Raw genomic sequence first — 144,179 nt, 5'->3', positions numbered from 1 at the left:
GACCTCGCTATCCTAGTCAGAGGCAAATTTCTGGGCGCCCTGCGCGATGTTCTTCAGGGCTACATGGATACTGTGGCTAGGTGGGCTGAATCATGTGGATTGGCGGTCAACCCGGGAAAAACGGAATTGGTCCTTTTCACAAGAAGATATAAGATGCCCGATTTCAGAACTCCCTCGATTGGAGGGGTACCGTTGGTACTTTCTGATAGGGTTAAATATTTGGGGATTGTTTTGGACAAGAAACTGTCCTGGAGACCCAATGTGGAAGATCGGGCCAGGAAGGCCGCCATTGCCTTGTACTGCTGCAGAGGAGCTATCGGAAAGAGATGGGGACTCTCGCCAAGAATAGTACACTGGCTTTATGAGATGGTGGTCAAACCGATTCTGCTATATGGGGTACTGGTCTGGTGGAAAGCACTGGACACGGCGAGCACCTCCAAAATGTTAGTGTCAGTGCAACGGACGGCGCTGATCGGTATCAGTGGCGCTCTCAGAACAACACCTACCTTGGCACTGAACGTCATGCTGAACATATACCCAGTAGATATTGCGGGAAAGGCGGCCGCGGCAAGGTCGTTGGTCAGGCTTCGTGATATGGGATATAGACTTTCTGACCGCGGACACTCTAGCCTTCTTACCAGTTTCGACTTCATCCCGGACAGAACGGACTACTGTATGCCGATAACTGCTCCCTATACAACCTTCACCCCAGTTATTCCAGAGAGAGAAGATTGGGGAAGAGGAATTTACAGGGGCATGGGACCGGTTAACTTGTTCACGGATGGGTCAAAGCTGGATGGAAAGGTTGGTGGGGGGGGTCTTTTGTCAAGAGCTAAATTTAAGCCGCAAGTTTAAGTTGGCTAATCACTGCAGTGTATTCCAAGCGGAAATTGCTGCGATTAAGGATGCGGTGGATGGAATGCTATCCAGTGCTACCACGGTTAGGGAATTTAACATCTACTCTGATAGCCAAGCGGCTATCAAGGCCTTGAGCTCAACTACAGTGCGATCGAGGGTGGTCTGGGAGTGCCTGACCTTGCTTGCGATTGCATCGAATTATTTTACAATTAAGATTATCTGGGTCCCGGGCCATAGTGATATCCCGGGTAACTGTCAAGCGGATCTCTTAGCCCGCATCGGTACAACTGAACCGGATGAAGATGGCTGTAGGGATTTCGGGATCCCGCTGGCCACCTGTGGATTGCTCCTCCATAGCTGGGCCTCGAATCAGCTCAGCAAACGTTGGGCGGATACCACGTCTTGCAGGGTAGCAAGATCTTTCTGGCCAAAAGTGGATGGCAGGAGGTCTGCTGAAATAATTGGGCTCACTAAGGCTCATCATTGGGGTTTTGACAGGGCACTGTCCCATGGGTATCCATGCGGTACGTCTCAATATACTGGAAACTCCATCCTGCTGCAGCTGTATGGAGGATGATGAGGTGGAATCACCAAATCACTTTATGCTTGATTGTCCAGCTTTTGCCAGAATTAGGCGAAAGTACTTCGGTCGCGACTCACTTGGATCTCCCGAGGATATATCCAAAGTTGAGATCGGTATCATTCGGAGCTTTATCGTTGCTACCCAACGATTCTCTAAGTAGCTAGATCTAAGTCACCGTTATTTTTGGTGTATGTGGTATCACAACGGACCTTCGTGTTGTCCAAGTGAGCTATCCTTATCAGGGCAGCTACCACCTAACCTATCCTAAGCATGCGGTGGATGAAATGCTATACTGCGGTTAGGGAATTTAACATCTACTCTGATAGCTAAGCAGCTACCAAAACCTTGAGGTCAACTATAGTGTGATCGAGGGTAGTCTGGGAGTGCCTGACGTCGCTTGCGATTGCATCGAAATATTACATGATTAAGATTATCTGGTTCCCGAGCTAAAATTATATCCCGGGAAACTGTCAAGCGGATCCCTTAACTCATCCGTACAACTGGCCCGGGTGAAGTTGTCAGTAGGGATTTCAAGATTCCGCTGGTCACCTGTGGTCTCCTCCTGCATAGATGGGCCTCGGTTCAACTCAGAAAGCTTTGGACGGACACCACCTCTTCCACAGTAGGAAGATCTTTCTGGCTGGAAGTGGGTGGCAGAAGGTCTGCCGAATTAATTGGGTTCACTAAAGCTCATCTATCAATGGTAATTGGGGTTTTGGCAGGGCATAGTACGATGGGAATCTATGCGGCACGTCTTATTATACTGGAAACCCCATCCTACTGCAGCTGTTAGAGAATGTCGAGGTCAAATCATGAATCACTTTATTTGCTTGATTGTCCAGCTTTTGGCAGAACTAGGCGAAAGTACATCGGTCGCGACTCACTTGGTTCTCCTGAGGAATTGAGATCGGTCTCACTCGAAACTAAATTGTTGCTATGCATAAGTACCTATAGCTACGTCACCGTTATTTAATTGTATGTGGTATCACAATGGATCTTCATGTTATCCTAGTGAGCTTCCTCTATCAGGGCAGCTACTACCTTACCTAATCTAACCAAACCTAAACTGGTACAACAATATTCAAATATACATATAATGTTGGTTTCAAGGTTGATACGTACTTGTATCCGGGAATATTGTACGACTCGCAATACAAATTTTCACTTACAGCCCAATTCTAAAAATTCCCTCGGAATTTTGTTCTCTCAGATTTTTTTATTCCTGCTAAAAAATTCCTCCAATTCTTTCCTCCTAGGGAGAACAATAATTGGGGAATAGAATTTCGAATTTTCGAAGTCAGCTGTTTTGTCAATTGAAATTTCGTTGCGCATATCTTATTTTGTTTAAAAAATTTAAAAGTTCAATTATTGTTGCAAATTTCTTTGAAATTAAGAAATAAAATATAAACAATGCACAGTATTTATTGCATTTCATGTGGTATTCACTGAAATGAGTACCGAATTGGTGCCACATCAACATCAACAGAGGAGCATAAGAAGAAGAAGACGGCAGGAGAACACAAATCCGCCGGAGGTGCCTGCTTCCATTCAGCGAACCAATTTTCTGGCGGTCAATTCGAGTTGAATTCGTCTTTCGTCATATGCCAAAATCTATTTAAGCATTCATAAAAAATCCTTTCGCAATTTATGGAGGGCTGCATCAAATATACCAAGAGCTCTTCCGTTGCTTATGATATACTTTTCGACTTCAAATAAAGAATATTGTAATAGAATGTACATATCTTAGCAGACATTTGTACAAATAAGTGTTATTTCTTAAAAGAACCAATTTCCTTTAACTATTTTGATACATTCCCTTTTAATTTAATAAGTGAAAAAACTCCCAAGAAGCAGAGAAATCTCCCTCTCACTCACGTTCATAATACCTACTTTTCTCCCACAACCGGTTTCCGCTTTTTCGAATATTGTTCAGAATAGGAGGAAAGGGAGAAGTGAAAAAACTCACAAGGAAATTTAATTCGAAATACGGGGAATGGGAGAAGGGAAAAATTCGCACGGAATTTTTGTATAGAATTGGGCTGTTAATTTTTGAAGAACATTGATTTAGGGCTGAGCTTCACTTTAAGTTTGCTGCATAAAATTTAAGTTTTTACTTTTGCATACTTCCTATTACACATTCATATCTATGCCGAATGATTAATCCTCAGCATAACCAGCTACTTTAGGTTAGGTTAGGTTATAGTGGCTGCCTCCGCTGTCCGAGCGGAGACTCACGTAGGCCGTTGTGGCCCGTTGTGCTACCACGCGGGGGACCCCTATTTCCTATTACCCTACTTTCGAAGAAGAGGAGAGTTTAGACCCCAGTGAGGCTAAACCAGCGCGTTTGCCTAATGAAACGCAAGATATCGTTTGGGTTTATAGATTCAAGCTCCGCAAGGCACCCAAAAGAGTGTCTGTGGAGGCATTGGTACCTGGTTTTTGACAGTGCGGGACAGTGGCACAGATAGTGCTCAACGCTTTCTATCTCCTCCTCGTCCCTACAGCTGCGGCAGAAGTCATTTGTCTGCAGACCCATATAGGCACCATGAGTGCCCATGAGACAGTGACCTGTAAGAAGGCCCACTAGTGGGCTTATAGAGATACGGTTTAACAATATCACCGATCGCGATCTCTTTTCATCCAGCTTAGGCCAGATTTTCTTGGATATACTACATGTAGGTTCCCTCGCCCATCTGGCGTTTGCCTGATCCGTGAAAAGAGATCGCAGGTGGTATTTGCAAGTGTTTAGAGGAGGGCTGGCCCAATCAGCGGAGGTTGTTGTTTGCAAGTTGGTGCCTTCCCTAGCTAGCTCATCCGCAGCGCAGTTTTCTGAGATGTCACAGTGGCCAGAACCCATATTATGCTTAGGTTGCAATTTTCAGCTAGTTTGTTGAGGGTTCTCCGCACTTCAATGCCACTAGTGACGAGGTGTTACTGCATTGCAGGGATTTGATGGCAGCATGGCTGTCAGAGAAAATTGAAATAGAATTGGTTACCTGCAGGTTAGCAAGATAGCGGGCTGCTTCCCAGATAGCTATGAGTTCAGCCTGAAAAACACTGCAGTGATCAGGTAGGCGAAAGCTCTCGCTTAGATTGAGCTTCTCCGAGAATATCCCGCTGCCGACTCTGTTGTTTAGTTTAGAGCCATCTGTAAAAACGGAGATTTCGTGTGATCCCGGCTCTACGCCGTTTGCCCACTCGTTCCTCTCTGGGATTCTTGTGGAAAATTTGTTGTCCCAGCAAGGGGGCGATGTTGTATGGTCCAATTTCAAGAAGGTTTCAGGGACTTGCTTCAGGATCCGGGTGTGACCAAACCTGCAATCCCTCCATGGTTCGATAGCGTTGAGCCTCGCCGCGTTGCAGGAGGCACAGTATCTACCATATAGATCAGTTGGGAGAAGGAATAATATGGTTTCAAGAGCTTTGGTGGGAGTGGAGGGAAGGGCACCGCTGGTGAGCATTGCCGCCATCCAGCTACTTACTTTACAGAAAAAATGTTTGTAACTTTTCCAAAGTGGGTTTCAAACTCGAGATCTCTGCCATGTCAAACGAACTTCTACTATTTTTCTTGTTGCGTTGCAAGCCGTACTACCTAGTCAACTCGATCCAAATTTGTAGAAAATATCTTTAAAAAAAGACCTCTTCAAGTTGAAAAAACTTTTAATGACGTTAGCTACGTTTTTCCAAACTATGAAGGACCAATTGAAAGCTACCTAAAAATGGGAAAATCTACAAATTATATGTACGAGTAGATGTTTACCAATATTCGATTGGTAAATTGTGCGACAAGTGCGAACAAGAATGATAAAGCAAAGTAAAGAGAAAGCATGACAATTTTTCATATTCAAAAATGTTGTTATTTGCTGTTATTGTTGTTCGGAAAAGTTACGGTGCCGGCTCTACACTGGGTTGGCTAAAAATGGCATTTGGAAGAGTGAAAATGTTGGAAAAATGCACTTCAAATTGCCAAATTCAATTTACCTGATAGGATCAAAAGGAATTTGCAAGAAAAACGCAATCACAACCATTGACGATGACGATACGCAAATAATGCAAAAAGTTTCTGAAGTTTTTTTCTCAACAAAGTATTGAGTTTTTTGTGGAGTGCAGAAAAATGCGACTTATTTAATAACTAATTCGATTATTGCCTTGTGTAGGTATCCACAGACGGCTGGAGTCATCTCTAGGATAAGGCGATATTGACGCGATGTACCCTTGAGAAGATTAATTTCGACCTTATTTTCAAATTTGCGTAGTACTACTTTTAAATTTTCACTTCAAATTGGCGGGTGGGGGGCTTACATGCTTTATGCCGACTCCAAACGGCCTCTGCAAGCAGACTAGTTTTTGTTGAGAAGCTTTTTATAGCAGAAATACACTGGCAGTGTTTGCCAAACCAGTGCCGAGAACCGACTCCGCTTAGAAATTGTTTCTCTCATAGAGAAAAAGAATTTGATGTTATTTTTCCCGGGCCTTGAATCAAAGACGTTCGGTATGATAGGAGAGTGCACTACTAACACACCAAGGCGGTCGCCGGAAGACGAAATAAGTCTGAGAAAAATACGAGAATGATATGAGAGAGCACGGAGTAAAGGAACGTGTTAGTGACGGCAAGGCTCGTCATCACATTATACAGAGGATACGGGCGGATGGTCCGAGCTACGGAGGAACAAAATATTTATTCGTTAAAGAACGAGTTGCAAATAATTCAGAAACTTAAGTTCAGCGTAAACTGAACTGGACTGGACGATTCTTGAACCACAGCTTCGTCAAGCTGTTAAACTACGACACTGTAGTGCAAAGCGGATAGATGAGCGTAGGGGCCCATATCCCTCTCGTATAGCCGAGGACGGGCGAGATCTGATAGTGGATAGGAAACCTGAAGCGGAGAATATTAGTTGAAATCGACAACTCAAACTGTCGCGCTATCCCAACAAAGCCATTGGAACAATCCATAGGGATCTAGGTTTAAGCGACAATGAAGGGGTGGCCCGCAATACCCGCATAAGTTTTCACTCAACTACTCCAGGGGCCAGCTCAACCTCTTTCGATACAGTTCATGTACCGTAGACATACATCCGGGCAGGTACTATCCGAAATTTATAAATAATACCAAAGTGGGACCTAATGGTGGTTTACAAGTTGGCCAATCCCAACACAGTTTCGAATTATTACCTGCCAACAACGATGTGCCATGGATACGCTAAACTTATTGAGCAGCCACACTCTGAGGATCAAACTTTATATGGACTTTAGAGCTGCAACTTTTAGTTAGATAAAGTCTTAACAAAGTATTCTGTAGAATAAATGGGAAGCGAGTTTCGCACTTCAGGTTTATTGGTTACCTATAGTCTGGTACTAAAAAAATCCAGAGCCCTTTATGCCTTCGGTAAGGTCAGGAATGAGGCTTTTGGGAGCATGATGTTAAAAAAATACAACTGTGTTCTACAATAGCCAGAAATATAATTTCATTCTTTAAAAAATACACTTTGCGATATCCTTAGAGAAGCCGAAGCTTATAACTTAAAATAGCCTAGTGAGTTTATTTCTTCAGAATTTGACCTCCGGCAATACCGTCTATCTTAAGAGCTGACTAAAATACTAAATTATTTCAAGGGGTTGCCAGCGCAATTTATAGCTTCTCCAATCCAATTCTCAACCTCACCTATCCGTAGCGAATCCTGTTTCTTTAGCAGCCGCGGCTCTAGCGGGGATCCAAATTTCTCATGGATCTAGGGGGTGGGTGGGCGATATGATATAGGAGGTTGCATGTGGTCATACTAAATCGTTCCCGAGATGGTCGGTCTACTACCTTAATGGTACTTGTTTCGTACCGGACCTGCATCCGGCAAACGACCATCAGCATCGATAACACTCGCCAAAACATTCAGGGAGTGTCCTTGTCGCTACAACAAAAACTAAAACCAAATTATCGTACACTTAGAAAAGTACAAATTCATATCCCACTCACAAGCATACATTCATTCATACATACATACATACATACATATATGTACAATGTTGGTATGTAATACGTTCAGTGCCTCTGTTCGCATGTTGAGACGGTCTTGGGTGCCGATTTCGACTGCTTCCAACATTCCACGCTTCCCTTCCGCTATCAATGCTCGCCCGTATTCGACCATTAGAATGGGATATGTAAAGGCGACTCATCTGTCCGGTCTGCACTCCAGTGCCGTAGGTTAAAGCAGGTTGGTTGCAGATCGCGAGAACTATCCAGTCCTATCCAGTTACTGCTGGGTTTGCAGCTCCTAATTTTACCAAGAGGTCCATTGTCTCTCCGTTACTTGGGTCGTCATCGATCTGTCGTTCGTCTCTCGGTACCATTCGTTGACGAGCCCCGCCGTAATTCGTTTTTCCAGACTTTTCTCCTCTCCCTTTTCTGCCACCCTAATAATTTGTAACTAATTTCATTACCTGTGGCGGCCGTTATAGTGTGGTTGTAGCGTGATCCGCCTGCCCCACCGATGATCCTGAGCTCATGCCTCGGGCAAAGCCACATCAAAATTGTAGAAACATGCTGTATTTTTTGGACAGATTTAGTGTTAGAGTGTTACGACTCATTCGTTCGTAGGAGTAGTGAGATCTAGGTCTCATCTAAAACAATGTATTGATGAACCTGTACTTGTCTATGTTGAACAGAAGACTCTACTGCACAAGTGAAAGCTATGGGGCTTAGGTGCCAAATCTTAAATATGAGACCATCATCAAACATTTTGTGGTACATTTTTATAATTGCTTATGACATAGCGCAATTCACATAAAAAAATGGTTCAAGATAGAGCCATTCAACACATAATGCAATTTAATTTTGATTCCTGTTATATTTATAAGTATTTATGAGAAATAAATCTTTGCTGTTTGACTACGTTCGATAACACAGAATTTTAGGAATTCTTTGTGTCTGCGTTATGAGTGCAATTTCTTGATTCCATTTAGCTTTTCTATTTTTTTTTTGCCGCATTAGCTTCCGCAATTCATATGGACAGTGACTTGAAAGAGTGATCGGATTTTTTGGTGTCTAGAATTCAATAATTGCAAACGAGACCAAAGTGATATCCAAATAATGCTTGCGGCTTCATCCTATAGTGCATCACCAGCAAATTGTACTTGAGACTAAGTATGGCCGAGGACTAGGTACGATACCTCCCATATAGGGATAAGTAAGATTAGATTGCCTGAATTGTGATGGAGTTAAGCAACACACAGACCAGCTAACTTATTTTGACTCTTCATATTGTCAGCTTAAGCTCATTGTAAAAGTAATTTCTCGAGTCCAGAATCTGAACTATAGATCCGCTTAAAAGCAAGTATTTTTCATTGAGTTCAGATTATGCCGGTAAGTACTCCAAACAGTTGAACTAAGAAGATAGTATGAAGCTTCATAAAGAAATTGATTTTGCTCTCAGTATCAGATTTCTCCAGGCACTTCACACGAGGGCTCCTTTCCCATCTGAAGTTCGAACTCTTAGTAAAAGCAGATCCAGGTCATTAATTGCACGAAGCAAGAGAATGTGTCATAGCACAGGTCATGGGTATTACACTTTCACATATATTACTTAAATTTGTACACTCTGGTTTTATGGGTTGTTCCGCGGAAAAGCTACCAACATTGACACGAAACTTCGGTCTGTGCCATCTTCAGTCCTATTTTGCGTGAAATTTTCCAAAAAATAAGCATATGGTCACGTATGGTCATACGAGTTCTTGCAGGATTGATCTCATTATAATTAATCCAAGCTTAATTGACTAAGAAATTTTGGCCGTATTGTAAAAAGTCACGCCAGAAATCTCGATTTCGCTATAACTGGCGCCAATTGAGAGCACCAAGGGAAGTCTAGTCTTCTTCCGCCTGACACTTCCAACTCAGTTGAGGTCTCACCCTTCCACTGCTGCCAAATGACAATGTCGATTGAAATATTTTCTTGGTCGGAGCATCTTCGGATATAATACGAGCATAGCATGGCCTGGCCAGAGAATCCCTACTCATAGAGTTCGTTGTTGTCCTTTGCCGGATATAGATCCAGTACGTTCTGGTAACAAACACCATATCATAGAGGTCGTCATTATACCTGCTTCGATACTCACAATCAGCATCACGGACAGCGCTATGAATCTTCATCAGAACTATTTTTTCATTCCAAGAGGCATCTCATCTTTTCTCGGTACCGTCCATTATTGCAAGCCGAACATCAGCGCAAGTTCGATGAGCGACATGTAGGGCGCTTTTTTCTTCATCGAGAGATAAGTTTACTTTTAAATTGCTTACTCAGTCCAAAGTAGCACTTTTTGGCAAGAGTTAGATAAGGTTAAGTCAATAAAAAGTTATGGAAGCGTGAAATATGTTGTTATTAGAATTTATATAGATGTTGCTACAAACATGTAACCAGGCGTTTTTATGTGTATCCATTCGTTCATCTATGAGATTCCTATGGGAGTCTTATTATCAAGCAAGATGGCTGCTCGTGTGGAGCTCACGTGAAGCACAATTTTAAGGTATATTCTCCTGGTATGTGCAAATGAGCAGGGTTGAATTTATCTCATTTGGTAGCGAGTAGAGATCACATTTCTAGTACAGACTAAATTACGGCTTCCAAAAAACTTTCCAAATTCTCATGTGGAGCAAATCGCTTAAATAGTGAATGTAGTCTGGTGTTGGAGCTGAAGTTAGTTGGAACACTCCTAAGATGCCGGCAGCTACTACGCTTATCTCATTTTATGAGAGATGGTACTGTTTTCAAACCATCGCACAGTGTTTCGTGTAGAACAAGCTAGCTGGACAAAATTTTTTTATGAGATTTTCCGTTTCATATGCAGTCATTTATTACAACTACGTAATTTTTTTCAGCCATATGTTCTTTTTATACTCAGTTGAGCAGAGCTCACAGAGTATATTAAGTTTGATTGGATAACGGTTGGTTGTACATATATAAAGGAATCGAGATAGATATAGACTTCCATATATCAAAATAATCAGGATCGAAAAAAAATTTGATTGAGCCATGTCCGTCCGTCCGTCCGTCCGTTAACACGATAACTTGAGTAAATTTTGAGGTATCTTGATGAAATTTGGTATGAGCACTCATTTCAGATCGCTATTAAAAATGAACGATATCGGACTATAACCACGCCCACTTTTTCGATATCGAAAATTTCGAAAAACCGAAAAAGTGCGATAATTCATTACAAAAGACAGCTAAAGCGACGAAACTTGGAAGATGAGTTGAACTTATGACGCAGAATAGAAAATTAGTAAAATTTTGGACAATGGGCGTGGCACCGCCCACTTTTAAAAGAAGGTAATTTAAAACTTTTGCAAGCTGTAATTTGGCAGTCGTTGAAGATATCATGATGAAATTTGGCAGGAACGTTACTCCTATTACTATATGTACGCTTATTAAAAATTAGCAAAATCGGATAAGGACCACGCCCACTTTTAAAAAAAAATTTTTTTTAAAGTAAAATTTTAACAAAAAATTTAATATCTTTACAGTATATAAGTAAATTATGTCAACATTCACCTCCAGTAACGATATGGTGCAAAAAATACAAAAATAAAAGAAAATTTCAAAATGGGCGTGGCTCCGCCCTTTTTCATTTAATTTGTCTAGGATACTTTTAACGCCATAAGTCGAACAAAAATTATCCAATCCTTTTGGAATTTGGTAGGGGCATAGATTTTATGACGCTAACTGTTTTCTGTGAAAATGGGCGAAATCGGTTGATACCACGCCCAGTTTTTATACACAGTCGTCCGTCTGTCCTTCCGCATGGCCGTTAACACGATAACTTGAGCAAACAATCGACATATCTTTAATGAACTTAGTTCACGTGCTTACTTGAACTCACTTTATCTTGCTATGAAAAATGAACGAAATCCGACTATGACCACGCCCACTTTTTCGATATCGAAAATTACGAAAAATGAAAAAATGCCATAATTCTATACCAAATACGAAAAAAGGGATGAAACATGGTAAGGTAATTGGATTGTTTTATTGACGCGAAATATAACTTTAGAAGCAACTTTATAAAATGGTTGTGACACCTACCATATTAAGTAGAAGAAAATGAAAAAGTTCTGCAGGGCGAAATAAAAAACCCTTAAAATCTTGGCAGGTATTACATATATAAATAAATTAGCGGTATCCAACAGATGATGTTCGGGGTCACATTGGTCCACATTTTGGTCCATATCTGGAAAACACCTTCAAACCACTCCCTTTTAAATCTCTCATTAATACCTTTAATTTGATACCCATATCGTACAAACTCATTCTAGAGTCACCCCTGGTCCACCTTTATGGCGATATCTCGAACAGGCGTCCACCTATAGAACTAAGCCCCACGTCCTTTTAAAATACTCATTAACACCTTTCATTTGATACCCATATCGTACAAACATATTCTAAAGTCACCCCTGGTCCACCTTTATGGCGATATCTCGAAAAGGCGAACACGTATAGAACGAAGGCCCACTCCCTTTTAAAAATTCTCATTAACACCTTTCATTTGATACCCATATCGTACAAACAAAGTTTAGAGTCACCCCTGGTCCACCTTTATTGCGATACCTCGAAAAGGCGTCCACCTATAGAACTAAGGCCCAATCCCTTTTAAAATACTAATTAACTCCTTTCGTTTGATACCCATATTGCACAAACGAATTCTAGAGTCAGCCCTGGCCCACCTTTATGGCGATATCTCGAAACGGCGTCCACCAATGGAACTAAGGATTACTCCCTTTTAAAATACTCATTAACACCTTTCTTTTGATACCCATATTGTACAAATAAATTCTAGGGTCACCCCTGCTCCACCTTTATGGCGATATCTCGAAACGGCGTCCACCTATGGAACTAAGGATTACTCCCTTTTAAAATACTCATTAACACCTTTCTTTTGATACCCATATTGTACAAACAAATTCTAGGGTCACCCCTGGTCCACCTTTGTGGCAATATCTCGAAACGGCGTCCACCTATGGAACTAAGGATTACTCCCTTTTAAAATACCCATTAACACCTTTCTTTTGATACCCATATTGTACAAACAAGTTCTAGGGTCACTCCTGGTCCACCTTTATGGCGATATCTCGAAACGGCGTCCACCTATGGAACTAAGGATTACTCCCTTTTAAAATACTCATTAACACCTTTCTTTTGATACCCATATTGTACAAACAAATTCTAGGGTCACCCCTGGTCCACCTTTGTGGCAATATCTCGAAACGGCGTCCACCTATGGAACTAAGGATTACTCCCTTTTAAAATACCCATTAACACCTTTCTTTTGATACCCATATTGTACAAACAAATTCTAGGGTCACCCCTGGTCCACCTTTGTGGCAATATCTCGAAACGGCGTCCACCTATGGAACTAAGGACTACTCCCTTTTAAAATACTCATTAACACCTTTCTTTTGATACCCATATTGTACAAACAAATTCTAGGGTCACCCCTGGTCCACCTTTATGGCGATATCTCGAAACGGCGTCCACCTATGGAAATAAGGATTACTCCATTTTAAAATACTCATTAACACCTTTCATTTGATACCCATATCGTACAAACGCGTTCTAGAGTCACCCCTGGTCCACCTTTATGGCGATATCTTGAAACGGCGTCCACCTATGGAACTAAGGATTACTCCCTTTTAAAATACTCATTAACACCTTTCTTTTGATACCCATATTGTACAAACAAATTCTAGGGTCACCCCTGGTCCACCTTTATGGCGATATCCCTAAATGGCGTTCACCTATAGAACTATGGCCCACTCCTTCATAAAATACTCTTTAATGCCTTTCATTTGATACACATTTCAGGGTTTCCCTCGGTTCATTTTCATACATGGTTATTTTCCCTTATGTTGTCACCATAGCTCTCAACTGAGTATGTAATGTTTGGTTACACCCGAACTTAACCTTCCTTACTTGTTTTTATTGTTTTCCAAAATTTTACTTCATATGCATACATTTGCTTATTTCATATACAGTAACTCATGTGAATAAGTGACATAGATCCCAAAAAATTTAAAGGACTTAAGAATATTACTTTATTGTACTTAAATGGAATGGACTACAAATCTCAATACTCTAAAAAATTCAAAAAATTCGGAGAAAAAAAATTAAAATTTTTTATGAAAATTCGTTGAATTTTTCAAACATTTTTAAATATAATTTAGTTTTTGTTATAGATCGTGACAAATTTTCTTATGGGAAATTAGTTAAAATATGAAAATTCGTCGAATTTTTCAAACATTTTTTTAAATATAATTTAGTTTTTGTTATAGATCGTGACAAATTTTCTTATGGGAAATTAGTTAAAATAAATTTGCGAAAGCGAAAATTGTAAGAATTGTCCAAAAAGGGGTGTCTACTTATTTATGTGAGTGTATGTACATATGTACATACATATTTTGTATTTATTTGAGTATTTATCCTGGCACTACAATTTTTACAAAATTATTTTGTAGTACCAGTCAGGAGTGTAAAAGCGAATTACAATAATAATAATAACAATGTAAATAATTAAATTAATTATGTGAAAATTACTTATTACAAAAACTTAAAAGTAAAGTATCATACAAAGTAGAAAAGACAATAGATTTAAATTGAATAAAACCTGATCCAACAAAAAGTTATAGGGTAGATTATCTTTTATAATTATGTTATTATTCGCTATCATCACTTTCATTCGATGAGTCACTTGTGGAATAGTCATGAGCATCAGCAACACTACTGTGACAGCTTGAAACAACTGGGGTATTTATTGACTCCTCAACATTATCGGGGGACAGTAAATTTAAGACTTCTGAAGTCAGACTTTTAAATTTTTTCTTAGGTATCTTCCTAAAACTGTTAACTAAAGGATCCGATGTTATAAGCAACATATTCATAAGATCTCTATTCGTGGCTTCACGCGACTGCTTTTGTGTGTTATCATCCCTGAATCGTCTCAAATCTTTGTAACAGGCTTCCTGTGCTTCCCCAGAAAGGCGCTGATTTTATAATATCAGTACTATGCACTAAGATTTTATGAACTGTAACAGGCATATTAAACCATGGATAGAGATCTATGTATAGTTTTTTAATCTCGACCGCAAATTTTTCAAATCTTTGGATATTTATATTGTACCCAGATGCTAATGCGCGAAGATTTGCTTTGTATGTACCTGTTTTTATGCCTTGGTGACTGGTGCGGTAGGTTGTGGCAAGTTGAAGTCAGTGATCTTCGCCTTTTTGCTTTTGGTGTGCTCTTGTTGACCTTGCGCGTTCATTTTTGTGTGTTTTATGGTTATGGTTAGTTTTCTTTCATTTCTCATTACACTTTTCTTGGAATAAGAACTTTGTTTTTGTCCAGCTAGCTGGTTCTACACGAAACACTGTGCATCGGTGAACAACTTTATTGGAAATACAAGTATGTAGAAACCTGGGCTTAACCTTGATACCTCTAACGTCTGGAAGTAACGTAACAATAAAGGTGCAGCCTAGGTTTTATCTGCTGATATATAAAAATGTCGGTTTGCTTGCTGCTATATCAAAGGCACATGTTCATATCCTGCGGAAAGCAACATAAAACATAGAAATTCTTCAGAAACAGGTTTTTAAAACAGGCCAGCCCGCGGTAGTGGTTTGATAAAACTATCAAGATTATATCTATCACAAACAAGTTTCTCATTCACCATTCCCCAACAATGCAATTCAGAGGCGTCAAACCAACCTCCGATCAATTGGAAACAATTTGAAATAATAGATCTAAATTCAAATGTAGGCCTAAATGTTTGCGGAACTATATCCCTTGAAACTATTGTAATTATTATTGTGAGATTTCCGAATACTTTCAATATGCACTGTGTGCCTCACTTACTGGCGACATTAAGACTTGGGCGTCATTGTTCACTGAAGCTCATAATATGAAATTCTCATTCATTTTCAAAAGGATTTCTTTCCTCGCGGTCGGCAGCAAAATTATTGCTGCCTTCGCTTAAAGTATGATTTGGCTGATTGCAAATTCGTACCTTTTTTTCTGTTGCTGAGCTTTTACATTCACTGCATACTTACTTACTTTAGCTCGTATCACTCTGTTGCATTCTTTGGCCTACAACTTTTTGCTGCTCGCTCAACTTCTGGTAGTATGAGCTTAAATCCTTATGATTTGATTCAACTACAAGTAAGATGATAAATGTGATTTTGGAAATTGAATTCTCAATTTAATTGAATAAGTACGACAGCAGTGGTAGCAATTATCTTTATCATATACTGACTACCATTAATAGCAGTATATGTATGTATGTATTTGGGTGTAGGTGTATGTGTGTCCGTATTTTTAAGAACACTAATCATCGGATTATTTTATAAAAGGAGTAAAAACTGTTTTGTAGAAACGAGATAATTTTCTATTACTTTGTCAGCATGGCATGATGGCAATTAGTTACTTAATGGAATAGGGTTAGAAAGTTTAGCATAAAGAATATGGAACATTGCTAAATGTTTGAGTAATGCTATTTTGGTAACTGAAACCTATATTATGATGAACGATTAGTTTTTGTCTAACTAAAGCAATGAAATTGGGCAATTTTTTATTGCAGACTTTTAAACAAGTTTTAGATGTCTACAGAAATGTGTTCTATTTGTATTCAATCGAACCTTGTTGGCGTTATTATGTGGCGCCAAGTGAGCTACTAGGAAAATACGTTCCAAAGGATCCGCAGTTATCGGTTCAATCCTTTAAGGACTTCTTGGTGTGAATTTTCTTTAAGACTACCCCAGTTTCTTACTTACCTTTAACAGGAACTTTGAAGAGGGTTTCTGCTCTTTTAGAAGATGGAGTGTATGAATATGTTTCTCAATGGAAATAGAGTAGCTAGGGATAGGAGTGGCCAAAACTTTTAAGTTGAATTGTAATCTAGAACATGATCTTCAAAAATTAAAAGTGACTGCCCTCTCACATACGCATTGACAGCACAATTTTGCTATGGTATGCTGGCCCCTGGTCTTGTTGTTTTCGTATTAACGATAAAGACGGGGGCTAAGATACTTGGCTTGGATATCATAAGTGGTTTCAGGCTCTGGATCAGGGACTGATATCAGTCTTAGACCGGCCATAGTGACGAATGTCACGCGTGATTAGTTATCACGTCCTGCACGAGGTGCCCCTGCTTCTACTGATAATGGCGGATCTAGAGAGGACAACTCGATAAAACCCGCACCCCTTGAGTCATTGTGCCGAGCTCAGGGGAGGGAGAGTCAAGATCGGTACACAACGGTGACGAACTGGACTGTTTAAGGACTTTGATTTCACTTTACATTTTGACTTGATGACATTGGGCTGGTAGGTGCGGTATTCTGCCACTTTAGTAGGTCGGGGTGAAACCCTACCAAAATGGCTGGTAGGCTAATGCTGCACCTGCCCACGTCCCGTTAAAACCGTGGCGGGCCTCAAGGTACGTTCCGGCTCCGTCGCCGTTAAGTTGGTGGTGTAGGTGCGGTTGAAGATTTTCCCGCTTCGCGTCCGGTCTGGCTCTGAACGCATTACTCATAAGGTAATGCGTCAACCCTCGCGTGGCCTCCCTGCGTAGCATAGATAACCACGAGATCGTTAAAGGGCGACTACACAATCGGCTCCGGATAACGGCCTTGAGGGGGGACTTTTTTAGAATGGACAATACTAATACGAATCCGCCAAGGATGGGGTGCGGAAGAAGAGCGCTTTTGATGGAAATCCGTCAAATCAATCTTCAGCACTCTAAGGCGGCTTCCGCAAATTTGTTGCTCTGCCTTGAAAAAGGCGGAGTGGATATAGTCCTTGTCCAGGAGCCGTGGCTGAGTAGTAACGGCAGTAAGATTTCTGGATTAAGGACTGGAAAATTCAACACCTTGGTGCATGCGGAGGCAAGTAGGCCTAGATCCTGTGTGCTTGTTAAAAAAGAGATTAAAGCTTTTATTCTCTCTAATTTCAGCAATGCTGACGTAACCACGCTCTGCCTCGAGCGAGGAAGTAATGAAATGTGGGTGGTCTCAGCGTACATGCCCCACGGGGACGTAGTGGGACCACCACCTGCGATACTGGGTGAAATCACCGCTGAAGCAAGGCGGAGAGGTGTTGGCGTGATCATCGGTGCCGATGCAAATGCCCATCATAGCATTTGGGGAAGCTCGGATACCAACACTAGAGGTGAGTCTTTATTTACTTTTATTGTAGATGAGGGACTTTGTATATGTAATAGGGGGAATGACCCGACTTTTATTACTGCGTTAAGGGAGGACGTCCTGGACCTCACCCTGGTTAGTAGAGAACTGGAAGGTCGGATATCTGGATGGAGGGTTCTCAACGAGCACTCCTTCTCTGATCACCGATATATTCAGTTCTCAGTGAACGAAGAACGTCCCGGTAAAATATCTTTTAGGAACCCTAAAAGTACTAACTGGGACTTGTATTGTAGGAAGCTGGGAGAGCTACTGCCTGCGGTGCCTATCATTAGTTCGGGCCTGTCCGAATCTGAGATAGACGTTCTGGTGGAAAACTTCACCTCGGCAAGCAATAGCGCCTTTCAGCTGTCCTGCCCATTGAAAACTTACAGGGGGAAGGGCAAGCCGCCCTGGTGGTCGGATTCTCTTGACGACCTAAGAGCGTCCAGTCGGCGGCTCTTCAACAGAGCCAGGAGGAGTAAATTACCCTCGGACTGGGAGCTCTATAAGGTGAGTCTGGGGATTTATAAATATGAAATAAGGATAGCCAAGCGAGATGCATGGCGAAGCTTCTGCGAAAACGTAGAAGGCTGCAATGAATCCGCGAGATTTAGAAAAATACTCTCTAGGAACCCCGCTCCTCTGGGGTATCTGAGAGATGATGGTGGGGACTGGTCGATGAGTAGCGAGGAGTCCCTAAAGCTTTTACTGGACAATCATTTTCCCGATGTCCGAGTTGCGCAGGGATCTTCGCCTGCATGGTCGGCGGTCGTTGGCCATGCAGAAGTGCCTGCCATTCCAATACGGGAAAGTCAGATAACCTGGGCTATAGGGTCGTTCAAGCCCTATAAGTCTCCGGGCCCGGATGGAATCATTCCTGCGCAGCTTCAAAGGTCTTTGGGGATTTCCTGCCGCTGGTTGGCCATCATATATACTAACTGCCTCAGGCTTAACTATATCCCGAAGTCTTGGCACACGGTTAGGGTTATTTTCATTCCGAAGGCCGGCAGAAGCTCTCATGTATCACCTAAGGATTTCAGGCCAATCAGTCTCTCGTCGTTTCTTCTTAAGACGTTTGAGCGGTTGATTGACCTGTACCTACGGGAAAGGATACCTCGGGGGTTACTGTCGGCTTCACAACATGCGTACTGCAAGGGCAGATCGACGGAAACGGCTCTCCATTCGATTGTAAAGCAAATAGAGGGGTCCCTAGAACACAAAGAGTATGCTCTGGGTGCCTTTCTAGACATCGAGGGAGCTTTTAACAATGTCTTACCGGGGTCAATAGAAAGAGCTCTGGTGGGTTTAGGAGTCGAGGCGGCTCTGGTTGAATTTATTAGCAAACTTCTATGCGGCAGAATTGTCGCAGCGGAGTGGGGAGGGGCCATAATTAAGAGGAAGGTGTGCAGGGGCACGCCACAGGGGGGTGTCCTATCTCCTCTCCTCTGGGTTGTGGTAGTCAACGAGCTTCTTGTGGAGCTGGAAGCCAATGGTTGTCGGGTGGTTGCCTATGCAGATGACCTCGCTATCCTAGTCAGAGGCAAATTTCTGGGCGCCCTGCGCGATGTTCTGCAGGGCTACCTGGATACTGTGGCTAGGTGGGCTGAATCATGTGGATTGGCGGTCAACCCGGGAAAAACGGAATTGGTCCTTTTCACAAGAAGATATAAGGTGCCCGATTTCAGAACTCCCTCGATTGCAGGGGTACCGTTGGTACTTTCTGATAGGGTTAAATATTTGGGGATTGTTTTGGACAAGAAACTGTCCTGGAGACCCAATGCGGAAGATCGGGCCAGGAAGGCCGCCATTGCCTTGTACTGCTGCAGAGGAGCTATCGGAAAGAGATGGGGACTCTCGCCAATAATAGTACACTGGCTTTATGAGATGGTGGTCAAACCGATTCTGCTATATGGGGTGCTGGTCTGGTGGAAAGCACTGGACACGGCGAGCACCTCCAAAATGTTAGTGTCAGTGCAACGGACGGCGCTGATCGGTATCAGTGGCGCTCTCAGAACAACGCCTACCTTGGCACTGAACGTCATGCTGAACATATACCCAGTAGATATTGCGGGAAAGGCGGCCGCGGCAAGGTCGTTGGTCAGGCTTCGTGATATGGGATATAGACTTTCTGACCGCGGACACTCTAGCCTTCTTACCAGTTTCGACTTCATCCCGGACAGAACGGACTACTGTATGCCGATAACAGCTCCCTATACAACCTTCACCACAGTTATTCCAGAGAGAGAGGATTGGGGAAGAGGAATTATTTGGGGCATGGGACCGGTTAACTTGTTCACGGATGGGTCAAAGCTGGATGGAAAGGTTGGTGGGGGGGTCTTTTGTCAAGAGCTAAATTTAAGTCGCAAGTTTAAGTTGGCTGATCACTGCAGTGTATTGCAAGCGGAAATTGCTGCGATTAAGGATGCGGTGGATGGAATGCTATCCAGTGCTACCACGGTTAGGGAATTTAACATCTACTCTGATAGCCAATCGGCTATCAAGGCCTTGAGCTCAACTACAGTGCGATCGAGGGTGGTCTGGGAGTGCCTGACCTCGCTTGCGATTGCATCGAATTATTTTACAATTAAGATTATCTGGGTCCCGGGCCATAGTGATATCCCGGGTAACTGTCAAGCGGATCTCTTAGCCCGCATCGGTACAACTGAACCGGATGAAGATGGCTGTAGGGACTTCGGGATCCCGCTGGCCACCTGTGGATTGCTCCTCCATAGCTGGGCCTCGAATCAGCTCAGCAAACGTTGGGCGGATACCACGTCTTGCAGGGTAGCAAGATCTTTCTGGCCGAAAGTGGATGGCAGGAGGTCTGCTGAAATAATTGGGTTCACTAAGGCTCACCTATCAATGGTCATTGGGGTTTTGACAGGGCACTGTCCCATGGGTATCCATGCGGTACGTCTCAATATACTGGAAACTCCATCCTGCTGCAGCTGTATGGAGGATGATGAGGTGGAATCACCAAATCACTTTATGCTTGATTGTCCAGCTTTTGCCAGAATTAGGCGAAAGTACTTCGGTCGCGACTCACTTGGATCTCCCGAGGATATATCCAAAGTTGAGATCGGTATCATTCGGAGCTTTATCGTTGCTACCCAACGATTCTCTAAGTAGCTGGATCTAGGTCACCGTTATTTTTGGTGTATGTGGTATCACAACGGACCTTCGTGTTGTCCAAGTGAGCTATCCTTATCAGGGAAGCTACCACCTAACCTATCCTATCCTAACGATAAAGACGCTTCCCCCAGCGGGTTAGGGTGTCAGAATATACCCGCGGTAGGTATGCCTGTCGTAAGAGGCGACTAAAATACCAGATTCAAGGGGATGTGTAGCGCAACCTATTCAGGTTGCCAGCGCAATATATAGCTTCTCCAAATCCAATTGTCAATCTCACCTATACGCGGCGAATCCTGTTTCACTAACAGACGAGGCTCTGGCGACCCCAAGCTCCTCATGGAACTTGAGGGTGGGGGGGGGGGGGGATGGCCCGAAGGTTTAATGTGGCCATATAAATAGTTCCTCAGATGGTCGGGATAGCACCTTAATGGTGCTGTGTTACCGTAGCGTACCGGATCTGTATCCGGCAAAGGACCATAACATCGATAACACTCCCCAAAGCATTCGGGGAGAAACCTTACCGCTACAACAACAACAACAACGCTCCCGAAGGTTTAGGGGAGTGTTATAGATGTTGATGGTCATTTGCCGAATATAGACCCGATACTTCCATCTCGGAAACGACTAATATGATTACTCTAGCCTATCCCACCCTCAACACCCCTAGTTCCATGAAGCGCTTGGGGTCGCCAGAGCCTCGTTTGATAAATATGTGTATGATCCATTCATATTTGTAACATAATTCCCCTCGCGCAGGAGAAGTAGACAATTGGGTTACGGAAGCTCTGAAGCTATAAAGCTTTGTATTGCGCTTAACAATCCCGTATTCTAGAGAGAAATAAAGCTAAGCAACAAAAACTTTCTTTCTATGCAAAAAGAAGCTATCCATCCAAAACGGCCTACTAGTCATTTAACACATATGATTGTGAAAGCAAAATTGACCACCGCTCCTTAAGCTGGTGATCTAAGACTATGGAAAAAACAGATATTACTAAGATAAGTAAACTGCATCAATGTAACACGTGTGAAGAGTACTTGATCTGCTGATGCGTTGTGATAAAGAAAGAGCCCAAACTTATGGCATTAGAACTTCTCTTTATAGAACACACGTAAGACCACAAGACACATAAAAGTAACGAAAAAAACACAGACAACCCTATATTGCTATCACTGATACAACAGCGCATACGATAAGGATCTCATGAAACTTTGATATATCCATTGAGAACCAAGTGCTCTGGGAAATTTGAGTTCTATATACTGACCCTGATTCAGAAATCCAAAGCACAGATTAAGAAAAACTGCCCCAATATCTTCCAATCGAAACTTAAGCTTACTGCGGACCTCCATTGTGACAGACAGTCAGCTACCGCAACATGCCTTGCAGTCTAGCGCAAATACTCCGAAGTTGGTAATGAATAAAATAATGAACTTTGTAGCTATTTGAGAGCCAAGCACAAATTTTTCTTTGGATACGGTAATAAGGCATGGCATACATGAAGGTAATAAACGAGCGAACCACCCTTTCCAGCCCAGTAGCATACCTGCTCTATTCTATGTGGAGACCCTGAGTTGTTGATGTTGTAACGATAAAGTCACTCCCCGAAGGTTTTGTGGAGTGTTATCGATGCTGATGCTCCTCTGCCGCATATAGATCCGGTACGATCCGGTAAAAAGCGCCGTTATGGTACAAGCCCGAAGATCTGTGGAACGGGATTCGCTACGGGTTGGTGAGGTTGACACTGGATTAGAGAAGCCAAAAATTGCGGTGACAGTCCCTTGAAAGGGTTGCTCTACTCAACCCTTGAATCATTTGGGCATTTTAGTCGTCTCTTACGACAGGAATATCTGTCTCGGGTATATTATTAGTCCCTAATACGTTGGGGCGGGGGGTGGAGGGCAATGACCATGAGTAACACTTTACAGTTAATGTAAATCTGCAGCTTTAGTTCTGAACTGTGCAATTACATTTTTAATTTTGTTCCTTCAAAAATTTGTCGCGGCGAATTGGCGAGTCCTACAACTGCTGTGCAGATTCCAAACAATATCTTGAAGGCAGAATAATTTTTGGTGGAAAGCTTTCCAGAAATACACTCGGAGGGTTTGCTAAGCCACTGCTGAGAAAAGGATCTTATAACAACTTTTATCTAAGTTATGTTGATATTACTTTTTGGGGTGTTTTCTTGTGCTCAGGCAGAGAGGACTAAAGCACTCTCTGCGGCACAGTAGTCGAAGTTGTCACCTTAGAGAGAAAAATATGTCAGATGAACAGATCGTTTGGTTTTTTGAACTGGGCAAAGAAACACGGGCGCACATTTTATACCGTTCTATCCGCAATAGCAAGAGACGGGCTTATTTAGCTGATGCGACTTTTACTAAAAGTAGCGGTGCAAAAAAGCCCAAGAACAAAAAACTCAATATGGAAAGATACCACCGAAACGAGTTTGAATTCTATCAGAAAAGAAACAAGGTGACCTCACTCTTAGCGGAGAAACTCTTAGATTTTACCAAAGCTTAGCTCCGCTAAATACGGGATATGTACTACGGGTTGAGAAATTCAGATACGTCTTGGGCAGAGGCGCTTAAGATTTTCGATAAAATTTGCCAAGTTGGTCTGAACGCCTAAAATTTTGGTTCCAGTGCATATGTCATTCGCTTTTTTTGGTGTAGTCCTAAGTCTGTTCTTGGGCGTAGCAAGAGGTTGCACAGTGTTTCATGACCTGTTTAACTCGGGCTATCTATTGGCCTTCCTAGCAAGATTCATGGCAGCGCAGTTTCCAGGAATGCTGCTGTGACCTAAGATGTAAATCACTTTTATGATGCACGGTGAGATCAGTTCGTTTACAGACCCTTTGCATTCCAATTCCAAATTCTTAAATAAAGGTCTAGTCATAATGGCTTTGAACGCTGATTCATTGTTGAGAAAGCTTCGTTGATGGCTGATAGTTAAGCCTAAGGAACGTTGCAACAGCTCGACAGCTTCATACCTTAATTATTCAAAACTTTGCAAGGATCTCTGGCCTTTTGCAAGAGTTGACACGGGAATGTATTAAATTCGAGTGGTCAAAAGAATCTCTGCAGGCTTTCGAAGAGCTAAAAAACAAACTGTCGGCCGCACCAGTGCTAGCTATATATGACCGAAAGAAACTTGAGCTGGGGTCTGTGTTGAACTACGAATTAGCGGACGGCCTTGTCTTTAGGAGAGAGGGGGAGGGTTACTTGCAGATGTTAGTTCCAAAAGATATGGAAGGCAACGTTATTAGGCTGATTCACGAGAAAATTGGTCACTTAGGCATTGACAAGACATGTGATCAAATAGAAAAACACTATTGGATACCCAAACTTAGGGATAAAGTTGAAAATTTCATTCGAAATTGTATCAAGTGCATTATGTATTTTGCCCCGGCTAAAGTGAACAAACGCAATCTGCATAATATTCAAAAAAAAACCTATACCGTTCGACACCATACATGTCAACCACTTTGGTTCATTGCCTTCCGGAAATATATCCTAGTGGTAATCGACTCATTTACTAAATTTGTCCGTCTATATCCGGTAAATTCCACAAGCACAAAAGAAGTCATAGCCTGTCTCGAGAAATACTTCAGCTACTATAGTAGACCGAAGAGGTTAATATCAGACCGCGGCTCTTGTTTTACTTCTCTCGAATTCAGCGCATACCTGTTAAAAAATAATGTATCTCATGTCAAAGTTACCACCGCCTCGCCGCAAGCGAATGGTCAAGTAGAAAGAGTAAATAGGGTCATCAAAGCCGTTTTGAGCAAAATTACTGAGCCCATAAATCACGCCAACTGGTCAGTCATGTTAGGACAAGCTGAATATAGCTTAAATAATACCGTACACTCTACTACTGGGTACTCTCCAAGCGTGTTGTTGTTCGGCGTAGAACAGAGGGGCGCTGTAGTCGATGAGCTGACAGAACATATTGAGGACAAACAAGAAGTCAGCGGGACACCGAGTCTCGAGATAACTCGGGCATCAGCCCTTGCAGCTATTGAGAGGTCACAAGAATACAACTTAAGGTACTTTTCCAAAAGTAGTAAGCCACCTGAGACATACGCCGAAGGTTATTTCGTAGTAATACGGAATGTCGAAACTAATAAAAAACTTATACCGAAATACAGGGGCCCGTATGTGATCCATAAAATATTACCACATGATCGGTATGCAATTAGAGACATTTAGAATTGCCAATTAACTCAGTTACCCTATGATGGCATTGTTGAAGCTTCGCGCATTAGAAGATGGTCAGCGGACCAAAAAGAGCTTGAATAGCCCTCAGCAACACCCAGGCGACACTTCACGCATGCATTAGGTTTAGCTAGAATAAGTACATAATATGTAAATAGAAAAAACTCATAAATAATCGAGTCGATTATAGTCAGGTTGGCCGAAGCTGTAATCCACTGAAATGTGGAAGTGTCGGTTGCTATACGAAAATGATGACCTTAATAGTGACGTTGCTACTGCCATCTATTGAGGAATAGAATAAGAAGCTCGGTAAACGCAATCATTTAGTGTAAAAGTACGGCAACCTGCATTTAAGGTAACGAATGTGGCGAACAACCAATCAGGTGTTTGTTTCTACTTTGTAATTACTGACGCTGCCCTCTGTAGGCAAAATTATGTTAGGGATTGGGAGATTTTGATGAAAAAATAGAATGGTGTGGCAATGCTCGGGGAAAAAGAAAAAAAGAGATGATTGTAAAGACAGAGCTTTAAGCAAGCGTACGCAAATAAATATAGTTCCTCGTATATTGTTCGGTGGAGCATTGAAATTACAAAAATAAAATAGTTGAAATTACACTTTCTTGAGAGGTGTGAGTTTGCTGCATTTAAGGCGTCAATCGAAAGGTGGCCTTGAAAAATTTCGAAACTTAATGCTTTAAAAAAGTAAGTTTTTCCAGATCTGCAGCGGCTTCAACTACTCTGCATAAACATAAAAATTTACTGCCCACATTTAAATGTCTGCCTTAATTGTGCATATACATTTTTTGCTCCAGCTCACGCATCTTCCATTGTTCGAGTAGCTGGCGGCAAGTTTAATTGTAGGCCATGAATTTAAAACAAGCGTCGTTAAAATGTAATTAATAGTAGTATTCCAGTTACAAACTTACACGTGCCACAACACGTCAACCTGATTCACGCCTTTCTGATCTCTCGTTCAACTCCCTTGCCTATTTATGTTTACTCGATATCCGACTGCATGCACTTCCGCACTTAACTTCAATGTACAAATGTGTGAGTACGATTAAGGGTCAGGCTATAATTCCACTCTTGCTTGTATTGCTTTACATTTTTTATTTTATTTATTTGTTTGTATTGTTGCAAGATGGCGCTCCTCTCACATTCCTATACTTTCGTTCCTTCGTACGTATTTAAATAGTAGTAATTGTAATTACTGTACTTAAACAACCGAATAGTGCTGCCGTCTTTGTATGCATGTATGTGTGTATATATATAGCATTTTCATTTCCCAATTCGCACCATAATTTATTGTTTTAATGGGGGATTTTTAAGTCGATATTTTACAATGCTCAAAAATCTCTTTAAAATTTTATTTGATTACAAGCAGCGATGAATTTGGTGCAGAAGCCTTTAATCGCAGTCTCGTAAATAAATAAACACAAACAGTTGTATTGTAATTAAATTTAATGCTGCATTACTTAAAATTGGTATACGGCGTTTCAATGAAAGGCTCTTATTGTTAATTAAATTAATTAATTTTGAACAAAATATTTTACGCTTCCTGTATTAACCTCATATACCCTATGCATTGTAAACGTGGAAGCCTGCATGGGGAATAGAGAATGTAACCGTTAGGAAAGGATATATGGGAATTCAAGACTCAAACCAAATCAGAATCCTTACAGCATGTTATCTAAAAGTTAACGGGTTCTTATCGATAAGATATCGGTTTGTTATCGACTTAATATGGGGTATTTTCCCTTTTTTAATCGATAACTCGATTTGTTATCGGTGGGTTATCGGCGAAGTATAGACCAGTTGTCGTTTTGTTACTCAAGTGTCATAAACTTTGGCTGAATTCGTAAATGCATATTGCAATGCAGTATGATAAACAGGGTTGCGCGCTTACAACATTTTTTGGATTGTTTACACTTTCATTGTAAACAATAGTAAACATTTACCAGCATATGTCATTTTAACTTATGTTGTAAACTGTCAAGTCAAACAGATCGATTTGAAAGGTCCAAAAAGTTACTTTTTATTTATTATAAAATAAAAATTGACCAAAAAAATGAAAAATCGGACAGTGAAAATGAATAAAAAATATTAAAGTACTAAATATTAAAGCCTATTTTTGTTATTATTTTCTTACAAGCTTGAAAAACTGCTTGAAAAATAGTGAAAATGCTTAATTAGTAGTAGATTGTTTCTGACTCATAAAAAAAAGCAAAAAAATGAATTGTTTACAAAAATGAATTGTTTACGTAAACAATTATTTTATTCATGCATTTGTGATGGGAAGCAGTGATACAAAACATTTTTGTTTTGCATAGGTTGCGCAATAAATCGCAGCTTATGCTTTGCAATATGCATTAACGAAATCAGTTTTTTTATCGAAAACAAAAGATATGGATGATCTATCGACGAGTTATTCATCAACTTATTTATCTAAAAGTCATCGATGTGTTATAAAAATGTTAACGAAAATTTATATTTATATTATCGGAGTGTTATCAATTGGTTTTCGGCGCGTTATAGATTTGTCTTCGAAAATTTATTGACTTTTTATGCCAAAGTATTGGTATTGAAAAGTTATCGATTATTCATCGAAAAATTGTTGACATGTTATCTAAAAGCTATCGATTTGTTATAGAAAATGTACCTATTTGTTATCGGAATGTGACTTCTTTTTTTATTAAAAAAGTATCGTTATGTTATCGAAAATTTTTGGATTTGTATCGTTAAGTTATCGATTTGTTTTTTTGAAAATTTTCGATTTGTTATAGCAGTGTTCTCAATTTATATATCGCCGTGTTATCGACTTGTTATCCAAGTACTTATTTACTTAATTGGCGCTTAACCGTTTAAACGGTTATGGCCGTCCAATAAGGCGCGCCAGTCGCTCTTTCTCTCTGCCAACCGGCGCCAATTGGTCACACCAAGGGAGTTTAAATCGTTTTCCACCTGGTCCTTCTAGCGGAGTGGGGGCGGCCCTCTATCTCTGCTTCCATAGGCGCGTTCCGATAGAAACACTTTCTTGGCCGGAGCGTCATCCTTCATTCGCATAATATGGTCTAGCCAGCGCAGCCGCTGCGTTTTACTTCGCTGGACTATGTTGATGTCTGCGTATAGCTCGTACAATTCATCGTTAAATCTTCTTCGTTAGTCGCCATCGCCATCATGGTCCATGCTTCTACACCATATAGCAGGACGGGAACGATAAGTGACTTGTAGAGTATGATTTTAGTTTGCCGAGAGAGGACTTTACTTTTCAATTGCCTACCTAGTCCAAAGTAACATTTATTGGCAAGAGTGATTCTTCGCTGGATTTCAAAGCTGATGTTGTTGCTAGTGTTGATGCCGGTTCCCAAATAAATGAGGTCTTTTACTATTTCGCAATTATGACTGCTAACAGTAGCGTGGTTGCCAAGGCGCGTATGCGCTGACTCTTTGCTCGATGACAGCAGATACTTCGTTTTGTTACACAAGTGCTCTCTATTTATTTGTTACGAACAGAAACCGATTAAACTTTAATATAAAATCGATGACATATCTGTTACCCGTCGAAAACAAGCCGATATGAAATCAGTAAGAAGCCTCATAGGCTTAGGAAGCCTAACGAGCCACCGGCGTCGCTGTTTCATTTATGTAAACGCTGCAGCGCAACAGTTTTGGGCGAAACCGGTTAAGAAAAGATTAACCGGAGCCCAAACATTGCGTTTAAAAAAAAGATGGAGAATGATTTGGGCTGCCTTGGTGTTTCCACTTGGTTTTATTTTGTCGTTAAAAAGAGTTGATTAGAGCGTATTATTGCTAGTGACGTTTTGTTTTTCGGTTTTCCAAAAGTGACCAGAGTTAGATATAGTTTGCAAGTAATGTCGGAAATGAGCGTGAACTTTGGCAGGAAGCTCTTATAGTTTTGGGGTTGCTTATCGGCAAGTTTCAAAAGCTTGCCACTTGCTTCTAGTCCGCATTGTAGTTTGACTGAATTTTCATATATACCTTGGACGTTGTCACAGCGATACTCTTGTACTCTTATATATTCTTGGCTTTATCACACATGAGAAACCAGTCAAAGATGTCAACTATATCGCATAAGATATAAAAGTAACCCGTGACTGCTCTGTGTTACAGGGGAGGGGAGTCATCTCATTTTGAAATTTTACTCCAAATGCGAAGCACCAAAACTTGCGAATTCGTAGAACAACTGACAGCATATGCATTAATGATATTGGAGTTTTGCTGCGGGCAGGCCCTGTTATCATCCAGAATGTTCAAGATTTTAATAAATTCGATTTTTTAGAAATAGCTCAGCACCTGGTCCACTTACCAAAAAAAAAAAAAAAAAACCGTCCAAATATGAACCATTACCTTGAATATACACCAAAAGTTTTATCAAAATTGGTTCAGTCTAGCGTTAAATGAAAAGTAAGCTAATAATTTTAGTGCAGTTTGCTTGCTACTGAAGATCGATACGTTTTTTCCTAGAGGTACTATCCAATGAGTATTACGCGTAGCTTTTAAATGATTCCTGGGATGAAACAAATTTCCAAAGCATTTCCTTCCACACAGGCGTGGAAATGTTGCTATACTATTATCCCTCCTTAGGAAATATCAGCCTTGTGATTCCCTCACTGCCATTCCCCCTTGCCAAAGCTGAGCATAACATTTTAAGGCTACCAATTCTGCGACACAATATGGCGCCGATATTTTTCGTCCTTTTTAATAGAAAATATTTTTAATACAAAAACTATTGTGTGTGGTACTGCTCCAGATATCTGCTGCTGCTGCTACTTAACTTCTTTGCATAGAAACATTTTTTAAAATTAATCATAACATTTGCATATAACAGTTTACAGGCATGGTGTGGTTTTGTTGTTATTGTGACCACTTGGAAGTATTATGTGTCATGTGCCTTGGCCAAGTTAAATAAAAAATGCTAATCGCAAATGCAATGACTGTTCATGCAGAAGGTCGTACGTACATACAATTCAATGTGTGCACGTTGGCAAGGGCTGCATGCGGGTGGTTGCGGTCGTGGTGGCTGCATATAAGACTTGGTAAAGAAAAATGTGCTGTTTACATGCAAATTATGTGTCAAAGAAATAAGAAAATTGTGAAGTAAAAGAACATTTTAGACTAAGGAGCATACAAATAATAGACCGTGTCAGACATTTTAAATTTTTTCTCCAGAAAAGGTAAAATATTTGATTTACTTTGGAATGGTTTTTCTTCGCCTTTTTATTCAATGGCATGTTTTAAGATATGCAGTGTACAAAAGTTTGTATATATCAATATTAAAGTTAGCAAAATTAACAGATTAAGTTTTAGCAAGCTATTACTCATATATAAACAGTAGAAGATCTCTATGGGTTGGTAAGTACTCGCTTCCAATTCCCTTATTGTCATTCCATTTGCCATGCCTTTTATTTTAGGGAAGCAGTCGGAAAAACTTATATTTTTGAGTATTATTATAAAATGTGCCGAAAGTCGAGTTCTGCTTTCAATCAATAATTAGGGCTGCGCTGGTAGGGAGGTTGGAACGCATGCGTTTCCATGCCACATACCAGAAATATTGTTTTCATCTATTTAAGAACATTGTATAAATGCAATTTTTCTATTAGGAAAATTGAAGCTGATGTACAACTTGGAGTTCAAAGGCTGCTGATGCGACAAACATAGCCTCTTAACAGCAATTCCTAGCCTCAGCCTCTTAGTGGCAGACTCTGGGCAATGCCTGCGATGGTGAATAAGACTTCGTATCTGGGGAAGAGCCGGAAATCAATTTTGCAGGTAGCATATGAGGCAGGGAGCCTTGCAGGGGCTACTCGAAAATATTTCGTCCTCAGGCCCTGTAAGGTCAGCGGCATGGGTAGAATGTCGAGCAGAGGATGGCGGCGGATGATTTCCTAGATTGAAACAACGGCGGCTCCCAAAGACCAGTTAGTGTGGGTTACTACCAAGTAAACTCTTGTAGGGCTTCTCTGACATATTCGGAGTAGAGGTCTACAGAAGTCCTTGTAGTCAACCAGGATCACGAGCAACGAGTTAGTGGCGGAGGAACTCTTTTCTTTCTAGTAAAGGGTCAACGGCACAATTCATAGCCCCACGTGAGTCACTGGCAACATCTGTGCGTATTGAAGTTGACGGTCTGTCTCTATAGTACTCCTCGCTGTTCTGGTACCCTGCAGGAAAGAAAATCATATACCCAAGAAACAAAAATGTTTTCTCATGGAGAACTGTTATTTTGAAATTATGGATTGTAACCCGCTGGTAATTTGGTCTCCAAGCGGTAACCCCTCGAGGGCTAATCCACCTGTTCAGTTTCGTCCCCGAACAGCACGCACATCGGATTTGGAGGTGCGAAGTCCATATGCAAACATAACAAGAAATAATTCAATGAAGTAATTTACTTAACAGAAATGTCAAAGATAGGTATCAAGGAAATATAAAAAAAAATAAAAAAACAACTTGACACAAAGAAGGCATTTGAAAATTTGATCTACAAGGCGACATAGAATATAATCTCGTTAAGAATTGCTTCAAGCGAAAAATATCGATATTTGCCTCTAAAACGAACATAAATTCAATACAGAAATTTGTTTTTGTTGTTTGAAATAGGCCAAAGAACAAAATATTTCAGTTTCATCGAATTCTAAAATCATGTCCTGGACCGACGGATTCTCTTGCAATTGAAATACCCTAAATTCAACGAAAAATAAGTCTTTGATTTTGCCAAAAGAAGCATTTTTTCTAATTTTAAAGGGTTTTTAAACTGAACATTTTTTTTCGATAACTTTTTTTCCCATGAATTGGAGAACGAAAAAAAGCAAGCTTGGCTAAACGAACCATAGTTTGAAAACAGTCATAATAAATTTTTTCATTTTGAAGGTTTCTCAACTTGAATATTTTTTAAAGATAATTTTCCCAAGGTTGTGCTAATGAAAATAAAGTTTGGGCTTTCCTCGGCTAAAATTGAACAACGAATCATACAGTTTTTTCCTTTTGAAATTTAAGTTTCGTGGTGTCAGCTCCACACAGTTTGATAACCTTTCCGATAGTAAGTGTAAAAACAATTATTTTGCATATTTTAGTTTTAGGGGGTTTTCAGCTTGAAATGCGGACTAACGAAAAAATGGTGGGCTATCCTGGACTAAGCTTGGGCAAACGAGCCATACATTTTTTTTCTTGAAATTCGAGTTTGGTGGTGCCCGCCTCACACAGCTTGAACATTTTTTTTTTTTCCAAGGGTGGGTTAGCGAAAAAAGGTGGGTTGACCGTGGATAAACGAATCACAACGTAGAAAGAATTAATTTACTTTTTTTTGTGTTTTACCCTGAAAATTTATTTTTATTATAATTTGTATTTTCATGCGTGGGCTAGCAAAAAAATAGGAAAGGCTACCTTGAGCTTACCTTGAGCAGACGACTTGCAGAAGTTTTTTTGTTAAATTAAAATTTCGGGTGCCAGCTAAAGACGATTTGAAAATTTTTTACGATAATTTTTTCTTCTAGGATGGGCTAGCCTTGAGCAAACGAACCACAGTGTAAAAACAATTATTTTGCGAATTTTTGGTTTTGAAGGGGGTTTCAACTTTAATTTCTTTACGATATTTTTTTCCAAGTGGTTTTTTTTTTTTTTTGTAATGGTCTAATATACAGTTTATGTTGTGGGCAAATACATTTTTGTCTTAAAGTAAGTTTTATACGTAAGGTATGACACCGTTATTGTTTTTGTGCAATTTTCTTTGTAGAATTGTGGTGCTGATAAATCTATTTACCTTGGCTTAAGAAGTTTAAAAGCAATATGATAATCTTACCTACACATGCACATATTTTCCACTCTTCTGTGTAAACCCAAATATAATAGACTTTGTTACCTCAACACTGACGTCAAAGTAAATATTTGCATATTTTAATTATTAGCAGAAAGCGAAAATAAATAAAAGTTCAAAACTCAAACTCGATGGCACCTGCTACATTTTTCTTATTTACAATACACACCCCCCATATAGGGGTATTCGTGTATGTACATATGTTCTTCCTCCTCTTACCTACTAAAATGGTTATTTAAATAAAGTGTGCTAAGTTATTGTAGGCATAGCTTAGAAGGCGTAATGCAGTGTGAAGTTATGTAACATAGCAAGCACTGCTACAACAACAACAACATAGCAAATGTTTGGAACTTTGTTAAAGTTTTGATAACTCCTTACTTCTGTTCAATCAAAATTATGTACATGTGCTGACTTTAAATATTTTCAGTCGCTCAATTGCTAGTAAATATAGGGTGGCTTATTACAAAAGTTCAGGTTGGGTTGGGTGGCAACTGCCCAGTTAAAGGATAGCACATTTGGACATTATTTTTGGTCCGTTGTACTCTGGCTATTAGCTATTTAACAAATTGCTGTAAGGCAACGAGAAAGTTATGAACAAGGCTGATATCTATCTAAGATATTTTCTTCGGAGAGTGGAGGCAAAGATTTTTTTTCTCGCCCTCGCAAAAGTTGAGCAGCTGAGCACCGCGTTCTCGATATAACAAAGCAGGAGCGTTGTACGGAGAGTCAAAGCACAACGCATGGACACCCATGGGTCAGTTTCTTGTTAATACTCTAATAACAGTGGATAAATGTACTTTAGTCAAACCTTTTAGCTCAATCGGTCGCCTGGTGTCACCAGCTGAAATCCCAAAGTCTTAGCTATCAACCAGGAAATCAGGATGAGAGTTGCAGGGATAGGTTTTATAAAAAAATAGTGCGATGACACAGCAAGTTAGATCAAGTAATCCATGAACGAACTTATGGTGGTAGAGTTTAGCGCTTTATCAGCGACTCGACTATCTAACTAAATATGAAACTCTGTAACAGTTGAATCCGCAGCTGGCGTTTCATATGCAGCATCCATAATAGCAGAATATTCGGAGTTCAGGGAGGGTTGGGAATCAGTGACTAGGATCACCAGACTATAGTCCCATATTAATTCCCTTGTAGGAATTTATGTGGTGAATCTCGTAACAGGATTAGAAGGTGGCGCACGGAAGTCCGACTTCCCAGGGAAGATGGTCAGAATGCTGGAGATCAACTAACTCAAAAGCTTAGATTCCGCGTCTCAAACTTTTGGTGCTCGGCTGTTGCGATTTTTCTCACGATACCAACCAACCATGTACAGAGTCGGATCTAAAGGTCGAATTCTTATAATGGGCAAACAGATTTCCTTCGACCATTGAAGTGTCTGTTTTAATATATCTTTCAGTGCTGGAGTCCACTTCAAACCATTATCAACGAAATCAGATAATAGCCTAGGTTTCTTCTTATAACGACCATGTCACACGTTTTTAGGATTACGATTTACCTGGAATGCTAGGACCTTTCATGTGAAATCCAAATATGGAACTCAACGCCAAAGTGGATAAAGGAGTATACTTTGGTCATCCAACAAAGAGTCTAGCCTGCAGTACCTGATTTAATAAGGGTTAGAAAACATGCACAATGAACTGAACTGGAGGCTAAAGGATAAAGTCATATGCCATCTAAAACTGATAGACAAATAGGGGGGTCTGAAAATAAAGCTGAAAGCATAGATGTAACAGGCCGACCGATACTAGCAAAGGTAGTACTGGTCAGTTGGTAGTAGATCGAGGGGAACTACATAAATAACAGGCTAGGCAAAGTTATGTGGACATCACATAGGAGATGAGATTATGGCCTTCACAGGCTTCAAATGTGACACGCAATATCCTTTTGATCAATCTCTCAATCAAGAACAAGGCAACTCAGGGTGCTCTTAGACTTTGGAAGTTTATAATCGGTTAAGACCGCACAAAAAGGCTCAGTCATATGATTTTTAATGTTAATGACTTCTATACCACAACAAAGTGGACTACTTAAGTTCTGTGACTGACTTTGATACACATTATAAGAAGAATTGGAAAAATGGAGAGCTCAGCAATTCGAGAGTTTTAAGGGACAGATCTAAGATCGCTTACGAACTGTGTATGAAAACCTTTGCAAAAATTTCGGTCACGTCCATATCGTTGATCTTTCGAAGCCAGCTATCCAATAGGCATGCTAAGCATTACTTGCTACAAATAATACCAGTATTCGAGCTTTCGGATCAGCCAAAGGAGCTGGTGAGTCGGGATATTGTGCAGGCACCATACAAGTAAACGATATGGTCGATGATTTAGAATGGCTTGATGGACTGCCTCGTGGACTGCCTCTGGCTCAGAAGTTATCCGCTTTGTTTGTAGAAGACGATCGATGCCTACTTGAGCTTAAAAAAACTGATGTGGAATAATGTTGGCGGATCCCGTGATTTTTGAGGAACAGCGTTATATGTGATTGTGACCTCTCAGTCACAGCGGTTTTTACTCGTAACTGTGACTGAAGCAAAACAAAAACAACAAATGAAAATGAATTTATATTTTTCCCTATGGATTGTGTTGCAGATGTCGCAGAAAAGCTCTAAAAACTACTAAGTCACTCACTAGTAGCATATATACATTACATTACTATTACTCCGACCATCGATTTAACAGTGGATATATTCTGTTAGCGAGGGTGTTTATATAGTCGCCTCTGTATCATTTTCTGGGACATGTACTGCTATTCAGTCACAGCTAAAATAATACGCTCATTGTATTGCTTCATAGTACAGAAGCGATTTGTTCCTGTGATCATAGCTTTAGTTTAGTCTATGATTGAGTTTATTGGTAAGCGTGATTTGTAACGGGAAATAAATGCTGTCACAGGCAATCTGTCACGGTTATTCCTTCTAAGCTGTCGCTGAAATGTACTGTGATATTTTAGTAGCTGTGACAAAATCACAGTTACACGGTATTTGCCAACTCTAATGTGGAAATCACTTGGTGTTGCCATTCGGCGTCCGTTATCGCTTTGAATGGACGTAGTTGAAAAATTGACTAAGCGGTTACTTTTTTGTTGCAGACCTCACAATGTCGCGCTTCGATTCAAATGTAAAATATGAGCACACACAAAATATTCGATGAAAAACTTTTTATATACAGAAAAGAAGCACCGTAATAAATCCACCCATCAAACACATGTATTTTTACAAATTCTAAAACTCCTACGCCCAAAGTGAAACAACCCCTTACATAAGTACCAGTTTATATATATATTTAAGTAAGCACATAAGCGTTACGCTACTTGCGTACATACAACCCTCTTTGCATTTTAGGTTCTTGGCATTGATTGCGTTGGCGTTATACGTTAGCGCTCATCTTTGCCTGACTTCTTGCTTGCATACAAAAGGGCGATGCCTTAGTGCAATGTCCCTTTGCCTTTGTAAGGACCTTCTGCTTGCATTCCTGCCAATTTCTTCGTATTTGCTAGCTAACAAACGAAGGACAAAGTCTGTTACGCTTCCTGCCAGTTCAATTGTGCGTGTATGCGTTTTTGTTGTGTTTGTATTTGTGTTTCGTTTATATTTAATTTTCTAACATTTTGATATTCCTATTTTATTTACTTGAGTTTTCTTTACATTCAAGAGAGTATTAGATCTATTCTTGAATGGCTTTAAATACATTCATATGTACGAAGCTTTAGATGTATATTTCGTTTATTTTGATAATCTTGAAGTACTCATAGGAATTTTGCAGGTTTTCAGTGTGTATTTTCGTATTATGGTTTTACATTCCTATGTTGTTTAGAGCTTAGATTTTCGTATTATATTATACGTTTTCCATTCGGTGAATAAGCTGGCTGAAAGCATTCGGGAGAAGACAAAAATATTTATAATTTAACGACGAATCTTATGGAATAGACACTTCTGAAATTATTTTTTCGTTTCTAAATAGTTTTTCAAACAAATTTCATTGACTGAATACGATTGCAACAAAATTTAATTGCAATCACCTCATATAACAGATATTGCAATTAAACTAGAACTAAAGAAGTAAGGGTGTCTAAGCTCGGGTGTAACCGAACATCATATATTCAGCGTGAGTTTCAATTCTATAATTCATTTCAGATAAATTACTTTTATAATCCTACTGAGACATATTTTAAACACAAACTATTCCCAAAAAAGTAAGGCACTCTAAGTTCGGGTGTAACCGAAGTTGGATTTACGCTGCCGTTTATTTTAAATATTTATTTGCAAATCTGTTTTTTTAATGAAACATGCATACCTAAAGCTTGAAGCTTTCGATATGTTTCCATATTAAGAACGATAAATGAGGTTTTCCCAAGAAACGCGTTTGGCTGTCCTTAACCGATCCCGTCCATTTTTATTAGAAATATTTCCTGCTATAAAGGAAGTGTGTGCTCCCAATTTTATTACGATAACCTAATTTTTCTTCGAGTTATGGCTCCCGAAACATAGAAAATTGCTTAGTCAAAAAAGGGCAGTGTCACGCTCATTTTAAAAAATTTTAACATCTTTTAACTTTTTGTTATAATTTAATTTAGAAAATAAAATACCATTGCTATTATGCTCTTTTTCGCGAAGATATAGCTTAATTTATTCCACCACGGCCCTTTTAAAAATCTTTTATATAAATGTGTGTGTGCCTGTGAAGGACAGATTTTGTTAATTTTTTTCGAAGCATTCCTTATAGTATAAAGGCAACCCCTCTGCTGAATTTTGCTATGATATGTTTAACGATTTTTGATTTCAAAATTCTTTTCAAATTTCTATCAAGAGTCTTAATATCAGCCCACACATCAAATGTCAACGTTCTGGGTGCATTATTTACTAAATATTAATTTCATTTTCATTCATTTCATTTCATTTTATTTAACATTTTCTTCATGCTCACTTATTAAAAATTAGATACAGTGTTTATTTAAAAAATTTTGACTATTTAGCATAAAAAAGTACATGACATTTTTTATGTTAAGATTTAACATAGTACTAAAAGTCACTTCTTATAAATATGTATATATTTTATACGTGTGGGGTGTATATAAGTAATAATATAAATTAAAATTTAAACGATATGTTAAAGTTATTAAGTTATTAGCGTAATAAATTTGAAAGTAATAGCAGTAATTTAGAGTAAATATGGTTATAATAACGTTCTCAACAGCGTTTCTAGTTCAAAATGATCATAACTGAGAAGATATAGCCTAATTTTTTTTGAAACAAGTTACAGTTCCTTATGACCTGTATAGTGGAAGGAAGGGAGTTGAAAACTTTGCACGATGTGCATGTATAAAAACTTCTATAGTGTGTCGTCCTAGAATGTGGCATTTGCACAGTCGGTAGTAGATTTCTGCGCAAGTTGTAAGCCTCCGAAGGAAAGTTTTTCAAATAGCCTGATCTTATAAAGATGGTTTTCACGACTTTATATAAATACAGGTGACGACACGGAAGTATATATAGTTATCTGAAAAGTGGCATAGAATGGGATCTTTAGTTTGTACTGCAGATTCTCCTCATGACTCCCTTTTGGATTGTAATAACTGGTGATAGTTTAATAGCCGAGGCGCCACCCAAGCATGTAATTCCGTATTGAAGTTTAGAGTGGAATATGCCAAAATAAACCGTTGTTAGGGTGAACATAGAGCACAATTATTTGAGACGATAGAAGTGACGAGTTGTGTAGAGGAAATATTGTTTCAAAATCTTAAGGTGATCAGACCAGCTCAAACGATTGTCGATTATTATTCCCAGATATTTAAAATTTTCGACAACACCTACCCGAAAGCAACTCTCACTGCAATTAGTGCTGCAGTCAAAAGATATTTTCGCGATATTTAGAGTGCATGCTGTATGATGTAGATTGAGTCGAGGGCATCCAGCAGAATGAAAGATCACATCACAACTTGGCAATTCTTTGATAACATGACTAAAATACATAAGCTTAGTTTTATTACTTACAAGCAATTTGTGCGAGGCAAACCAAGCTCTCAGCAAATCTAAATCATAATTAATATCACAAATCAAGTCAAAGTAACTTATTGTACTGTACGCAATGGCAAGGTCGTCTGCAAAAGCAGTGGTTTTGCCTTTCAGTGGAAGGTCAAAGATTGAGTTAATATAGATCAGGAATAGTATTGGTCCAAGAACAAGAATTTTCCTTCGACTTAAGTCTCCCGGTGGACGATGCCACGCCCATTTTAAAAAATTTGGGTTTATTGTTATAATTCCACCTCGAAAAAGAAATACCAACGATATAAAGCTCTTTTTTTGCTAAGATATAGCTTATTATATTCGTCCACGACCCTTTTAAAAATCTTGTACATATATAAATGTGGGCATAGTCCTTCACCCATTTCGTTAATTTTTCCTCGAAGCTGTCCTTATAGTAAAGGCAACCTCTCTGCCGAAGTTTGTTATGATATGTTTAACGGTTTTTGATTAATGATTAGAAATATTTGCAGAATTGATTTTATCGCAAGAGGGCGGTGCCACGCCTATTTTTAGAAATGTTTAACATTTTTTATCAAGAGTTTCAATATCAATTCACATATCAAATTTCAACATTCGATTTTGAGTCCAGATAAGCCCGTATCCCGATCTGGTGAAGATATATCAATATTTGGTCAAGTTATCGTGCTAACGGACGGGCAGATGGGCGGACGGGCTTAATCAAATTCTTTTTCGATCCTGATTTTGATATACATATGAAAGTCTATATCTATCTCAATTCCTTTATACTTGTACTACCAACCGTTATGTTACCAAAGCACGCTTTCATTAACCCACATATAATTTTCGATTTACTTCCATTGAATTCTTACCACAAAAATTGCAAAGCCAATAAAATACAGCAGTACACCTCGGAGATAATTTAGTCTAGGCATTAAAAGGGAAAGTACGGGATTTTACGGCAAACACATTTCACGGACATATCAGAGTTTTGTTTAAGTGGCTTCAAAAATTTGTTTCACTAGTCGAGCTAAACAATTTTTTTTCAAATGCACATGTGCCGCTAAGAAACTTGGCAGGGAAAACTAAGTAGAAGAAGTAAACTAATTTGTTTTATGTTTGGTGTACTTGCCAAACAAAAGGTAACACCTTCAACATTTTTTACAAAAAAATTCTATGTAAAAATTGCACGTCGATATTTAAATCATTTTCACGCAGCTCCAAGTAGCTTAATGAGTTCAAATAATTCCAGGACTATTGAGAATTAAGTAGCTTGACATAAGAAATATTTTAACTGGAAGTGGGCCAGAAACACTTCTCGAAAGTGATAACTTTATAAATGTAATTGCGATTAAAACCAATTTATTTTTCTATTCATATTTTGAAGAAAATGTAAAATAGATTTGATTTCGGAAGAATTGTTTTGTGACAATTTATTCCCGTAGGTATAATAAACTTCAATAACAACACTGCTAACTAAATTCTAGTATCTAACTAAATGTAACCAGATTACGTTATTGCACAGTTGAAACTTTTAAGACGTTTGATTTAAAATCCGAGGCCTGGGGCTAAATTCAGTAAATGTGAGTTTTTCAAAAATTAAACTTACTGAATCTAGGCTCTGGTATGCAATTTTAACGTTAAGGGGGAAAATTAAGCATCAATAATAATAGCATCGGCGGCCACCGTGGTGTGATGGTAGCGTGCTCCGCCTACCATACGGGGTCGCCCCTCGGCAGTGTTTGGCAAGCGCTCCGGGTGTATTTCTGCCATGAAAAGCTCTCAGTGAAAACTCATCTGCCTAGCAGATGCCGTTCGGAGTCGGCATATAACATGTAGGTCCCGTCCGTCCAATACATTTATTTTTTAATAATAGCATTAGCAAAACTGTTTCGAAGAATTGCCTGGTTTGATTTATGATTTACTGAGTTTGCCACGTAGTTCGGCAAAACCAGAACGCAAATTTTTGAATCGTTTCTTACTAAAACCTAATTGCGCTATACATTTTATTTCATTGCAATGACCAACATAATGCAGGAACTAAGAGCTTTGTCAACAACATTAGATTTAAAATGTTTGGTTGGTAAAGGACATAGACTTATCCTAGAAATGTGAAAATGTAATATATAAAAGTACACTTTATTTTTGTTTGTCCATGGAATCATCCTAAAATTTTATATTTTACAACGAATACGTCACTCTTGTGAATTGCCGAACTGATTGTGTCTCAATAAAATAAAACACAAAATTTGGTCCTTTTTCTTGAGATTTGGTCCTTTTTTTCAATGTATTTTGGTCCTAAATGAAAACGTGGTGTGGCAACCGTGCTCATAAGCTCCATTAGAAGTTTGAGCAATTCAAAACAGTGTCGTATGCATGTAAAATTTTAAGATTTGAGTTGTTTTCATGGTTTTCAATATAAAATTTGATTAAAGCATAGCACATACGACTAATATGAGACTTTGTGAATTGCCTAAGTGACTTTTCTAATTTAGTCCAGAAAATACGTTAAAATTTTTTCTTTTGCATTTTATTGGAATTAGCAAAATGTTGCAATCGTCGTAACAAATAAATAAATAAATAAATAAATAGTTTTTTTTTGTTTTTCTTTCGGTATTGAAATAAATAAATAAATTATGAAATAAATAATTTATTATTTGGTAATAATTAAATAAATAATGTTTTTTGGGCTTACAATAAATAATTGGTTAATTATTCGATATTAAATAAATAAATAAATAAATAAATAAATAAATAGTAAGCAACATATTGTTGTACGCTTTTTTCGTGTATAACTTAATTGAGCATAATTTTATTTCCCATTGAGTTATTGCAGTAAATTTCCATTATTCTTAATTGCTTAAGGCTAATATTGTATACATTTCTAACATTATAAATGTCAAATTGGCTCATTTGTATTCGATTGCATTTAATAAATAAATAATTAATTATAAATTGTTGTTGTCTTAACTGAATTGGTTTGTAGGAATAAATAAATATGTTTTTCATTATAAATGGGATTTTGAAATGGCATTTATTTAGTGAAAAATTTCACATTTGCTACTAAGAGCTTGGCTTTGTTTTGTAATATATGTACTTTAGGGCGGGTCAAATTTTATGAGGAAAAGAGACTTCAGGTGCACATCCAGTTTCTGAATCTATGGGTCATATTGAGTATTATTGTCCATGTTAGAAAATTTTATATCCCAATCTGAACAGCGGCTCTCACAAATAAAATACATGAAAATAAATGTCAAATTCGAATTCGGATTGGGATATAAAATTTTCTAACAAAATTAGGGAGGCTCGAAATTCATTTCAGACCTGTGGTCCCATGGACAATATTACTCAGTATGACCCAGAGATTCAGAAACTGGATGTGCTTTTTCAACAATAAATTTGACCCGACACTAATGTACGTATACATGAATATTAGGGTGTTTTATTATAATTTGATAAGGAAAACACCCTTTTCGACATATATTAAAAAATAAATAAATAATTAATTTAATTGTTATTTGTATAAATAATTCTTATGTCACATGATTTTTTGTTTTCTTCTACATACACTTTCGTATCAAAATTCAATAAATAAATAAATAAATAAATAAATAACTTACAAATAAATAAATTAATAAATACACCCGCTTAGCACACAATAAATAAACATTAAATAATTTAATCAATAAATATTTAGGTATAAAATTGTTTTTTTTTTTTTTTATCTTTCAGATGGCAAACATATTGTTTCGTTTAGTAGTTAAGCGTTAAATAAATAAATAAATTATTAAATAAATAAATAATTAAATAAATAAATAAATAATTAAATAAATAAATATATAAAGAAGTAAGTATATAAACAATTGACGTTTCGTTACCGTAATTAAAGCTAGTAATAAATAACCCGCACCCAAAAAACTTATCTCGAAACTCGAGCATTTTATTTCTTACATCATAGCAAATTATTTTATTTTTTTTTTTGTATGAACATTAATCCTCATATGGCTCACATGAGCTTCACAGAAATTCCAGATGTTCATCGAAAATTTTTTTAGTTCTCTTCGATTTTTGTATTACTCTAAGAGCCCGTGACTGCCAGACCTTTGTCATTTTATAAAGGTTGAAATTTCGTCAGTGCATACTTCCAACTGCAGCAGGATCGTTGGTCTATTATCAAACTTGAGTCATGATGGCTTTAACAGATATCGTGCAAAATTTTTGCAGAAAAATATACCTTCCTTTCGTCATTTTATAAAGACTGATTTTGATATATGGTCTTCGTCACGATATAAGCAGCCACTAGCCTCATTGCCAGACACTTTCCATAGTGGCTTGGTCCAGCCAGACACTTTTTATAATGCAAAACTGTACTTTTTCATAAAGCTAAATACTTTTTCATAAACTGAAAGTTTTTTTACGGCAAAAAAATTTCAAAAGTTTTTTTTTTTTAACATCTTGTATTCGAATTTCAGTATAATATTGCTTCAATGTTCTTTGAAGTTTAGAAAGACTTAAAGTGTCTGGCTAATCAAAGCCACAAGGAAAGTGTCTGGCAATGAGGCTAGTGGGTGCTTATATCGTGACGAAGACCATATATAAAAATCAGTCTTTATAAAATGACGAAAGAAAGATATATTTTTCTGCAACATTTTTAATAATAATTATAATAGACCAACGATCCTGCTTCAGTTGGAGGTATGCACTGACGAAATTTCAACTTTTATGAAATGACAAAGGTCTGTCCGTCACGGGCTCTTACTCTATACGCTTTTGTAATAAAAAATTTTCAAGGCAGCATTTCAAATTCAGGTTTTCTTGTTTTGAAACATATTCGAAATCGCTTTATCTAGTTTTTTTGGAAGGCACATTTTATATTTTAAAGCGTTCATTGAGCATTTCTCAGCGCTTTTACAACTTAAAGCTAAATTTTCTTGTTCATAGAACTTAAACTGATATATCATAGATATATGGCGTTCCAGTGATACCGCAAGTATCTCTGTGACCTCTTAAAAGGTTATACGAATTTTCATTTAATGATCCTCTCATTTGGCGTTTTATTCAAATCGGATGTAGCGTGAAGAAACTAATTTCTTTTGAAATAACTGAAAAGGCTTTTATGTGAATGGTAATCGCGAAAAAGGTTGTAAGCGCTAATCATAATTATTCAGGAAAACGAAAAAGAAACTTTTGTTATGGAATAGATCATAACTGTTTCAGCTTATCACAAACTGTTATTTGTAGCGCAAAATATTATTTTGGCGGATTTGAAGAGGTCATTGCTTGCAGAAATTGCTGCTTACCAATCTTTATGCGATTATCCTACATATATCGCTTATAAGAATTGGATGTGACTATCACAAAATGTTGCAAAGGGAAGAGTTTTTATTAGCCCAGAAATAAAAAGAGATATGTGAGTAGATGAGAAACTCGTAAAAATTTGGGTATCTACAATTAAAAATGTGCATGTGTTAATTTAAATATAAAGTTCCAGAACATTCAAGTACTGTTCAAGACTGTTTCAATATACATCAGCTAACCACCCCGTCAGAAAATCAGCAAAACAAAATTAATCAGTTTTTTGAAACTCCGTCGGTTTTTGGGCTTAGAACAATATAATAAAATGAGTACTTTATTGTATAAGCTCAAAAACTATCGAATGTCAGTCCATGGCGGAACCAGGAATATGTGACGGCCGGAAATCAGTTGATTACTAGTTTTTGAATATGATTTGACACTTCAACTTACGGCGCATTACGATTTTGAGTCTATCGATTTATAAAACCAAAGTACATGGAATTTTTATTTATGTTTGTATGTATGGCACCGTGTTGCCGACTTGTATGGTTCCACAATGGGTCAGCTGTAGTTGTTTACCCATGTTTAAAAAGAAGATAACCACTAATCTGTTAATGTGGAGTAGATGTGTGCAAGCGAGTTCCCTCAATTTAGAGGGACTACAATTTATCTAATGTTTTCAGAATCGAACCTTTAAAAAGAATATATAATAATAAAAAATACCAATAAGGACCAATAATCAGCACAATATCTTTAACCGCTATCAAGATATCGCTACCGAAAGCTGACCCATGAAACTTTTTTTAATAGTTTGCGTGACCTAAGTAGGCTTTGTCATGCCTTTTTTGAAAACAGTTAAACGAGTATTGCAAGAAGAGGTTGTTCTTCTACAATTTTAGTATAGAAATAGGGCATGGTTGTCTACTGTTTTTGTAACTATTGCGAGAGCAGTTCCCACTTGAAATGGAAAAATACGAAACAAACTTCGTCATTGAACCCTTAACCTTTCTGAAAATATCGCGACCGAAAGCTTATAAAAAGCTCTTTTATTAACAAGGCGGCCACCGTTGTGTGATGGTAGCGTGCTCCGCCTACCACACCGGATGCCCTGGGTTCAAACCCCGGGCAAAGCAACATCAAAAAAATTTAAGAAATAAGGGTTTTCAATTAGAAGAAAATTTTCTAAGCGGGGTCGCCCCTCGGCAGTGTTTGGCAAGCGCTCCGGGTGTATTTCTGCCATGAAAAGCTCTCAGTGAAAACTCATCTGCCTTGCAGATGCCGTTCGGAGTCGGCATAAAACATGTAGGTCCCGTCCGGCCAATTAGTAGGGAAAATCAAGAGGAGCACGTAGGAGCAGGTGGTTTCTCTCCCTGATGGGGAGTATTCTCGCCTCATTATGTAGATGGTGTATTATTTTGGCAGGCCCCGTTTAATTTGTTGTGTCCCCGAGAAAGATTTTTTTTGTTGTTATTAATTTTCTTTTCAGTTGAACCTTCCAATTTTATTGAGCAATCCAAAGTAACAGGTGGGACAATTTGACTCGACCTTGATTCAAATTATAAGTAGTTTCTGTTGAACCAGCCGCCCAAGAAGATTTAAATTCTACGACCTAAATGTGAAGATTCTTTTGATATGAAGCCACTCAAATTATGTAATTTAAACCAGAAGCTACCATTTTCCATGTGACGGGTAGGACTTCCTAATCACACGTCTATGTAAGTAGATATTTCCATTTCCACATTACGGAAAAACTATACAAATAATTTCCAAATTGGCTGTAGCATACGCTTTAAAGAAAAGGTAAAATCCAATTTGTACTTAAACCTAACATATATATTTTACAAAGAAAAAATAAAAGCCTATTTTAGCTTGAGACGGGTAGGCCAAATAAGACAGGAAGCACACAATGTGGGAACAGTTTTCAACTGCTGCAAAAACTTATAAAATTTATGTTCTGTTGATCCGTTTGGTCCGTTTCTCCAGTTAATAATAAGTTTCTTTTTGCTACACTTGATATTCCAATTTCTCAAAAGTTGTCGTAATTCTATCGTAGTGATTTGTTAAAATAAAATTCACTCGGTCGGTTACTGGACATTCAGTGAGATTCATGAATAATTTGTAAATCGCTAAAAAACTAAAATTTTAAATAATCACTCTTGGACTTACAATGTTTGTATCTATTTCTTAATTCTAAATCAATAAATAATGAATAGAATAAATAAATAAATAAATTACTTAGCCATTAATCTTCCTTTAATTTAGGAATAAATATTTGTTCCCTATATTTACATATAAATATAATAAATAAATAAATAAATAAGTTACTGAGCTTCTTGCCTTCCTTGGACATTTCTTTTCATTTAAATAAATAAATAAATAAATAGATAATGGCATATAGTGTTATCGATTCTTATAAAAGCCATTGTTGTTATATTATGTTATATGTTTTTTGGATACTTTAAACTTGTCTTTTTTGTTTTGCACTTATACTTCACTTTTACTTTTCTTAAACGTGTTACTTGCCTCCTTCTTGCTACTTTCTCACAAGTGATATGGATGACAAAATTGATAGACCAAACGTTGTGAACGCTCCGTCTTCTTCATTATACCTTTTTTGTAATATTGTCTTATTGAACGCGACAATTTGTCGTAATTCATCGCTGGACGATTCTTACGTCCACCCCATAATTTTGCTACACGTACAGAATCTTCAATTTTAAAAATGCCACGATTACGATCAATCCAACGTATGGCTGTGCTATGTGTATGTGGATCGGTTAATAGTTCCTTAAGGAATTGCCACAAATGTATGTGTGAGCCACCACTGCGTCCAGAGCGTTTGGTTTCAGTTGATTTTGCTACAGCGCTAGCAACAGCTAAGGCACTTGTTGTTGGTAGCATATCTTCATCGTCTAGAAATGTAAAAAAACACAAAACAAAATTTTTATTTTCAAAGGATTTTTATTTAATCTTTTTGCTCTTACATACCATCACTGTCTGGTGCATTGCTATTGAAGTGATAACGCCACACTTCCAATTGAGCATATAAGTCGGAGCCACTCTAGAAATAGAAAAATGAAAAAGATAGTTTTAAGTTATTTAACCGTTGTGGATTTAGGCAATTTTAAGACACAAGCCACTTGTGGGAGTATATACCTAGGGGCTTCGGTTTTATGGGGAATAGGGGATAGTTTTCAAAATTTTTTTAACAGCGCTGCCCCGGAATCTAAGGCCCGGAGATAAAACTATGTGGACTGTTATATAGAAGGTGATATGATAAAAGGCGTAAGCGCAATTTCTCGTTTAGTGCGATGTGTAAATAAAGAGCTGTACGTCTAGAAAACTAATATTTTTAAATTGCTTAGAGATCGCTCAGGCGTCGAAGTTAATCCACAACGGAGATAACTTTAGTGTAAATAAATAATTTCGCACTTTTAGAAAAGAGGCACATCGGCTTTTTATTGGAAGTAACAGATAATGACAATTTTTTCTTTTATTATCGGCATGTTAACGTTAGAGAGTATTTACCGTCGAGTTATCGGCTTATTATCGCCGAGTCATCGGCTTCTTATTGGTTTCTTTTCGACGAGTTACAGTTACAGTGTCATCATGTATTGAACCCCTTCAGAGCAAACCAATGATCCGTTGTTAACAAATCGACAACTAGCCGATAACAAACGACGATAATAAAGCCACGAGACGCCGATAATAACTTGGGTAACATTCCGATAACTTTTCCATAATAAATCGATACTTTTGTGATAAAATATCAACATTTTTTAATAATAGATCCATACCTTTCCATACACAATCGAAACTTTTTAATAATATATCTATGTATAACTTTAAAAATATATGAAAATTTTTTCGATAACAAATCAATAAGTAATCCATAGAAAATCGTTTTCTTTAAGCTTATAACATTTTGAAAAGAAATCGATAACTCTTTTTATCTATGTATTGCTTTGTATTGTATTTGCCTTTCCTTTCGCTTCCTTTCCTTTCCTTTCCTTTCCTTTCCTTTCCTTTCCTTTCCTTTCCTTTCCTTTCCTTTCCTTTCCTTTCCTTTCCTTTTCTTTCCTTTCCCTTCCCTTACTTTCCTTTCTTTTCTTTTCCTTTTCTTTCCTATCCTTTCCTTCTCTTCCCTTTCCCTTCCTTTCCTTTCCTTTCCTTTCCTTTCCTTTCCTTTCCTTTCATTTCCTTTCCTTTCCTTTTCTGTCCTTCTGACTTGAGTTGACTTGGCTAAGCTTGGATTTAAGACTTAAACTGATTTGCTGTCTGATTTTTCTATATTATGCTGTAGTGTAATAACTACACTTACTATTACACTTATCTTACTCTTACATTCTGGATTCCCCATACCGTGATCAAAAATACTTACACATCAAAAATCTGAACTGGTGCTAATCGGATGTAATTACTCAAAGGCAGCGACTATTTCAGAGCCACCTTCTATTGAACAAGTTGAATACGCGTTCTGCAAAGGGGACATTCCCTAGAACATCACAATTATAAAAGTGAAAGCCCTTCGAGTGGCCAGACTTCAGCGCTAACTCAGAACTAGTGCAATTTGCTGCAGGGTAGTTACTGTTTTCACTGCAGATATATCACTATTTAATAAAAAGTTTGCTACTGAAAAGCATACCAAAATTCCATTGTGAAATGAGCCGAGTTCCAACAAAAAGCTTATCGCTTGATAGCTTCATTAACCTCTCACCAACAACGAGCAAACGTAATCACTCAGATATGCAGTTGCTGGCGACACTGTTCTCCCTAATATTTTGTGGTGTATTAACATTCGGCCTTGTCACGTTTCGATTGAGCAGTTCTCATTAACATAAAATTAATTCAAAGCTTTAGTCATTTATGTATTGTCAATTTTTAGGCCATCATTACAATTTCTTTATTTTGTTTTGGTGTTTCTAAGTATTATGCAAGCGAATGTATAAACGTAGCGAATGTATTGAAAAGTGATGGGTTTGTTACACAATCGATACAATAACTGGATTTGAAAAGAAAGGAAAGAAAGACCATAACGATAATGAGCTTATAATGTTAATTAACGGACAGCCAAATCTGTCCTAAGAAATATTAAATAACTTAAAATGATTTAAATTGATTGAGGCAAGCAGTTTTTGGAAGTCAGATGGTTTAATTTGCCTGAAGATTTCTATCTAATCATTAATTAATTTCTCTTATCTACTCAACCGTGAATGGCTTATCCTCAACAGTTGAGGGAGCCAAAAAGACCAAGTTTTAAGAATGGCAAATTTGAAGATTTTTGCTTAGGTATTCGATGAATTTTGCAGTCGTTCCTTACGAAACCCTCATAGCTCTGCACTATGATGCACTATCCAATGATCCCCGACCTAAATGACTAGTCAAATAACATCAAAATATTTGGAAATTTTGAAAATGAAAAAGCTGCACACCACCAATTGGAAGCTAGGCCTTAATCTCCTCGTTGGTATGTATGTTCACCCAAAGTATCATATGAATTCAGATATCCGTACGTGCTCAGTTTTTTTGCGGTAAAGTTCTGGCGCGATCGAAGAACTTCGCACAACAGCAAGATCGCTGCGTAGAGCGACAATGACCAAAGTAGTTTAAGATGTCGTGTAGTACCGGTTTTTTATCGACGAGTTATCGGTTTTCTATCGAATGTATATCGAAAGCTTCTTGATATTTATTGAAAACTTATCAAGTTGTTATCGAAAAGTTGTAGATTTGTTATCAAAAAGTGAGGGTTATCTATCACAAAGTTTTCCATAATTTATGTTATCGATATTTTATGAAAGAGGTATCGACCTACTGTTCAACTTTTTGATCGATTTTTCGAAAACTTATCGATTTGAACACTAAAAAATTTAATGGCTTTATGAATAGACTGCTATTGGAAAATGCTGTGTAAAAACATCAGTCATCAGGATTAAATGACCATAAAAGGATCCAGTGAGTGCGCCTACTCCCCGTCACCCACCAATTGACAGAAGTATCCTGCTATACTGATTAACAAATCGAAACTAATTGGTTCAGATCCTGTCACGTCCGGTTCTCAAGTCCAATTAAGTACAAAAGACTTGCCTGACAGTTTTTCGGGATATTATATGTTGGGACTTAACTTCGAATTGCTCGAGGTGATCGAGAATGAGAATAGATACTCGGTGACCGCTTTCGACCGAACCCATGTCGATACTGAATTGGCGAAGCTTGAGAGAGTTTAAGCAGCACTAAAACTTCTACCGTCTAAGTACCTACTGACCAGGAAACATGAGTGTTTGGCTTCTATTCCTCACTTAAAACGCTATAACCATTTCAACATTTCCCAGTGTATTCGGATGCTTTTGTTAGAAAGGCACCAACCCTTTGTCTAGATCAGGCCATCAATGCATTGGTAAAAGCACACGCCAGTAGTTTCTTGAGGGTTTGAATGTGTTGTAGGTACAGGAGTTAGTTATCTGTACACATAGTTTCCGGCATAAGGGCGAAGGTGGTAAGAATACTTGAGGGCGCATAGGCCACAAAGTTATTTCCCACTTTAGGGAGTATAATAAAAAGTTCGAGTCTTTGTCGCCTTGTTTACACCATTAGAGCTGTCTGTTGTAGAGGCACTTATATCGCAAAAAGAGTTGGTTGTTTGGTTTTTGCGTTGCCCCTATACCAAATACCCGATCCAAAGTAGCTCACAGGGTGTAATTTTGATGTACATTCTTTTGGAACTAATTGCTGCTGATTTATTGTGGCCAGTCAGAGTTCGGTTCAAACCAATTAATGTTGAAAATGAACCTGCTGATATATTTTACAGATAATTTAGATACCTCCTGAAGTTCCGGAAGCATATAACTGCTCATAGTTATAAACCAGTATGAACCAGGGCTACACGGGATTCAAGGGGTTGTGTAGCGCAATATATAGCTTCTCCAACGCAATTGTCGACCTCACCTTCGAGCGGCGAATCCCGTTTCACTAACAGTTGAGGCTCTGGCGACCCCAAGCTCCTCATGGAACTTGGGGGTGGGGAGGGAGGGATGGCCTGAAGGTTTAATGTGGCCATATAAATCGTTCCCGAAATGTTCGGGCCAGCACCTTAATGGTGCTGTGTTACCGGAGCGTATCGGATCTGTATCCGACAAAGGACCATCACATCGATAACACTCCCCAAAGCCTTCGGGGAGTAACCTAATCGCTACAACAACAACAACAACAACAACCAGGGCTACACAGATAGTGGGCGACTGTTTTTTTTTACTGCAAACGTTCCGTGATGGTGGCAGTGGTCATAAAGACTTCTTTAATTGACCTATTCAGTAGATCCCCTGTTCTTCTAAAACCGTAGTTTGGTCAAGTTTGCTTCGTTATCTTGCAGGTGTTCGAGGAGTACCAATTGGAGATCGCCAACTCCCTGAATCTGCCAGGTCAGTTTCTTGTAATTGATGCAAGTGGATGATGCGTCTCGAGCGCCTCCGCAGGATTCAGCAGGGCCCCTGCTTATGCAAGTTCGTCTGCCTTCTCGTTACTCTTAATGTTCATGTGACCAGCTGCTGACGGCCTTAGAGGAAGAGATGGGAGAGTTAAGCGCTATAAGCGGAGCTTGGTTATCTGACGAAAGACGCGTACCCGTCAGGAACCCATTGCACGATATACATTTTTTTCGGGAACAGCTAGGTAATTCTACTTCTGAAATACTTCAATGCACCATACATATATACATTTGTATTGGATTGTGTGTATGTGATCCAGTAGTTGCAATCAATTCCAATACAAAACCAACCAAGTCTCTCATTTTGAGCCACAATTATGGAATATTTTCATTTGCAACTGACATGGTAACCAACAACAGTCAAATACTACAACCGTCATATCAAATAGCAATACAACAACAACAAGTAGTAATCACATGACCGAAAATCCAAAACTATAAACATTGTGATATTTATAGACAAGAGCTCAGGAGCACGCGAGCTTGCGATCAAGCCGACTAACCAATCGCGCCGAATTCAAATCGAATTTAAGTTGCGGTGAGTTTTGGGTGCGGGCAGCCGGGAGTACGGCTAACAGATAGTGGGTCTCGGAAATGACCCAACAACAAAACACCGATGGCTATAAATAGCTAAAACACCGAAAGACACGCAATACAATACAGCACAGCGCATTTTGGGATACGAAAAAAAAAAAAAACAACAAAATGATGACAAAGTCAGCTCACTTTCACCTTGCAATGTCGTTGCTGGTCGTTGGCTCACTTACTTTATTTCCACATCGTCAAGCAAGAAGTGTTTTGTTATTGTATTGCACTGTGGGAAGGGTGAGCAGATTTCGTGGGCGCAAAAATAAATTGTAGACAATATTTTAAATGCTCGAACGAAAGAAAATATTTTAGAACAGTTATCTGAAAACAGTTATCGAGATTTGGGGTCCGCATTGACATATTAACTTGAAAAATGTTCTCCTGTCGAGAATTGCTTTTAGGTACATCTCTTTCTGGGAAAAATATTTTCGTCCTACCCAAGAAAGGATTAATAGGTTGACTTAAAAGTTTTGGTAAAAATAGCCGATTTCAAAACACAGAAAAGGGTTTTCTGAGTACAACATATTTGTTGATGAATTTTTTTTTGAAATTAAACTGCGATTTATTTTGATGGTAAAATTTTTTCCCCGCTCATTGAGAACGTCTAGTGGGATTAATTACAAAAATTTTATTATAAACTGTTATTTTGCGACACAAATTAGTTTTGGAAATGTATATCAGTCGTTTGTGTTTTAAAACTAAGACAAATAAAATGAACTTAACATTATGCTATCAGGGTCTGCAAATAATTATTACTCATCAAAACTTCAACCAGAAAGGACATCAGACATCGGGACGTATATTTTTGCGGTCATACAGGAACTAATTCCCCGGGAAAATTTTTATATCATCAAGATCACATCAGGACAATTCTCAAATCACTTTGGCACCGTTCCAAGCATATTTCGGAATTATTATAAGGTCAATCTTGGTACGATTTCGAGATCATGGGATAATTTTTTCATTAATCATTTCCAGACTTCTTGTACTATTTCGCTGACATTTTGGAACTATTTTGCAAGCATTCCGGGATTATTTTTAGACTATTTCGAGGTTTGCTTTTGGAACTATTGCGAGATAATTTTGTGACTATTTTCTATTTTCGTCTGAAATTTTATATGGACTGTTTCAAAGTAGCTTGAGAAATTTGTTAGTGAACCTTTTGGGACCATTCTTTTCGGGACTACTTTGGAATCATTTAGTATCACTTCTGGAAAATTTCAGTATTATTTTAGCGACGATTTTGAATTTACTTCCGGAATAGTCTTAAGTCAATCTGGGAATATTTCGAGAGCATTTTAGGATGACTTTAGGGAACTTTTTCCTATGTTCATACATACGGGGAAGTTTACCATAAACCATTCTATTGTAGTGATGTCACGCTCGTATTTTTTCAAACTGCTGGCATTCATATATTTTGCCATCAAAAATAGATTTATCTTGCCAAATATTAGGTTTTCATCTAGAAAATTTGCATAAATTATGGCATCATGTGTATTTTTAATATTTTAATCATTGCACTGCAAACTTCTGTAGCATATCTTTTGCAGTACACTAAAAAAATAGACGACTATATATTTCCTAAGTTATTGCAAAAAAACGAAACATCAAAAACCTTAGTTCATTTTTTCAATATTGAATAGCAAATCATCAACTGTCAAAACAAAACAAAAAGTGCAAAGAAAAAATTTTAAATAAAAATTTCGCACACGATCCGTAGCTTATATTTGCTATAGCAACGTTTCCAACGTGAAATGCTCAAAATTCTGAACTCCCTTAATATATAAAAAGTGGCGTGCAATGTTCAATAAACTATGAAAATATTCCGCTGGCATATCAACAGCTGATTGATATATCACCCCAACTTGGTCAGCGTTTCAAAAACGCCCTATCTAAGAATCTGTTTCAAAAGCATCCCACCTGGGCATTTATAAAAAAAGTAGTGATACATTCGTCAACCTAATTCTGAGATAGAGCGTTTTCGAAACAAATCCTAAAATACAGTGTTTTCGAACTAGCAACCGAGATATTCGTCTCTGCAGTTGATTTACTTATTTGGATATGAAGAGAACCTATCAACATTTAATAGCAGAGATCAATGGTGTTTAATCGATTGCTCTTGTAAGCCCAAAAAAACTAACGCACCCCTTTATCCAAAAGTTAGACAGTGGTCCATTGTTGGCCATATAAGTGTAAGATTTAGTCGACATGCGTTTTTAAGATACCTTTACATTTCTAGGTTCTGTGTTTCATCAAGTGAGACATTTATAAAATTTTACGATCTCACGCCCACTAGATATATTTAATATAACTTAGCTGAATTCTTCATCGGTTTCCCATTTTAAAGCTCTTTGATTAGAATAGGATCGCGTTAGGAAAAGTGCCCCCTGATTTAGTCATATATTAACAACTAGTAAATTATTGAGGATTTTTACAAATAATTCGGTTCCCAACCCCGCTTAAAAAAGCTAATACCATGTCCCAGCTTAAATAAAGCGAATACCATGTCATTGCTTCCTCTTCAATAGGAAAAACATTTCCTCTTGGCTCTTGCAGGAATAAATACATCTTTTATTCCTATCAGAACTGGCTTGTCTATTTTTTTTAACCGCTCAGGAAAGTTGAAATTATTTTGAGCCACCTTCCAGCAAAATCCCTATACGGAAAAATTCTTATTTCTACGAATGAAGTCGGTAATGAAAAGAACGTCCTACTTTTGAAAGTATCGTTCTCGCACTCAGCCAATTCTCGAATATTTCGATTTGAGCTGCTAGTTTTTTTCTTGTAGTGTAGTAGAGTTGAGCAAGCTTTAAAAAAAAATGTTTCCCTTTAAAATACAATTTCTGTCACTAAAGTTAATTTTGTGATGAAAGATCAATGTGTTGACTTCAAAAGCAAAAAAATGAGTCTAGTGACCCACAGTGCATTGCCATTAACGTCGTGGTGTTTTATAACCAGCCATATACAAAGCTGCCGCTGCTTTTGTCTATATTACTGCACTAATTTGTTGTTGTTGCTCATTTTTGTTCATGTTATGCACATCGCATAAGCTTTGGCAAATTATCACAATTCGGCGCATAATAATTTTCCAGTTGGCCGACCGAGTCAAAGAAGAGTAAAAAATAACAACAATGGACGAACAGCTTTTGCTGTACCAAAATCACTTCCCGCCAAACCACCATTGTCGTCATTATATTACTTGTCGCAAAGACCCCGAGCCAGACCATGCGCTTGAAGAAGAGGAAAACGTATAGCGAACAGCAACAACAAAAGTTACAATTTCACTAAACAACCTTCACACTCACATTCTTTTTCACCTTCGTCCATGACCACGGTTACTCTAAAATTTTTGTTTCATTTTGTTTCGTTTTTTTTTTTTTTGTATGTCTCATTGCATTTCTTCTTGCCACCGCACGCTCTGCTTCCTAGGATGGGCTTGGTTGATTTGCTGGTTGCGCTTTTGACGTGATCGCAGTCAATCTTTTGTTGTTTTTGCTGTCGAATTGGCTACCGTGCCTTGTGTTGGCTCTACCACTTCTCTATTTCCAAAAAATATTGTCAATATTTGATGTGTTTTGCTGTGTTTGTTTTTGTTTATTTTTTAGTTGCTGGTTACCTACGATTGTTGTGATTGTTGTAAAATTGGTTGCTATTACTGATTTTGCCGGTTTTTTGATTGCTTTTTTTCTTGTCTCCATTCTAAACTTTTTCCGTTGTCTTACACACAGCAATGTTTATTATTGCACCAAAGCTTTTAGAATTTTCGTTTTTATTCTTGATTTAAATATTTTTCCGCAGTGTTGCCGGATTGCTTTTAAATCGAATGTATGCATATTTGTAAGTAAGTGATGGCGTAAGGTTGATTGATTTTTGTGCTTCTTCAGAACAAATTGTTTAAGCTCCGTGATGCGCAAAAAATTCAGATGGGATGGAAGCGAGTAATGGTGTGTTGGGTACATTTGGAATTATAAAGTTATGCTCCCTTCGATGCACGAGGTTCTCCTCTCCTTGGTATAAAAATGATTTGCTCATACCACTTTTTGAATTTTCGATAAGGAAAAAGAAAGTCTCGACTTCGGAGGCGAGCTTCCACATTCTCAGCCCATACATAGAAGACCACAGTTTCAGATCCTTTACTGCCGCTGATTTCATAACTTAGGTATAAGTTCCCAGGCTTCGGCGTTTGTTTTAAGTTTTCTTTAACATTCTCTATAAAGAAAAGCCATTTTCTACAACAGCTGCGGAAATTCACCACAGTACGACTCACTAGTTAATGAACCGAACTTTGTATCTGTACACTCAACACTGGCTGGAGTTTGGAAGGCGACTTTTTCGGTCGACTATTCCTCTATCATTAAGAGGACTGATGCTTTTGTTATTGTTGTTGTTGTTTTTGTATCAGCAAAAACTATGCGCAGATTTAGGAGAGTATTGTGGATGCGAGCAGTCCAGTACTAACCAGTTTGCGTCACTAACAGCCTCGAACATTCGGTTCTACGAATTTCATTCGCACCTTATAACAGGCATGCCTTTTGTGGAAATACTCTAAGCCCTTCTGATGATCTAAAATCAATAATGGCGTTTTGGGGTGACTTCAGAAAAACGTCAACCTTAGTTTTTCTCAAACCGAAAAACTATCCTCAAAAGCTCATCTATTAAAAATTGCTGGATAACACCACAAGCATACGTACATACCTCCGTTCAGTACAATAAAGCCTTCTACTGCTTTAACCATATCAAACTTGTGCACGTCTAGCCTTTAGGAAAACTGCTCAATCAAGAGATTATCACATTCCTCCATAACAAAAGGGTTAAAGTGACGCAGCTGGGATGGTTCGTTTTACTCAATTTACTACAGATCTTTAAGACCTGCACCCAACTGTTGTATCAGCCACAAAACTTCGCTACTTCTTTTAATTTATGCGCGTGATTTCGTATATATACTCCTTCCTAAGCTTCAGAGAGCTTCACCAGGAGGAATAAGGGTATTTGGTCCAGAACCTCCCGAACAAACTAAAAAACAAGCGCGCATGCGAAAAAGATATGTTAGCAGTACAATTGCCACTGTAAAAAGTGTAAAGACAGCTGCCAAAGAGACTACGAAACATTTGTAGGGTAATTGCTCGGCTCTAAATTATCCTACGGAATCCTCTATTTGTAAACTCTTCAAAGTAATAAGTAGCTACTTTGGCGATTTAAACTACAGCCAGTCTCCCTTCTTAGTACCTGTGAGTAAAGAAAAAATTTCTTGCGAGTATCGGATTCTCACTAAATTTCATCAAGCTTACAAGCTTATACAAGCTTACGATTTCTCCTGGAATACAAGTGAAAATTTCCACAAAACCGCAAGTAAAAAACAAAGGAGTGCATAAAATACGGCCAATGCAGCGACTAAATTCAATGTGGAAAAGTTCGCAAGCTTTAAGATTAGTTTGAGATTCGTGAATTACGCGAGTCTTGAAGTTCTCGCTTATGTTCGAGAAGAAATTGTAAGCTCTACTTGCAAGTAGAGGAAGATGTAAAGAAACCTTGAAGAGAAAGAAATTTCCAAAAAACATGAAATGTTATTTGTTCCTTTCGATACCAGTCTACAAGAACATTATTTTAATTGATATGGCAACTCTAATTATTTTATTGAGGCGATTTATTGCCTTTGTTTTACATCCCAGCCAGCATTTTTTGAAAATTTTGATAAAAAAATATTCAAATATCATACCCCAAGATGATTAAAAACGTTCAAATTTAAAAGCATTTTCTGTTCGAAATTTAACGTATCGTCGGGAGGAAAATGAACCGTAAATGTGATTATTCTTCAAAAATCATTTATGATTCATATTTCGAAACACTTTTTATTCATCTTTTTATCATACTTGATATTACTGGAATATTGTACTTTACTTCTTTTGGAATAACATTTGATTACTTTTCACAGTCATTTTTTGATCACATTTAAGAACAATTTTCAATCATATTATATGATGGTTTGGAATCATTTGTGAATAAGATTGTGATTCATTTTTCCATCATATTTAATACATATAAAGATCATATTTCATCAGGGGGTGAAAGCATCTGGAAGCTCGGAAGTAAGCTTTTTGAACCGCAGTTAGTAATTAACTTGACCGTTGTACACACACACGACTACAACATCCAACATCATCTATCATCATCATCTTAGATCATGGTAACGATGTCACTTTAAAAATCACGATTTTACTATGTCACATATCATTCTAGTTTTCGACAATCATAGCTCATGGAGGATGTTGAAGCCGGGTCCAGGCGTGTCGATCAAGCTTAACTTACCAGCGGTTAAACAGCTTACAACTTCCGTACATCGGTTCCATCCAGTATGTCTTTTCTGGGAAGCCGCATCTAGAGAAATGCTAGAAGACATCTTAGGTTAGCAGCAGCCCTTATATTACTTTTAGTCTTGAATATGTGTTGTATATTTGTAATTTTTTTGGATTTTATGATTGAAAAATTGTGAGCTAATGAAGAAAAATCAATGAGAAGTATAGTTTTAACAAGTAAAAAATTCATCATTTATTCAAGAAAGGTAGTCTGCAAATATTAAGAAAGTTGATTGAAAAATTATTTTAAATTTTTGATCACCGAAGTTAGAGAAATTAAATTCAAAAATGATTCCAAATTGTGATTGAAAAATTGTTCTCAGTTATTGATCATCAAAAGCAAACAAGTTTTATTATTCTCTATGTTCATTTTTATAAAATCTTAAAATTTATTCATCAAAGTTATTTGAAAATTATTTCAAAAAGTGATCGAAAAATGATTTTCAGTTTTTGATCATTAAAAGTAATCTTATTTTATTATTTATTTTGTTCAACTGCATGAAAACTCAGTATTTATTCGCAATGAGTAGTCAAATTGTATTGATATGAAGGAAAGTTCAAAAATTTATCATCTAAATGCTGTGTGGGATGATGAAGCTATATCTCTAAAGCTCATTTAGCGCGGTTATGTTTACTCTCTCACTTATATTGTTTGGTTGATTTTCCGACAGGGTGCATAAAGGATGTATATTGGAACGAATTTCCGTCATCCCTTGTCAAATTTGGTTTTGAGACAAACTATAAATACAGGACAAACGACAACAACAGATCAGAACGAAAATCGACACTGATGATGGCACAACGCCGAAACCGGTTTGTCTCAAAACCAAATTTGACAAGGGATGACGGAAATTCGTTCCAATATACATCATTTACTCTCTCACTTAAACTATTGCAAATTTAACTTTGCTACTTTTTGGCTAAGAGGATGACTACTTTTTATATCTTTCATGAAAATGAAATGGTATATTAATTTCGTCACGAAACCCAAAATGGTAAGTCCTTAAAGGAAAATAGATAGACCCACCATTAAGTATACCGAAATATTCAGGATGAAGAGCTGAGTTGATTTAGCCATGTCCGTCTGTCCGTCTGTCCGTCTGTCTGTTTGTATGCAAACTAGTCCCTCAATTATTGAGATATCTTGATAAAATTTGGTGAGCGGGTGTATTTGGGTGTCCGATTAGACATCTGTCGGAACCGGCCGGATCGGACCACTATAGCATGGAGGATATATACAACCGATTTTTCAGAAAAAGGATTTTTGTCACATCTTCCTCAATTTAACAGATTGAAGCTTCAAACTTCACCATATACTTTCGTATATTGCACATATTTTTTTCTGAAAAAACTGATGAGATCGGTCATATATATATTATATATCCCCCACAACCGATTGTTCAGATAGGAAACTTTTCGTAATTACTGCCCTATTTTAAGAGCTAGAGGCTTCAAATTTCAACGAATGCTTACGTATATAGCATATATTGTTGTCTGAAAAATCATAGAGATCGGTGGTATATCTATATATATAAAAAGAAGTGTACATTTTGATTGTCACTCCATAACTCGAGAACGGATAGAAATATTGCCATGCAACTTTTAGGATAACTTAATAGGAACCCGGAGAGTGTTTGTGAAAGTTTTTTTTTGGGAAGTGGACCAGGGACCGATTTATTCTAAACTGTCGTATATATGGCTCGATTTGCCTGAAATTTGGTATGTAGGTAGCGTTATATCTAGAATAAAATGTCGGATAATTTTTCTTCCGGGAAGTGGACCAGGATACATATTGGTGACTAGGGTCTCGAGAAATAGGACAAAAAGTGGACCCGGGCGCCCCTAGAATCGATATCAAATGATAGCTGTTGATGAGTGCTTTAGTACAGTGTAGTTTTCATACCTATTGGTGACTAGGGTCTCAAGATAAAGGCAAAAATGTGAATCAGTGTAATACTAGGATGTGTTTTTACATTATGGGTATCGAATTGAAGCTGTTGATGTGTGCTTTAGTAAAGAGTAATTTTTATATCGCTGAGTGACAAGGGTCTTGAGATATAGGCCAAAACGTCGACCCGGATACCTGTACAATGTGTGTGTATTATGGATATCAAATGAAAGCTATTTCTGAGCGCTTTAAAGTAATTTCCATTGTAATATTCGATTTAGTAGCATCAACCTGGCAAAACTGATAAATAAGCATGCGAAGCCGAAATAAAGACATGAATTAATAATACCCACATACCTATATATGTACCTATGTACGTCCTATTCGATTTGCCTGAAATTTGGTGTATTAATTTGCCTGTATTAGTATTTACGATCCTTTTTTCCCGGAACTAGACCAGAGACGGGCTGGGAGTGGGATTAGGACCATCCTCTGGGACTGGCAATAAAAGATGAAGGATAATGAGAAGAACTTGAGAGAAGAGAAAAGAGGGTAGGAGAAGGAGACTGAGAAAGAGATAGATTAAGACGAAGTACAGATAGATGAATCGAAAAAGACGGAGGGAGGAGTGAATAAAAGATTAAGAAAAACATAAGAGGGGGGAGGCAGAGTTAGATGGAAAGATCTTATTAAGATGTATGCAGATATACCAAATTTAGGGCAGAACAACGTCTGCCTGGTCTGCTAGTATAGTATATATCTCATACAACCGATTGTTCAGATAAGACACTTTGCGCAATTTCTGCCCCGTTTTAATAGCTAGAAGCTTCAAATTTCACCAAATGCTTACGTATATAGCATATATTCTTGTCTGAAAAAATCATAGAGATCGGTGGTATATATATTATATACCCCATATAAACTGTCATTTTTGCCCCTTTTTTACGGCTAGAAGCTTCAAAATTCATCAGATTTCATCAAATAGTTACGTTTACGTAATATATTGTTGAAACACGTGATTCGTAGTCATAGGTTTTACACGCAGACCACAAAAAACCTGAAAATTTGCATCCTCACACAAACTACCTAGCTATTTTTATACTCAGTTGAGCAGAGCTCACAGAGTATATTAACTTTGATTGGATAACAGTTGGTTGTACAGGTATAAAGGAATCGAGATAGATATAGACTTCCATATATCCAAATCATCAGTATCGAAAAAAAATTTTATTGAGCCATGTCCGTCCGTCCGTCCGTCTGTCCGTCTGTCCGTTAACACGATAACTTGAGACAATTTTGAGGTATCTTGATGAAATTTGGTATGTAGGTTCCTGAGCACTCATCTCAGATCGCTGTTTAAAATGAACGATATCGGACTATAACCACGCCCACTTTTTCGATATCGAAAATTTCGAAAAACCGAAAAAATGCGATAATTCATTGCCAAATACGGATAAAGCGATGAAACTTGGTAGGTAAGTTGACCTTATGACGCAGAATAGAAAATTAGTAACATTTTGGACAATGGGCGTGGCACCGCTCACTTTTAAAAGAAGGTAATTTAAAAGTTTTGCAAGCTGTAATTTGGCAGTCGCTGAAGATATCATGATGAAATTTGGCAGTAACGTTACTAATATTACTATATATGTGCTAAATAAAAATTAGAAAAATCGGATGAAGAACACGCCCACTTTAAAAAAAAATTTTTTTAAAAGTCAAATTTTAACAAAAAATTTAATATCTTTACTGTATATAAGTAAATTATGTCAATAATCAACTCCAGTAATGATATGGTGCAACAAAATACAAAAATAAAAGAAAATTTCAAAATGGGCATGGTTCCGCCCATTTTCATTTAGTTTGTCTAGAATACTTTTAATGCCATAAGTCGAACAAAAATTTGCCTATCCTTCTGAAATTTGGTAGAGGCATAGACTCTATGATGGTAAATCGTGTTGAAGCCACGCCCAGTTTTTATACACAGTCGATCGTCTGTCCTTCCGTTCGGCCGTTAAAACGATAGCTTGAGCAAAAACCGATATATCTTTAATAAACTCAGTTCGCGTACTTATCTGAACTCACTTTATCTTGGTACAAAAAATGGCCGAAATCCGACTATAATCGCGCCCACTTTTTCGAAATCGAAAATTACGAAAAATGAAAAAATGCCATAATTCTATACCAAATATGAAAAAAGGATGAAACATGGTAATTTGATTGGTTTATTGCCGCAAAAAATAACTTTACAAAAAACTTTGTAAAATGGGTGTGACACCTACCATATTAAGTAGAAAAAAATGAAAAAGTTCTGCAGGGCGCAATCAAAAGCCCTTGGAATCTTGGCAGGAATACTGTTCGTGGTATTACATATATAAATAAATTAGCGGTTTCCAACAGATGATGTTCTGGGTCACCCTGGTCCACATTTTGTTCGATATCTCGAAAACGCCTTCACATGCCACTTCCTTTTAAAACCCTCATTAATACCTTCCATTTGATACCCATATCGTACAAACACATTATAGAGTCACCCCTGGTCCACCTATATGGCGATATCTGGAAAAAGCGTCCACATATAGAACTAAGGCCCACTCCCTTTTAAAATACTCATTAACACCATTCATTTTATACCCATATCGTACAAACACATTCTAGAGTCACCCCTGGTCCACCTTTAGAACTATGGCCGACTCCCTTTTAAAATACTCTTTAATACCTTCCATTTGATGCCCATGTCATACAAACATATTCCAGGGTGACCCTAGGTTCATTTCCCTACATGGTGATTTTCCCTTATTTTGTCTCCAAAGCTCTCAGCTGAGTATGTAATGTTCGGTTACACCCGAACTTAGCCTTCCTTACTTGTTTATTTTATATTTATCTTAAACATCGTTTAGGTATGTACATCTATGCACTATATTTCTTATTTTTTACATCCGATTATTTGCAGATTACGAACGGGATAAGATTATTGTTCAGCCCCATTCATGAAAGGTATGAAGTCTTCGGCACAGCCGAAGACAGTCCCGTCCTTACTTGTTGTATCTTCCCTTTTTCCTGCTTTAACAAACACAAATGTAAAGGTGCTGCGTTGTAGCATTTCGCTTCTATTTTTGCACCAATATAAGCTACTTGAGATGCGTTAAAAGCTTACTAATTATGGCGAGTTGTCTGCTTTTTTGTTTAAAGCGTCTTGCCTCTGTTTATTGTTGTTGCTCAATGTTAAAGTCTCAGCTAAGCGCCACCATTATTAATCGCATTTGAATTATAAGGGTGTATTTATAGGAGTAAGTCTATGTTCCATTAACAAAAATTACGTCAATGTTGTTACGAAACTTTTTACTTTCTGTTTCTCTTCCCCAGCTTTTCTGCACTTTTATGTATGAATTAATATGCCCATATGTATTTTGTTTTGTTTGTAAATTTTTGGTCTGTCCATTTTTGTGCAAAATACCATTTTAACTTTTTAATTTTGTAATGCATTCATAGTTTTTAATATATTTGGTATGTTTTGGTTTCTTATTCAACACGATAATTTCAATTTTCAATTGGAGAGAGATGCGCCTAGTTAAGTGTGTCCACATTCGTTTGTAGGTCTCAGTTTGACAACCGCGTATCAACTTTTGTCTGCTCACTTGTAATACAAACAAAAGTGAGAAAGATATTTTACCAGCAGCACATTTGCATTCGCACTAAAATATAATCGAATAAACGAAAATGGTTACTCGTTATTCTTCTGGATAAAAACATTCTGGCATAGGCGGGACCACGAAAATTTTAATTTAATTTTACCGAAAATCTGACGCTGCTTGGTTCAAATTGTTGATATTTGAATATATCGACTGCTGCCGTTTCGAAAACGCCCTATCTAATAAAGGATTTGAATGACGTCCTATTTCAGATTTTGTTTCAAAACTCCCTATTGAGCTCTAACTCAACTCATTTTGACATAAGCTGGGTAGTAAAGAGATTCTGTATATAAGGAAAGTGAGGCAGGCGAGATACAGGGATTAGGTTTGGAAGTGGGAATGTGAGGTGGAAGTTGTAGTGTTAGTGGTAGTGCTAAAGGTAGTGATAGTGTTAGTGATAATGGTAGTGGTAATTGAAGTGGGAGTGGGAGTGGTAGTGATCGCGGTAGTGGAAGTCGAGCTGGTAGTGATAGCGATACTGATAATGATAGTGATAATGAGCTAGTGTTAGTGATAGTAGAAACTGTAGTGGGATAGTGAGTGCGAGTGGAACTAGATGAGAGTTTGAGTGGAAGTGAGAGATAGACTTCTTAGAAAAATACTTCCAAGTAACCCGATAAATTTCTAGTACTGTACAGAAAGACGTGGTTTTTTGCATATAAAAACCAATGGCCACAGATTCACGCGAGGTAAGTCTGGGCGTACTCGAAAGGCACATATATCCTGTGTGCGTAAGTGAATTTTCCCAGAGAATAGCGGATTTTAAGCTCATGAGATCATCTACTCTATAGTCTGGCATGCAAGAAAACCGTCCGCATTTCCTCGTCATGGCAAAAACCCCACGAGAGGATTTTATTTAGTGTGAAACTTCATCACGGGAGATCCACAGACTAGGAGCTTCAATGGGAAAATCTGGAGAACCAAGAACGGAACTTCGAATCCGATAACATGAGTTTCTTTCCTTTCACCGGCAATTGATATGGCATCGTTTGCCCTACAAGTCTCGGCAGAGAGCCGTCAGTAAGGTGTAATAAAAAGAACAAACGTTACGTCCCACATCAAGGTAGCTATCGCCTGTATTAAACCTCAGGTGGTATGGAATGCGTATCGGCTGGAATAAAATAATAGTCCACTCTTATGATGAATTAAGTTTGAAATTTTGGCGGTCCTTTTACGACTTTAATGGGAAACGAACTTAGTCTATGGGGAAGCTATAAGTTATATAGCTTCTCGAAGAGGAATTCAAACAGAAAATTGTGAGGCCTCTTAAGGTTGTCCAAATGATGTCTATCACTCACGTAAGGCAATAGGAAACCTTGGCAGACTGCAGGCAATCTTTTGGCATGTCGAAAAACGTTAATGCCGCCCATAATCTAGAGGGCCATGTGCGTAACACCGAAGTAAAGAGGCTACCAAACAAGGGATACCGACCCCTCAACTGAAAACAAAATTACTGAACCAGTTTCAACCTCTGCAGTTTTTTAAGGTGATAACTATACGATTGTCTCATGAATGACTGTCTATTGCTAATAATAGCTTCTCGAATTTTCTGTCCAAATAAACTAATAAAGGCATATATAAACTACATACGTGAAGATCTTTCTACTTACCGCTGGTGCACGTCTTCTGAATTCTTCTTCGCTGAGTAAAATCAATGCTGCACCATTTTCTGGAAACTTACTCTCCAAATCAGCGATTTCAGGCAATTTGAATTGGGCGATCGTTGATCGTAGCCAGGAATGTACTTGAACGACTGACCAATTACAGGGATCTAAAATAATGAGAATTTAAGTTAGTTTCCTTGAAAATAAGAGTTTTGCTGGGAATCAAACAAATTTAAACTTTGATATCCGAAACAGACTAATTAAATAATAACAAGTAAGGAAGGTTAAGTTCGGGTGTAACCGAACATTACATACTCAGTTGAGAGCTATGGTGACAACATAAGGGAAAATAACCATGTAGGAAAATGAACCGAGGGAAACCCTGGAATGTGTTTGTATGACATGTGTATCAAATGAAAGGCATTAAAGAGTATTTTATGAGGGAGTGGGCCATAGTTCTATAGGTGGACGCCATTTAGGGATATAGCCATAAAGGTGGATCAGGGTTGACTCTAGAATGCGTTTGTAGATATGGGTATCAAATGAAAGGTATTAATGAGTATTTTAAAAGGGCGTGGACCTAAGTTCTATAGATGGACGCCTTTTCGAGATATCGCCGTAAAGATGGACCAGGGGTGACTCTAGAATGCGTTTGTACGATATGGGTATCAAATGAAAGGTGTTAATGAGCATTTTAAAAGGGAGTAATCCTTAGTTCCATAGGTGGACGCCGTTTCGAGATATCGCCATAAAGGTGGACCAGGGGTGACCCTAGAATTTGTTTGCACAATATGGGCATCAAACGAAAGGTGTTAATGAGTATTTTAAAAGGGAGTGGGCCTTAGTTCTATAGGTGGACGCCGTTTCGAGATATCGCCATAAAGGTGGCCAGGGGTGACTCTAGATTTCGTTTGTGCAATATGGGTATCAAACGAAAGGAGTTAATGAGTATTTTAAGAGGGAGTGGGCCTTAGTTCTATAGGTGGACGCATTTTCGAGGTATCGCAATAAAGGTGGACCAGGGGTGACTCTAGACTTTGTTTGTACGATATGGGTATCAAATCAAAGGTGTTAATGAGTATTTTAAAAGGGAGTAATCCTTAGTTCCATAGGTGGACGCCGTTTCGAGATATCGCCATAAAGGTGGGCCAGGGGTGACTCTAGAATTCGTTTGTGCAATATGGGTATCAAACGAAAGGAGTTAATGAATATTTTAAGAGGGAGTGGGCCTTTCTGGACCAGGGGTGACTCTAGACTTTGTTTGTACGATATGGGTATCAAATGAAAGGTGTTAATGAGTATTTTTAAAAGGGAGTGGGCCTTCGTTCTATAGGTGTTCGCCTTTTCGAAATATCGCCATAAAGGTGGACCAGAGGTGACTCTAGAATGAGTTTGTACGATATGGGTATCAAATTAAAGGTATTAATGAGAGTTTTAAAAGGGAGTGGTGGTAGTTGTATATGTGAAGGCGTTTTCCAGATATCGACCAAAATGTGGACCAGGGTGACCCAGAACATCATCTGTTGGATACCGCTACTTTATTTATATATGTAATACCTGCCAAGATTTTAAGGGTTTTTTATTTCGTCCTGCAGAACTTTTCATTTTCTTCTACTTAATATGGTAGGTGTCACAACCATTTTATAACGTTTTTTCTAAAGTTATATTTCGCGTCAATAAAACAATCCAATTACCTTACCATATTTCATCCCTTTTTTCGTATTTGGTATAGAATTATGGAATTTTTTTCATTTTTCGTAATTTTCGATATCGAAAAAGTGGGCGTGGTCATAGTCGGATTTCGTTCATTTTTCATACCAAGATAAAGTGAGTTCAGATAAGTACGTGAACTGAGTTTAGTAAAGATATATCGATTTTTGCTCAAGTTATCGTGTTAACGGCCATGTGGAAGGACAGACGGACGACTGTGTATAAAAACGGGGCGTGACATCAACCGATTTCGCCCATTTTCACAGAAAACAGTTAACGCCATAAAATCTATGCCCCTACCAAATTTCAAAAGGATTGGTTAATTTTTGTTCGACTTATGGCGTTAAAAGTATCCTAGACAAATTAAATGAAAAAGGGCGGAGCCACGCCCATTTTTAAATTTTCTTTTATTTTTGTATTTTGTTGCACCATATCATTACTGGAGTTGAATCTTGACATAATTTACTTATATACTGTAAAGATATTAAATTTTTTGTTAAAATTTTACTTTAAAAAAAATTTTTTTTTAAAAGTGGGCGTGGTCCTTCTCCGATTTTGCTAATTTTTATTAAGCGTACATATAGTAATAAGAGTAACGTTCCTGCCAAATTTCATCATGATATCTTCAACGACTGCCAAATTACAGCTTGCAAAAGTTTTAAACTACCTTCTTTTAAAAGTGGGCGGTGCCACGCCCATTGTCCAAAATTTTACTAATTTTCTATTTTGCGTCATAAGTTCAACTCATCTACAAAGTTTCGTCGCTTTATCGGTCTTTTGTAATGAATTATCGCACTTTTTCGGTTTTTCGAAATTTTCGATATCGAAAAAGTGGGCGTGGTTATAGTCCGATATCGTTCATTTTAAATAGCGATCTGAGATGAGTGCTCAGGAACCTACATACCAAATTTCATCAAGATACCTCAAAATTTACTCAAGTTATCGTGTTAACGGACGGACGGACGGACATGGCTCAATCAAATTTTTTTTCGATCCTGATTATTTTGATATATGGAAGTCTATATCTATCTCGATTCCGTTATATATGTACAACCAACCGTTATCCAATCAAACTTAATATACTCTGTGAGCTCTGCTCAACTGAGTATAAAAAAATTCGACTCACCTTGCGATATCTGCAATTTGGCACACGTTTCCACCGCTTGACTCTTGGTATCTTCAAGAGCCATTGAGATCACTTTTTCGATATTTCCGCTAACTTCATCCATGCTGCAGCCCAAGGGAAAATGGTTGTCTTCGAAGAATTCGCGAAGCATTTGATGATCTTGATTGAGTTGTTGTTGTAATTGCAGTTGCTGCATATGCAACTTCGATATTTGCTTTAACTGATAATCATTGTTGACGTCGTTGCTCGGGCGTTGTTCGCTGTAGTTTGTATTGACAAAGTCCTTCTTATCAAGCAACATATTCAAATCAATTAAAGCTTCAACATCAGCATCTAGAGGTTCAGATTTAATATCGACCCACGATGAATGCGGTGAGGGTGCTTCACAATTTGATTCTGGTGGCGATGGTGGCAAGATATGCAATTCTTGTTTAATATTGCAAGCATCGATCGTAGGATATGTTGACGAATGTAATGATGAATGCGACGAGCTTAATGGACTCATGGAATCATAGCAATTGGAAGCGAATTGCTTCTGTGGAAATCCATATTCTGATTGAGCAGGACTCGATTGCGGCGATGGATAAACATGCGGATATGGTGGTGGTGGTATCAGTAAGTTGGGCGATTTAAGCATCGATTGTTGTCGCTCCCGCTTTATCTCCTCCGGCAAGGAGATAGAGGAGCCGTAAGACCAACCTTGTTCGATTTTAATTTCTGGTGGCGTTAATAAGGCGTTGCTATGCGGCACAGGTGATGTGGGCGTCGTTGATGTTGGTGTTGTTGTAGGCGTATTACAACCAAATTGATAAACACTGGTGGGTATATTCTCCGTTGTTTGAACACAAGTTTGAGGTAATAGTGATAAGTCAAAATTGTCGGCGTAAGCAGCGAATGGGTCGTTGTAGGACGCTGATGACGCAGAGGATGGAGATGGCGCTGACGGCGAAGATAATGGCTGGATAAAAGCAGTTTGTTCTACCTTGAATGTTGGTGACTGCATTGGTGTAGCAGATTGCATCGGCGTTGATGAGCTCGTTATAGGCGTTAGCTGCGCGTATAACAAAGTTTCTGGGGGAGGCGCTAAGCAATTGCTTTGAGATAACTAAAATAAGATAAAAATAAATATAAAATACGTTAATTTTAATACAAGAGGTGATAGTAAGATTTACGTAGAGTTGTGTTCCGAATTATTTTTGGGATAACTTTTAGTCCTTCTTTAGATGACTTTATGGTTGCTTTGGATCGTTTTAGGACTGTTTCGATATAAGCCTGAGTAAACTTGATCCTGCACAATTGAATTTGGCGTATGAGCTTTATCGAGACCTAATTAATTTTGAACATGCGACCAGTATAGGATTATCTCCAATACATTACGAGACTCTTTTCAGTTCGTCTCGCGATGATTTCGGGATTATCTGGTGATAAGTTTTGAATCCTTTCGGTAATATTTTCGGGATAGTTTCTGGAGTTTATCTGGATGCTCTCTCGGAAGTGTTACGGAATCTTCTGAGCAATTTGGGATTGCTTTCAGCACCAAATTCGGATTATTTTGAAGCTATCTTTGATTCATTTAAAAATTGGTTTTGTAAAACTTTCCGAACTGTCTTGGGCTAGTTTTAGAAATTTTTTTTTTATTATATATATTTGGATGCTGGATTAACCATTTGTCGTAACTGATCTGAACGGAACACTATAGCGTGTATCTCCCATAGAACTGATTTTTCGGAAAAGATGGTATTCGTCATTGCTTTGTGAACTTTTTTCACATTCATATGTAGCATACATTAATGTCTGAGAAACCATGATCGGATATATACATAATATGGATCCCATACAACTGATTGTCCAGACTTTATGCATTTTTGAAATTTCATCAGATTATTGTTGTATTCCATTCATGAAAGGTATAATCTCTTCGGCACAGCCGAAGACAGCCCTGTTCTTACTTGTTTATTATTGTGATATTTTTCGACAACTGAAGCTTATCCACTAATATAGAAACCAATTAAACACACAAGTCACTATCTCAAAGCAAAAGTTAGAGCTAATCTTAACTGAATAGCTACTAGGCCTTCCCCACAGACTTCTGCTCCAGATCATTGTGAGTCCTTACCATTACTGCTCAAAAGAATTCATATGGCGGTGTATATGCAGATCCACAATTTTAGTAACTACAAGTCTCTATCCAACGTTTTATGACATTATTTACCTAGATGTATGTAAATTCTAATATAAAATTGAAAACTAGAATTATATTTTATTTATTTACTTTGAGTATCAAAATAACTTAAGTACTTCTATATTTAATATTTTAAACTCGCGTCGGTTTCTTATACATAGCCTTGACTTCCGCGTACGTTCTTGTCAAAATCAGATCAATCATCAGCAAAACAGTATAACAAATCGTTCGAGCGTAACGAATGCCGCTAAAACGTACCGCCATTAAAGCGCGTCATTCTAAAACTAGTTGCTACAGCTTCCATGACATGACGCTAAATAAGTATTTGTTACGTGCCTCCAAACAAACAACAACAACAAAACCTCACCTGCCACTTTATGGTATTTTCCCCATTAGCTTAGCAATGCAAATTGAAACAAATGGTGAGCGAATTGATATGACAACACGCCACTATAATGATCGCTATCACAAGCAGCCCATTGAGAGAAAAACTGAAAAATCCCAATTACTTAACTCTCTGTACTAAAATAAAACTGTGAAAGCCCTTATTCTTGTTCAAACAAAAACAAAAATAGTCCTTAGCATTGTATACAAGTAAGGAAGGTTAGGTTCGGGTGTAACCGAAAACTACATACTCAGCTGCCAAATTACAGCGTGCAAAACTTATAAATTACATTCTTTTAAAAGTGGGCGGTGCCACGCCCATTGTCCAAAATTTTACTAATATTCTATTTCTATCTGCTTCACAACCCACCTACCAAGTTTCATCGCTTTATTCGTCTTTGGTAATGAATTATCGCACTTTTTCGTTTTTTCGAAATTTTCGATATCGAAAAAGTGGGCGTGGTTATAGTGCGATAAACGCGATCTGAGATGAGTGCCCAGGAACTCATTAAGATACCTCAAAATTTACGCAAGTTATCGTGTTTACGGACAGACCGACAGATGGACATGGCTAATTTCTTTTTTCGCCCAGTTAATTTTGATATATAGAAGTCTATATCTATCTCGATTAGTTTATGCCATTACGTGGTACCGTTATGCGAACAAAATTAATATACTCTATGAGCTCTGCTCAGCTGAGTATAAAAATAAACAAGAGCTGAAGCGTATACGTGAGACAAACTGAATATGACATGGATCTGCGCGAAAAGAAATGATTTGTAGTCTCAAAGTTTAACTTGCAATTTCAATTGTTTAAGCCAATCAATATTTGTTTAGTCTCTTCCACTACATTCGTTCAATAAAAACTAGGGTGTTTTCTTTTTCAGGTAATACCTTCTTTGTTCTTTCTTTGTTTTCTACTTCATCAAAATGTTTTTCTTATTAATACTTGTTAGGTGTGTAACCATCTTTGTCCGATTCGTTCGGGAATACAAGAGCCATTTCTAATTCTTTAAAACGAAACGAATGGGGAAGGTTACTGTTAATATCAACGTCACGGTTTTGGTCTCGGCTAACTAACTCTACCATCAAAGCCAAAGGCTGACTATAAAACTACATGTACCTTAGTAAGCATCCGTGGTGTCGGGGTACCGCCACGGTCTTTTACACCGAAAGTTAAGGAAAGGCAACATCAAAATCAGTAGGAACAAGTTTTTTTCCAATTTGAAACGTCTTTTCCATCATCGGCGATTAGGGCTTTGCCTTCTCACACGCTGGCCAGCAATGAAGAGAAGTGCTCCCTCCACGACTTAAGTACGCTCTGTATATCATCTACAGCCGGCATCTTAAGGTCCTCGCAATCATGCAATTTTACTTCGCGTTTTTCCTTCTAAATAGACATTTTTTTCTTTCTTCGCGACCAGCTTTTCGTCGGAAATTTTTTATGTGCCACTGTACGCACTTTCTTTGCTGTATAGAGACGTGCACGTACCTTGACTGCCAAAAGTTGTTGGTCCGATTCGATATCTGGATCTCGTAGAGTGGGCACATCCGGGACACTGGAATTAAGGCCGCCAAGGATCAAAGCGTGATCGGTTCAGTTTCATGTTCTTCGATCAGGAGACAGCAAAGTAGCTTGGTGTATATTTTTATGCTGGAACCCTGCTCATATTTTGAATAGCGTCAAAGTCAATCAGCCTCAACCCATTGGGAGATGTTTATTAGTGTAGGCTAAATTTTAAAAATAAAAAACCAAATACCCCTTCCTTTTCCATTCTAGAGTTAAAGTGGTACAACATGATTTTAATATCATAGCGGGGCAGTCATTTTATGTCTTTTATAATTTGATATAGAAGGAGCTCTTAGCCTTGTTGCCCATATTGCCTAGTGATGCGTAAGCGCATACAAACGATATATCTATTGTAAAACTTCGCATTGATGCGTATCGCGGCGAGACGCTCGTTCACAGTCGTGAGCGACAGTACTTGGCGACGAAATTTCTTTCCCCCACAAAACCAACACCGTAGCTCTGAACTGCGCGTTTGTTCATATTGTCACTGTAGTGGACGCCGAAAGGCCGTATCGTCCTGCCTTACCCTGTCTATCGTGCTTCCTGTATGGTGGTGATGTCGGCCTTGCCTTGACGACGAGATAAGCAAACCGAAACAGCCCTTAGCACCTCTTCCTAAAATAGTATATATATCCCGTCATTGGCCTCAAGTCAATACCTTTAAAATCATAGTCCGTTACACGTTTACCGTGGTCGGAATCAAAAAAAAATGTTCTCATCCGAGGCCTGTTACTAGGCTTCATCGGAAAGTGGTTTTATATGGGAGGCCCAAGCCTAGCGCACAACCCACGAGCAGGATTAAGATTTTAGTTGCCTTTTACGATAGGCATACGTACTGCGAGTATATTCTAAGCACGCATATCCCGCAGTGGCAAGGGGAAAAAAGTAGCAACAATCATTTACAAATTTTTCCAGTTATTTTCTTATTACTTCCTTTATATTAGGTCCGTTGAATGTTTGTCCGCTTTTCATACAAATCTTGCAATCGATATTTAAGAAACTTCTCATTGAGCTACAAACTTGAAACATCAGAGGTTAAGAAACCGTGACAAAGGTACAAAAGGAGAAAAAGATTCCGTTAGGTGGCGAACGGATTGAAAAAATTAGATAATAATTTGGAAATTTGAAACCGGGTTTTAAGTAACTTCTCGATGAGCTAGAGGCCAAAAATTTAGAGCTTAATTCCGAGGTCGATGACAGCCGATGACACAATACAAAAAGGTTCGCTAGGGGCGCACGGACTGAGATATTTAGAAAAATCAAGCGGAATGGAGGGAATTTTGGGATTCATTTTTATGTAAGTTCTCATTGAGCTACAAGCGTAAAACTTAACAGATAGGTTAAGACACCGAGAAAATGTAAGATAAGGAGAAAATAAAAATTAAATAAAAAAAATTTTAAGCACTTCCTTTATATAAATGGACAAAAATCAGGGAAAAATATCTCCTTATATAAAGACATATTCTTGCTAACTTTGATTTTTAAATTTTGACATAGAAATGTCATGGAAGTAAAAATATAAGGGTGGAGCGGAATTGATTGACTAATAATATCTCCTTTCCTCCCAACTTTCCAATCCAAGTAATGTGCGCTCCACTTTTATATTTTTACTTCTCATAAATATTTTTGCAATTTCTATGTCAAAATTTAAAAATCAAAGTTAGCAAGAATATGTCTTTATATAAGGAGACATTTTTCGCTGATTTTTGTCCATTTATATAAAGGAAGTGCTTAAAATTATTTTAGTTTATTTTTATTTCTTACTTTCGTTAATTTTAGAAACATTTTAATGACTGTGTAACCAAAACCATGTAAGAAAATTATGAAAATGTTTTAAAAAAAGTTTTAACTACGCGTTAAAGAAACTTTAAAAAACAATCTCTATAAAAAAAAATCTTTATAAAATTATAAAATCAGTTTTGTGTATTTTAGACTAGGCAAAAAAAAGGTTCTAAACTTGCGGTTTATGTTAAAAGAGCCACGGAATATTTCTTTTAAACTTTTTGATCTAGGAAAATTCATGTAAAATTTTTTTTTTGCAACTTGACAATTTGACACCCGATTTCTAAAATTGATAACCATGCTACATATGTAGATAATTTTTTTTTTTAAAAAGTTTTCCTGCACACTCAACATAAGCTTGGCGTTTAGGGTCGGACTTTTTTGCATTTGAATTTCAAAAATTGTGTAAATTTACAGGAAATCTTAGTTTTATTACAGAAGCAAAGAAAAACTATATCACCTAAAACTGACACACCTTAATGCTTACTGTCGAGTATTTTTAGAATTTACAAGCAATTGAAAAACAAAAGCGTCAATACAAACAATAAAAAAGTGCACTTCATGCCAAAACTAGTTTGGTCATTTAGCGTTTTTAAGCTATTGTTTGTTGTTAGTTGGTAGTTGGTATGTTCTCGAGAGATTCACAGCAAAGCGCCAAGCAATTGAGAGATTTAAGCTTCAATATGAGACCAGCGAAGGAATATAAAAGCTAAGTAAAATCTTTTTTTTGTTGAGATAAGTGTTTAATCATATACATACATATGTATGCGAGTTTATGAGTTCGAGGGGTCTACTCAGCCCTTGTTGGGGGAAGATATTGCTACTAATTAATTACTTTCATCTGTTTTTGTTTTTGTTTTTTTTTTGTTTAAAAAATTTGAATAATTAGTAGAAGAGTTTACAATTTCTAAACATATGAGTAATGGGATTCACAGTTTTCCAGTGACGACATAAAATAAGAAAATGTTTTTGAAAATATATACTGAGTCAGTGCATTGCAGTAATGTCTTCACAGAAGGCGTTTCCCGAGTACAACGATGCACCACGCCTTGCATCGAAATCAAAGTTATAAGTTTTTATTGGAGGGAACATATGAAGTTAGCCCAATGGATTTTATGCGTGCCTTGTCCAATCTGCAAAAAATGTCGCAATTATTTGGAATGAGTAGCTAAAATATCGCACATAAAAGTCTACTGTCCCTGCGTTCGCCAATGTTTTAGAGCAACTTTAAAGATCTTTGCTTAGTTCAACATTCTTTGCTACATTACCATGCCAGCATGTGAAAAATGTCGTTTTCAAATAAAATACCGATCTTCTAACCTTGTGGCCATGGAGAGTTAATATATTAGGACGGCAATGTTCAGGAGATCAGGGTGAAAAGGAATATGTCAAAGGGAGTCCATGCAATACCTAAAAATTTATTTTGAGTGCCAAGTAAGTTTCTTTAGGACTCAAAAACTATTATATGGCTAAAGTACCGTCAAGTTAACCGACAAAGCCCCTGAATGATCATAACGACTATCCTGAAAACGCATCGAATACAGTCCTAAAGCAGTATCCAAATTATCTTAAACCCAATCCTAAAGCAGTCCAAAAATAATTTCGAAACCATCGTGGAATTGTCCCCAACTGATACCGAAACAGTCTTGAAACGATCTTAATAAGATGACAAAACAAATGGGGAAATATTACGTAGTAGTCCGAGAATGATTGTATTGATACCGAAAATGATGCCTATACGAAGGAACAACTGATTTAAAAATGATTGCAAAATTGTTTGATATGCCCCACAAAACATCCCTTACATGCTTTCCCAAAACCGTGAGCGATCACAGGTCTGTCAGGATAGTATAACTAAAGGAGTTCCCGGTGGTTTGTAAAAATCTTTGCTCAAGGCAGGGCTAAGGATGGGAAAGGTGAGACACCAAAACCCAGTGGTGTCATGTATTTGTTATTTAAGTGTTAGCTGTTTGTAATCGATAGCAATCGTTATCGATGAGCTATCAGTTATAATCGCATTATGGGCGTGTCCTCTATTTCTTTAATACGAATTATCGGTTTGATATTTATACTGTGTATGGGTTGTTATGGGTTTTTATCGACGATGCATACACGACTTTTTGGATGAGTTATCGGTTTTTAATTAACCATTTTTTACCGAAAAATTACGATTTTTTTATCAAAATTTGTTTGATTTGTTATTGACAAAATTATCGTAAAATTACCACGAGTTATCGGTCCGTTATCGGTTTGTTATCAAACACTACCCGATAACACTTCAATGCCGTACAAATTCGGAAATAGTGCCGAAGCAGAACCGGGTTTATTCTATGGATCATACTATGGCGAACAAATGAATTGCTTCGTCTTAGTTGGATGCAAACTATGATTTTGTGTACTTGTTTTTGGTCTATGTTGATGATTAACTTCCACTACTGAACTTCGAGCTCGCCCTCTAATTTAAAAATATTAGTTTTCTAGACGTACACCTTTACCATTTACATATCGAACTTCATGAGTACTTGATACTCACGTCTATTTAATATAACAGTATGAAAAGGTACGAACATTTGTTTAGTTTATGAAGAAAGCTATTTATATTCCTGTCCCGAAAATGCCATACAGAACTCTGAACCCAGTTTATACATTGCGGGTCCGTTTAGGTCTTCAGTTTTTCTCAGCTATCAACCGATCTTAGTCGTGCAGAGTTGTCTGTTTCGATTATATCTATTTGGGAATGCTCTCTGTCCTTCTTATCAGCGTCAGCGAATCGCGGAACTTCTACTCAGTTTTAAAATTCATCACTTTTACTCATTATATTGTATGATAAAGGAATTGAACTCTGCATTAGTCGACCTGCTCTTTATAGAGTACAGACATCCGCATAAAATATTCTGCTTAAGTCCGGACGTCGCATTGACTGCTCGACATAGTCTAGCTTCTGTGAGTTCTTTCTTAAAGCACTTTTGTAAAACCAAATAAGATCCATCTTCAATACGGTTTTATTTATTTGGCGCTACAATAATACCAAGGAAATTGGATGAGGAGGAGAGATGAGATAATACGTAGCTGAGCTTCTACAAATTTAAAGAGGGTTGTTTTCTCTTCCCAATAAGAGGACGCGCTACGTTTTACTGATTTGAAATCCTAGCCCAGTTTGTCGTGACCTATTTAGCTGTAATTTCTCAAGAATAGTATCTGCAGGGATCTAACATATGTGGCCACCCTCGCTCTTAGAGTTACAAAGATTTCGTTAGCTACCACTGATCAGAGAAAAAGCGATTTAGCATCCCCTTCAAGACAATACCACCACACTGTGCGCTTTAAAAAATTTGTTACTGTTATGAATGTTTGTATGAGTGTGTTCCACTCTGCTGGCCATCAGTTGCTAGCGACCCATTTTTTTCTCAACAGCGCGGGATTTTCCAATGCTCAGCCAGTTTTGTAAAGGCTTCACCAACACAAATATGATACGTACACCTTTTTATATTTACATGCTAAAGCTAAGCCAAGTTTTGTGTTTAAGTTCTAAGCGTCACAGTCAGTTTAAGTCAAATATTGCTAAAAGCTTAAACATATTATGTGCGTTTTTAATTGTGTATCTATATGTTAACATATTCGTATATAGTTATGTATATAAACATATGTAAATGTTAGCTAGTCACGAAGTTATTACATTTTTTATTGAGTTTCATTGAGAGGCAACAAAAAAAAGAACAAAAGGAGGTATAAACAAAAGATTTTGCAGCAAAAACTCACAGCACAAACTCAGAATAACCCAAACGCCACACATTGGGGTAAAATGCTTTCGGATTATTGGTGATTGCAATATCTAACTGATTTTAAAAATATTTTCTATAGCGAGATTTCGAGTTCGCTAATTATGGAACTGTAATCAGATATGGAAATTCAAAGTGGCGGAAAAGCTGATTGTTAATATGACATTAGCCTCACAAGGGGACAATGAAGGGTTTTAAATGAGTTAATCTTAGCCGTGTTTTTTTAATGTATATACATCTACATTTGCGGGTGAAAAACAACGCTTATCATCATTTAGATAATGTTTAGGAGACCCATCTAGCGCCAATTATTGAGGATGCGCCGCAGTGGTAAATAACTAGTTACAAAACTGAATTAGGGAGACACGCACCTCTGTTGGACATAGTGTACAACCTATAGCTGAGTTGGTTGCAATGAATAGTGGACGCAAACTCTTTTCGGTCTTAGAAGTGGAGAATAGTGTAGAGATAAAATGGAGAGAAACATTTCAGTTGAAACTGAGTATAATGCATAGTGAAATTTAGCAGTACAAATTTTCTGCGCAACAATTTCATAAGTGTAGATAAAGTTACACACTTAGCAGTTCATATAAAGTTTAAATGCGTATATATATACATGTGAAAAAAACACAGCTATTTATAGCTAAACAAACTAATTTGTTCACTTTTATTGTGCTTTTGGCCCACTGTGCATTTTACAATAAAGTATATACAGCTCACAGCTGATCATTGGCAAGTAATATTCGATTGTGGGCAGATAAGACAGATACAATAATGTGTTCAGTTACTGTAATGAAGTTGTTGTAACAAAATAAAGATCTTAAATAAATAATACCTACATCGGACTAGAGAAAAAAATGAAAAATAAAAGAGAAAACAGTTAACAGAAATATTAGAACTTATCAATTGTACAGGCAAATTAATTGATTTCAATATTTCTAAAAATAAATCCAGGCACGGCACGAAAGTCTATCTGACCACAAAGCGTACAGACAATCAGCCAACGGCTATAATAAGTAAATTTTACAAACCCAGCAAAAAATTACATAAGCGGTTGTAAGCAATAATACTATGCAGCACGCTGGATGTTCGACCAAAAAACTTTTTAAAGAGACTGTGACACAAGCAAAAAAAAAAAAAAATGATTAAAATGTTTATCGTTATTCGAAGTTCGAATTTTAACTCATCGCACGAGAACGACGTCTAATGACTAATTTCCATAATCGCTTTGGCCGCTTTTGGCGTTGTCAAAGTAATTATGGAAAAGTAAGCCATGGCACCCTTTGTTTTGGAGAAAGTGGCTGGTTGGATAACAGCTTTTAACTATTTCGGGCCGTTCGTAGTTGTTTTTGTGATCATTTCTGCACTTAATTGGCTTACGTCATTTGAACAGAATCGTTTAGGAATTGGTTCGTGACAATTTCCTTGCTTTTTTGAGATCATTTCGGGACCGTCCAAGAATCTTAGCGCAAGCAAATGTTTGCAGCTTCTTTCATTGATTTTTCTGGAAACAATTGTTAAATCTGTAGGCAATGATGAAACAAATGCGTTTTGCGTTTTTTTTTTTAAACTCTATTATAAGTCGCCGTTTACACACAAAAAGTTTTGTTGTTGATCGATATCTTCTCTTTTGGAGTTGCACATCATATTTTCTCTTTTTAGGCAACGATTTTATATTTATAACAATTCTTGCTAAAAACTTGCTTTTTTATTAAAAATTTTAAAAATAATTTTAATTATAAAAATTTCTGTTCAAAATAAAGTACAAGTGCTTCAATAAAAAAAAATTTACTCCCTAAATTTGACTACAGAAGAAAGACGGCGCAAAGCAAACCGACCTCTACTTCAAGCAGCGAGTTTCAGCAACAAAAATATTTGTGCGACTAAAATGGGCGCATAGCTTTATTTTGTGTATGGAAGAAACTCTGAAACAAGCTTCGGAAAAAATTTGTTTAAATCAATACGAATTTTGTGAGATTAAAATTGATTTAGCTACAAAACTGAGTACTCAATAAAAAGTTCAAAATAAAAAGCTCGAAATTTTCGTAAAAATTTTTCGAGTTTTCGAATTTTTCGAAAACGATTTTGAGACCGGTATGGAAGTATTTTCTTAAATTAATGAAAATAAAAAGAGAATTTTATAAATAAGCCTTTACATACTTAAGATCCCATAATAAAAAAAACTTAAAGTCAATTGAAAGAAGTCTTATAAATAAGGTGCAAATTTTTTGGTGAGTGCGGGCATACTAAGATATATTTTAGATGCAATTAATTACATAGTGTTAGAGCGTACTAGACGATAGCGTATTAGACGATAGCTCGTCGACAGTTGTTCCAAAAATTGCTTTTCTCTATTTTAAATTTACAACTTTTTAAATTTTTAAAACTTGTTTAAATTATGTTCAAATAGAAAAAAATTAAAGCATGTCGATTTAAATTGAGTCGTGATCATAAAACTCAATTTAGTTTACACAATAGTAATTTGATAGCTGATTGGATCATCTATACAGCAACAACTTACCTTTGTTCAGACTGTCAAAATAGGCTTGTTGGTATTAGGCGAATGGAAGGGAATGAAAACATAAAACTATGAAATTTTTGTGTGTTGTAAGAAAATGTGTTCAATGTTTTGGTTTCGTTTTGAGTTTGCAATCTTCTATTGGCAATCCGTACTCCAGTGAAATGAAAAAAAATGAAATCCGCTGATGAGAGGAGCCAACCATATAGTTGAGCCATGCGTAACTGACGTTTAAATCTACTCAATAAACACACTTTACAAGGTTGCATTTGCAGTTTGAAACAATTTATTACGCAATTTTTTTTTAGATTGGTAATTTATTATTACAATTTATTATATGATAAATTGCATAATAAATTGCCCAAATGGTATAAATTGTCAATTTGATGTGTGTTTGTACATAGTATTATCACAACAATAACAATGATAAAAAAATTATTTTAAAGGCCTTGAGCTCGATTCGAATCGATGACTTTTTGAAAAAGATTAAAAATATCCATTTTGCGTTAGCAAAATTAAAAAAATAGGAAATTGCAGGGAAAAGTCCCACATCGCTGTTTTTATTAGATGCCAATTTTTTTTCTACTTTATAAATCTGATAAGCACTGAGAAAACGAGGCACCCTATATATTCTCCATATAACGCGATACGCTCTAATACATACACCTTACAGTGCAATAAATTGTGCTACTCGCGTGAAATTTCCAACTCGATTTATGACGTTTCAAAAGTTGATTTAAAAATTTATTAGCAACAACTTTTAAACAGACACAGATGCATGGAGGGAGAAGCAGTATAGCAGTCTAGCAAAAGATACACACCTAGCAAGTGCCAAATCATTAATCGAAGTTGAATTGACGTTGAGCTAAAGCTATTGTTCACTGTTTTTTTTTACATCAGAAGTTGCTCGATATAGCAGAGATTCAGAATATTGTTTCAATTGATTTGGTTTTTCCATTTCACCCACTGCAGGTGCTATGTGCTGCTATGTATACACGTATGTACATATGTATGTACATTGGTATGAATAGGAAACCCTCCGGAGTTTCCATAATGATCTAATTTTGTTCACAATAAATTTAATACAAAATGATAAAGCAATTTTATTGTGGGCAGTATTTGCCGATATTTTTGTTGTAGCATATTAGGCCGGGTCGTTTTGTGGGGACGCAAAAAAATCGCCCATTGCTCTGTGAAAATCATATTCTAGGGATCAAAATAAGAAACTTTGCTGAAGGAACCATACCTCTAAAACGAATTCTGATGTCCCCCCCCCCCCCCCCCCCCCCCCCCCCCCCCCCCCCCTTTGGGTCGTAGGGGCAAATTTATTTAGTCAGAACATATGAAAATGAAAAAATTAATTTAACTTAGTAATAGAAAAGAAATTAAAACAAATTATTAGAAATTAGCGTTTTTACAACCCCCTTTTAAAACCAAGGCATCACTGTGATGCATTTGCATGTCGTAAACATAGTTGTGTGGGTTTTTTATTCAACCGTTTTAAAAAATGAAGGTATCACTGTGACACAATTGCAGGTCGTAAAATTGCTTGTGTTGTTTTAAGCCACCACAAGACACAGTAGGTAGAATTGAAATTGCCCCTACCCAAAAGTTCGACCCAAAGGGGGGGACATCAGAATTCGTTTTAGAGGTATGGTTCCTTCGGCAAAGTTTCTTATTTTGATCCCTAGAATACGATTTTCACAGAGCAGTGAGCGATTTTTAAATCGACCCGCCCTATAGCATATTGTTTGAATTCTTAAATGTGGATTTTCCATATATGCAAATACATACATTCTGGCGGTCGCAGTGTTATGATGGTAGCGTGCTACGCTAGGTCTTGGGTTCAAGGCCCAGGAAAGGCTAAATTGAAATCATTTAAGCAAAGTTTTTTTCAATAACAAACAAATCATAAACCACGAAACGCACGCGTACTTGTTTCTTTTTATTGGAAAAATTTCCTCACTCCCGACTGTTAAGCCCACGATGACTTCAAAGCTCTCATAGAAGAAGTCTGTATCTTTGTTTTATGTGCACTTCAATCAGAGCAAAACAGCTCTTTTAATAGTCTTTTTGGCAAGTTTATCCACTTTGTTACTGCCGTAATCTCCCTTATTGCCAAGAATCGGTGGGGTGACGTAAGTTCATTCGCAAAAAGCTTAATTGACGTTATGATCACTTCAAATGGTTTTAAGATCAATTGTTTTTAAAACCATTTTAAACGGTCATAAGGTAAATTGAAGCTTATGTCCTTTCTTAGTTTGACCTAAATGGCCATAACATTTAGAAAATTTCAGTTTGATATTGTGTCAATTTAACGAAAACTTCTTCTTTTTTCAAAAGAATATCCTCCTCAGTCAAGCTTTTAGTCTAATTTTGCACTTGCATAGAAACTGCCGTGATTTTTTATTCCAATTTTTTCTAAGCTTTCTTGAATAAGTTTTTTTTCATCAGCACCTCATTGAATTAGTTTCTTATCTAATTTTCCACTAGAATGGGACCAAAATATAGAAAAAGGAGCTCCCCTTTCATTTGACTGAACAAAGGCAAAACGAAACTGCAATCTAAAATTTGTTACCATTTTAATAAGTGGAGGTATGAAACAAAATAATTGGTTTTATGGCCATTTGAGAGAAAGGAGTTGACTTTTAAACCATATCAGAAGAGAGGAGCAGGATGGTCATTATGTTAACATCGTTGATATTGTAAACAATTGAAATTTGACGTCGGGATCATTTCATATCATCATAACTTCAAATAGGATGGATCGAAATTCGATGACGGAAAAACGATAGCTGGCACCTATGGGGCTAACTTCAAGAAATCGATACCAACGGTATGTTACCCCACCATATTTAAGGCAGAAATTCATGTTTGCGGTATAGAATGTCTACGGAGAGGCTAATCCTTGAAGAGCATCTACATTATGGCGGATGCCCTGCGTACCTTGCAATCCTACACAATCAAATCTAAGCCAGAGGATGACTGAATGAAATCTTTAATGACCTCTAAGCCAAAAACAAGGTTTTGTTAGGATTGTTTCCCGGAAATCAGGGACAAAAAAGTAATGAACATGCAGATTACCTAGCGAAACAGGGGCCCGAGCCCGAGGCCAAACCTTTTATACTTCCGGCAACGGAAGTATCAGGCAAACTCATTAATCTAAACAGGAAGGAGCTACGAACTCTCACTTGGTACTATACGGGACACTGTACATAGGTAAGATAAATCTATCCGATACTCAAATTTGTCCTTTTTTTGAGCTGGAGGTCGCTCTGACAAGGCAGAGACTCTTTCATCTAGGTGGCGTGATTCTTAATCCCCATGTGATGTGGAGTAAAAAGCTTCAAGAGGTTCTTAGATACATTAAGAGCCTCCACATACAAAATTAGGCTGAAAGGTCATGCAAAATAGATCTACACAAAGGTCGCAGTGCTTCCAGGCCTATTAAAAGTAATAACTTCAATTAACTATCTGCCCATTTGAAATGATCATAACTTCAATTGACGTCAAGGCCGATTACATTATGTCAACCCTCCTCTAAAGATACCACGATTCGGAAGATCTTTTGACTCGTCACTTCAATTTCTCCGACTGCAATCAGGGGGTTTAAAGTATGTGGAGACACCATCCGGGGATAGTCTCTAGGAGTATGGGCAAGGTTGATATTTAGCTCCTACTCAAGTTCATTTGAAAAGGTAGTTGGCTCAATAGGGATTAAGTAAGATAGCAAGAAGATCTGTTTGGAAAAATCTGCCTCCACAGCACTGCTTTTGAGGATATTCACAATGAGCATAAATGTATCCAAGTGGAAATGTGCCACTTCCTAAGAGAGTTCTCTCAAATGAAAATAATCTAGACTTTTAAATATATTTCTGATATGTAAAAGGTTTAAATCCGCTTTTTGCACAAATTCTCTAAATATTTGTTTTACATTTCGTTACATTTACGGCAGCACTAGCTATAAGCTGTTGATCGAGTTCGCTTCTTAAGTATTTCGTATGAGTACACATAACTTAGTATGGTAATTTCTTAAAATTTTGATTTGCACTCCGTCAACTACAATGAAAAACAGGTCTAATAAAATGCAAAATAATTTATAAGTGGACAACTCAATTGCACTTTGCTGATATTTGTAGAATGAACCGAAAAAATAACAAAAAAAATTTAATGCGCATTCTTAAGCGTTGCGTTATGCTTTATGCCTTATTTTGTTTTGCTCTTTTTTTGAAGGTCTACTATGAGTGTCTTTGGGCTCACCGCTCATGAATCATTGTAATGTTACGCCAATGATAGTGGCAATTCCAAATGAGTTATGTGTCAAAGGCATTGTTAGGCATTTGAAAATGGTATTTGTGATTTATAAAATAAAAATAAAAAAACTTAACCAACATGAACACAACTGCATAGCAGTGCACAACCCTAAAGTTAAAATATGCTATTCTACTAAATAAAATACGAATAGCTAACAAATGTCTAAATAATTTATGTGCATGTCAGCGGCCGCAGGAAAACACCATTTCATACTTCAGAGCTGAAGATACCAGTACGCGTTGGCATCACTGATACCAGAGATTGATATGTACACACTTCCAAAGGCTACATATATATCTATACTACACGATGAAGGGTTATGCTTTTTCATGTCTATTAACTTAAGTGAATGTCCAGTGTAGAACGCGCATTTTTATAAGCTGTCACGTGCGCATGCGTGATGACAGTACTGACCACACGACCACTTGCTGTGCATTTGAATGCTTTCTAAATTAAGTAAAGTTGTTTTGCAAAATTTTATTTCAATGCTTGCTCGTGCAAATTCTAATTCTAAAGGCGCATAGCATACTCAAGCACTGCCCTCATGCCACTCCCTTGTTACCAATCATTTTTTTTTGTATTTTTGTTATTTTTAAAGCGATCATTATTTTGTAGCTCGTTGCACTCATTTCGTATGCAAAACTTTACGCTCAATCATAAACTGATGCAAGTTAAGTATTATCGTATGTTTTAAGCGATTGTTGTTGTATCTGCGTAAGAAACCCTGTGCTACTATTAGGTAGGTTCGAGTAACAAAACGAGTGTTAAAAAGTGGAAATATTTGAATTCTGCCACCATCTTTATGAGCTCAGTTAAGTAAGATGGATGATAGATATTCTGTCATCATTGGCTAGCGCAATACTTTAGGTAAGAAATGAGAGAAAATATGGTGCGTTTTTCAGAAATAAAAAAATTATGTCTATATACATACAAATATTGAAAAAAAAAACACACAATTTAACGGCTAATGTCTGGAGGTGACTTGATTGCAACGCTAACTAGATGAAAGACCAGTGGCGTGGTGAGGTTTTCTTGCGCCCGGGTCAAAATATGTTTTGTTGTTCTAAATGTTCTACTACATTCTCTATCCCATCGACGGTAACGGCAACAACTTGTATTCTGGCGCTCCATCGTGTTTCAGAATCACGTTTGACTGTTTTTGTTAAAGCATTTTTTAATAATTCCCATCGTAACGTTGAACGTGAGAAAAAAAGATATACAAATACTTTCAATTATTTCACAAGCTGCCGCAAGTGTTCCGGATATATGCATGCATTTTTTAATATAGACAATTTTTTCCAGAAATCAGTTAAAATAAAAATACTAATTATCCAGGAAGTTCTGCTTTGCGGACCATTTAGCGCCCCTAGAAATAGTGCCCGGGTCAAGATGCCCCTTTCCCCCCTCTCACTACGCCACTGTGAAATACCTATACTCATATAGTAAAGCGTTTTAACTGGCCTGTATTAATTTCAGTAAAATTTCATGTATTTTAGTGGAAAACTTAAATTTAGTTTCCGTATCAAAAAGATCTTATTTGTTCCCACTTTTTGGCATTATGAAAAAAAAAATAAAAAAAAATTGTTAAGTTAAACGGTTTTATTGAAAACAATACTTACATGAAGTAATAATAATACTAAAAGCTAGACAATATTTAGGTAGGTCCTAGGTACTAGCCATCATACTCCTCATCAATCTAGGGCGTTAATCAGACAATTAAATGAAAGCGTTGGGCGCGTGAAATTTCTAAAAATGTGAGGCGTATGTTCAGTTGGTCTTATATATGACTATCAATAGATAGAAATTTCAATAAAATCGCTTAACTTAAAAATTTGTTTAATTATTTTATTTTCAAGTTTTTGGTCTTTATTTAATTGCCTATTATTTCTCATTCTATTTAGTTCATTTAGTGACTCATTATTGCAAGGACTCTTTCCTGATAATTTGTCACAATCTAAGTCCGCAATACATAATCCTACCAATGACTTTACTCCACCCTGTGCCACGTATGATTGTCCCTCCTCCAACTCCAACATATTTTGATATCACTTCTATCGGACTGTATGTAATATTTGTTCCAAATATGAGCCAAATCGGACCTCATAGGTCGCTTTCTATTCATGTATGTATTATGTGTTCTAAATATGTACCAATTCGGACCATAAATACGATTTTTTTGAATATCTCGATCTTTGCGCCACATAGCGGCGATTTTTTTCATAGGTCGCTTTCTACTCTTGTATGTATTATATGTTCCAAATATGAGCCAAGCCGGACCAAAAATACGATTTTTGTGAATATCTCGATTATTGCGCCACCTAGCGGCGATTTTTTCATAGGTCACTTTCTATTCTTGTATGTATTATGTGTTCCAAATATGAGCCTAATCGGACCATAAATACGATTTTTGTGAATATCTCGACCCTTGCGCCACCTAGCGGTGATTTTTTCATAGGTCGCTTTCTATTCTTTTATGTATTATATGTTCCAAATATGAGCCATGCCGAACCACAAATACGATTTTTGTGAATATCTCGATCCTTGCGCCACCTAGCGGCGGTTTTTATTCTTATTATTGCGTTGTCATCGGATTCTGAACTATATTCAAAGTTTCAAGCTTGTAGCTTTTCGGGAAGTTACGTAAATTTCAATTACAAAATTCGTTCACAACGGCCGTGCATGTCAAGTCAAGCTAAATAAAACCGTTTAAAAAATGATACTTCGGGGCTACCAAAGGTTTAAATATTGTTGAAATAAAATTCCCCGGGAAATTTACCTATCACTACTCTTGGACATAATTGATTAAAAAATGCTTCCTGTAAAATGCAAAACATTTGTATTTATCCTCGTATTTAAATTTGTTGCATACTTCAAGGAGGCAAATCTCCTCTTAAACTCTTTGTGGTCTCTCACGTTCTTTGCCTCATGGTTTTCTCAGAATGCACACCGATATTTTCTGGAAAATTATTTCCTAAAGAATTTAACCCTAAATCGTTCTAAAATTCGAGCCTTTTGTGAGGAAGAAAACAAAAAATTAAAACTAAAATTACAAAATTATTATCACAAAAATTATTCCTTAAAACAATTAACTTCAGAGTACCATATGATTCCAAAATATGTTAGAAATGTGAGACTCAGATATATATTCATACAGCATCCTTTTATGACTTCGAATTGATGAATATTGTGAACCGTAATCCTAGAGCGCTCATTTAACAAAACAACTTAGGGTGAAATGTTCATATATTTTCTTGAATTTTTTTTTCTTTCAAATAAAAATTCTACTCGAATGTTATAACATTTGCTGGAGTTCCAGTTTTATATCGAAATGGACTTTTTTAAGATAATTGGTGCCGCTTCATTTAAGTCTTCTGCATCTAAAAAGTGTAAGTTGTGTTACTGTGGCCGCGTATTAGCTCCTTCGCATGACTTACCCATAAAAGACATCCTTCATGTTTTCGTATAAACACGGATGGATTTTTATGGATTTATGGATTTGCTAACAAATATCTATAGATACCATATCCAATCCCCATGCACTAGTTCGAATGTGTCATTTAAGAGGCAAAGAAACGCATACACCAGGATCAAAAGGATCAAGGTCTTTTTGGACTACAATAAGTTCCGGAAATGAGCTGTTTATGATGTCTGTAGCTTCAGATAGTTTTAAAAAAAAATTGCTTTTTAATATATAAAATATCTTTGACTACATTTATTAACAATTGAAAACCGAATGAATTAATAAAAAATTCTCTTTTTAAAACAAATGAACAAAAACATTCTTAAATCTAAACAAAATAAAAATGCAAAGTAATATTTAAACAAGTAAATATATTTTAACAAAATCCCTACAATGCCTATAAGTGTTATATGTGACTAATATTCACCCTCATATGATACATGAAATTACGCTCATATCGGACGACCATTCTAAGAAAGGAAATACGTACATTTTGGACTTCTAAATAACTCACAAAGAGAATAAGCGCTCCAATTTAGGACTACTTTCTGACTCTTTTAAAACTCCGAATGCTTGCTGAGATATAATGTATTATACTCTAACTTGATCCACAATAAATTCGGCAAATTATCGCAAATACAAAAATTGCCATAGCATGGAAATCTGACTAAGTAGCGCATTAAGGTCTTGAAGTTCTAATTTATGGGTCTACATATGCCCTCAAATATGGTCTTCCACTGTATAATAATTGGGTCTAGTTTTTGGGGTATCAATTACGAATATGGTTCGATTTATGATTAAGGTTACACTGTTTTGGTAACTTTCATGATTGGTGGTAAAGAATACCTAGCTCTATATATTTCACAGGAGTCGCCCAACAACTGCCAAGGAGTGACACTGCTTAGAGTCAACTTCCGTAAAGGTTTTTAATGCTGGTTTTCTGGAACTTGAAACGCAGGACCTTCGGGAGCACGATACCATCACGCAACAGCGGCTGCCGCTACTGTTATATTCATGATAAAAGTCGTGATATCGGTTCGGCTTACAGTTAAGGTTTTGGTTACGGTTACTATACATTTGTTGTTCTTGGTATAATCGTAAATTTAAGAGAAAGAATGAGAAATAGTTAATGCTATGGTTTAGGTTGTCATGTCGGTTACTGTTGTTGTTCTTGTTGTTGTTGTAACAGTGCTTCGTCCCATCCAATAGGTGCAACTACTCAAAATTTTTCATCAATATTCGCTAACAGGAGTCCAAATAAACTCACAGTTTCAACAGAGGTGGAGCAGAGGGGGGTTCCATTGGTTAAACATTGCAATTTAAAAGATGGTTAGAGAAATGTTGGGACACGTTGCAAGCAGGACATATATTATGTATTAACGGTTGATTCAGGATATTTAAGAGTTAAATATGTTAAAGTATCCAGATCGAAGTTACGCTAGATTACCGCGCGTCTCCCTAGGGAGATGGCTTTTCTCCTCTGCTAGTTCAGGGTACTAAACTTGAAGAACGGAGCCCCAGGTAGTTCCTGGCATAGTGGTCCGAAAACTTTTTGTGGATATCACTGAGGACATTTTTGTGTTTTTACTATACGGCTAAGTTTTCAAAAGAACCGGTTTGTTCAGCATTTCACTTCTCCCCTAACAGGGAGTATTCACTGTGCAGATGGTTGTCTTGGGACATAAGAAGACAGCCCTTAGCAGTTCTGAGAATGTTGTTTTGACATGTCTCTATTTTCATTCAGTGAGTAACCTTAAGGCTCGGCGACCATATCGGGTACGCGTAGCATGCAAGCGGCCGGCCAATTCGCTTTGATGTGGTAATGAGCGTCTCGCAAATACATGCTCGCACCCGGTATGTTTTTGGGTGTAAGACAGTCGGTGGCGTGATGCCCAGTATGGTCGACATTTGTTTTCTGTATGTTGTAATAAGGTCGCCGATGGTTTTATCTGTGATAATTTACATTTACTCGGCATGTAAAGTTTAAGCAGTTTAAAGCCAGGTACATAAAAAATTATTTATCGGCTGACAGTTTTGATGAACAAAATACATATGACTAAAAAGCGAGGATATTCGTAACTGTAGCCATAACTGTAACCGATTGTCGCCAATGATATTCGTAACTGTAGCCAAAACTGTAACCGATTGTCGCCAATGATACTATCTTCAGAATACATTCCTTAAGACCGCCATCTGTGGAGTGCTGCTGATATTATCTGATAATGTGGAATTAAACAGCGAGCTTGGAAAATCAACAAAGGATACTTCTAGAAAGTCGTCTTATTATGCTGCAGTATTGCTTTTAATAATAACTTGTTCTCCATTATAATACTTAAATTTGTATCCGTTTTCAGGTATACAGCTTTGTGGAACAATCATTTTTACTACAATAAAGTGCTTGTTGGAAGGCGCTAAAACTTATCATTGGTTCCTTGTAGGACTTTTATCTAAACACGCCAAATACGAACAACCGTTTTAAAAAATGCTAAAAATTTTTCAAATCACAGCAAAATAAATCAGATAATTGTTTGCTGCTTAATTGAAACAATGAAACACATCTTATCGATACATGTACAAGTTTATACACATGTCACTCTCACAATGCATCTATTATTTGTGAAAAGAAATATTTGCTCTAAATTGCATAACTAAGAAAAGCATAAACCTTTTAATTTAAATGCAATACATATTTATAGCCCTAATGTCAGATAAAAGTAATGGATTGTCTTGGTTTATAAATTTCACATTAATTTGTTAGCAATTTAATTAGGAAATACCCCTAGTGCAATCGAATGTTTAGATATACACACAAAATAGCGACATACATATATCTGTACATAACTATGTATGCATCTACATTTTTAGTCATAATTAGCTTGGATTTCGTCAATTAAGAGACAATTTGAGCTTAAAAGCATTAATTTAAAATAGGTGACCGACAGTGTAGAAGCTTTCTAGACCCTATGCCACTTGCTGATTTTAGACCTGGCTTTAATCTTAGCCTGGCAAGCGCAGGGCATGAGCACAAAACGTGCTCGATCGTTTCTCCTACAGCCCGCACTTCCTACATCTGTTACCACCGACCAAGCCTAATTTAAAGGCACGCGACATCAGAACGCAAGGGTCCAGTTAAAATATCCGTCATAAGTATACATTGTTCTCTTCTTAATGATAGGAGTAACTTTACTAGTCTAAGATTGTAAGACCTACACATGATTTTCGACACTCTGCAGCCGCTTGGTCCACGCCTTTACAGCTTGTTCGATCATGTGCACCTCTAGCTGTTAATCTCCACCAATTTAATTGGGACGTCTGCGGAGAAAGCTTCGAGGAATGCGCTCCTTTTAGCTAGTTCATCCGCTTTTCCATCCCCATCTATTCTCATATCTACGGGGTGTTTTTCAGGGCTCCCGTAATGCTAAGCATTGATAGCCTGCATAACCCCTCTAATTTTTTTATCAAGGTTCTTTTTGTGTGACTGTACCCCAAACAAGAACTCCATAGTATAGTATAGGTTCAACAATCGCTATAAATACCTAATGGGAGAGTGAGGGCGATAAACACCACGTACACCTCAGCATTTTTGTACATGCATAAAGTGCCGTCGAGGCCTTCTTTACTCCCTTTTCCACGTTGAGCTGTCACGACAACATACTGTCTAGAATGATTCCTAGATGTTTTGTGCAAAATTCCTCCTGTAGGATCACCCCTCCTTGCTTAGGCCTGGTCCAACTTGGTATCTTGTACCCCTTAGTAAAAATACCATATACGTCTTCTCTGCGTTGGCTGTTAACCCGAAATTAGATGCCCAGGCATGTAGGTTCCGAAGCGCCCGAACCATCGAAGAGCTAATGGTTGGAAGGCACATTCCATTTGTTATAAAATGTGTTAGCCTTCCACAGCTATTTGAACAGTCTCACCTTTCATTAAATATCATCATCCCGCAATACATTTGGCTTTGAGTTTCAATTTAATTCATTGAGATCGACCGTCAATCAAAAATAATAAACTGATGGTATATAACATTTAACTAACCAGTTTTAAATTATAAATTACAACCACTGTCATATGTTTGCCTAGCCTGACTTTATTTCTACCCAAGCGCTCTGTTAATCTTAGGCTTAGTAAAACTACAAACATAATCTTTTTACCACTGAACGATTATGAAATCTAGTTTTGTCAGACACCCACAATCAACGATACCAACAAGTAGCAAATAAAAAAAATCTAATGAAATCAAGCGTTCGTGCATAATCGGATAAATGAGTTTGTATTGTTCACGCAAATAAGCGTCTTATGAGTTACAAATTAAAACAAAATAAAAAGAGTTTAATACAAAAATAAAAGTAAATAAAGGCGCGTATTAACAATTCTAAAAGAGTAAGGAAGGCTAAGTTTGGGTGCAACCGCAAATTAGATACTCAGCTGCCAAATTACAACTTGCAAAACTTTTAAATTATCTTCTTTTAAAATTGGGCGGTGCCACGCACATTGTCCAAAATTTTACTAATTTTCTATTCTGCATCATAAGGTCAACCCACCTACCTAGTTTCATCGCTTTATCCGTCTTTGGTAATGAATTATCGCACTTTTTCGGTTTTTCGAAATTTCCGATATCGAAATGTGGGCGTGGTTATAGTCCGATTTTGTTCATTTTAAATAGCGATCTGAGATGAGTGCCCAGGAACTTACATACCAAATTTCACTAGGATACCTTAAAATTTACTCAAGTTATCGTGTTTACGGACAGACAGACGGACGGACGGACATGGCTAAATTAATTTCTTTTTTCGCTCAGATCATTTTAATATATCTATATCGATTAGTTTATGCCGTTACGGGGTACCGTTATGCGAATAAAATTAATATACTCTGTGAGCTCTGCTCAGCTGAGTATAAAAAAATTTACGCGAGTCTCGGTGCGAGTACCGACAACTTCAACTTGTTTTTTAGTCTACATATGTTTCGAATGATAGCCAAATGCATAAAAAATAGACAGCACTGGTATACAAAAGAAAAATTTAAATAAATATCGAGCGCTAAATAGAACATTATATATAAATTTTTTTTAAAGCCGCACATATTTTCAAATACATATCTTTCAGAGCTCCAGTCTATAGCGCCACCGATGTTTTAACTAAGCTTATCAATTTTTTGTTACGACGTCGCAAGCAAACCTTCTGCTGAAATAATTTACTCTGGCTGCCTTTGTTGACGTGGAATCGCTTTTAACAACGTCAGAGCGGGCTCCATAGAATTCGGCTTCAGTATGTCAGATGATCCCGCCTCTACTTCTCGAGGCTGATGTGTACAGATAGAAAAATATGCTGCCACCCGCTATGCTGTGGTCATTATTCTAAATTATATCCAAATCTATCAAAAGTTAAGTGAAGATTGTGACGTACGCTTTGTGGCTACACAGAGCTGTGGGAAGCTTTACGAAAAAGCCAAATCAGCCCACAGAAAGTAGGAGCGTCAGCCTGCATCCTATTGTGTTGTGAACACTCCGAACATCAGCACAAACCGCATTGAGACTTAAAAAACCTGCGTGCTGGACAGTTACTAAGCAAGGGCAGGTGAGAATTCTTGAACAACTTCTGGCGGTATAGATACTTCTGATATGCATTATTATTCTCACCCTATAGCTTTAAGAAAAACTTAGTTGTGTGAAGTACGTTGTTAATATTCGTATTAAACTGTCGTATGTTTCAACTGCGCGATTTATGCAGCTCGCAAATAACTTGAGGACCGAGACATTAATTGTAAGTTAGCACTTAACTGAAAGCGTTTCCTTTTCTGGAAAAAATTTTACTCTCATGTTGATTTCTCAAATTCTATCTTTTGAGCTAGTTGAACTTGCGCTCTGGTTTACATTTCGAAGAGAACATGTATCAGTGCAGAGCGCTGCATGATCTATTAAAAAAAATTGCTACCCCACAACAATGTTGCTAATGACAACCCGAAAGAAGCACAGAATAAAATGTATAATTAGCAAATATATATTCGTCATTTATGGCGTTTTGTGTATTAACAATGTAAAATTTTTAATTAATAAAATTTGGATTAGATATGAAAATTAAACTTCGTTACAAGCCATCTATAATTAATGAGTTCAGAACATAAAGTTCAAGCTTTGATATAGGTAGCTGCATGGGGCATCCAGATAGATGACGTTGCTGATGTGTTTAGAAAGCAAAAGAGTAACAACAAAATTAGCAGCGCTGTTTGCAAAATTTGTGGTTATCTATTTTGGGCTTTAAGTTTCGAATTTATGTACAAAACATTTGGAATTGTTAGAACTAGTAATTTTTTTACCTTCTGCAGGTTTTATTATGCATTAAATGTAGATACACGGTCAAAAATTTTAGTTTTTTTTTTTAATCCTAGCAAAATTTATTGATGATTTTAACCATTTTTCAAGTTTTGAGCAATGCCTAAGATTTTTTGCTTTTATTTAAGTCCAAACACTTGAAAATTTTCAATTTCGACGAAAGGTTTAAAATTGAAACAAAACAGTTCTACCCCTAGCACGTTTTTAAATTTGTTTGCCCTTTATTATATACTTTTTGAGTATGAATCCAACTTTTAACATCTTTGGGTTTAAGTTTTAGTCCATAAATTTCAAAAATATTGGTTTCTAAGCTAGAATAGAACTATGTAAGTTATAACATATTTAAAATCTTTTACTTGTATTTTCAACCAAAAAAGTTTATAATGTAAGCCGTGGCACGGCATATAAGTTCAAACCGATAAGTTTTAACCGCAAATTCTGTGGTTTAAAATACAGACCATTTTGGGTCTAAAAGTTTTGAAGATTCCAAGTATACAATCAAAGGTTGAAAAAGCAAACAGAAATGCTTCAACTTTCGTATTTGGTGGTTTCATATTTAAACAATTAAGTTGTTAATCTAAACCGAAATAATTTAAGATTAGTGTTTCTTGATTTGAAATATGGAAAATTTCGGGACTAAAATTTAAACCAAAACGTTTCAATTCAAAGCAGTCCTTTGAGCTCGTTTCTTTTTATGCATTGCAAAGTCTACATTTTCTACAAAATAAATTTGGTCATATATGTAGACAAAAAAGTTTAAAATTTAGACCAAAATTTCAACTATTTTTTATAGAAGGTAAAGACAAAGCCTTATAGAACTCTAAAGCAGAAACTTCCAATACCTAAATACGATCAGTGTGCACCGTAATAACGGTGGTAAAATCAACAAGTTAGATTTGTTGTTCGTTAATTTAACCGCGAGCAAATGGGTTTTGCAATTTCAACAGAAGAGAAACTGTTGGTCTCATGTCAGAAATACAAATACTGAAACAAACAGAGGCTCTCAACTAATCAAACAACACCACACCAATTTCAACAGCGAACAACTGTCAATATTATGCAAATGCATAAGCTAATTTTAAAGATAAACTTACGCACACTGAGCACAGTGGGGTAATTCATAAATCAAGCTTGCTTAAATTAAAAGCACGGTTATTTCTCTAAAAAAAAGTAGCTTTTTAATTCATTGTTATATTTATATATATATTTTTTTATATATATTGTTATATTATGATGACCAACATTTCTTCAAAACTAAAACCTCAACTTTTCGGGATTTCGCACTCCTGGTCGAAGGATACCATGTGATCTAGACGAGCTGGTTACTTTTTTTCAAAATTACTGTTAAAAAGTTGGAATACTGTATCCCGAAAACTTTTATGAAACTGATTTGAGCCAGAGTCTTTTACAAATTTGATCACCGCTTAAAGAGTTGCAGGTGTGTGCAATGGTTTGTGTTTCCAGCCTTCAGTGTATATTCCATGCTATGCCATGAAAAAAGAAAAAGCCTTTTTGCTTGTAACGCTTTTAAAAAATATGACATAGAAAAGTGGTTGCATTAGCTGTAGTAAAACTCAGTCAAAACATATGACACCAAAAAGTCAAAATATGAATGAAATATACATTTACTAGTTCTAAAATTAAAAAATGCCATTTGATCTGTTTAAATCTTTATGACTGAATAAATATTTATGTACGTTAGATGTGTATATTGCGTTCTTTAAAAAAAAAGCATTGAGTTGAACTTAGTTTCTATACAACTTAAAACATACGGTTTGATCCGTTCGCTTTGCAGATGGGTTTTGGGGTATGTACACTATTCACTAGATACCCCTCCGTGCGGAACTCACACTTTGTTCATGTGACCATAAATTGTCAGTCCTTAAAGAAGAAGAGATATATCCGCCAATAAGTTAACAGGATTACGAGCTGAGTTGATTTAGCCATGTCCGTCTGCCTGTTTGAGCGCAAACTTGTAACTTTTGATACATCTTGATTATAGTAGTTGAGCGGTTATATTTAGGTATCCGATTAGTTATTTGTCGGAACCGTCCAAATCCGATCACTATAGCATATATCCCCCACACAACCGATTTTTCAGAAAAATGGAGTTTTGTCATATCTATCACAAATTATCAGATTGAAGCTTCAAATTTCACAATATGCTTTCGTATATATTGTTGTCTGAAAAAACTTGAAGAGATCGATCGTATAAATAGCATATATCCCCCACAACCGTTTGATGAGATAAGAAGCTTTTCGTAATTTTTGCCCCATTTTTACAGCTAGAGGCTTCCAAGTTCCCCAAATATTTATGTATAGGGCATTCACTGTTTTTTATATATCCCGTACAACCGATTGTTCAGATAAGAAGAAGAAGAAGAAAGTAGAAGCGTCTACTTTCACCAAATGCTTACGTATGGGGCATTCATTTTTGTATAAAGAAATTTATGGATCGGTCGTATGTATATTATACATCCCTTACAACAAATTATTCAGATAAAAACTTTTCGTAATTTTTGTCGCCGTTTAACAGCTAGAAGCTGCAAATTTCATCAGATGCTTACGTACGTGGTACATATTCGTTTAAACGGACTCTTAAATTTAAATTTACCACTTTGGCTTTCTTTTGTTTATGCATTCATAACAAAAAATTCTAGCGCATATTCTTTGTCCATCTAACGGAAATTTGAATTGGCTAAAAAACTTGTCTTCGTTGTTGTTGTACTCTTATCATCACATATTCAAAAATACTTCTTCATTCATTTTGTCATCTGAAAATCAAACGAGAGCATCGTCCAAGAACTTCTTATAAACTTTCGAGCTCATTTTAGGGAGTGCGAGGCATTTTTTGCTTTTCCTCTCGACGAAAATGCCGCCCACACCATTGTGCGTAACAATGACGTCTGTTTGTTAATAAAACACTATGGCGGTGACAGCGTTATGGTGTGGGTGGCATTTTCATCGAGAGGAAAAACAACAAATGCCTCGCACCCCCTAAAATGAGCTCGAAAGTTTATAGCGAGTTCTTGGACGATGTTCTCGTTTGATTTTCAGATGACAAAATGGATGAAGAGAGCATTTTTCAACAGGATAACGCTGCCATTCATGTTTCTAATGGGTCTTTGAAATGGCTTGCAGAACACAACATTCCACTTATGAAGTGGCCTGCATGCAGTCCCGATTCGAAACCGGCAGAAGAACTTTTTAGAGCAAAATTTATGGACAACAGGTCCAAGAACACCTCTACAGGACTCCATTAGTGTTGAAGTTGGATATTAAAGAAGCTTGGGAAGATTTAAGCAATATGCCGTTACAAAATTTAGCCAATTCGAATATATGAAGCCATTAATAAAAATGGAGGACCAATTAATTGCTAAAAGCTTAATAAATGAATAAATATTTAAAAATAAAGTAGCTGCGTTTAAACGAATATGCACCTGTTCGTAGTAGTATTTTTGAATATGTGATGACAAGAGTGCAACAGCAACAACGAAAACAGGGTTTTTAGGCAATTCAAGCTCCCGTTAGATGGACAAAGAATATGCGCTAGAAGTTATTGTTATGAATGCATAAACAAAAGAAAGCCAAAGTGGTAAAATAAGAATTAACAGTGCGTTTAAAGGAATATGTACCACTGTATATATCATTTATTGTTGTCTGAAAAAATTATGTATATCGGCCGTATATATAGCGTATATCCCATAAAACCAATTTTTCAGATAAGAAACTTTTCCTAATTTCTGTCAAAGTTTTAACAGCTAGAAGCTTTAAATTTCAAAATATGCTTTCGTATATAGCATATATTTTTTTCTGAAAAAATCGAAGAGGGCGGTCGTGTTTATGGCATATGTCCCCACAACCGATTCTGCAGATAAAAAAAAACTTTCCGCAAGTTTTGCCCCATTTTAACTGCTAGAAGCTTAAAGTTTCACCAAATTGTTACGTATATATCATACAGTGTAGTGCCTTCATTGCTGTCTAAAAAAATTGTATGGATCGGTCGTATATATGTATATTATGTATCCCATACAACCGATGGTTCAGATAAGAAACTTTTCGTAATTTCTGCCCCACTATAACAGCTAGAAGCTTCAAATTACAACAACTGCTTACGTATGTAGCAAATATTCTTGTCTAAAACATTTATAGAGATCAGTTGTATATGGGGTATTCCATCCCATTTCGACCAATTTTGAACCCGACCCCTTTAGAAATGGCTGAAAGTTTTTCTTCTTTTTCTAGCTTACGAAAGACGTTTTTCAGAATTTTTTCAAATTTTTTCATCCAACTCAAAAAAAATTATGAATTTTTAAAAAAACACCGTTTTTGTTTTCAAAATGCTATAACTTTTTCAAAAATTGACCGTTTGGGATCTTTTTTTTTTAAATTTGGTTTTAAATGTACTTTTCGGAAAAAATACAAAAAAATTTTTAAAGTTTTTTTTTAATTTTTCAGTTTTTCGAGATTTTTCGAATTTCGCCATTTTTTTTCTCATAAAAAACTTAAATCAATTCTGCAATCATCCCCACTAATCCCGGAGTGGCCCGATTTTTTTTTATATTTTTTTTATTTAATTGAAAAAAAAAAATTTTATTTTTGATATATTTTTATCAATTTTATTTATATAACAAAAAATGTAAGAAAATGATTTTTAATAAACGTAGATAAGTATTGAATACGAATGTATGTGTATACCGGCCTAATGCAGTTGCTGGACAGCGAAAGCGAGTCATTTTAATCGTAGATTACCATAATATATAAAGAAAAGAATACTTAAAAATCATTTTCTTACATTTTTTGTTATATAAATAAAATTGATAAAAAAAAATTTTTATTTTTGAAAATTTTTTCTTCAATTAAATAAAAAAAATATAAAAAAAAATCGGCCCACTCCGGGATTAGTGGGGATGATTGCAGAATTGATTGAAGTTTTTTATGAGAAAAAAAAAAAAATGGCGAAATTCGAAAAATCTCGAAAAACTAAAAAGTTAAAAAAAAAAACTTTAAAAATTTTTTTGTATTTTTTGTGAAAAGTACATTTAAAAACAAATTTAAAAAAAAAAAGATCCCAAACGGTCAATTTTTGAAAAAGTTAAAGCATTTTGAAAACAAAAACGGTGTTTTTCTTAAAAATTCATAACTTTTTTTGAGTTGGATGAAAAAATTTGAAAAATTCTGAAAAATGTCTTTCGTAAGCTAGAAAAAGAAGAAAAACTTTCAGCCAATTCTAAAGGGGTCGGGTTCAAAATTGGTCGAAATGGGATGGAATACCCCATATATAGCATATATCCCATATAAACCGATTTTTCAGATAAGGAGCTTTCTCCTTTCTGCCCTATTTTAACAACTAGAAGCTTCAAATTTCATAAAACACTAACGCATATGTCATATATAGTTCAGATTAGTGATTCATTGTGATAGCTCTCTCAAACAGACAACAAGATATTTGAAACTTTGGCGTTTTATTTTTGAAAATAATGTCGGCCTGTTGGTTTTTCTCAGCTCTGTCGTGAGTTTGTATGTAGCTTTCACAAAATATTTCCAATAGATAAGAAAAGGGGTCTAATTACATACAAATTGAGTCATTTTGAATAGCTCTAGGTGATCCAGTTCAAAAGTTAGAGTTTAAGAGTGCACCTCATGTTGCACATTTTTTCGAGAAAAGAAAACACCATAAGTGTGCGTACATCAGTTCTCTATATATTATACATCTTATATAGCTGATTATTCGGATATTACGAGTGGGATGAGATTATTTCTCAGCACCATTCATGATGGCACAGCCGAAGACAGTCCCGTCCTTAATTGTTTTTTATTGATTTGACTATTGTTTTATAATTCAGGCTCAATAACTCGTGCAAAAGCTCACTCAACAGGCTATTTGCGATGGATACAAATTTTCAGAAATTTCGTTAGATTTCGTGATTCTGCTGATTTTAACACCTATTTGCTTTCAGTGTAATTAGTTTTTCTTTGTCTATGCTTATAATATGCGCAAAACTGCCTTTATAGCATAAATAAAATTGTATATACATACACCTATAATACTATTTGTTATAATTTCATTTCTTCATAAAATGTATTGATTGCCTCTTGTACACGCAAATACTGCCCATTGGCAAATGACCGAGCCCAACCCACAAACCGAAACCAAAGTAATATCGACTTGCTTGCCGTCAATTGGTTTTTACGAGAGCAAGTAACAGCCGCAAAACAAAGAATTATTAGATTTTTATTGTGTATTTGAATTCCAACCTTGAACAATTATAGAATTGAATAATAATAAAAAAAACTTTAAGAAACAAGTTATATAAAATATTTTTTTTCGTAATTAATGATTTCAGTTACTGTAGCAGAAAATGTGGCGTGAAAAGCATGACTGCTGCGAAATATTTAAGCCGAACACGTTTTGTAACTTTAATTACTTCATTTTATGATGTAAGTAAAATTTATTAAATCAGTTTTGTGTGCTGAAGACTTGTTAATAATATAGCGAGTACAAGTAATAACATTCTATACACTGAGGCCAAGGTGAGTTGCACTTGAACCGCTCCTGAAGCATTGCTCATGCGCAACAGCATCAACCACATGAAAAAGGTATTGGCTTTTGGAATAAATTCATTTAAAATGTTGTTATACATAAATAAAATAATTTGCATTGCATATTAGAAACGAGACACTTTTTTATATTGACACACGAAGCTGCTTGCAAATTGCATAGGCCGTGCATAAAAGTTCTTGCGATCAGGTAGCGATCTGCTTGCAACTCGTCGGCCTTGGCTGTTGATCTGACCACCCCACGATGGTGTGATGGCAGTGGCAGTGGCAACGAATTGACTGTAAAAAAATATATGCATTCAATTCAATACAAATGCATTGGTAACTTTATAAATATATACATATAAAGTTAGATATATATGTAAGTATGTACATATATTTTCGCTATACTACTTTGGCGGTTTAGTAGTAAAAATGTTGCAACAGACAATCCCGTACATTGAATCTTATTTTGAGAAGTAATATTAGGTTGAACTGGACCTCACTTAGATTGAATGTGTTCGTAGGGTTAACAGAGTTTGTTTGATGACCAAACGGTAAAATCCCAAACCTGCAGCCCGCACTTCGAACAGATGTTATTCATGATGCCTAATTTATATGCATGTGACGCCAGGAGGCAGTGTAGAGTTAGCATGTCAATCATGGGGCTTAAAACTTCCCTCTTTATAGATATGAAAAACTTTCTAGGTCTGATATGGTGCGATTTGCATATGACCTTAGCAATTTATTTAGCAAAATATGGTGGGATTTGCATATGACCTTAGCAATTTTGTATGTACCTCAGGGCGAGGGGTCATACAGAAACACCCCGAGTGAATCTGCTGCCCATGGCACTGGGGTAGGGACCGCCACCGCGCCGGAGGATCTGGTGATTGGGGATACCGCCTCGAGCGAACCCGCAACCGCCACAACGAATCTCACGGACCCATGCAACACCTTGAGTGGACATGGGCCCGATATCGAACTGGCACGCAGCACTCCAGATGACGAGAGCGATACACTCTCGGTATCTGAGTTTGCGGACCAGTTCTTTACGGGCATGGACAAGCAGCTTCTGCTGGAATCCGACCCGTCGGATGCCGAATTCGACGATACTATCGTAGAGGAGGCATCCGACGATGCGGATCAGCAGAGGATGGACGTCGATGCCGCAAACGAACCGTAACGGGCGCACAGGTTCTGCAGATAAACCTGCACCACTCTAAGGCAACCTCGGCTGCCCTAATCTTACGTCTCAGCACAACGTATGAGGACGTCGTTCTAGTCCAGGAGCCTTGGGTCGTTGGCAGCAAGGTCTGTGGACTCTTTTCTAAGGACTACCGGCTGGTGACACCGCCCGTGACAGGTAGAATCAGATCTTGTATTCTAGTAAAGAAAAATCTAGTATTTGTTTTACTATCTCTTTTTAGCGACGAGGACTTTACCTGTATTAGCCTCGAGCTACAAGGTCAAACAATCCGGCTGATGTCCGCATATCTCTCGCACGATCGCCCAACTTCTGTGCAGGACCGGCTCTGCAAAGCGGTACGGGAGGCCCACAGTAAAGGGTTCCCGATAATAATTGGGGCCGATGCTAATGCACATCATACTGCTTGGGGCTCTACCGATATTAACAGTAGGGGTGAGTCTCTTTTTGATTCTATTATAAGTAACAATCTAAGTATATGCAACTCTGGAGGCAAACCAACTTTCATCACCTCAAACGGGAAGGAGGTTCTAGATGTTACTCTAGTTTCTAGAGCATTCTCTGACCTTGTCAAAAATTGGAGAGTTTACAACGAAAACTCTTACTCTGATCATATCTATATCATTTTCACTCTGCTCTTGCGTACACCGCCTAGGGTGGCTTACAGGAATAGGAGACGTACGGACTGGAACCTTTATAAAAAAGTCCTATCCTCTACTCTCCTAAAGAACGCTTCTCACGGTAGGCCAAGCCTACCGCTAACAACTGATGAAGCGCCTCCTTTAGACACAACATTTGCTTCTCTCGGTGAGCTAGACTCATCGTCAAAAATAGAAGAAGCAGTAGATCTTATCACCAAATCTTGTAACGCTGCCTTCACAGTAGCCTGCCCGGAGATTAAGGTGAGGGGTAAAAAGAAACCCTATTGGTGGAACCAAGAAATCTCCGAGCTGAGGAAAAACAGCAGAAAACTCTTTAACGAGGCTAAGCGCACGGGAATCTGGTCCCATTATAGGGACGCCTTAAAATCTGTTAAGAAGTTAATTCAGAAGGCCAAAAGGGACTCTTGGAAGAACTTCACCAATGACATCGAAGAAGTCTCAGAGGCCAATCGCCTACGAAAGGTCCTCTCCAAAAACCCCATACCTCCAAGCTGCATTCGCACAACGAGCGGAGAATAGGCCACTTCTAGTACGGAAATTCTGGAAACCCTGATCAGCACTCATTTTCCAGGCTGCAAATCTCAACCATACATCTTAAACACGCAATCTAACCCAGGGCCATTTCAACCCCTGGACCACATTGTAAGCGAAAAAGGAGTTATCTGGGCAATCAAGTCCTTTGAACCGTTCAAATCTCCGTAACGGATGGAATATTTCCCGCTGAATTGCAAGCTGCAAGCGATCTTATAAGCCCGCTGCTAGCTAAAATCTAAAAGGCTTGCCTCAACCTGGTCTATATCCCCACGGAATGGACCAAGGCAAAGGTAGTCTTCATACCCAAAGGAGGCAGGATATCGGGGTACAGTCCAAAGGATTTCAGACCAATAAGTCTGACCTCCTTCCTCCTAAAAGTTCTAGAACGATTGCTGGACGCCTACATTAGACGATCGGCAAATAAGGCACTAATCTCCAACAACCAACACGCCTACTCTAAGGGCAAATCCGTAGAGACAGCTCTACATGCTATCACAACTAAGATAGAGAAGGGTCTTGCCTTTAAAGAATTTACGCTGGGTATCTTTCTCGACATAGGAGGAGCCCCAACAACGTTCATCCAGCAGCGGTCACAAAATCTCTACGTTCACTAGGGGTGGAAGAGCCTCTTTTGAAATTCGTCGAGCTCCTTCTAAAGAAGAGAATCATTATCTGTGAGCTGGGAAGCTCATCGTTAATAAGGTATACCAACAGAGGAACCCCCCAGGGGGCGTTCTTTCTCCTCTACTATGGAACCTGACGGTGAACGGTCTGTTATCTATACTACAGCCCACCGAATGCCAAGTCATTGCATATGCCGACGACATAGCCTGGACAGTTACCGGTAAACACCTTCCGGTGCTTGGCGAACTCTTGCAAAATGCTCTTAATCTAACAAACACTTGGTCTATGGAATGCGGACTCAGCATCAGCAGTGAAAAAAATGAGATGGTGTTTTTTACCCGCAAACGCAGTATACCGGAATTTACCCTCCCGTGCCTAAACGGGAAGGAAATCAAACTCTCTACCGAGGTTAAATGTCTTAGAGTTATTCTAGACAGGAAGCTTGCCTGGAAGCGAAATGTGGAGGAACGATCCAGGAAAGCCACAATGGCTCTCTACGCTTGTAAGTCGGCAATCGGAAAAAGGTGGGGTCTCCAGCCACGCATAGTCCATTGGATCTATACGGCAGTATATGGTGGACGGCACTCGATATCGAATCTAACAAGAGTAAAGTAACGAGAGTGCAGATGATGGCGGCGATGCTCACCAGCGGTGCCCTTCCCTCCACTCCCACCAAAGCTCTTGAAACCATATTATTCCTTCTCCCAACTGATCTATATGGTAGATACTGTGCTTCCTGCAACGCGGCAAGGCTCAACGCTATCGAACCATGGATGGACTGCAGGTTTGGTCACACCCGGATCCTGAAGCAAGTCCCCGAAACCTTCTTGAAATTGGACCATACAACATCGCCCACTTGCTGGGACAACAAATTTTCCACAAGAATCCCAGAGAGGAACGAGTGAGCAAACGGCGTGGAGCCGGGATCACACGAAATCTCCGTTTTTACATATGGCTCTAAACTAAACAACAGAGTCGGCAGCAGAATATTCTCGGAGAAGCTCAATCTAAGCGAGAGCTTTCGCCTACCCGTTTACTGCAGTGTTTTTCAGGCTGAACTCATAGCTATCTGGGAAGCAGCCCGCTATCTTGCTAACCTGCATGTGACCAATTCTATTTCAATTTTCTCTGACAGCCAAGCTACCATAAAATCCCTGCAATGCAGTAACACCTCGTCACTAGTGGCATTGAAGTGCAGAGAAACCCTCAACAAACTAGATGAAAATTGCAATCTAAGCATAATATGGGTTCCTGGCCACTGTGACATCTCAGGAAACTGCGCCGCGGATGAGCTAGCTAGGGAAGGCACCAACTTGCAAACAATAACCTCCGCTGATTGTGCCAGCCCTCCTCTAAACACTTGCAAATACCACTTGCGATCTCTTTTCACGGATCAGGCAAACGCCTAATGGGCGAGGGAACCTACATGTAGTATATCCAAGTAAATCTGGCCTAAGCTGGATCAAAAGAGATCGCGATCAGTGATATTATTAAACCGTATCTCTATAAGCCCACTAGTGGGCCTTTTTACAGGTAACGGTCTCATGGGCACTCACGGTTCCTATATGGGCCTGCAGACAAATGACTTCTGCCGCAGCTGTAGGGACGGGGAGGAGATAGAAAGCGTTGAGCACTATCTGTGCCACTGTCCCGCACTGTCAAAAACCAGGTACCAATGCCTCCACAGACACTCTTTTGGGTGCCTTGCGGAGCTTGAATCTATGAACCCAAACGACATCTTGCGCTTCATTAGGCAAACGCGCTGGTTTAACCACACTGGGGTCTAAACTTTCTTCTTCTTCGAAAGTAGGGTAACAGGAAATAGGGGCCCCCCCGCGTGGTAGCACAACGGGCCACAACGGCCTACGTGAGTCTCTGCTCGGACAGCGGAGGCAGCCACTCTAACCTAACCTAACCTAGCAATTTTGTAGCCCTGTGCTTTTTTCCGCACCCTCTCTACTTGATGTTTCATTTGAAACCCCTTACTCCTTTTGATTTCTACCAAGCAGAGTGAAACGTCTACCGTTTAGTAATCGAGTGCAGTGCCCTACTGTCCAGTATGTTATTGGCATTTTATTAATTCGTTTAAGAAAAGTTCTCAATTTAATTCCGAAAAGTTATTGATTTGTTACTGCAAAGTTATCGAAGATTAATTGACAAGTTCTCGATATGCTAACAAAAAATCGATTTGTTTAGTTGTGGCTTTGTTATCGCACTCTTACAAATTTGCTATCTTCCTGCTACCGATTGGTTATCAAAAAGTTATCGTTTTATTATCGAAAAGTTATTTGTTATCGGATTCTTACCAATTTTCCATTATCGTGTTAATGATTTGTTATCGACGGCGATAGTACGATAATTTGTCGGTATCGGCTATTATCGATAAGAAGCCAACGAAACTCTTCTCGACCAGCCCATAACTATTATACCTACAACCATTGGGGAACCTCTATTTATATTAAACACGAAGAAGGAAATGAACTAATAATGCTTCTTTGGTTACCTGAAAAGTTGGTTTTGGAGTTGGGCCGTATTCAGGGGTATATTTCGTTCTGATCCGATGTTAGCATTCGTTTCGCATTTAAAGTGTCCCTTGTTACTCTAACCGAAGACAGTCCCCGAGGGCTTTGTGAGTGTTGCGGATATGGAAAGTCCTCTGCCTGATTCTGCACGCTTCTTTACTACCCAGAATGTATTGAAAATGATTTTTCGCCCCTCCAACCTCCGAGTGCCTGGGTTTCAGATATCACTTGCGCTAGGCATGCCCGCCACGGGCAATAATATATGTCCCTTGTTGAAGTGCATTTATAGTTCGCAGACACAAATGCAGGTATGTTTTGATAGATATATCCAATGTGTGCACGTTCCTCCACAAGTATTTATTTAGTGTACATTCTGAAATAGGGTGGTTTTTGCCAATAAGTAGCTTGATCAGTATCTGGCATATCTCAATGGCTGAACAACTTTCTTAACTGATTATAAGCTCAGTCCACTTTATTCTACCTTAGGAAGATAAAACAGGAACTCAGTTCCGCCTCTCCCTACTAAAGGATCGTTACTTAAAACTTTACCAAATTTTTCGTATCTCATCGAAATCATGAATAAAATCTAAATTTTGGAATATGGTGAAAAGTTGAAATTAGAAACTATTTTTTTTGAGGGCCACCCTAATGCAATGTGCACATTGCCAATACTTTGGCGGGTGGCCGACCATCGCACCATATTTACCTTTAATTAAAAAAATACATTTATTTCAGATTTATTTGTACTCAGTTCGCAATTTTTATTTAATAATTTCTAAATATATTTTTGTTTTTTTTTGTTGGTTTGTTATCTTTAGTTAACTGGGCAACACGTTTTCGTAATAATCGCAAATAATCGTATTACCTACGAGAAACGCTTAAAGCTTGCAACAGCTCGAACTGCCCCTTGCGGCTTAATTAATTCAAGTTAAGGTAAAATCAAACGGACCACAGCCGAAGCGCGACACCACGTGCGTGGGTTGAAACGCGAGCGAATGCAAAGAAACAAAATAGTATTTTTAGAATGCAGAGTGTGAAAATACGCTGAAACTCAAGCACAAGTCGGTTTTTCTAACCAAGAATAGACCATAGACAACAACAATAAAAAAAAACCCAAGAACAAATTTAATGAAGCATATTTATGTATTACGGGTAGCAACACAGGATCGTGACATGAAACTTGATAAAATATTAATCTCAATTATGCGCCGACCTTTTGAAATTTCAAAATCAAGAAAACAAAGAATATGTCATGCAGAATTTGTTGCTAAAATTGTGTCGCACGATGTTTAAATATATTTACAATGTATGTTGCGCGTAATAGTTGTTGTAGATTGTAATTTGATAAATGCAACATTGTAACATGCTTCTTCTTGACATTCTGTGTATCTGTCATGTACTGACAAAGATATAATTACTTGCAGCCATGACATTAAATATTAACAAGTCAAGAATCATAATTAAGTATTATTTATTTTGGATAGAACATCTTTAATGCCTTCCAAAACTTTATTCGCATTTTACGTCTGCAGCGTTTTATGGTTATATTTTGCCTCTTTTATTTTGTGCCCAAGGTAATGTTTCCATGGTGAATTAACGATTACATGTCACTAAAATGTTTTGGAAATATAAACGATCTTGTATTTTCTTGGATTCCAATAAATATGTGTCACCTTGAATTACACGGAATATTAAACTTAAACAGTGTAACGAATGGAAGGTAAGACGAACTGCGGGCCTATATATTAGACGGGATAAGCTAGTAAGAATATTCATGTTTATATGTATTTGACAAATCATTGTTACGAACGGATAATGCAGCTGCATATAAAATAAAACGACCCGTATACGTCGATTTATTGTTGTAGCTGTTGTTGTAGCGATAAGAACACTCCCCGAAGGCCTTGGGGAGTGTTTCGGTGATGATGGTCCCTTGCCGGATGCAGATGCGGTACGTTCCGGTAACAAGCAGAATAAAGGTACTACCCCGACCATCTCGGGAACGATTTGGTATGACCACATGAAACCTTCTAGGCTATCCCACCCTCCAGCCCGCTAGATCCATCAGGAGCTCGGAGTCGTCAAATCCTGGGCTGGTAATGAAACAGGGTTCGCCACGGGTAGGTGAGGTTGACAATTTGAGAAGCTATATATAGCGCTGGCAAGTCCTTGAATCAATTTGGTATTTTAGTGGCCTCTTACGACAGGTATACCTACCGCGGGTATATTTTAAGCCCCCTAACCCGCTGGGGACCACGTCAATTCGTAAGGATATCGACCGGCTGACAACGAGACAAGAGTCAGTACTTATTAGCTCTTGGTTGTGTATTTACTTAAAAAACAATTTTTTTCCTTAAACAAAAATTTTTTTTGAGGACTTTGTATTCGGCAGCGTAAACTGCTCCAAAATCGGTACTCTCAGTTTAGTTTCCTTGAAAATCTAAACTCTTTCCTTGAATATATATTTTTCCTCCATTATTTAAGAAAAATCGGTTTTGTATAGTAATCTGAATACGTCATTTTCGTTCTGCTCCGAAACAAAGGCAAGAACTAATAGACATTTCAAGTTCATCGCAAAAATTTTACAGCTTTCACCCTTCGTGTAGTATGCGGGTCCCATTTGACCCTTTTTAAAAAAAATATTTTTTTTTGGTAAAAGTGTGCCGCTAAAATTTTCGCGTCTCACTTTATTTTATTTTTTTATTATTTCTTAAAATAAAAAGGTACACGCGATTTCGGATCATATACTCAAGGCTTTTCTAGCTATAGACTTCGTTTTACAGATTTGTTCCTGGCAGAAGCTGCTCTGCCCTAACTTTGGTCTATATGCATAGCTTTTAAAACGTTTTTACATCATACTCCTCCCCCTTTCTCGTATCAGTCTTTATATTTCACTCCTCTCTGCGCGTCTCTTTTTCCCTCTCCGCCTTTTCGTTCCCTTCTTTTCTCTCTAGCTTCCTCTGCCCCGCTCTATTCCTATCTCTTTATCTTTGTCTAACTCTATCTCTTTCTTAGTCTCTTTCTCCTTCCCTCGTTCTTCTTCCCTCTAGTTCTTTTTGATCTTCTCCATCCCTTATTCCCAGTCCCAGCTCCAGTCCCAGTTCAGTCCCCGTATTGTATGTGTTTTTGAACGCTGTTAAAAACAAAAAATAAAAACCAACAATTAAAAAAAAAATATATAAATGGGTGGACCACCCTTACCATTTTGGGGTATTAAAAACAGATAAGCTCCGATTCTCAAACGTACTTATTATGTCCTGAAAATTTCATGAAAATCGGTCAAGCCGTGACGACCGCCGTTGCGTGCTGGTAGCATTCTCCGTCTACTCCACCGAGGCTCCTGGGTTCAACTCTCGCGCAAAGTAATTTTAAAATTTAGAAACAAGTTTTTTAAATTAGAAAAAAAAAAGATTTTCCTATCGGGGTCGCCCCTTGGAAGTGATTTGACAAACACTTCCAATATATTTCGGCAATGAAAAGCTTCTCAGTGAAAATTCATTCACCTTGCTGATGCCACGCGGAGTCGGCATAAAACATGTAGGTCCCGTCCGGCCAATTTGTAGTAGGGAAAATGAAAAGGAGCAAATTGAAAGAGAAGCTCGGCCTAAATCTCCTCAGAAGTAAGCCGTGCCAAGTATTTTTTTTATTGTAGTTTAATCTCACAAACCCTTTTTTAGTGGCGTCAATGGAAAACTTTTAAATATGTACGATTTGAAGGCAGGTGCATTGAATGTTCCTTCCACTAATGTGGATGCATATACATATTACCATTAGACTGTGGCACGTTAAACTCAGTGGCCAAAGAGACAAACAAAGGTTCGGTTGACGCCGGTGAACGAACGTCTCGTCCTGACCTTCATTTTGCCACTACAACGAACCCCCGGAAGTTTTTTTATCCGGCAGAGCAGAACGCTGCGAAAAAAATGAGCTTGGCGCTTTCAATGCGATGAAGTAAATATCCTGTTTAGCATCGTCAAAGACAAGTCTGCATATATCGTATCAAAATGGATTGAAATTGACAAATTTTTCCTATTCTACTCTTTTTCCTTACTAATTTTACCCATATTTTTCCAATAAGTTTCCGTTTTCGCCCTTTATTCAGTTGGCACTTCACCTTTCCAGCTTCCTGCTTTGTCGCCCCTATTCTCCTCTTCTACTCACTTCCCTTATATTCCGTATCTTCCACCACTCCTTGTTGTTGTTGTAGCGATTAGGATACTCCCCGAAGACCTTGGGGAGTGTTACCGATGTTGATGGTCCTTTACCGGATGAAGATCCGGTACGTTCCGGTAACAAACACCATAAAGGTACTAGCCCGACCATCTCGGGAACGATTTGGTATGACCACATGAAACCTTCTAGGCCATACCGCCCTCTCACCCCTTAGATTCATCAGGAGTTCGGAGTCGTCAGAGCCCCGGCTGTTAATGAAACAGGATTTGCCACGGCTCGGTGAGGTTGAAAATTGGGTTGGAGAAGCTATATATTGCGCTGGAAACCCATTGAGCGGGTTGCGCTACACAACTCTTTGAATAAATTTGGTATTTTATTCGCCTCTTACGACAGGCATTTATACCGCGGGTATATTCTAGGCCCCCTAACCCACCACTCCTACGCATCCGTTTTCGATTTTCATTCTCTTCCAATTGCACTTCCCCTTCTTAGTTCTCATCGCATCTTCCTTTCCGTCTTCACCTTTCTATCCTTTCAGCTATTCTTCTCCACAAATTTTCTTCATCTTTCCCTTCTTATTAAGCCTTAATCCATTTATTCGTCGCCCTCCTAATTCTGTCTTCCTGAGTCTACTCCCTTCTTTGTCCGCATACCCGTTCCAATTTAAATTCCTCTCCAATACCTTTCCTTTCGTATTTCTTTCTCATATATCTCATTTTCACACCACCTCTTCTTCTACCTCTCCCCATTTTCCCGCTCTTCTGTCCCTACCCAAGAGTCGTGCACAGCGCAATTTAAAAAAATTGCTTAATATTTCATCTACAGAACCGACATACGCCGTTCTGACCAAATAATGGAATTAATCTAGTTTGAAATACTCCTCTCTTTTCTTTTCCATCTCTTTAGTTTATTTTTTTTTTCGTCTTGTCCAAGACTTCCTCTCCACATCTTCTTTACTTAGCTTTTCGATTACCAATCTCGTTCATCTCGACCATATATATGTTCCAGTCATTAGATAGGTCCCTCAACTATTAGAAGCATTTTTTCCTGATAAGGATGTGGCAACTTCCACTCCCCCAAAAGTAGTACTATTTTATCTTCAAGATACATTTAACTAATCTTCAGAAATACTGTCCTACCTCTATTTTAAAAGCTTTCCGCCTTTATTCGCCCACTCTTCGTCCTACTTTTTTCTCTCCTTTCTGTTATATTTTTCCCGCATGCTCACTGTGCTTCCCTCTCTTTCTAATGCACCCACGCATCTCACTCAACTATATGAGATCACTCTACCAATTATTAGATATACCGCAGAAATACTTGCTGAGATAAATCGACTGAGGCTCTCTCAAAATAAGTTGTATTAACGATCACTTTTCTAGAACTGCGTACAGCTTAGTCTACATACTAGACACATAAGTTCTATTTTCCAAGCAAAAGTACGTTTCTTGAATCATTCTCTTGATAAATCTTGAAACACTTGCACTTGCATGCCACTGTATAGGTATATGAATTTCTACTTCTATAATTAAATACATATTTACAACTATGGCGCTTATAACCTAGAAAAGCTCTGCAGAAAAATGCTACAATCCTTTTTTTAGATCTTTAAATGTCGCCACCTAAGAATATAAAAGTATTTATGCCATTAATTGTTTTCTTTTTCTAGCATTCCTTAACATTTCTCCGCCGCATTGATGGGGATGTTTGTATGTAATTGAGTACAAATACACATAATTACTGGTAGTATTTATTTTATTACTTCCATAATGAGCGATTTTCACCCCATAAGCTTCCCACCGGCGCAGCAGCAAAATTGTTGTTAAACGCGTTTAGATACCATTCATTGAGCAGCCGACATTGGCTGACACCAACATAGGAAAAAAAAGATGAGCTAGCAGCTTCTAGCTTAAGAATTAGAAAAGTAAGACAATCGACTTTGAAAAAAAAAAGAAGCTGCATAAGGAGGGTTTGCTAGCGCAGTAATTGTTAGGTCTATATGTTGAGCGACAATCGAATGGTGCGATCGGTGCAGCACACGTTGAAATTGACGAACAAGTGTCAGACTCTTTAGGCATATTTGTGCTACAATGCTGTTGCATAGAATAGAAATATTTATGTAGCATGTTCCAGAAATAGCATCATCATAGGTGGGGAGAAGAAAGAGAGACGATCTTTCAATCAGTTAATCATGATGATCATCAGCAAATCAATCACAAATGGTTACATCAAGTTTTTGCGCCTTTTTACTTAAATAAACGAGAATATCTTTAAGTAGGTCTTTAAAGTGTCATACTGATTGTGGAATAGAGCTTCGTAGCTGTTGCCTGCTGCTGTTGACAGCGCTACAAAAACATACATCTAAGTAAGAAAAGGAATGTAGCCGAGTTTTGTTGGTAGCAACGAGCATAAGGCAGCTAAGCATATGTCATAGTACTTACTACAGAAGAAAGAGTGCAGTGCTGTGCTGCGGGAGATTTTGAAGAAAAATTGTCAAAAACTGTCGGGTTCCTCATGTTGCGTACATAACTATTTATAGACAATCGAACTAATAACCGAACTATTGTGAGATATCGCTCGGAAGTTATTTTAAAACTCCGCATTCAAGTGTGTGGCTAACTTGTGCAAAGTTCACAAAAGCGCATATTTACAAGGAACAAATAATTTCAAGATTTCTGAAAAGGTGTTCGTCAGTTTCTTATCGGTAATAAACGATATAGATAAGTTATTGCCTTGTTATCGTGTTTTTATCGATACATAATTATTAACTTCCAGCTTTCGATGTGTTGACGGCTCGTTATTGTCGAGTCATCGGCTTCTTATTGGTTTCTTATCACCTTGTTATCGACCGGTTACAGACGTGTCACCAATATCATATATGTAGAAGTTTCGGTATTTGTGTTTTAACAAGCCGATTAGTCTTTGTTGGTAAATAGATTAAACATCGATAAGGCAGATGGAAGAAGTCGATAACTTTTTGTAACAAATCAATAACTTTCTGATAACAACTCGACAACTTTTCGTTAACAAATTGTTAAAAATCCGATAAAAAGTAACACTGCGATTACAAATGTGTAATTTTCGATAACAAATCTATAGCTTTTTGAGTCATAACGATAACATTTCGATAATTAGTGGATACATTTTCTCTAACAAGTTGATAACTGAGAAAAATTATTATTTTTAACTTTTCTATATAAAGCGATAACTTTTCGACAACCAGTAACTTTTTGATAAAAAAATGTTCAATCGCTTTTTTAACCCTCCGATAGATTGTGGCGTCTGGCCAGACGAGAGGGCTTTATTTTCGTGAATAGCTTTACTCCTACCCACCCGATCGTGAATAGTGACTTTTTAGTGACTTTTTAAGTTTAGAGGCGGTCTTTATAATAATTCGGAAACCGATATTTTTTTCTTTTTATTTATTGTTTTTTTTTTTGTACCAATGTTGAGTATGTCACACTTTAGCGTTGTCGTCTGGCTAGACGAACATATTTTTAAGTCTATAAGACCTCATAGTTCGTATTAATTTCAAAATTTATCAATAAAAAGTCAAACGTATTTCTAGTTAATCACAGTTTTCTTCAAAGTTTAAATATTTGTGGATATCGTTCAAAGTGTCAACTTTCGTCTGGCCAGACGATAACGCTAAGATGTGTTGAATTAATTCACCGCTAATCTGAGGGTTAAATATAACGATATTTTTTCAATAGATTATTAATACATTATCGATGGGAAATCGATTACTTTTCGATAGCAAATCGATAAGTTTTCAATAAGACCTTTTTCCATAAAAAAATCGATAATAAATCTATAGATTTTTGCGACATAACGATAAAATTTCGATATTTAGTGGATACATTTTCTCTAACAAATTAATAACTGAGAAAAGTTGTTTTTGTTTTTCCTATAAAAGCGATAAATTTTCGTCAACCAGTCTATAACTTTTTGATAAAAAATTTCAGTAGTTTTTTTAAACATAACGATATTTTTTCAATAGATTATTAATACATTATCGAGGGTAAATCGATGACTTTTCGATAGCATATCCATACATTTTCAACAAAAACTTTTTCGATTGAAAAATCGACAATAATTTTTATAGAAAATTGATGAATTGAATTGAAAAAAGAAACTTTTAACTAACAGATCGATAACTTTGCCAGAAAAAAATTCATAGCACGCAGTAACTCTTGGATAATAAATCAATAAATTTTCTATAGCTGGTAGATAACTTTTTAATATCGCATATAAGGTCCTTTCAAGTGTATTGTGCGAAAGATTGAAGCCCACCGTGAACCGGCTGATTGGACCTTATCAGTGCGGCTTCAGACCTGGTAAATCTACCATCGACCAGATTTTCACAATGCGCCAAATCTTGGAAAAAACCCGTGAAAAGAGAATCGACACACACCACCTCTTCGTCGACTTTAAAGCCGCCTTCGACAGCACGAAAAGGAGCTGCCTATATGCCGCTATGTCTGAATTTGGTTTCCCCGCAAAACTTATACGGCTGTGCAAAATGACGTTGAGCAACACCATCAGTTCAGTCAGAATTGGGAAGGACCTCTCCGAGCCGTTCGAAACTAAACGAGGTTTCAGACAGGGTGACCCCCTATCGTGCGATTTCTTTAATTTGATGCTGGAGAAAATTATACTAGCTGCAGAACTTAACCGCACTGGAACAATATACTATAAAAGCGTGCAATTACTGGCATATGCTGATGACATTGATATCATCGGCCTAAACACCCGCGCTGTTAGTTCTGCTTACTCCAAGCTGGAAAAAGAAGCGGTAAAGATGGGTTTGATGGTGAATGAGGACAAAACGAAGTACCTGCTGTCATCGAGCAAAGAGTCAGCGCATATGCGCCTTGGCAACCACGCTACTGTTGGCAGCCATAATTTCGAAATAGTAAAAGACTTCGTTTATTTGGGAACCAGCATCAACATTAGCAACAACATCAGCACTGAAATCCAGCGAAGAATCAATCTTGCCAATAAATGCTACTTTGGACTAGGTAGGCATTTGAAAAGTAAAGTCCTCTCTCGGCGAACGAAAATCATACTCTACAAGTCACTATCGTACCCGTCCTGCTATATGGGGCAGAAGCATGGACCATGACAACAGCAGATGAAGCGGCTTTGGGAGTGTTCGAGAGAAAAGTTCTTCGAAAGATTTATGGACCTCTACGCGTTGGCGATGGCGAGTACCGAAGAAGATTTAATGATGAGCTGTACGAGCTATACGCAGACATCAACATAGTCCAGCGAATTAAAACGCAGCGGCTGCGCTGGCTAGGCCATGTTATGCGAATGAAAGATGATGCTCCGGCCAAGAAAGTGTTTCTATCGGAACCCGCCTATGGAAGCAGAGGTAGAGGGCGGCCCCCACTCCGTTGGAAGGACCAGGTGGAAAACGATTTAAACTCCCTTGGTGTGACCAATTGGCGCCGGTTGGCGGAGCGAAGGAGCGACTGGCGCGCCTTGTTGGACGGCCATAACCGTTTAGACGGTTAAGCGCCAATTAAGTAAGTAAGTAAGTAAGTAAGGTAGATAACTTTTCATAGCAAATCGTTAAATTTTTGATAACACATCGATAAGTAACATACAATTTTTGCGTACAAATCGATAACTCGTCTGTACCGAGTCGATAATACATCTATAATAAATCATTCTTTTTTATTTTTCATTCTTTTCTTTTCCTTTACTTTAATTTATAATTTTCCCCTCATTTCTTATTCTGTATATATTTTTTTTCCAAGGCTTTTGTCACAAAAATTTGCAGAATGTCCCACCGTGCACAGCATCGCTCCTAAATTAACAAGCATAAAAAAGTACGTTCATTGCTGCAATGTGCTAACGTTGGCAGCAGCAAAGTGAAAATGTCATTTCGCAGAATTTGCTAATTGTTTAGAATCTTTTTGTTGTTGCTCGTTTTACTAATGCACTCGCTATTATTATACTTCATTGAATGAGGCACTCATTGTGGCAACAACAAGCCAACTATTATTATATGTTCGTAAATATTACCATTAAGTTAATGTGTTTGTTGTTTTTGTTGTAGTTTCTATAGTTGTTGTGATGGTATTTAGTGAACTGAAAGTTGGTAATTATTAAAAATAGTTTTCCTGCATCTGCCTCTATTTCAGTTCAGTTAGATATATTGCCATTCTGTTTGATGTTAGACTATTCTACAATTTATAAATGCAAACATATTTACGTAGATACAAACACATACCTATATGTATTTATCTATGTAAACATGAATGATGATTTAAAAAATGTCCATCTTTACTTGTTCTATCTATGTATGCGTAGTATGTGTGCATGTATGTATGTCAGCTATATTAATGCATGTTTGCTTTAACAATTATTTATTTATTTTATACAAACGCATTAATCTACCTTTGCATCTTTATATAGTTTTGTTATAAATAAAAGTATTGCTCACAATTTCTTTTTTCTTTCACCGATCACCATTCTTGTCATTAAAAAAATTTTCGCTCCTGCTCTACATTCAAAAGATGTCGTTGTTGTTGCTGTTGTTGAGGATGTTTTCTGCGAAATTAATACAATGCATTTTGTTTTCTAATTCTAGAACTATTTTCCTTTTCTACAATTTCGTACAATTTGTAATTTTAGTTGGAGAAAGTACCTTTTACATTTTATAAGACTATTGTGCGCATCAAGGCTAAGATGAACTTGTCTTTGATATTCAGTAGCCCTATTACACGTACAACGGATAGTAAGAACAAATTAGGGCTTAGATTATCTTTATTAATGCACAAACTGTGGACTTATATTCCTGCTGTAGTAATGCTTATCGCAAGAGGCGGCTAAAGACTATAGCCCAGAAAATTTGGGGCGATCGCGCTAGTACCCATACGACACAGAACTGCCCACATCTGCAACACTCCCCAAACCTTCAGTTTTTGCGGTTAAAACTACAACTACAATAACATCACAATTTTCTTATGTACTTAATTTTCCTTCCATTTTAATATTTTGAATCTATTTATTTGTCAGATTTCGTGACAAAATTGGGTTGTCTCAGGAAAGATTTATCAAGGGATGATGAAAAATCGTTTGAAGGTGTAACCGAATGAAGTAATGTAATGACCTCAGATAATACCAAGAGAACAACACTGGCGCGAAAGTCCAGGACTTCGGCAGGCAAAGGCACTAATAGAAGGGTACAACTCAAAGCGATATAAGGATATGATTAACCTCCTAAAAAGTAGCCTTAGGATTTTAACAGCTCACTGTAGGCTAAAGAGCCATATGCATAAATTGGGCATATCGGCTAGTAGCCTCTGTTGATTCTGTGATGTCGAAGATGAGTCTGCAGAACACATCCTGAAGGTATGCGATGCAGTCGCGAGACGAAGACTTAGGATCCTAGCATCATCCAAATTAAAAAAATAGTCACATACACTCTCTGAAGCCGAGAACCATTCTGGATTTTCTCAGAGAACTCGGCTTGGATGAAGTGTTGTAAAGAGAATGAAGGCACAATAGACCAATAGGTCGCAGTGCTTAACCTCACAACATCTATCTATCTATCTATCTATCTATCTAACAGAATGAAATGCGCTGTGAAAAATATATTATTATTATTATTATTATTATTATTATTAGGTACTGCGACACTTATTTAGATCCATTGTGCTTGACCTTTCAGAAAGGAAAAGTATGTGGAGGCTTTTAAGCTATTTAAATACCACTTCAGGCCTTTGACTCCATATCAAGAAGAGATTAAGAGTCACGGCACCTGAATGGCAGAGCCTTTGCCTTGCGATAGCGACGGTTTCTCAGATAATGCGAACCGAAGTTTCATCCACCAGCTCACAAAAGCGATAGATTTGTTTATCGAATAGATTTGAATTACTTAGGTGATATAATAGACAAGAGTATCCCTTCAGGCATTTGACTTTATACCAAAAGAGGATTAGGAATTAAGTCACATTGATGAAAAAGCTTTTGGCTTGCCAAAGCGACGATTTCACATAGAATTGCAACTGGTACATTTTTCACGGCCAGTCAGAGGTCGTAAGTCTTTCCTGCTTAGAGTAATGAGTTTGGTTGATACTCTCCTTGCTGGGATTATAAACAATTATGCTTCTCGAAAGGGTTCTCGACCATAGAATGCTGCTATATCACTCTGCTTGGCTATGTTGTCTACCAGTTCATTACCTTAATATCCCTAATCCCCGGGAACATATCGTAGCAAACATTTGTTTTTGGCTCCCCGATCATACTGTTGTTCCGTTATCAAATTTCGTTCCATCTGTGAACAAGTCCTCTGAGTCAGGGTCAGTATATTGATTCTCTATTTCCCAAAGAGTTTACCCACAATGCACACATCAAAGCTGAGCCAGACTCTCAGCGTACTGGAGATTACATCACGTTATTTAATTTGGGATTGTCTATGAATTTTCTTATTAACTTCATATGTCTTGTAGTGTTTCCCATCTTTCGCTCATATATATTTTGAGGTCTTAGCGCAGCAAGTGTTGACCCTTTTTCTATTAGAATAAGGAAGCGAGGTATTCTCTCTTAGGCACTAAGTGCGTCAGCAGGGGACGTTCTCATCGCATTCGTTTTGCAAATACAAATTAGTCGACAAAGCTTGCTAGTTTTCTTATTGCTTTTCGCTGTGTGGCCTTCAGCCACCAAATGAAGAAACTACGGTCACTTTTGGCTTCATAAAAATATTAAATACCCAGTACACCATTTTGGGAGATATCCTTATGTTTTGCAATAGAGTAAAGTGCTGGAAAAGAAAGCGTGTGTTGCCTTGTTTATGATGGTATCTAGATGAGCATTCCAGGTGAGGGTTCTGCCCAGTGTTACCCCTAGGTATTTTTCTTCCATTGAAAATCGAATTTTGGTACTACCAAGGAATGCCATAAATATTTTTGTTCTCCGCGTAAAAGGCTCCAGGAAAGATTTTTTAGAATCGATAGACGTACTTTGGTGTCACACCACCTCTCTATGGCACTCAGGGCATGTTTCATGAAATTGGATACTCTTTTCTTGTGCATCCCTTTGATGTAGAGCTTCAACATGACGACTGCTTGCCTCTATGCATCGACATATAAGAGATCATAAGGACGTGGATGCTGACTAATTTTCAGACAAACTGGAAAAAAGTTTGACATCAAAGTCATTCTTCAAATTATGGTAATTTGTAGTATAATAGGAGCGTAATAGCAGCCTGCCAAATTAGAAAGCATCTGCTGAGCCAAGAAAGAGAAAAATCTAGTAAACTGTAGGCAAAGATCATGCTTTGTGGGCGTGGGTACTCTGAATGATCCAAATCTAGACCACACCCACACCTTGTGGCAGTTAAAACAACGCACCCCCGTCGATGAAAGTAGAAGCAGTGGCAAAATAAAAGCTTTTTCCAGAGAATCTGCTAATAAAACTGGCAGTTTATGGTTTCTCTACTGCGCTTCGATACCTATTCACTCAGGGCTTTTTTCAACCTCTCCCTCTACCTAAACCTCTTACCATCCCAAATCAGCCCATGCCAAATATATAAATCGTAGTTTATGAAAGGAAACTCTTTATGCGGTTCATGTAATTTCATTTTTTTAATTTAATTAAAAATATAGTTATAATCCATAATATAGAAGACGTCAATATTTGGCACCCAAATAGCTGATAATATTTTAAAGAGGTTATCAGCTACGTTCACGCCTTCTAAAACCACATTTTAAAAATTCTTTTTTATATATATGTAAATATTCAGTAAGAGTTGTCGATAAGGGCTATCATGTATTACATATTTTCATTGAAATTTAAAAGATAAGCAGAGAGCGCAAAGTACAATGCTCGGTTGTAATAAGAATTTAGCAGCATAAGTGATTGCACCGCCACCAACAAATTACCCAAGTCATTCCCCCGATAACTTATATTAGTTAAAATCATCAGGAGGCTAGGATCTGATATTCTCACCATCTAAGACCGAAGCGACCCTTTTCATGACGCGTGTGGAGCAGATGAGAATAAATATTCACTTAGATGGAATTGCGCTCCTAATTGTCAGATACTTAAAAATATTGGCCGTGACAGTCGATATTAGTTTGCTGCATCTTAAGAACAGAGCCTCAACAAAATCCACAAGTCATGTGCCAGCAACGCTCCAGGTAGAGATGGAGAGAGGTTGCTTACAACATACATAGCTATTGGATAGATGTTCATATGCTACGCGTTGCCTGTATGGCCGCTGGCTTTAAACAAACAATACTGGAGAAGGCTGCAGACCTGCAAGAACACTGCGTCCAGCGTTCACAGCTGCCATTGGGAGTCTCCTTATGAGACTTGAAAATCATATATCTGTGAAGCGAAAGTGGTCAAAATAAAGAAGAAAAGCTGTACATAAAGGGTCTGCTGAATTGCCACAAACCGTGGAATCCAAACAGACTACTGCTTGATATAGCCCCTTCGCCCTAGTAAACAAGGAGATATTTCCGTTAGCATTATGGAAAGAGTTGGCATCTTGGATAATAGCTGTTCGATCTTGAAAAGCACGAGGATACCCACGACCACATTCTTAGTCAATGAATTCCTTTACTTGGTCATGAGCGAAAAGTTCCTTTTTCAGAGTTCAATACCCAATTCTTGCAGAAGAAAAAAATAGATTTTCTAGCGAGTAGGGCGTTTCTTTCTAACTGATGTTTCTTATAACAATTTACGTGTCATCATCAATAATTGGCGTATAACCGCCTAAGTGATTTTTATCATTTTGTAACGTTACGCCAGCTGCCCCTGTTTCGCGACAACTTGGTGGTCGCCGTGGTGTGACGGTAGCGTGCTCCGCCTACCACACCGAAAATTGTTGGTTCAACTCCCGGTCGAAGCAAAATCGAAAATTTTGAAAATGAGCTTTTTAATTAGAAAACAGTTTTTCTAAGCGGTGTCCCCTATCGGCTGTGATTTGCAAACACTCCGAGTGTGTTTCTACTATGAAAAGCTTCTGAGTGAAAATTCATCTGCTTTGCAGACGCCGTTTCGAGTCGACATAAAACATGTAGGCCCCGTCCTGATAATTTATAGTAAACATAAAAAGTAGCACAACCGCAAATTGGAAGAGAAGCTTGGCCTAAAATCTCCACGGAAGTTACGGCGCCGTACATTTATTTTTTTGCATCCCAAACTTGCGTAGAGCTCACACAGCTCATCACTACAACTCCTTGGATAGTCGTAGTCGGCTTCACTGGCAGGGCCATAAATCATCCGAGAAACTTTTCTCTCTAACACTAAAAGCCAGCTCATCTTCTATCGATACAGTTCATGGTTTCGATCCCTACATCAGAAATGGTTTGATTTTTGTTCGTCAAGAGAGGTCTTTAATTTTTAATTGCCTTCCCAGTTTAGAGTACCGCCTGTGGGCAAGAGTTTTTCACTTTGTGGCCGCTTTGTCTTGTAGCAATTCTGTTTTGTTCTTTTTCAGCTCAAAATCAAGGCTACTGTTTCGGTTACGGAACCGGTTTGGTTTTGTTGGAGATCAAAATAGACGTAGCGCATCAATTTAGATAAGTAATTTAAAAAGGCTTCAGATAAGGTTTCGGTTTGTTTCCGTGAACAACAAAAACCGCAAAAAGTTTTAAAGTTGTTGTTGAAGTTCAGGAGAAACATTCGTTTGTAAGATGAGTGGAGTGGTCATAAGAAGGATGAGGTAACAGATCCGCCTAGAAGTCGTGTAGCTTATTGTTATTGTTGTTGTAGCCATAAGGACACTCCCCGAAGGCCTTGGGGAATGTTATCGATGTTGATGGTCCTTTGCCGGATGTAGATCGTTCCGGTACCAAGCCCGACAATCTCAACAAAACGATTTGGTATGACCACATGCGACCTTCTAGGCCATAACGCTCTCCCACCTCCTAGATCCATGAGGAGCTCGGGGTCTCCAGAGCTTCGGCTGTTAATGAAGCGGGATTAGCCACGAGTAGGTGAGGTTGACAATTGGGTTGGGGAAGCTATATTTTGCACTGACAACACCTTGAATCTATTTAGTATTTTAGTCGCTTCTTACGACAGGCATACCTACCGCTAGTATATTCTAACCCCCTAACCCGATGGGGGCTGTAGCTTATTGTAGTAGACTATTTTGAAAAATCAGACTCATTTTGATAGTTAGCACTTAATTTGTCTACTTACCTTAGTTGAACTGGAATAAAACGACGACATTTTCTCAATTTCCATATCTGGTTAACGCGCTTTATATAAAATTCTCAATGCAGATTATTTATTCCTTAAAGGTATCGATTTGGCATCAGTTTCCTAGACTCATTACTTGCAATAATGGCATTTGAAAATATTTATAGAATATTGTAAAGCCTTGGCACAGTAGTTACTTGCATCTGCTTAAGTTTTGCTCTTTTATTTTAGGCACATGCTATGGCGACAGTTGGGTTATAGTAGAAATTTGAAAAGTAATGTTGAAGTGAAGTGTTTTCCTTATTCTTTTGCTCAGAATAATGTATTCGAGGCGTTGTAATGCATTTGTGTCTCTATGCAATTAGTAGCTGCTTAACATACTTGACTAGGCGCATGCGCAAAACATTGCTGGGATGCGTTAAATGACTGAGAGGGTGCGCTTGAGTATCGCGCTCATTTTTACTTTCGTTTTTCGTATAACTTGGTTATTATTTCTTTTGTATGCAATTTGTATTTTGTTGTAGGGTTCTTTTTTTATGTGATTTCAATCAATTATTTTCTTGTAAAATTTATTGCTTGAAATATTTGGTTACGCATTGCAATTAAGCATCATTTATAAGCACCGCTTCTACTATTGCTTATTTTATAGATAATTTTTGAATTTTGTTTTACAACGACTTTTTTTTTACTTTTTATTTCTGCTATTGTTATGTTGTTTTTGGCATAAGTCTTTTATGCGATTTTGTATTTTATTATTATTTTTTATTTCTCTCTTTCAATTATCACCATCGCAACGTTTATCAGCTAAGAGTATTGCTTTTGTTGCTATCGTAGTTTTGTTTGCTGTTGTTTTTGTAGCAGCAACACAGCACAGACACACCTGCACCACCCTTATTCACACCACTCCACGCAGACAGTCTGAATTTTTTGTTTGCATTTGTGTGTTTAATTAATTTTTTATAATTTTAGTATTTTTTATTTGTTTATTTTTTAGTTAGATTTTTAACACATTTTTTTGTTTGGTTTTTGTTTTGTTATCGTACTTTTGCTTTTATGAAACCAATCACAAAATTTAATTTTGCATGCAAAACACAACAATCAATTATGGGTTTTCTTTCAAAAAACTATACATTTTTTTTTTTGGTTTTTTATTCTCCGCGAGCACTAATGACCACCTGTCAGACACTGTCTTCAATTAATTAATTTTTTTACTATTTCATAACTTCAATTTCCAGTTTTCGTTTACCTTTTTATTGCGTCTCTCTTATGCTTTATGTTTTTGTTATTTTTTTTATCTAAGCCGCATATTATTATATAAATAATAAGTTTATGATTTAGGTTTTTTTCAAAACAAAACGATTCGTATATTCCGCTAAATTTCGCGTAGCCCAACCGTTCGCTTTGCCTATACGCTCAAATGTGTTAGCTGAGATTTGTAAGATCGTATGTCTTACCTCATTCTCCAATTGAAAGTGGAAGCTTTTATTGCCAAAACTGGTTTTTGTTTATTTAAGCGGTTGGAGACGTTAAAGCTATTTGTCAAGCGATCAAATTTGTAACCTTTTTAGTTTGAATACAAATTGGTTTGTTCGCGGGTTTATGAGGTAAGATCGGAATTGAAGTGTTATTTAGAAAGTGGTATATTCCATTGTGCATCTTTCCTTCTAAGACTACTTGGGGTGCTGTTGTTTCCAATAAATTTTGAGACGTATTTGATCCCCGATGTGATCCACAAATGACCCGGAAAGAGTCCCCCAAATCATCCCAGCTGACCCTCAAATAACCCAGAAGGGCCTCAGAATAGTACCCAAAATCACCTCAAAGTGGCCCTATATTGAGCACGAGTCTTCTCTAAATAACCCTTAAATAGCTATGGCCACCCGAGAAGAGTCACCATAATCATCCCAAATTCCTAAGCGACTCCGAAATCATCCGCGAATGGCCCTAAAATAAAGAATGTGAGTAAAGAACCCCGAAAATCGTCCTGAAGGGACCACCAAATTACCCGGAAGTGATCCCAAATGACGCTCAATAATCCCAAAATGATCCCATCATCCAGATATTACGCAAAAATGGCCCGACGTGATAATCAAACGCGCATAAATTGATCCCTAAGATGGTACCGAAAAGGTAGTCCCCAAAATCATCATAAAATTACTCCTAATAGACCCCCGAATGATATGATCCCGGGACCAGCACGAAATCCAAAAAACGTCCCGGAATGACGCCTGAAGAGATCCCCTGAGAAAGTCCCCAAAATCATTCCGTTTACACCCCGGAAAGATACCCTAAGGAGCTTTGAAACTACACACGAGCTATTTTCGCATATAGGTATATTTTTGGGGCATCTCGAGGTAGTGATTAGGCAAATTTTCCGGTCATATTTCTGTTCATGGGTTACGGCATAAAACATCTAGTTCCAGTTAATTTGGTGGCAAATATTAAAAGTAGCAAATCACATATTAGAATAAAAGTACGGCCTTCATCTTCTCGGAAGCATTTCTCGTCAAGTTGTGTAGTTTTAACGTTACGAACTCTCGCTCGAAATGTTATTTGATGGCTTTTGTTTTGAATATTTGCAGGCAAGCGATCTCCACACACACATATCTATGCTTGTTAAGCAGATTGATCGTCTCTAACATCTAAACCTAAGCATGCGTGTAAATGTGTGTGTTGTGTGCGTTTTTATACTCAGCGTGCTTTGCACACAGAGTATATTAACTTTGGATAACGGTTGGTTGTACAGATATAAAGGAATCGAGATAGATATAGACTTCCATATATCAAAATTATCAGTATCGAAAAAAATTTGATTGAGCCATGTCCGTCCGTCCGTCCGTCCGTTAGCACGATAACTTGAGTAAATCATCAGATATCCTCACCAAATTTGAAACACTAGCTTATCTAAACCCAGAATATATTAGTATTGAAAATGAGCGAAATCGGATGATAACCACGCCCACTTTTCATATATATAAAATTTTGGAAAATACCGAAAAACCTGATAATTTAGTAAATAATACACCTAGAATGTTGAAATTTGAGATGTGGACTGATATTGATAAAAATTTGGAAAATTTTTTTAAAATGGGCGTGGCACCGCCCACTTGTGATAAAATCATTTTACAAATATTATTAATCATAAATCAAAAACCGTTAAACCTATCGTAAAAAAATTCCGTAGATTGGTTGCCTTTAGTATAAGGAATGCTTCGAGGAAAACTTAAAGAAATCGGTTAGGACCACGCCCACTTTTATATAAAAGATTTTTAAAAGGTTCGTGGACGAATAAAATAAGCTATGTATATCTTTGCAAAAAATAGCTTTATATCAATAATATTTCATATCCCAAGTGGATTTATAACAATAAAAGGGAAAAACTTCAAATTAAAAAAATGGGCGTGGTTCCGCGCCTTTTACGACTAAGCAATTTTTTGTGTTTCGTAATAAAATTGGATACAAAAATGTTCCCTATAGCTGAAAATATTTCTAGAAAAAATGGACGAGATTGGTTAAAGACCACGCTTACTTTTATATAAAAGATTTTTAAAACGGTCGTAGACGAAAATAATAAGCTATATCTTAACAAAAAAGAGCTTTGTATCAATAGAATTTTACTTTCTAAGTTGAATTATAACATTAAATTAGAAAACACTAAAATTTTTGAAAATGGGTGTGGCACCGCCCCTTTTACGACTAAGCAATTTTCTATGTCTCGTGAGCCATAACTCGAGGAAAAATTAACATAACGTAATAAAATTGTGTACACATATTTTCCTTATAGCAGAAAATATTTCTAGTGAAAATGGACGCGATCGGTTACAGGCCACGTCAACATCGATATAAAACAAGTTTAAAGGGGTTGAAGGCTAGAATAATAAGCTATAACTTAGCAAAAAATAGTTTTGAATCAATGATATTTCACTTATCAAGTTTTATTGTGAGAGGAAATGTGAACACATTTTTTTTAAACGGGCGGTGCCACGTGTTATGTTAAAAAGTAATTTATCTGAAAATTAAATGTAATTTATCTGAAATGAAATGTAAAATTGAAGCTCACGCTGAGTATATAAAGTTCGGTTACACCCGAACTTAAACACCTTTTCTTGTTTTAATTTAAAATTGATGGCGGCGCACATGTTTAATCAACACTCAGCGACTGAACAAACATTTAGCGAAACAAGTAGCTATGTAGCTAATCTAGTAGTCATACTGAGAGATCTCGTCTGAGCGGCGATTTAAGTTTAAGTTAAGCAAGCACGAAAAAGCGCCTGCTGATCAACAAACATCTGTGCAAACACTTTTCAACATATACATAGCGATTGAGCTTTAAGCTCCCATACGAAAAAGCTTATCCGATCGGACTTTCTTTATGCTGCAGTTCAAGTTTAGCTTAGTCGGGCTTTCGAATATAAGTTGATCTTATACATACATTTGTATATACTTACATAAGTATATTCGAAAATCACTTTGTGGCTTGAAATATTGGGTACGTCGAAAAAAATTAGAGTTAAATCTAAGTCAATACTTCCAAGCACAATATAAAATTAGCTTTATTTCTTCACAAACGACAAAAGTAATTATCAAGTTGGAAAAAAAATTAAAAAATTTTGTTGTTATATCGGCCTACTGATTTGTAAGATCGCGGGTTCGAATCGAGCTCAAGGTCAAACAATAATTATCTTATCATTATGAGCTCGATTCGAACCCGCGATCTTACAAATCAGTAGGCAGATGGACTCAGTTTAAGTTAACTGGAGCTCATAAAGGGGTGAAGTTAAACTGCGAAAGAGGTAAACATACCAGAAGCAAATATAATCGGATCTTTAAAAAGATCTTCTTTACTTTCTTATCGGTAACAACCGATATCAACAAATTAATGGTTTATTATTGACTTATTATCGATAGCGAATTCTTTTCGCCGAGTTATCGGTTTGTTACCGGCTTGTTATTGCGGAGTCATCGGCTACCCAATAGTTTCTTATTGGCTTGTTATCAACGGGTTGCAGATGTGTCATCGGTTTCATATTTGAGATTTGTTAGTATCTTTTTCATAAAGAAACGATGAGTCGTCGATAAAGAAAGATAATATGCCTGTAAAAAATTGCTAACACTCAAAGCAAAATCGATAACTTTTTGATAACACATCTTTAATTTCGCGATAACAAATCGATACTACGCCGATAACCAATCGGTTACACTTCCTTAAATTTTTGATACTAAATCGATAACTTTTTCGATAAGATAGCAATAATTTTTTGATAAAGAGTTAATAACATTTCGATAACACGTCGATAAAAAACTGGTAGCACTCTGATAACTAATCGATACCTTCTGATAATTTTTCGATAACAAATCCATATTTTTCGATATCATATCGATAGGGTTACGATATATACCGACGATAACCTTTCAAGAATAAAATTATGACTTTTCGATAACATATCGATAATTTGTCAATACAAAATCGATAACTCGTAAATTATCTTTGTTATAGATAGCAAATTTATAAATTTCGATGACACCGCTACACAACAAAGAAAGACTTAGACTTAGTTTACATATAACGAGATTATCTTCAATTTCGTACTTAAATCCTAATCGTTAATTATGTAACTTGATTTATTATATAAATTTTTCCCTCTTATAATCGGTAATTTGATAAAATTTTAAAGATACGAATTTTTCTTCATAGAAAAGCCCCACCTCTAAAGTGCTGTCTCTAATTGGAAGCACAAAATGAAATAAAAATGCGAAAATATTAGAGAAAATAATCTAGTTCCTAGGTATGTAACAAGTATAAACGCGTAGACTGTTTATTGACGATTTATTGTAGATTAAGGTATGTGAAGATGGTTGTTGTTGTACTTGCTGTTGTGTTAACAATGAGTGTAAACGTAGTCTTATCTATTAATCCGACACATGTATTCCGATGCGTTTGGTGATCTCAATTCAAATTCGCTATCGGAGTTTGCCTAGCAGGTCCTAGCTCCACCATAGGCTAAAAAACGCTCAGTCGCCAGTGATTTTTTGGCAGAAAGGTATCCACTTACTTGATAACCGAGCCTATGGCTTATATTTTCTACGGCCATCAGGGACTCTAAGTTGATGATACAGGCAGCAACCATTTCAGCAGCCTGCATTTGTCTGCTTTCCATTTCACAGAAGTATCGAAAAGTAGATAACGAGATAAATATAACAAGCCCAAAAACATTGCAATACAGAAATAATCCTCCCGGATAGCCTAACCAGTGATAGCTTTTACCATTATTATGATTCTATCTAGAACTGCGACGAAGGGGAAGCTCTTCGTTTACATCTTCATATTTCTTTTCATCTGCTTTTAATAATTATTATCAGTATCACCTCCATCATTCTTACCCACACCCTACTTTTCCTTTTACTTTTCTCTTTCGTTGCCTTTTCCATTTAGTTACATTTCCCATCTTCTTCTTTTTGCTGTTGTTGTTGTAGAGATAAGGACACTCCCCGAAAATTTTGGAAAATGTTATCGATGCTGATGGTCCCTTGTTGGTTATATATCTGGTAGGTTCCGCTAACAAGCACCATAAGGGTATAAACTCGGCCATCTCGGGAACGATTCAATATGACCATATTGACCCTTCTAGACCAGCCCCTTTTTGGTTTTATGAGGAACTTGGAATCGACAGAGCCTCGGGTAGGTGAGGTCGTCAACTTGGTGGCAGAAGCTATAAATTGCCCTAGCATCACCTTGAAAGGGTTGCGTTACAAACCCCTTGAATCATTTGGGTATTTTAGTCGCCTCTCACGACAAGCATATCTACTGCGGCTATATTTTGAGACCCCTAACCAGCTGGGGGTTATCCTATCCTTCTTTTTCATCATTACCTTTTTTCTTATCCTCCTATTAATCCAGTTGATTTCCTTGCTGAATAATTTTTCTTTTTTCTAATATTGTGCTTATATCATTTTGCGGTTACGCTTGAAAAGTTGGATCACAGTTTGTTTAAGCATTACTAGTTGGATTCCTTCATACCGTGAGAGTTTTTTATAAGCTTTTATTTACCTTCACTTGGCTGTTGTCTGTAATCAAATCTTGCATGTTAAATTTGATACACTTCCCGGTATCCGATTGAGCTGAAATTTTGCACACATGTATAACTCCGATGACAATGCAATATTACTTTGCGATAATTCGATAAATTAATCGATAACAGAGTTATTGGTAAAGATTTGTATTCACAAGGGAATAAAAGCATAAGTCCACAAGAACGCAGGTAGCTTCGCTTTTTTTGTGTATGCAACAAACGTTATCGCTAAATGTTGCATACTTTTCTGCGCACTTGGTTTTGTTTTACAGATTTTTGGCGATGGAACAGAGCAGAGATCTGCAATGAGTAGTTGCAAACTGAATGTGTCATAGGCAAAGTCACAATAAAATATGAGTTTAAGTTAGTTAACACTCGAATAGAAGAACTTGACTGTTCAAAGTTGACTTCGGAGAAACCTTGTAATGTTGATGCATTAAAAGAAATTGATAGTATGAGAAACGTTACAAATAACTAAGTGTAGATTACATGCCTAATTTAAGCAATATTTTAACCTACTAAAAATTTTAAAAAATTCATATTTAAATTAAATTTAAGAAAAAAGCTTTTCTAAGAACAAGCTTTTATTACTTGTTAATAAAACGAACTAAAAAGTAAAAAATAAAATTAAAGAAAAAGAAAAAACTTTTTTAAAAATAAGCTTTTACCTATTATTGGTTAATAAAATTAATTAAAAAGTAAAAAATAAATTGACTGTAAAGAAATATAACACTTTATAAGTTCACTGTAACCGTTAACGATAATTAGGCCTTTTCGTCTGCGACAAAAAAATTCCATATTGTACATAATTATATATTTTTAACATTAAAACTTTATACCTAAATTATTAAATCTTACAGTTTATATCACAGTCCTAATTGTTCTAAACTTTGCCGAAGGAACCATTCCTCTAAAATGAATTCTGATGTCCCCCAATTTGTGTCGAAATTTTGGGTAGGGGCAAATTTTGAAAAATCCCACTTTGACCCATTTAGAGTGCTCCAATCGAGTCCAAATTTATGACCGACCCCCACTAACTTTGGAGGCCCGACCAACCGATGCCAGTGGCACACCCCCTGGAACCCCCCTGGGGGTTCACCATACAAACATTTCAAAAAATCGCCGGTTTTGCACTTTACATGAAAAAATCAGCTAAATGGTTATGTGGTAATAAGGCCAATTGACCTTATGGCTGTTGACCTTATGTCACCACACCATCACATTAATGCATTGTCATCGAGCCTTGATAGGTGTGCAAAGTTGCAATCAAACTTATCGCCATTCAAAGTGGTGATAAGGCCAATTGACCTTATGGCCGTTGACCTTATGTCACCACACCATCACATTAATGCATTGTCATCGGTCCTTGATACGTATGCAAAGTTTCAAATTAATCAGACTTCTAGAAACCGGTGAAATTAAGCTCAAAGATTCCGTTACATACAGGCCAAGCTAATAAAAGCGTGCTAAAAATGAATTTAACTTAGTAATAGAAAAGAAATAAAAAAAAATTATTAGAAATTTGCGTTTTTACAACCCTTTTAAAACCAAGGCATCACTGTGACACAATTGCAGATCGTAAAATTGCTTGTGTTGTTTTTTTTAAGTCATCAGAAGACACAGCAGGTAGAATTGAAATTAGCATTTCATTCTTATTACCTCGTCTCGTAGACCATATATAACGAAACAGTTTTTGTGAATACATTAAGTCGTTGTGAAGAACTCAAAGTGTGAAGTGCTAATTTCAGATAAAAAAATATTAAAAAAAAAATAATAAGTGAAGTGACCATTCTAAATCAAAAAGTTTACAATGAATCCACCATCCTCTACACGGCAAGATGAGGCAACTACATCAACAACTATCGAAAACCCAATGAGTCATATACCCAAGCATGATGTTACTGTTTTTGGTGTGTCTACTGATTTAACTGATCTTAATTTACCAACCCATCTGGATATCTTGATATATTATTTTTACTTAAGCGTTTTAGAGGTATGGTTCCTTCGGCAAAGTTTCTTATTTTGATCCCTAGAATATGATTTTCACAGAGCAATGGGCGATTTTTTTGCCTCCCCACAAATCGACGCGGCCTAATGAACTTATAAAGTGTTATATTTCTTTACAGTAAATTTATTTTTTACTTTTTAGCTTATTTTTAAAAAAGTTTTTTTTCTTTAAATTTTTTACATATCAAAAATTTAGAATGATTAAGAAGTAACTTGTCTGAGTCCTTTCCAGCTTTACACAACGGTATTCTTCACACAAGGCTATTAACTTCTTTTTTGCCATAGCAAATATTTTTCAATTCTAACACCTTAGATGAAGACTTATATAATACCATAAATATTTTTAGTCCACTCAAAAAAATATTGTCGCAAAACTCAAGAATTTAAAATACCAACACCACCGAAATTTTTTCTTCAATTCAACATACAATTTTTCCAAAATTCCTTTGAATTTGAGAAATAATTTCCTGTCAAAAGGACCATATTTCTTGGTTTGAGAAACAAATTGTATGCTTTCAAATTTAATCGCAATACGTAGAAATAAATTTTTGAGTGTATATTTATTTCTACTTCATCAGCTTTTGCCATTTGGACGTCTACACAAAATATGTAAGCTATCTCACGGTTACAACTTGCTGGCGTTGAGTTTCGTAAGAGTAATGCACGAGTTTACTTGTATCTATGTGTTTTCTTTGGAATTTCTGTAAAATACTTAAGTATTCAAGTTTTTTTTTAGGTACACATCTCATTGTATATCATCCCGCTTTTATCCAAAAAAGGAAAAAAAAGCTTTCGATATGGTTGTGGCAAATGCAAACCTTCAATTTCGCTCCTGCCATGCGTTTAGAGATTTTAATAACACTAGACGTGGTACACTCGATTTATGAAAGAATTTATCGAAACATATAAAATAAAAAACACACACCACTGCAAGCATTTTTTACACATACATACATTAATACTTAGTTACATAACACAAGCGGCAGAAGAATTTCGCAGTGCTAAAGTAAAGGCGACTAACTACGCACTCGTTCCAATTTGACTAGGGTTCGCGCAAGTCACCATATTACTGCCGGGTTAATAAGGGTGGGGTGCCATTAAGTCAGTGAGCAAAATGTCAGCTTACGTTATGACCACTTGAAATGGCCATAAAATCATTTGGTGTTATGATAAATTTAAATGGTCATAAGGACAATTGACTTTATGGCCGTTCGCGATTTATCTTTGTGGTCATTTAGAAAATTTCCGTTTGACCTTATGACCATTTCGGAAAAAATACCATAACCATTTGCAGCGCTAAAAGATTAACATAACAGCAAAGAAACCCGTTGGGGACTCCTTCGAGATAAGAACAACATATTCAACGTAACTTCTAACCCATTCTTCTCGAACGAATAACCAACGGCACAGTTTTTAATCCGATTTTGAATAGCAATGAAACTAGAATTGAGGAAAGTAGCGCCGCAGGCAAACATTTTGGTTTGGATATTTGACTTTATGGCCACCTGAGGAAGGAGTTGACTTTATGACCATTTCGGAAAAGCACGATGGTCATAATGTGAATGCCGTTGACATTGTAATCATTTGAAATTTTCCATGATCATAACGTTTATTAACTTTGTAGCTTTGAAGTGGTCGCAAGATCAACTGACGGTATGGCCGTTGACCAAATGTCACCCGCGGTGTGAAGGCCAACAATTAAGCTATATCATCAATTGATTCGAGGTAATATTTAGATCACTAGTGAAGGCTTAGAATACACCAGCGGCATACCCTTCTATCGTCAGAGGCAACTAAAATGCACATATAGTTCGTCAGCTGCGGACTGGACTCGGGACCCAGCACGTAAAAATTCCTGCCAATAAACAATGCTATGTAGTAAGCCTCGAATGAGATCTTTTATATCAGATGGCGCAGGTCCTCGTGAAGTAAAAGGATAAAATCACCGTCTTTGAAGAAGCAAGATGGACAGTGCTAAACGCCGTATAATGCGGCGGGCGACTACCTTGCGGCGGACAAGATTAATTTTAACGACGCCGCCCACTATCCTACCGCCGCATCATGCTGTTGCCATTGTGAAACTTCCCATTGTTACTTTTGTCGGTTTCCAACGCCTTAGAATATAACGCCCTACTTTTTATTGTGGGATCTTTACTTAAACTTAGATTGAACAAGTGCTACCTTAGCCTTTGGCCTCAGTGGTGCCGGGTGGCGGCGCATTCTTCCAACCATTACTTCCTAGTAGCCCTGAACGAACCGATGAGCTTAAGTACGAGCGAAACATCAATCTTGTCAACCTCTGTCAGACTGTTGCGCCCAGAAATCTGAGTCTTTTTATTTGCAGTCCAAGACTCCGTTGCCTTAATTTCTTGAATACTCCTCTATTCTCCTCAGGAGACAATACAGTGGTGGACGTACGGAGCAAAACATCAACCTTCTTAAGCTCTGTAAGACTGTTGCGCCCAGAAATCTGAGTCCTTTTGTTTGCTTTTACCTCTTAAATATTCCTTGATTTTCTTCAGGAGACAATACAGTGGCGAACGTACGGAGCTGTGCCCCTCGCTTATATCCATTTCGAAGAACATCCTTGCCATTGCATCTGCAAATTCATTCCTCTCAATATAGCCGTGCCCAGGAACCCATAAAGTGGTAAATTGAGATGCATTTGGATGCCAGAAACTCCGGCACATTGGCACAATATCCGATTTTCATAAAGTCGGATCCTAATTCTGCAGTTGGAAGACACTGCATGAGTCAGGAAGTCATTTGAGTGCCAGTGTGTATGGCATCATCTGCGCCTAGTTTTTTTTTTTTCAAATTCTTCCATGAAATCTGCTGCTGGGCGAGAACCGAAATATGGAGATGACATCTTGATCCATTTCATACTCATACTTCAGTGATATCGCAAGTAAAGTATTTCAATTATTGCTGTTGTTGTTCTATGTACTTAGGTATCTCGTACTGTGTAGCTCTGTCATACCGATTGAATTGTTGAATGATGTTCACTTATTTATGTTTAATAAAATTCGTTTTGGCAGTCGAAGTTACTCCGCATAGCGCATCATAGCGAGTGAATGTCCTGCGGTGGTTGCTACACCAACGAATAACAAATACCATGACACATAAATGCTCATAGCAAAGAAAAAGCTGGACGGACATCCTATCATTCTATGTTCTACTACATTGATATTTGATTCATACAATCTATCCTTTTTTGCGCTATGGGCATTTGCTCGTTGCGTAGAAACCGCAATCAACTGCCAGCGACAACAACAACATCAAGCCCTGACTGGTGCGAGTACATCAAATTGCAAACGTCATTGTGACATTTATGTTTCATTGCGCAATGACATCGATGCATTTTTTTGACAAGTCATAAAAAATGTATCGCAGCAGAAATCAAGCGAACGACCTTACCACTGGTAACATGCAGACATACATACAAACTAAGTTTACAAACATATGTACATACATACATACATTACAAAATGTGTACGGCCATTGTGGTGATCCTTTCGAACATATACGTACGGAAGTAGTGTTGGAATTTTTGTCAAAGTTGTAGGTACAAAATCAGATTTCCAAATGAATAATAAAGGGATTTGGAGATTTTTTTCATTCCTGCATTCGGCAACTTTGTTTGGAATGATATCTCAAAACTGAGTTTATTGAATTCTGTTGTTAGAGCAGATACCTTGTCGATGATTTGAAGGCTCAGAGAATCGCAATTGCGCCCGACTTTATGGCTGATCTGTTTAGCAGTCTGCACTTACGCTTTGGCTTTGAAGGGTGGTGTGGAGGCCAGCGACTAAGAACCTAAATAAGGGTTTTATTCAGAACATGTGGATGGGATGACTTGCAGGCGATTTATTCGGCCGTAGCTGAACAAATCTTCTCTCATGCCGGGCAGCCTCGGGAAGAACAGTAGCACTACAACAGCAACAGACGCTGCTATGGGGGTGATTTTTTCCCATTTTTAATTTAAGACCGCCTTCTAGAAAAGAAGGATCAGGATGATTACCTCAAGTTTCTAGGACGACAAGGAGTGTGAATGACGCCGTAAGCCATTAAACGAGATAACGGTATACTTGATCCTTCGGATCCGGATAAAGAATGAATAGTGGAGTCAGTAAGCACGATAAGAGAGCAACAGATGCCTGCTGGCACGAGGAAAAGAACGCTGGGATTCATGGGCTTGTTAAGTGCAGCAAAACGGTTTATAGTTTCAAAGTTTCTCCAATATGGAGATTGATTATATCTACCTAAAGGTTGCTACATTACTGACTTACATCGGTGACCTTTGGTGAGTGATTTCAAGGTAACAAAAACCACGAAAGGGGTCAACAATTTAGTTCCCTGCGCAATTGGGATGGGAGTAGAAGGTGTTAGTACCGGAGTGTACCGCACTTAAATCCGAAAAAGGACTGTCTAAATCCATAACGCTACCCATGCCTTCGCTGAGTGTTTTTGATGCTAAAACAACAACTGAGGTTCTAAAGATTTGGTGTACAGAAATTTAAAGCCAGTGATCTGTCCGATACGCATCAAAAGCACAATTATGGGATGCATACTCCTGTTCCAAAGCCTTACCCTCCTTAAAGCTGCGACTTCCGACAAGATGAATTAAGCGTCGACGCAGCCGCTGACTGCGGCGCTAGTAGATCGAAGAAATAAATACACGCAATTACAAAATGAAAAGCTAGGGGGAATGGTGGAGTTGTTGGAGGGAAGTAAGCAGCTCAATGTTGCTGCGAGTCGTACAGATAAACCTCCAACAGATTAAAGTTGCGTAGAGTTACGTCTTCTCCCACTTTAGTATTTGTCGCATTAAAGGACTTCTAAGGCGCGTTTCGGCAAAAAAGCTTATCTTATCTGTGAGGTGATTCAGTGCGCGCCCATGTTCCTCCGGATTTAAAGACTAAGTGCTGCTTGATCACAATATATGTACGTATATAGATACACTGTAATTTACATGGAAGGCGGAGCTGCGTCTAGGAGCTCGCTTTTGAAATAAATCGGTTTATGACAACTTATAAGATACTGCCTGTTCAGCGTTTCAAGTACTACGCTCGCACTAAAGCTTGTTACAATACTTTAAGCAGCAAATACCATCACTGGTGAAAGTAAATGTGTATCTGAAAGTGCGTTTGTGTGTGTAGAAAAAAAATGTACTCAGGAATCTGTTGGATCAGGAGTAGCAGCAGCAGCAGGCGACGACATTTCTTGATATAATACAACATAATGCACTCGAGCGATTTCAAGTTATGCAATTTTAACACCAACATTTTATTTGCAGTCCCCTACCAACGCAGCTATTCTATTTCTACATAGCGACTGACGTTGCTTTTTGACAAACCAACAAGTAATATATATTATATCATACGCAAGAACATAGAATCGCAATATATCTCACTAACTTACCGCGCTAATAAATACGTGTTTATGTTTATAGATATTAGGTTGTGTGATACTTTTCTGGCTCTTCGAATGATGGAGAGAAAAGATGTCTCGAGGATTTATGGCACTCTCTGTGGTGCTAATGGTGAGTATAGTGTGGCGAATACAAGCCCAAAGGCTTCACTGACTAGGTAGTGTTATGCGAATGAACCAAGATGCTCCGGCCAAGCAAGTATTCCAATTGATACCGCAGCTCGGAAGCAGGAAGAAAGAGACTTCCACTGAGTTGAGAGCGGCATGTGGAGCAAAACGTGATCTCCCTTGGTACTCCCAATTGGCTGCAGCTATCGCGAAACAAAGATAGCTGGCGTGAATTTTTACGAAACGATCAAAATCGCTCAGGCGGTTAAGCACCAATAAATTATGATGATGATACTTTTCAAGGCTAAGGTCTTGCCCCAAAAACTTCAAAGTTTTTAATTAAAGAAGGTTCATAAATTTTAAACTAAGTGCAGCCGAAATAATATAACATTGTGTGAGATTAACATACTAGTCATTTGTGTTGAGTAGAAGTGTTCAAGGCGTGTGAATAAAAGCCAAAAATATTATACGGATCCTTTGCTCTTGCTAAGAGCGATTTTCAATAGAGCATAGGACTAACAAAATATATCAAGAATTTTTTTGATTTATATTTCCTAACGGTGCTTTCTATTTGTCGACAACAAAAGGCGGACACTGTTCTAGTAATAGAAACATCATAAATTTTAATTAGAACTGCTATCCAGTTCTACCAAAGGTCATCCTTTTTTCTAACTTCTTTCTATCATCCATTCATTCATCACCATGGACCGATCCAGAGAGACATTTTTGGGAAGGGGGAAGAACTTCACAAAAAAAAAAAAAAAAAAAACAAGTAAGGAAGGTTAAGTTCGGGTGTAACCGAACATTACATACTCAGTTGAGAGCTATGGTGACAACATAAGGGAAAATAAACATGTAGGAAAATAAACCGAGAGAAACCCTGGAATGTGTATCAAATGAAAGGCATTAAAGAGTATTTTATGAGGGAGTGGGCCATAGTTCTATAGGTGGACGCCATTTAGGGATATAGCCATAAAGGTGGATCAGGGTTGACTCTAGAATGCGTTTGTACGTTATGGGTATCAAATGAAAGGTGTTAATGAGTATTTTAAAACGGAGTAATCCTTAGTTCTATAGGTGGACGCCTTTTCGAGATATCGCCATAAAGGTGGACCAGGGGTGACTTTAGAATGAGTTTGTACGATATGGGTATCAAATTAAAGGTATTAATGAGAGTTTTAAAAGGGAGTGGTGTGAAGGCGTTTTCCAGATATCGACCAAAATGTGGACCAATGTGACCCCGAACATCATCTGTTGGATACTGCTAATTTATTTATATATGTAATACCTGCCAAGATTTTAAGGGTTTTTTATTTCGCCCTGCAGAACTTTTTCATTTTCTTCTACTTAATATGGTAGGTGTCACAACCATTTTATAAAGTTTTTTCTAAAGTTATATTTCGCGTCAATAAAACAATCCAATTACCTTACCATGTTTCATTCCTTTTTTCATATTTGGTATAGAATTATGGCATTTTTTCATTTTTCGTATTTTTCGATATCGAAAAAGTGGACGTGGTCATAGTCGGATTTCGTTCATTTTTCATACCAAGATAAAGTGAGTTTAAGTAAGCACGTGTACTAAGTTCATTAAAGATATGTCGATTTTTGCTCAAGTTATCGTGTTAAAGGCCATGCGGAAGGACAGACGGACGACTGTGTATAAAAACTGGGCGTGGCATCAACCGATTTCGCCCATTTTCACAGAAAACAGTTAACGTCATAAAATCTATGCCCCTACCAAATTTCAAAATGATTGGTTAATTTTTGTTCGACTTATGGCGTTAAAAGTATCCTAGACAAATTAAATGAAAAAGGGCGGAGCCACACCTATTTTGAAAATTTCTGTTATTTTTGTATTTTGTTGCACCATATCATTACTGGAGTTGAATGTTGACATAATTTACTTATATACTGTAAAGATATTAAATTTTTTGTTAAAATTTTACTTAAAAAAATTTTTTTTTTTAAGTGGGCGTGGTCCTTCTCCGATTTTGCTAATTTTTATTAAGCATACATATAGTAATAGGAGTAACGTTTCTGCCAAATTTCATCACGATATCTTCAACGACTGCCAAATTACAGCTTGCAAAAGTTTTAAATTACCTTCTTTTAAAAGTGGGCGGTGTCATGCCCGTTGTCCAAAATTTTATTAAATTTCTATTCTGCGTCATAAGTTCAACTCACCAACCAAGTTTCGTCGCTTTAGCTGTCATTTGTAATGAATTATCGCACTTTTTCGGTTTTTCGAAATTTTCGATATCGAAAAAGTGGGCGTGGTTATAGTCCGATATCGTTCATTTTAAATAGCGATCTGAGATGAGTGCTCAGGGACCTACATACCAAATTTCATCAAGATACCTCAAAATTTACTCAAGTTATCGTGTTAACGGACGGACGGATGGACGGACGGACGGACGGACATGGCTCAATCAAATTTTTTTCGATCCTGATTATTTTGATATACGGAAGTCTATATCTATCTCGATTCCTTTATATATGTACAACCAACCGTTATCCAATCAAACTTAATATACTCTGTGAGCTCTGCTCAACTGAGTATAAAAAAAAAAATCCGATACTTTCGGTAGACACTCTCGACTTGATCGTTGGTAGCGCCTACCGATTTTTCTATACCCTACTTAAGTCAGCCGGCTTAAACAAAACTCGGTAGTCTCAACCGAACAAAAAATTATGTTAACATTGCTCATCCAATGATCGGTCCATCCGTCCGCCTATTTGTCCGAGGGGTCTTCCGCTTTTTCCTATGCATTTGGCGCTGCAAAAATATACATACAAGTTAACACGCTGCGGCATCCAACACACTACTTTCCCACACTCTACCTGTACACGTGCCGCTGTATCAGCATAATTGCAGTCATACCATTTTGCAACCCAACACCCTAATTCAAGGCCAATGATATTTCACCATATACACCTGTGGGAAACCAAGTTCATGATTAGTATCACGTACTAATGGTTACGCAATAAGAATCATACCAACAGGGCCAGAGAGTAGCGTCAGCAAATTATGTTTCACACGATTGTAAAATACTTGCACATGCCCTCAGTGCATGTCAACCGTGAGAAGCTAGGGCCTAAGCCAGCGTACCAAATATGCGCACCCCAAGGCAGCAGGTCAACAAGTCTATAAAAGGAAACAGCGCGCATCAAAGTGGCAGTTGCATCGTGGACTACTAACCCGCTTGTTCTATTTCAATAAATTACTGTAAATCTAACTTTTCTGTGTTTCATTGCAGGGCAAGTTGGCCCTTTAATTTTTGTATTGTTCAAGGACCTTCAGTCCTTTACTTACATATATTGTTCATTAAAGTACATTTACACTGTAATTTCAGATATTAATTAATGGAGTTTGAACGATCGACTTCACCGTTTCCCGAAATGGTTTCATATACATTTTAAAGTTTGAACCTTGAAAGATCCATAAAGCTATATGGCTATCACCCGAACGAAAAAGTATGGCACAAAGTACAGGAAAAGTTTAAAATTTGCCAAAGACGGAAGGTTTAAACCCGGGTCAAATTTCTGTCCGAACGGAAAGGGCGACCTGGTAACCAAAGCTCAGGCAATGCTCAGATTCTAGAGGGAAGTCGTATACGTCATCTTAAATGGAGGCAACGTTGTAGCACCCAACAGAGGTGATAATGTTCCACCCATGATTTGCTTGTGACAAATCGTGCAAAATTTTTTGATTTTTGTAATTAAACTAAAGAAAAACTATAACTTTTTCGGACAACGTTTTTACTGTACTAGTGTTGCGTGGTATATGTCTAAATAAAAAAAAATAAGAAATGTGAGCATAACCTTTTTCAAAGGAAGAACACATTCCCCACACACGTCTAGTTAGAACGATTGTCCTTGAAGTTTCTCATCAACGGCATTGTCGACCTTATTATGCGAATTAGGCCAAACCTCAAAAAAAAAAAAAAAAACATCGAAACAAACGATGGTATTCAATTAATATCGATTATGGATACCAGAACGACGAAGTCCGTGTACTGGCAGTTCCTAATTGAATATCGTTTCTCAGATATCTGTGATTGTGGAGATGATATGGGCAGCGATGCTGAAAATTTGATATTATGGAGCTTCACAGTCAAGGCATATATTTTGCCTTTTTTGTTTGGCAGCGTTTTTGTAAGGTCAGGAGAAACAAAAAAAACTAACTTTGAAAATAACGGGCATGCTAATGTACATACACACATATAAGCACCAACAAAAGCTCATGCTCTTTAGTTACGTTCAATGACTTGCTAGAAAATGAACTATTCAACGGGGACTTTGCCAAGTCTGAATAAGAGCAGGGGTGATAAAAAGGAGTTGTATTTTATGGGTAAAATTAAAAAATACCATCGATACAATTTGAGCACTTGACAACGTGTGGAATGTTATCACAGGGAGTTGCTTATTATTTCACATCTAATTGCACTTAGCGCTTAGTAAAGGAGCTGTTCCTGCTTGGATTGGTATAATATACAAATTTGAAGTAATAGGGCTGCATTCACTAAAGTAGGGGGGCGTGATTAATTGCCTTTTTACAACTTGAATACTTTCTACATATAATAGGTATTTTTCGAATAATGGTTTTTATCGACTTTTGTTAAAAAATATTTTGTACCATTTTTTCTACATACAACTCCACCTGCCGCCACTAACGAATAACTACCAATACAAAAAGGATTGATGACGTAAGCAAATGATTTTATCAGACAACAATATATGCTATACACGTAAACATTTGGTGAAATTTGAACATATCTAAACGATTTTTAAGATAAATATAAAATAAAAAATAGGTAGGTACTTTGTGTGAGGATGTAAAGCTTCACGTTTTTTGTGATCTGAATGTAAAAACTATGACTACGAATCACGTATTTAAAAAATATATGACGTAAACGTAACTATATGATGAAATTTGATGAATTTTGAAGCTTCTATCGTTAAAAAAGGCGCAAAAATGACAGTTTGTATCAAGTAGGTATATAATGTGTTTTGGAAAAAAAAAACCAACGCAACGATATCTTATAACTTTAAACGAGAAATTATTTTTCATTTCATTAGGGTTGCCACCTATTCGAAATTTAAAAAAAAAATGCTGAGATATGCCGATAAGGGTATCAAACGAAAGGTACTTCACTTCGCTTTACAATAGGAACTTTTTTGAATAGGGTTGCCATTTAGGGTTGCCACCTATTCGAAATAAAAAAAAAATTACATGAGATATGCCTATATGGGTATCAAACGAAAGGTATTTCACTCTGCATTACAATAGGAACATTTTTGAGTAGGTTTGCCATTTAGGGTTGGGGTAGTTAGACGAAAGAGTACGCTTTAAAGGAGAACATTAAAGTTAAAAATCTTCGTAAAAAAATCTCACACATGATTCGACTTAATTTTCTTAATATCACACACGCTAATAAAATTGAAATGCAATATCACCGCGGCAAATTCTAGCAAAATATATTTAAATGCATATTTTTGGCAAATATGAAATGAATAATTGCAATTTCTCACAGATTACTATTAGAAAGATTTCTCACCATAGCAAAAAGGTATCTCACCATGGTAATTTGCTACCGTTCAACACTAGAGGCATATTTTCAATTCAAAAACGACATCTAACCATTTAACTACTTACCAAAAGATGACGGTTAGGGAAGTAAGTTGACATTTAATTAAACTAACTGATAGTTGTCATTCGTGAAATTTACAAGTTTTTGGAATGTAATAAAATTGTGAGACTTTCATAGTGTATAACTAAAAAAATGTTTGAAATTAATAATTCGGCGCATGAAGATACTCGACCTAAATAACTTAGTTCTCGATTTCACTAATTGTCATAACAATCCCTAATACTATAGGCTGGAATTACCCATTTCAAATTTTTCATTCCAGATCATTTTGCGGTTAGTATTTGATACGTTTTTGAAATTTATTTTTAAGGAAATCAAATATTGGTAAGTAAAAATATATAATACATATATTTACATATAAAAAAGGCGAGTTTAATTAATGATGACATGTAGAACAAAGTATGTTATGCGGCATACTCGAAGATTGCCGAGCAAAGCTCGGTCGCCTTGGTACTCCTCAATAAATATACGCTAAAGAGAAAGTGGTAGTACTTAGATGGCACCAAAATCCGTTATTCAACGGAAGAATATAGCAGTTACACTGCATATAAACATCATTTGGATTACTCACATATGTATATAGATCTTACCTTAAACAAACAAAC

General features: G+C 37.4%; 1 protein-coding gene across 1 annotated transcript; it reads right to left on the bottom strand.

Annotated features, from left to right (window-relative positions):
* Window positions 1-40,685: 40,685 nt before the first annotated feature.
* On the bottom strand, window positions 40,686-124,706 carry Ets98B (DNA-binding protein Ets98B). The gene is made up of 5 exons (XM_067761314.1): window positions 123,306-124,706; window positions 68,559-69,663; window positions 65,729-65,889; window positions 47,109-47,181; window positions 40,686-47,032 (listed from the first exon to the last, which is right to left on the bottom strand). The coding sequence occupies exons 1-5, from the start codon at window positions 123,348-123,350 to the stop codon at window positions 46,662-46,664; spliced, it is 1,755 nt and encodes a 584-aa protein (XP_067617415.1). The 5' UTR covers window positions 123,351-124,706; the 3' UTR covers window positions 40,686-46,661.
* Between the last annotated feature and the right edge of the window lie 19,473 nt (window positions 124,707-144,179).

The sequence above is a fragment of the Eurosta solidaginis genome, chromosome 1 (genome assembly GCF_040869045.1).
Source record: "Eurosta solidaginis isolate ZX-2024a chromosome 1, ASM4086904v1, whole genome shotgun sequence".
NCBI classification, from domain to species: domain Eukaryota; kingdom Metazoa; phylum Arthropoda; class Insecta; order Diptera; family Tephritidae; genus Eurosta; species Eurosta solidaginis.
The sequence above is the reverse complement of the archived record's forward strand: the minus strand, read 5'-3'. Positions and strand labels throughout refer to the sequence as shown.

Excerpts from the sequence above, each read along its gene's own strand:
- Ets98B (XM_067761314.1), bottom strand. The coding sequence starts at position 123,350 with ATGGAAATTGAGAAAATGTCGTCGTTTTATTCCAGTTCAACTAAG. Across the intron at positions 69,664-123,305 it reads TTTATTCCAGTTCAACTAAG|TTATCTCAAAGCAATTGCTT; the intron begins GTAAGTAGACAA and ends ATCTTATTTTAG. Across the intron at positions 47,033-47,108 it reads CAATGCACCAGACAGTGATG|ACGATGAAGATATGCTACCA; the intron begins GTATGTAAGAGC and ends TTACATTTCTAG.